The 131,171-nt window shown below is 34.7% G+C and overlaps 20 protein-coding genes, 1 long non-coding RNA gene and 1 pseudogene across 34 annotated transcripts; 17 read left to right on the top strand and 5 right to left on the bottom strand.

Annotated features, from left to right (window-relative positions):
* The first annotated feature begins 1,255 nt into the window (after positions 1-1,255).
* LOC103844592 (chitinase 10) lies at positions 1,256-3,036 on the top strand. Its single transcript, XM_009121393.3, is given in 3 exon segments — positions 1,256-1,541; positions 1,543-1,835; positions 2,511-3,036. Coding segments are annotated over 3 exon segments (912 nt in total). The 5' UTR covers positions 1,256-1,292; the 3' UTR covers positions 2,881-3,036.
* A 973-nt stretch (positions 3,037-4,009) lies between these two features.
* LOC103844594 (protoporphyrinogen oxidase 1, chloroplastic) lies at positions 4,010-6,890 on the bottom strand. Its single transcript, XM_009121394.3, has 9 exons — positions 6,428-6,890; positions 5,748-5,933; positions 5,585-5,669; positions 5,353-5,500; positions 5,198-5,278; positions 4,958-5,129; positions 4,684-4,843; positions 4,506-4,609; positions 4,010-4,424 (listed from the first exon to the last, which is right to left on the bottom strand). Exons 1-9 carry the CDS (start codon positions 6,800-6,802, stop codon positions 4,125-4,127), a joined length of 1,611 nt encoding a protein of 536 aa, XP_009119642.1. The 5' UTR covers positions 6,803-6,890; the 3' UTR covers positions 4,010-4,124.
* A 7,927-nt stretch (positions 6,891-14,817) lies between these two features.
* On the top strand, positions 14,818-22,098 carry LOC103844596 (transcription factor HFR1). Its single transcript, XM_033282451.1, is given in 7 exon segments — positions 14,818-15,025; positions 19,676-20,033; positions 20,138-20,263; positions 20,445-20,510; positions 21,536-21,628; positions 21,630-21,802; positions 21,804-22,098. Coding segments are annotated over 7 exon segments (933 nt in total). The 5' UTR covers positions 14,818-14,960; the 3' UTR covers positions 21,856-22,098.
* A 249-nt stretch (positions 22,099-22,347) lies between these two features.
* On the top strand, positions 22,348-23,910 carry LOC103844597 (germin-like protein subfamily 2 member 2). Of its 2 annotated transcripts, none has more exons than XM_018655653.2 (2): positions 22,348-22,762; positions 23,237-23,910. In XM_018655653.2, exons 1-2 carry the CDS (start codon positions 22,651-22,653, stop codon positions 23,791-23,793), a joined length of 669 nt encoding a protein of 222 aa, XP_018511169.1. In that variant the 5' UTR covers positions 22,348-22,650; the 3' UTR covers positions 23,794-23,910. The 2 variants fall into 2 exon arrangements, with proteins under 2 accessions (XP_018511169.1, XP_009119645.1); XM_009121397.3 differs by having other exon boundaries at positions 22,503-22,762; positions 23,249-23,910.
* A 46-nt stretch (positions 23,911-23,956) lies between these two features.
* On the top strand, positions 23,957-25,475 carry LOC103844598 (protein COP1 SUPPRESSOR 2). The gene is made up of 6 exons (XM_009121398.3): positions 23,957-24,189; positions 24,315-24,512; positions 24,583-24,706; positions 24,785-24,858; positions 24,945-25,102; positions 25,190-25,475. Exons 1-6 carry the CDS (start codon positions 24,089-24,091, stop codon positions 25,360-25,362), a joined length of 828 nt encoding a protein of 275 aa, XP_009119646.1. The 5' UTR covers positions 23,957-24,088; the 3' UTR covers positions 25,363-25,475.
* A 1,431-nt stretch (positions 25,476-26,906) lies between these two features.
* Positions 26,907-32,740, bottom strand: LOC117129095. The gene is made up of 2 exons (XR_004452674.1): positions 32,015-32,740; positions 26,907-31,662 (listed from the first exon to the last, which is right to left on the bottom strand). It is a non-coding gene; the product is annotated as an uncharacterized LOC117129095 (long non-coding RNA).
* A 6,115-nt stretch (positions 32,741-38,855) lies between these two features.
* LOC103844599 (mannan endo-1,4-beta-mannosidase 1) lies at positions 38,856-44,846 on the top strand. The gene is made up of 5 exons (XM_009121399.3): positions 38,856-42,187; positions 42,814-42,993; positions 43,308-43,430; positions 43,506-43,714; positions 43,818-44,846. Exons 1-5 carry the CDS (start codon positions 41,771-41,773, stop codon positions 44,209-44,211), a joined length of 1,323 nt encoding a protein of 440 aa, XP_009119647.2. The 5' UTR covers positions 38,856-41,770; the 3' UTR covers positions 44,212-44,846.
* A 1,337-nt stretch (positions 44,847-46,183) lies between these two features.
* LOC103844601 (translocase of chloroplast 33, chloroplastic) lies at positions 46,184-48,053 on the top strand. Of its 2 annotated transcripts, none has more exons than XM_009121402.3 (8): positions 46,184-46,357; positions 46,452-46,564; positions 46,646-46,753; positions 46,834-46,958; positions 47,027-47,291; positions 47,360-47,428; positions 47,503-47,664; positions 47,755-48,053. In XM_009121402.3, exons 2-8 carry the CDS (start codon positions 46,466-46,468, stop codon positions 47,821-47,823), a joined length of 897 nt encoding a protein of 298 aa, XP_009119650.1. In that variant the 5' UTR covers positions 46,184-46,357; positions 46,452-46,465; the 3' UTR covers positions 47,824-48,053. The 2 variants fall into 2 exon arrangements, with proteins under 2 accessions (XP_009119650.1, XP_009119649.1); XM_009121401.3 differs by having other exon boundaries at positions 46,224-46,357; positions 46,449-46,564.
* On the bottom strand, positions 47,970-49,991 carry LOC103844600. Its single transcript, XM_009121400.3, has one exon. It carries the CDS (start codon positions 48,975-48,977, stop codon positions 48,036-48,038), a length of 942 nt encoding a protein of 313 aa, XP_009119648.1. The 5' UTR covers positions 48,978-49,991; the 3' UTR covers positions 47,970-48,035.
* Positions 49,992-50,271: 280 nt separating this feature from the next.
* Positions 50,272-53,421, top strand: LOC103844602 (uncharacterized calcium-binding protein At1g02270). The gene is made up of 11 exons (XM_009121403.3): positions 50,272-50,554; positions 50,634-50,720; positions 50,796-50,900; positions 51,132-51,237; positions 51,458-51,678; positions 51,766-51,842; positions 51,929-52,037; positions 52,149-52,280; positions 52,471-52,581; positions 52,801-52,908; positions 53,021-53,421. The coding sequence occupies exons 1-11, from the start codon at positions 50,351-50,353 to the stop codon at positions 53,252-53,254; spliced, it is 1,494 nt and encodes a 497-aa protein (XP_009119651.1). The 5' UTR covers positions 50,272-50,350; the 3' UTR covers positions 53,255-53,421.
* LOC117129368 lies at positions 50,960-51,075 on the top strand (annotated as a pseudogene).
* Positions 53,422-53,664: 243 nt separating the features above from the next.
* Positions 53,665-59,195, top strand: LOC103844724 (NAC domain-containing protein 5). The gene is made up of 4 exons (XM_033281715.1): positions 53,665-56,987; positions 57,088-57,377; positions 57,451-57,944; positions 58,017-59,195. The coding sequence occupies exons 1-4, from the start codon at positions 56,831-56,833 to the stop codon at positions 58,120-58,122; spliced, it is 1,047 nt and encodes a 348-aa protein (XP_033137606.1). The 5' UTR covers positions 53,665-56,830; the 3' UTR covers positions 58,123-59,195.
* Positions 59,196-59,441: 246 nt separating this feature from the next.
* Positions 59,442-70,436, top strand: LOC103844727. 2 transcript variants are annotated; one of them, XM_009121538.3, is made up of 9 exons: positions 59,442-60,721; positions 60,807-61,080; positions 61,227-61,341; positions 61,440-61,564; positions 61,851-61,932; positions 61,999-62,110; positions 62,185-62,342; positions 62,407-62,527; positions 62,596-70,436. In XM_009121538.3, exons 1-9 carry the CDS (start codon positions 60,242-60,244, stop codon positions 62,890-62,892), a joined length of 1,764 nt encoding a protein of 587 aa, XP_009119786.2. In that variant the 5' UTR covers positions 59,442-60,241; the 3' UTR covers positions 62,893-70,436. The 2 variants fall into 2 exon arrangements, with proteins under 2 accessions (XP_009119786.2, XP_033137594.1); XM_033281703.1 differs by having other exon boundaries at positions 61,999-62,527.
* Positions 66,905-70,436, top strand: LOC117129001. Its single transcript, XM_033282266.1, is given in 6 exon segments — positions 66,905-67,091; positions 67,222-67,471; positions 67,619-68,354; positions 68,470-68,558; positions 68,560-68,585; positions 68,587-70,436. Coding segments are annotated over 6 exon segments (1,368 nt in total). The 5' UTR covers positions 66,905-66,927; the 3' UTR covers positions 68,690-70,436.
* Positions 70,437-77,636: 7,200 nt separating this feature from the next.
* LOC103844729 (NAC domain-containing protein 5) lies at positions 77,637-78,878 on the top strand. Its single transcript, XM_033282265.1, has 5 exons — positions 77,637-77,686; positions 77,788-77,957; positions 78,033-78,292; positions 78,382-78,612; positions 78,714-78,878. The coding sequence occupies exons 1-5, from the start codon at positions 77,637-77,639 to the stop codon at positions 78,876-78,878; spliced, it is 876 nt and encodes a 291-aa protein (XP_033138156.1).
* Positions 78,879-88,929: 10,051 nt separating this feature from the next.
* On the top strand, positions 88,930-91,305 carry LOC103844607 (NAC domain-containing protein 5). Its single transcript, XM_009121406.2, has 6 exons — positions 88,930-89,323; positions 89,394-89,683; positions 89,798-89,953; positions 90,045-90,284; positions 90,373-90,483; positions 90,599-91,305. Exons 1-6 carry the CDS (start codon positions 89,170-89,172, stop codon positions 90,800-90,802), a joined length of 1,155 nt encoding a protein of 384 aa, XP_009119654.2. The 5' UTR covers positions 88,930-89,169; the 3' UTR covers positions 90,803-91,305.
* A 223-nt stretch (positions 91,306-91,528) lies between these two features.
* Positions 91,529-93,320, top strand: LOC117128904 (NAC domain-containing protein 5). The gene is made up of 2 exons (XM_033281717.1): positions 91,529-92,906; positions 92,982-93,320. The coding sequence occupies exons 1-2, from the start codon at positions 92,750-92,752 to the stop codon at positions 93,290-93,292; spliced, it is 468 nt and encodes a 155-aa protein (XP_033137608.1). The 5' UTR covers positions 91,529-92,749; the 3' UTR covers positions 93,293-93,320.
* Positions 93,321-94,053: 733 nt separating this feature from the next.
* Positions 94,054-106,027, top strand: LOC108870108 (NAC domain-containing protein 5). Of its 9 annotated transcripts, none has more exons than XM_033281713.1 (13): positions 94,054-95,045; positions 95,112-95,115; positions 95,245-95,406; positions 95,503-95,583; positions 95,682-95,744; positions 95,825-95,883; positions 95,968-96,019; positions 96,196-96,394; positions 96,607-103,916; positions 104,008-104,312; positions 104,417-105,085; positions 105,178-105,300; positions 105,685-106,027. In XM_033281713.1, the coding sequence occupies exons 9-13, from the start codon at positions 103,763-103,765 to the stop codon at positions 105,886-105,888; spliced, it is 1,455 nt and encodes a 484-aa protein (XP_033137604.1). In that variant the 5' UTR covers positions 94,054-95,045; positions 95,112-95,115; positions 95,245-95,406; positions 95,503-95,583; positions 95,682-95,744; positions 95,825-95,883; positions 95,968-96,019; positions 96,196-96,394; positions 96,607-103,762; the 3' UTR covers positions 105,889-106,027. The 9 variants fall into 9 exon arrangements, with proteins under 9 accessions (XP_033137604.1, XP_033137602.1, XP_033137601.1 ...); XM_033281711.1 differs by having other exon boundaries at positions 95,112-95,172; XM_033281710.1 differs by having other exon boundaries at positions 95,109-95,115.
* Positions 106,028-109,965: 3,938 nt separating this feature from the next.
* On the top strand, positions 109,966-114,309 carry LOC103844608 (NAC domain-containing protein 5). Its single transcript, XM_033282519.1, has 3 exons — positions 109,966-110,674; positions 110,747-111,009; positions 111,121-114,309. Exons 1-3 carry the CDS (start codon positions 110,518-110,520, stop codon positions 111,295-111,297), a joined length of 597 nt encoding a protein of 198 aa, XP_033138410.1. The 5' UTR covers positions 109,966-110,517; the 3' UTR covers positions 111,298-114,309.
* On the top strand, positions 113,488-117,169 carry LOC103844609 (NAC domain-containing protein 5). Of its 3 annotated transcripts, XM_033282518.1 has the most exons (6): positions 113,518-114,794; positions 114,864-115,114; positions 115,204-115,347; positions 115,417-115,693; positions 115,769-115,891; positions 115,992-117,169. In XM_033282518.1, the coding sequence occupies exons 1-5, from the start codon at positions 114,641-114,643 to the stop codon at positions 115,795-115,797; spliced, it is 855 nt and encodes a 284-aa protein (XP_033138409.1). In that variant the 5' UTR covers positions 113,518-114,640; the 3' UTR covers positions 115,798-115,891; positions 115,992-117,169. The 3 variants fall into 3 exon arrangements, with proteins under 3 accessions (XP_033138408.1, XP_033138407.1, XP_033138409.1); XM_033282516.1 differs by having other exon boundaries at positions 113,494-114,794; positions 115,204-115,693; XM_033282517.1 differs by having other exon boundaries at positions 113,488-114,794; positions 115,204-115,693; positions 115,769-117,169.
* Positions 117,170-117,550: 381 nt separating this feature from the next.
* LOC103844730 (NAC domain-containing protein 69) lies at positions 117,551-122,818 on the bottom strand. Its single transcript, XM_033282520.1, has 4 exons — positions 121,949-122,818; positions 121,563-121,852; positions 120,622-120,694; positions 117,551-119,543 (listed from the first exon to the last, which is right to left on the bottom strand). The coding sequence occupies exons 1-4, from the start codon at positions 122,088-122,090 to the stop codon at positions 119,392-119,394; spliced, it is 657 nt and encodes a 218-aa protein (XP_033138411.1). The 5' UTR covers positions 122,091-122,818; the 3' UTR covers positions 117,551-119,391.
* Positions 122,819-122,879: 61 nt separating this feature from the next.
* Positions 122,880-124,729, bottom strand: LOC108870122. Its single transcript, XM_018655354.2, has 2 exons — positions 123,157-124,729; positions 122,880-123,097 (listed from the first exon to the last, which is right to left on the bottom strand). Exons 1-2 carry the CDS (start codon positions 124,727-124,729, stop codon positions 122,880-122,882), a joined length of 1,791 nt encoding a protein of 596 aa, XP_018510870.2.
* Positions 124,730-131,171: the final 6,442 nt, after the last annotated feature.

The following is a 131,171-nucleotide window of genomic DNA, read 5'->3' as shown; positions in this document are numbered from 1 at the left end:
TCCACGTGATTCCATTCACAAAAAGAAATTCCAGTTACAACTATATTTTTACAAAAAGTTAAAAGAAAAGAAGCACTTCGCAACAGTAAAAATGGAAATAATGTTACAATTATATTAAAGCACCCTCGTTACGGGTTTGCAAGGAAATTTCTAAAAAATATAAAATTTATTATTAAAAATTATTATGTATCTCAAAGTTAAACAAATATCTAGCCTAAAAATCTCTCATGCATTTTGGACATGATTTAGATTTACCATCATTTTAAGATGATCATAACTAGATGTAATAATAAAAACTTTGAGATGGAGGAATTAAGACATAAGTTTGAATGAGCTATAACATTAGCAGTGCCGGCTACACCAATCAAGCACTCGCTTCCAGCAGCCAATATTATCATAGTTATTTCGGTGACGGATTAAATAATGTTCTTATGGCCTGGTGGCAAGTTACCTTATGTTATTCTTTGAATGACCTAGGTTCGAAGTGTTAACATGTATTTTACAAGCTTTTTTGTAAAAAAACATATGCAAACCAGCCAAAAACAAGTTTCTTTCTTCCAGCCTTAGAATAGTCAGGAGCGGCTCTGAACATTAGTTTAATCACCATGCACTTGGTGATTTGAAACTAATCTCTTCATACTTGATGGATTTTTCTATCAGATGTGTTTTATATTAATATTGTATCAAGTAGTTAGCCGCCAAACTAGAAACTTTTGTGTATTTTCTACATCAATAAAAAAAAACTTATCGGTCTTTGACAATTCACTCATACATTAAAAACGAGTTTCAAAAGCAAGATAATGTGTCTTCAAAGAATAATAACTCAAATAATATATTTTTTTATCGATACTGCGCCGTTGACCGAATAAAGAATCGTCAGCCACAGTATTTATAAGTTGCATTATAATGTAGACACACTATCTATATCATTCAGTGATTATGTTGACAAGCTTATTTCATTTTCGTTGATTTTTTTCCAGTTTATTGCCATGCTCCCAAAGACTATGACTCAAATAATTGGGTTTATTACTCAAGGCCAAAATGATTCTACATAGAAGCCAAGAAAATTGAGTATCAAAGCTTCATATCAGCCATAAGTATTTCCAATTTGCCTTATATGGGACATGTATCTCAAAACGAGAGTTAGTGGATATAATATAAACGTTTCAAAACAAAAAGTCTTAACATGGAATAAACATCAATTACTTAATGGAACAAAGCAGCAGCATGTTATACGTCTAACGAACTTTCAAAGTTCAAAGCACAGTGAGAAAAGATAAAGTCGACCCTTAATGTCAAAGTCAACTCTTTACAAATTTTTACATCTATATAACGAACAAAACCCTCGTTCTTATTACACAAAAAACACCATAATCCTTCTACAAATGGCTCAACACTTATCTCTTCTCTTTTGGATCTTTCTCTCATTCTTCTCAATACTGTCGTCTAGCCAAACCGAGGCTACCACAGTCACGCGTTTGGTACCAAAATCACTTTACGACTCTATGTTCATCCACAAAGACAATACTGCTTGTCCCGCGCGCAAATGGTTTCTACACTTATGAATCCTTTGCGGAGGCGACAAGGCGGTTTCCAAGATTTGGTAGCGTCGGATCCATGGAGACGCGACGACGCGAAGTGGCAGCGTTTTTGGCTCAGATTTCACACGAAACAACCGGAGGGTGGCCAACGGCACCGGACGGACCGTATGCTTGGGGTTTGTGTTTTAAAGAAGAAATAAGTCCACAAAGCAATTATTGTGATTCTTCTAATACGGAATGGCCTTGTTTCTCTAACAAGACTTACCATGGAAGAGGTCCAATTCAACTCTCGTGGTATGTTTATATTATTTACTAGGGTGAACGATCTATTTCCCCACGGGAACTATCGTATAGCATCAGATCCCCACCAAACTATGATAAATTTATTTCTCTCCAAATTATAAGTTGTAAAGATTTCTCCCCAAACTGATAGCTCGAAACCTTATTGTCCATAGACCATGGTTTTAATCGGTTAACCGACCAATTAAACCAATGAAAATCTCAAACTAATTTTTTATTTAAAAAAAAGTGATTCACACACAAAAAAAAAGTGATTCCCATAATTTTTTATTAGACAAATAATTTTTTGGCAATTTTAATTCAATTTTTTGATGAATCAGTTTTAAAAAATAATAAAATTAAAAGTAAGGTTTTTTTGGGTTTAATTAGTTTAAAATTGGTGAGTTAATAGTAAACTGATTAAAACCATGGTCTATGGACAATTAAATTTCGAACTATAGATTTGGGAAGAAATCAATTTACAACTTATAATTTAGAGAGAAATAAGTTGAGAATTTTAAATTCATGGAGTTTTAATACGAAGACATAGTTTGATGGAGATCTGATGCTATACGATAGTTCTCGTGGAGAAATAGATCGTCGACCCTATTTACTATCATCCATTCATATTTCGGAAGTAAACCTTAAATAATATTATATTGATCTCAATTGTTTTTTTAATGAATAAAGGAACTATAACTACGGACCGGCCGGTCGAGCTTTAGGATTCGACGGTCTAAGGAATCCTGAGATAGTGGCGAATAATTCAGTGATAGCTTTCCAAACAGCACTTTGGTTTTGGATGACGGAGCAGAGTCCCAAACCATCATGCCATGACGTTATGATCGGTAGATACATGCCTACGGAGGCGGATTTAGCAGCTAACCGGACCGGTGGTTTCGGTTTAACCACGAACATTATAAATGGCGGTTTAGAATGCGGGATAGCTGGAGATGGGCGGGTCAATGACCGGATCGGGTTTTATCAGAGATATGCTGGGCTGTTAAATGTAGGAACTGGGCCTAATTTGGACTGTGAAAACCAGAGGCCCTTCGCTTAAATAACAATTTGGTTGACCCTAAGATTATTTTACTTTGAATAAGCAAAAAAGGTTGAACATGTATGCACATGCATTGCTCCCACACATGGATGGATTTGATTGAATAATGTCTATTTCCTTTTTATTTTCTATGGATCATTTTTCAATTTAATGTGATTTGGTTTTGATTGGCCAACTATTACCTACAAAATTTATTGGGGGCAAAGTTATACACCAATAGTATTCTTGATGTTAAACTAAAACTGAAATTATCTAAAACCTCCTAACTCTTTTCCAACACACAAACCACTATATTTGTTCATTGTATTCATGTTTTTATTTATATATATATTGATATATAATGTAGAATACTCTATTTTTTTGTGGTTCAATTAATTTTGATGTAATTTAATATGATTCTATTTTGCTAAAATGCAAGTAACATCTGCTTTCTAATGAGCATAGAAAATTCAGCCAATACTTAATTTTTTTCAAAAATTCTAATCTAAATTAGTGTAAAATAAAATGCATGAATTATAGATTATTTAAAAGTTAAAACGTACTTTTTAATGTTCTTAAAATAATTAGAAGGAAGCCATGCAAGGTGGAACAGCTAGTTTTGGGGCGAGATATAAATGCGAGCTAAAAAGTCAAGCCCAAAAAACACTTGCTACCCAAAGTTTTCAAGTGTCCCACTGGATTCTCTCGTCCGTTGGATTTGACTAGAACAAAACCACTGTCGTTAGATTATCACAGTGGGCCCCCACTTTTTCTCTCTATATATAACATATTTGCGGCAATTAAATCTCCATACCAAAAACCTAAAAAGACGAAGAAGCTTCCTCAAAGCTGATCATCATCAATGGCGTCAATTGTGCTTCTACTCACACAGATCCTCCACCCTACAAACCTCGAGTTCAGTTCGTCTTCCTCTCCCATGCTTCTCACATCATCACACTCATCTTCTCCCCATTACAAATCTCCAAGACCCACAACACTCGACACTATCAAGATGTCACCACTTCACGAAGATCCTCAAGATTCAAGAGTTATGATCGATTTCTTCTAGATTTACCCCCATCTCTCTCTCTCATTCATGCTTTTGTGTGTGTGTTTTCTTTTCTTTTTTTGCTATTTTGGCCACAACTTGTAGTAATAATACATAAATTTACTCAATCACAGACTTGAATTTTTCACAAACAGAGTGTTCTTAAAGTCAAAACTGCAAAATCTACTACTTAGTATCAAATCGTTGCTGCGTTACATTACTTGTAAGCATACCTTGACATGAAATCATTCACTTGGGTTGCAGTTTCATAAGCACCTTCCACACACCGACCCAATGCTACACCGGCAACGTAATTTCCACCCAAGAATAAGCCCTCATGACCAGACGACGAGAGAGATGCTTTCGCAGCGTCTACCAAATCAATGTGACCTATCAGAAACTGAGGAATGGCTTGAGGCCATACTTTTACTCCAAGTACAAGTGGATCGGTCGAGCTTGGCTTTATCAGCATCTTCCTCAAGTCTCTATCTACTGCTTCCACTAACTCACCTTCCGACTGCAAAAGAGACCACAACATATAAAAAACTTCGAGACATGGTTTGTCTTAAAATTCAAGAAACATGTTTATTAGTAGTACCTTTGATAAGATCCCAGTGTTGGTAGCTCCACCGATGTAGTTCAATAGCAATACTCTTCCAGGCGGTGCTCGGTTGGGAAAGAGCGATGAACTGTATATTGTTCCTACATAAATGCAACATATGATTAATGTTGTTTACTTTTAGCTTAAGGGAAAATAAAGAGAAGTTTGGATTTACCAAGAGTTTCCACTTTTTGCGTGCGTGGATGCAACTGGCCGAACCCTTTTAGTTCACCATCTATTAAGCATTCGCTTCGGATTGCTTCTTTCGCGTATGAGATGGATACGGCTGCAACTGGCGGATAGTAGAGTTTTGAGAGCGCTTCAGCTGCAGAATCCTTGAAATAGACCATATCTTCAGCAACTTTGTCATCAAATTTAAAACCAGTATATACTCAACTAGCTCATCTATTTGTGGATTCACAAGTAATTTGACAGGAAAAGGAACTTACAGAGAGAGGGCGCAAGAGACTACTAGCAACATGAGATGGCACAGTCATCACTACACTTTTGCTCTGTACAGTGACTATACCCTCCGGAGTTTCGTAAGTTAAGCTATATTCTCCGCTGGCCAGCTTAGTGATACTTGAGAGCTTCCAAGAAACTTTCACCTTGTCACCCAACCTGCCAAATCGAGACATTTTTAAGCCCTTTCTAAGATTCATTTGCCAACATTTGAAAGAATACAATACCTTGCGGAGATTGCCTCTGGCAGCATTGTGAGTCCTTTCCTGAAAGAACCAACAGTTTGGCCCTTTGGCTTTGGCAGACGCCTGCAGTATCATGTTGACTTGAGAAGGTATGTAAAGTGAAAGAAAGCACTCGTGGAATGGGTTGCGTTACTCACGGATCTCGGGTTGTCTTGGGAGCTTTATTTTTCGCTTGAATTGCCTTAAAAGCACCACCAATGATGCTCCCACCATTCTCCTCTAGCTTCCAAACCTTCCCAAAAGCTGCTTTCATACTCAGTTTCGCAGGATCTCCCGCATAAACACCTGAACGCATAGAAAAATTCAAAAGCACATCACCATATGAATTCAAAGTTCAAAGCTCAAAGCAACTGCTATTAATAACATTACCTGAGCAAAAGGGTTCAATCAAGCGCTCAAAAACCTCATCACCAAGATTACGCCTTACAAACTCTTCCACTGATTCCTCACGACCCTGTCACCTTTGCCAAACTCTAAGAACATGAACCAACTCCAATCACATAAACTTTATGGGAGCGGTAAGAGTACAAACCGGAGGTGAAGGTCGAATACCAATGGCACCAAACCCAGCTCTAATCTTCCCTCCAATACTCATCAAGTCAAAGAAAGGCAAGTCAGTTAGCTTCGACGGAACCGGCCTCAGCTTCCCATTCCACAACACAAACCTCGGAGCAGTAGGATCTCCCAAGACTAGATCATCTTTCAAACCACTATCTACCTGCAATTTTAATAGGGATCATCCTTCAAACCCACTAAATTCTATAATATTATTCGAAATTTAAATATTAAAACATCCAAAACATTAATATTAAATAATACTAATGTTTTGGAGAAGATAAATATAATTAAATATAGAAATTATCTTATTTTGACATAAGAAAAATATAAGTTATCCAATCTATATATGGCTAAAGATCGTTAAAGATAAGTTATACTCATGAGTTAGTTCATGTTCATTAAAGATCGTTCATATAATTCGTAATCTAATTTAAGCTCACTTATTAAACTTATTAAAACTCATTAAACTTATTAAATGAGCTTAACAAATAGAATCTGTGTTCATGCTGAGCAAGGTCATGAGCTGTATAACTCACACCCCTAAATTTTAACAAAAAGCTAAAATCCATTAAACCAATCCACTAAACCAATCCACTAAACCAATTCACTAAACCTAAAATCCACTAAACCACAATGTTCCGCATTAAACCGTACCACCATAGTGAGCATAGGATCAGACGGCTGAAAGCTGTTGGGACCTTCTTCCCATAGAAACCCTTGCTCCTCTCGCGTGATGATATTCCCTCCCACACGGTCCTTCGCCTCCGTCACCATCACATTCTTTGCAGCGTCTGGGTGCTTCGTCACGAGCGCTTGCGCAATGCACAGGCCGCTGATTCCTCCGCCGACGATCACGCAGTCCGCCGTGACGGTTTTACCTCCTCCTCCGCCTTCGATTGTAGAAGAGCCGACGACGGATCCACCGGATACGGAGCAACGGAGGTTGAGAGGCTTGTAGGGACGCGACCGAGGAAATGGATTTGAGAATGGCGATAGGAATGGCTGCGGACGGAGAAGAGACAAATCCATGGCGATCGCCCGCGAGAAGGAGAATCCTCAATTTTGTCGACTCTTATCTCCGATAAGGTGATCTCGCTCACCTGTGAGATTTTCTCATAGGAGAGGATATAACCCTCCTCCTGAGAAAGAGGCTTTTGGTCCGTTTCATATTATTCATTATATGGGCTAACTAAAAGCCCACTAAAGCGTTTTTGGGCCACAAAATTTGGGAATATCACACGTTGTGAAGTAGAAGTGACGAAAATATTATACAAAAGTAACAAAACCAATTGATATACTCGCATACTTTTACATATTTAATTAATAGAATAACAATACTTAATAGTTGTGATGCCAAAATATGTATATGTATGACCTATGAGCTGGTGTTGAAGTTACTTAACTAGAGTACTATATATGTCAGCCGACAGCCAGTAGGTCACCTTCCATTACATACAAAACGAATAGTATTTCTTGTTTCGGTTACATGAAAGATGATGGGAGATATTCTTTTTTTAGAATAGTAACAATAATAATGCAAACATTTACCCATCATTAATTATGTGAGTACTGTGTAAGTCTAGATTGGAATGTATATTCCGAAAGGTCGTTGTCGTTTTTAGGAGATGGAAACATGGAGTGGCTGAGGTTTTGCTTCGTCGATCGCTAAAGACACCAACAAAAATGGAAAGCATTGCGTGTCAGACATACAAGCATGTCCATCACGAGGTATCACGTGAACGACACTCATTTTCCTCCTCTCTTTTAGGATTTCCTGGCCCATTTTATTCAACGCGAGGTACAGAAAGTTTATATTAACATTCGTTCATCACAATAATAGTATTTGCTTCAATAATTCAGTCAGTCATTTACACAAGATAAAGCTGTCTTCTCCTGCTGGTTTATTAACATTTACTAACCAGGTCAAAGCGTAATTTATCCTGATTTTTTATAGGAAAACATATTTTGATATTATTGGAGTTCTTTTTTGTGGTATTAAAGATATAATGTGGACCATCGCACCTGCTCGGTGTATGGGTGATGGTGACATGACGCTAAAATTCCAATAAATGTGTCGTGGGGTTACAGAAAACAAAAATCTTATTCGTTATAGTATATAGGCAATGGTCCATAACCCACGTGGGTTTTACTGTTTTAGGATAAAACCCTATAATGATTTTTTTTCCTCTTTTTATCTTTTCAGAAACCTTAAATAGTTTTTGAAATGTATTCTCAGCTGAAAGAAATAATCGAACATTAGCGCAGGAAGATAAACTAGACCGCAATATCATAACTTACCTCTGGAATATATACATCGTATTGAGTTATCGTAAACGTGTTCACAGACATCATAACCATGCACACATAAAGACATGATAAAATAGATCCATATATTTATTTTCAATAGATTTAGTTAATACTATTTTTCATTATCTTTTTCACGAATAGTTTTCGTTGGGAACTTCGAATTTTCTCTAACTTATTACTTTCATTTAAGCAATATTATAACTACTAGGTCAATACCCGCGCTACGCTGCGGAAGTTAAATATTATATTAAGTTTTTATTGAAGTTATTTATTTGATATGTGTTATATTTTAGTTACATGTTATAAATATTTTATTTGATTAAATTTTGGTTGGCAGATAATAATAGATTTCGGTATTTTATTATAAATTTTCTTTTAAAAATGTTTTTTCAATTTCAAGCATGTTTGTATATTTTTAAAATGTATTGATATTTTTTTGAAGATGAGATTTTTTTTTGGAAAATTGCCACAAATACCACATTCATAGTATCACTTTTCATGTCTACACTAATCACTTTTACCATCATTTTAAATGAAAGGTAAAATACACTTATATCTCTAGGGTTAACTAATCTAGATTTATGGTTTAGAGTTGAGATGTGAGGTAGGGTTTTTGGAATGTGAAATTTAGGATTTTAATAAATATATAAATAAATATTTAAAAATATAAAAATCATTTTCGAACATAATTTTTTATTTTCAAAAAGAAATTTTGAAAAAAGAAAAAAATTCGAAAAATATGAATATTTATTTTTATAAAAAAGTTCAAATTTGAAAAAGTATAATTCGAAAACATAAAAAAATATTATTTTTTATTTTTTATTTATTTAAATAATAATGTATTATATATATAGAGAACAATGGTATAAGAGTCTTTTGTCACTTAATAAATAATGTATTTTAAAAATGTCTCTTTAGTGGTGTTAAAAATAAAAAGTGGTACCATGAAAGTGGTGAAATTTCCCTTTTTTTTGTAATTTATAGTTTGTTTTGTGTATAGTATTATATTATGTTAGGTGCTATTTTTTTCTTATGTTAAAACTTAATTGTTTATTTGTTGGAATATATTGTGAAAGTCATGTTTTACTAAATCTTATTTTGTATAAAAAAATTAAGAAGAAGTAATTAGTAAGCTATGGAGGTAAAATCCAAATTTGAATTATTAAGTTGTCACAATGACATTCACCTAGTAAAGAAACAAAAGTGGATCACATCTTTGGTCGTTGACAGCACTATTTTGGTCATTCATAACTACTTCAACGTATTTCATATGTATAAAGACGAAATAATACGCAAATTGACCAGTAAAAAGACATAGGATTACAAAAACGAAACATAGAATGAGATTAGATGAAAGAAAGAGTAAAATGTTACATTCTTAAATGTAGAGATATTATGGAGAACCATAGATACGAGCTGATTAGGAATTTACAATTTCTGGCTTCAACTAAACATTTTGGATGTGTGTTGGTGTGTTCTGACCGTTTGTATCTACAAAACCATGTGATTCATCTTTAGTCATGAATCAGATAATATTTCAGTTTTCTCAGCATAGGCGTAATGAAAAAAAAGAATCAGAGTCTCACCCTGTCTTGTAGGCGTTAAGAAGCTCTGCAGAGTGAAGGACTTTATCAGCAGGACCCAAGCATCAAGAGGAATAACTTCTTTACATTCTTTTGGGACTACATATGTCGATGGTCAAATAGATCATGAGTCCCAACAACAGATATTCCACTATCTCAGCCTGCAATAAACAAAATAAAACCCCCTCTTTAGCATAATCATTCAGTGAACAACACAATTTTCACATGAAAGACGAAAATATAAACTTATAACTTAGTGAAATCAGGTTTCCACTGGAATTGCAATGATAAACTGCTAGAGAAGATTCGTGTAAGGTCTTCTGTCCACTATCTAATCCGGTCAATATGAGCTAAAGGAATCACAACAGGATTCCTCAAATTATCCATCCCACTGTAAGATACTTGCTAACCCAACAGAAGCAAGACATATTAAGGTCTCAGGAACATCACACAACACAACACCCGCAAAACTGTTAGTTCTGTCTATTTGTCACATCAGAACATCTATCTTCACTACACTTCCTAATCACACTCGCTTAGCACCAAGTCTGTGCTCTTTGGTCACACCATCAGGTAATTCCACAACTCATCGAAAGCTTACCATCTGCAAAAGAAGAACAAAGAGTTAAAGAAGATACCTTAAACTGTATTTTACGATTTCTTTGGCCTTAACCAATTCGTTCTTTGATATGTTCTAATAGCAATCGTTGTTTGATATGTTCTAATAGCAAAGTTTCTTTGGCCTTAACAAATCTTTGGCCTACCATACTAATATCACCGGTTATCAGGACTGTCAAAACATTCTTTAAACGGAATTAGATTCGAACTGAACTCATATATTAGAACTGCTAGAACCCTAGGAGTCCAAATCGTGATGCAGCTAGAGAAGAACTCGACGCCGACGAGCCCGGATGCGGCTGGAGAAGAACTCGACGCCGACGAGTCCGGAGAGTCTGAAGAAGAACTCGACGCCGACGATCTCAAAAAGTGCCGCGGATCCCCTGCTGTTTGAGCTAGATCCTTGTGATGCGTCTGGAGAAGAAATCGACGCCGACGAACCCGGAGAGTGAAGAAGAACTCTACGCCGACGAGCTCAAAGAGTGCCGCAGATCCTCTGTTGCTTGAGCTAGATCCTTGTGATGCGGTTCGAACAGTCTGCCGAGCCGACGAGCTCAAGAGGAGGAGGAGGAGGAAGAGATGAGATCTGAAGAGGAGGAAGAGATGGAACTGAAGACTTCACGGCTCAAAAAAATGACGTGTATTATCAAAATGAATTGATTGGTTTTTCAACTTTTTTCATTTGATGACATGTCAATCACACAGTCATTTTAAATGCTGAGGTGGCATGCTCTGGAGAGAACCTAGCCTAATTATTGTGTTGATTCATATGTATTTCATTTCGTCGCTTATTATTAAGCATTTGTTTATGATAAAACATTTATCGACTAAATGAAAAGTTGTGGTGGTCATTGGTCGACTATCTCAGATAAACAGAGACGGTAGACTTTTTTGCTAATCTTATAGCCGATTGGACATCTGATATTACACAGATAAAGTATAACGACGACTATTTAAAGATGAAGGATAATGATTACTGAAAATACTAATTAAAAGGATAAAACAGACTTACGTGGCTCATTGTTCATTACGAAATAATAAATTAAAATCTCACCAACTCTTAAAAATCAAAATGTTATCTGTACGTACAAAGAGATATTATATATACATTAACATATTTTATATATGCATGTGTGTCAAAATAATGGACGTATGTCGACTCACGACTGAATATTTTGTATCCTAATAGTAAATAACTAGGTTAAGACCCGCGCCTTGCGCGGAATGAACATTATATACATAATTTTTTTTATATATTATATGTTTATAACATCTTATAAAATAATAAATATATATTAAATAATTAAAATGACGGTAACTATTACTTATATAATTAAATTGGTGAGAACATATAAATAAATTTGATTAATCCAAAAAATATTTTTTCTATTTGATATGGTATATAATTAAATTTAAATGATAGTAACTTATATACAATATATTTTAATATTAATATTTATTAAATGTTAAATTTTGCTCATATATTTTATATCAATTGTATGTGTTATAGCAAAAAAATTAAATTACGGATAACAAATTTTCACTGTGAGATTAATAGTTTAAGTGATTTATAATATTTTTTAAAATTAAGTTGTCTATATTTTTCAAATTTTTTATCAAAAAAAAAATTGTTCACAGTACATTTCAAAATTAAGATATTTATATATTTTTTATATGGTCATATAATTTAATTTAAAATGATATATATATATATATTACTTTTAATACTTATTAAATGAGACTTTAACTTATATGATTTTTTAATTATTTGTATCAAGTCATAACAAAAATTTTAAACCATGGATCACAAAATTTGAATGTGAAATTTTTAACAATTTTAGTAATTTATAATCGTTTTTAAAAATTCAAAATATAACATAGAAAGAAAAATTTTAATTTTTATTATATGGTTACTATGATTTTTTTAATTTATTTTCATAGTTTAAAATTAAAAAATTATAATATAATACACCCTTATTTTTATTAAATTTTTATTATTCAAAATCATTAATTGTCATATATATACTTTACCCACATTAGGAAATTTCGTAATTTTATTGAAGGAAATAATGAAGCACATTAATAATGTATTTATGGTTAGTTTAATAAAAAGTTTATTATATATTTAGATGGACCAACCTATTTCTCTAAGCATTCTAAGAATCATTGTAGTGATGACACATGGCTACAAAACAATGTTGTAATGTTTCTCAAATAATATATAGGGGATGAAGATCACTTAAAAGTAATATATCTATGAAAGCATTGTATGGATGCATGCTTACGACCTGAGAATGATGAAAAATCTTTTCAAAAAAAAAACTGTATGCATGCATGTGTAATGTAACTATAAACAGAACCCTAATATATAAAATATATTTTCACTTTCATGTAATTGTCGTTTTAATTACTTTAAGCTATATTTTATTTTGCATTTTCAAAATCTAATTTTAGACAAATTAAAATGTTATATATCAAAATTGCAATGGATGTCTGGAAGTGAATCAAAACAACACATTTCTTAAAACGATTTTTGTGAAATCCAAAGTATTATATTCAACCTTAACTAAAGAACTTATTTAACTAAATGACATATATATATGTCTTCAACCCCAGGAGGTATTGTATAATAGTCTAGTCGGATTGCATTATATATAAATTGTCGGTGGTACTTAAATGAAAATCATTTTTCTTCAAAATAAAAGAACCATTCATGATACCGAACGTGGCTTAACTCAAGTGGGTCGCTAAACTGGCTGACAACTGTCATCCAGCTCCGGCCATTCCTATATTATAAATCAACGATATTTCATTTTCTTGGACAACTCTGAAGTCCTCAGACACGAACTTTCTCTAAGTTTTATCTCCAGTTTCTCTTTTTTTTTTTTTTTTGGTCAAACCTTCTTACTTCAACTTAAAGAACAGAGTTTACAACAGAAAGAGCTTCCCTAGAAGGGTTGTTTGACATACAAAACAGAGCATTTTTAGCTAGAGTGTCTGCAGCTTCATTGCAGCCCCGAGGGATAAAATAAAAAGAGATAGAGTTACAAGAGTCACTCAACACGCCGAGGTCATGGAGTAATCCTTGCAGAGCCACCACAGTTTTCTTTCCTGTGATGAGGTCAATTAGACACTTAGAATCTGAGAAACAGATTATGTCAGTTAGACCATGAGAGACAGCTTCCAAGAGTGCTGTTTTAAGAGCCATCGCCTCTGCTACGAGAGCTGAGGCCACATTTCGACGAGTCACAGTTCCTTTGAACAGGATCGAGCCGTCAGCTGTTGTGCTTACCCATCCCATGCCTCCTGCCAGAGATGTGCTGTTCCAAGCCGCATCTGAATACAGAGCTGAGGTATTTGCTGGTATTTGTGGAGTTAAGTTCACAGGGGGAGAGTCTTTAGTTGAAACAGAGTTTGGTTTCTTGGTAGGTGGCATTGTCGTGTTTAGGAGATTGGTTGCCTCCTGCCATTCCACTGCCGCCTTAATAGCCTTGAGCATCGTCTCTGTTTCCGAGAAAGACTTATCCTCGAACAATAACTGATTCCTACTAGTCCACAAGACCCAAAAAATCCATGGGTATAAGGGAGTTACCAGACCAGTGGGAGGTAGATTGATCATCCTAGTGCATGTTTGAAGAACTTCCGCCATCGACTCATCACTCCCTGTCGTGAGAGGTGTTAGGATTGGGGCTAGTCTCCAAACCCTTTGTGCATAAGGGCAGGAAAGCATAACGTGGAGAATAGATTCACTAGCTCCACACCGCTTGCATTTCCCTTCAGTTTGGATACCACGCTTGATTAGTGTCTCTCCCACAGCCAGTGCATTTGACTTTACTTTCCATAAGAAATGCTGCAGTTTGGGCGAGCATTTAACATTCCACACGCACTTTTTCCAGTTGAAAGTCTCAATGGTATCACCCTTGTTCATCTTTGCCAGTGCATAGCCTGAACGAGTTGAGTACTCTCCTGACTTTTCAGGGAGCCAGACCCTCTCATCATCCATCGCCAGGGAGCTAGGCACTAGTTTTAAGATATCGCCCTCATACTGAGGTAAATGGAGTTTTATTTTCTCTGAGTCCCACTCCGCTGAGTTTATCTGGAAAAGTTCTTTGACTGTCAGGTTCTGAGCGTCGAGATTTGGGGGTCCAACAGGACGTTCTTGCTTTTCCGTAGATAACCAGTCATCACTCCAAATCTTGATAGTTTCTCCACTACCTACTACCCAACCCATTCCCTTCTTGATGATCTCCCTACCTGCAAGAATCCCTCTCCAACCATGCGAGGCAGAGCCTGGAGCTGATACATAGAGAAGGTCTTCATAGCGGCAGTACTTATTTAAGAGTGTTTGTCCCAGCAGGGAGGAGGGGTCTTTTAGCAGTCTCCAAGTGTGTTTTGCCAACAGTGCATCATTAAACTCTTCAATTTCTCTAAACCCAAGTCCTCCGGCACTCTTGGGGAGGGTAAGCCTATCCCAAGAGACCCAACACATTTTTCTAATCTCCGGTTTAACATCCCACCAAAATCTTGTGAGGACAGATTGGATTTGCTTACATAAAGACTTCGGAAGCTTGAAACACGACATGGCATAGGTAGGCATTGCTGCCAAAACCGCCTTCAACAGCACCATCTTCCCTGCTCCCGAGAGGTACCTCGCTGTCCACCCTTGGGCTTTTTGTCTAATGCGATCAATGATGCTTGAGAAGATGTCCCTTTTCTTCCTTCCAAAGTGCTCCGGCAAACCAAGGTATTTTCCAATTCCCCCTTCTTGGTTTATATTGAGTTCAGCTTTCACTCTCGTTTTGCATTCTGGAGAGGTTTTTGATGAGAAAGTTATAGCCGACTTCCCACGATTTATGCACTGTCCAGAAGCCATCTCATACTTCTGGAGGATAGAGAGTAAGGCTGAGCAGCTAGCGGCATTCGACTTCCCAAAGAACATGGTGTCGTCCGCGAAGAGGAGATGGTTAATGGGAGGGCAGTGCCGCCCCACTTTTACTCCCGGTAAGGTTCCTTTTTCTTGAGCCTGTCGACATAGTCCTGAGAGTACCTCCGTACAAAGGATGAACAGGTACGGTGAGAGCGGGTCACCTTGTCGGAGGCCTCTCGAAGGCTTAACAGCACCTTGCGGTCCTCCATTTATCAGGAAGGAGTATGACACCGATGAGACACATTCCATTAGCCACGAGATTATCGTGTCATGGAAGCCCAATCTGCTCAGTACCTCACGAAGGAAGCTCCACTCAATCCTGTCATATGCCTTGCTCATGTCGGTCTTTACCGCCATGGTCACCCGTTTCCTTGCCCCAGATTTTCTCAGATAGTGGAGTATCTCATGCGTGATTAACACGTTATCTGATATCGCTCGCCCAGGAACAAAGCTGACTGCGATGGCGAGATCAGAGAGTGGAGCAGAGGTTGGAGCCGTCTAGACAGGATCTTTGCAATTATCTTATAGTGTGTATTGCACAGTGCAATGGGCCTATAGTCCGACACCTTCTTTGCTCCCTTGGTCTTTGGAATGAGCCTGAGGTGAGTCTCATTTTGACGGGGGTTCATTCGGCCTGTTTCAAAGAAGCTCTTCACGTCTCGGAAGATATCAGTCCCAATTACATCCCAAAACGTCTGATAGAACCCCGCCGAGAATCCATCTGGCCCTGGTGCCTTTCCCGGGTGTATAGAGAAGACTGCAGCTCGAATTTCCTCCATATCGGGGATTTTTATTAGCTTCTCATTCATTGCAGCAGTAACCTTCGGTGAGAGAGCTTCTTCGACCACTGATCTCGCATCTGTGTTCCCGGAGGTAAATAACTGCTGGTAGAATTGTACAAACGTCTGAACTATTTGATTCTCCTCGAAGAAACCCTGCCCCGCCTCATTTTCGATGATGGAGAACTTGTTGCAGGCTCTGCGTTCTCTGGTGACCGCATGGAAGAACGACGAATTCCTATCACCTCCATTTAGCCATTGGATACGACTCCTTTGGCGCCAGAACTCTTCATCCTCCGCGTAAGCTTTTGTTAGGATCGCATTCAGCTCCCCGATACGTGCAGTGTTGGGGTTGGCAGTTGACAGTTCCTGTTCCAATAGCACTTGGTGGGAGAGTATATGTTCTTTTGCTGCAGCTGTCTGTACCTTCGCCCATTCGATCAGGTTACGTCGTATCTGGCTGATCTTTGTCAAGACTGAGTCTGTGCTAGAGGAGTTCCAGGTTGTTTCCACTAAGGTGCGAACTTCCGGTTTCTCACTCAGCCTCCTATCATACCGAAACAAGCCTTTTTTCTTCTTGAGGTGTTGGTCAAAATGAGTTAACATCGGACGATGATCCGACCCTTCAAACCTCAAGTATTCACTTCTAGCAGCAGGAAACATCTCCATCCATTCAATATTTGCCATTGCTCTATCTAGTCTAGATTGGATGAAGTGTGTGTATCTCGTTCCTCTCCACGAGAGGGAGTTACCCGAGAATTGTAAATCCCATAGGCCATTGAGGGACACAAAGTTCCTGAAGGATAAGAAGGAGCCTTCCCATCTCAACGGGCCTCCTACTTTCTCCGAGTTGTCAAGCAAATCATTAAAGTCTCCCGTGAGAAGCCATGGTGCACTCCGCTGTGCTCCTATTTCTGACAATGATTCCCAGAACTTTGGTCTATCTTCTCTATTTGGAGCTCCATAGATATATGACACAAAGAAGGTTTTTCCATTGAACTCAATTTTTGTATCAATTACATTTGCTGAAGAGAATAAGATTTCAATCTGCACTGTATCCTTCCAGGAGAGGGCCAAGCCTCCACTAAGTCCCTCGGGTGGTACGGTGTAGTGATTTGTGAAGGCTGTCCCCTTATACATCTTGTAAATCTCCTCATCCTTCTGTTTTGTCTCCATCAGAAACATGATCTCCGGAGAGTCCTTTGTGCGAAACTCTCGGAGTCGACGAACTGTCAGGTCGCTCCCAATACCCTGACAGTTCCAGCTCAGATTGACTAAGGAAGAGGAGGTGGAGCGGACCGAAAATCCGTTCCCTTCTTCCTCGATGGTGGAATGATGTTAACTCGCGGTTGTCCTCCTGAGGATCTCGGCTGAGTCGTTTTACTCTTCTTTGTTTCTGTAGTTCCTCTTCTTTTGGGGGAGTTCTGTACCTTTGTAACTCTTCTTTTTTTAACAGCGACTCCCTGAGGTGGACTTCTCGGACCCCGCTTTTTAGCCAGCGGTGGTTGCGGAGCAGATGATGCTACCAGGTCTTTACCTGTCCTAGGACCGAGTTCTTGTAGATCATCTTCGTCGTCTGGGAACAGCGGTCCCAATCTGAGTGAGACATGTACCCTATCTTCACTGAGGGTGCGGATGGGGGATCGATCTTGAGATGGATCGAATTCTTCCCTTGTCCTACTTGGAACTCTTGAGCTAGAAGGTAGGTTACTTCCCCCAGATTGGGGTAGAGGTAGTACCTCTTCTAACTGCTGAATTGGGACCTCTTGAAGTCTGCCAGATTCCGCATTTGGGACCCCATCCTGGAGTAGAGGTACTCTTTCATTTGGTAGTGACAGTCGCTCTAGCGCTGACCTTCTCTCTTGTGATGGTCTACTACCTTCCCCTGATGCTTGTTTTGAGGCAGATGATGCGAGTCTGTGATTTACGTCTCCCTCACGAGGAGGCCGAGGGGATGGAGTATGAGAGCCCAAAGAGTTCAGAGGGATTGGAATTCCGCTTTGGGGGCTCCTTGTGATCGGTCTCCATTCTGATCTTTGAGCTCGAGTATGGTGGCGAGACTGAGAGTCCTTGTTTGTAACAGAGTCTTCTTCCGTACGGAGTGAAAGTCTATCTCGTACTGGAAGTCGTGAAGCTGGGTTACTTCTATCGGAAGAGAGTGAGCTCTGTTTGAAGTAAGGGTCACGCCGGGCTCCGTAATTAAATCTGAAGCTTTTGTCCTGGTTCCAATCATACGAGCGGGTGGAGCTACTTTGCCATTGTCTTGGAAATCCCGGTCTTCCCTGTTCTGTGGGTTGGTGGCCCAAGTAGTTATGCTTCTTCGCATCTAGTCTCCGTTTATCAGCTTCCAAACGGTCCATAGTTCGGACTTGAGAGATTCCCATTTTTGTTGGAGCTGCAGAGCTCAAGTTTGATTGGGTCCGACGAGATGGGCATACCTCCTTTTCATGAGAGAGAGAGTGACAGAGGAAGCAGTGTTTTTGTAGGTTCTCGTACTCAAGCTCCACTTGTTTGATTTCCCCTGCTAGGCTTATTTCCAGCGCCATCTCTAATGGTTTTAACCCATTGATCAGGACCCTAATCCTCCCGCGTTCAACATCATACGTTTCCACTGGTCCCAGTTCATTCCCAATGGCCTCCAGGGCTACATCTGTCCAGTAGTGCAAGGGAATTCCGTGAATAGTGATCCAGAACGGAATCAGCGCGGGGAAGTGGTCAGAGACTATCGGTTCCCACCTTTGAAGAATCAGCATCCATCGCTTGAAGTGGAAAGGTGCTTCAGAGAGGACCGATAGAAGATCTTGTTCAGTCTCGAACTTGAACTGAAATAAGTTGGGGCCTAAGTCTCTGCCAGTGATTTTACCCGCCACTCGCCAGTGCTGTAGAAAGAAATCCACAAGTGCGCGAGTTTTTTGGATGGCGGGGTTAGTAACTCGACCAATCAGGGTGAGTTTGTTCTCCTGTATCAGCGCAGAAGTGTTTATCTGTGGGATTTGGATAGGAGGACGGCGAGATGATTTGGTGGGGTCAGCTATCCATTTGCCCTTTTCATGCCTTGAGTTGCGTAGAGACATCTTACCACCGATGTCTTTTTGTTTTCTTCTGTAAAGTCTAAGAGATATAACTGCAGATCTCGCAGTAAGAACCTAGAGCGGGTAACTCCTCAGAGATGAGGTAAAAACTGTATTCCACAGTAAAAGATTCACAGGAAGCTTGAATAACCTTAACTACCCAACCTTGTAGGGTCAAAGCGTTAAAGTTACTTCGTTACAGGAAGCATTCTCTCAACCAGATCTGCAGCTTATGGCTCATTTAAAGCCAAAACAGAGACCGTAGGGGGTAAGCCTGTGCTTCAAGGAGTAATAAACCAGCTTCACCAAACTTCACCGGCGAAATAAATGCAGCGGAGCAAGTACGGACACGGCGGTGCTGGCCTGTTTAAGCAGCGGAGGGATGAGATGTTGACTTTTTGAACCTAGCCTCGAAACTCGTGCCTGGGAGCATTTAAGTCAAATACTCTCGCTCAAATACTTCTCTCTCTCTCTCTATCTCCAGTTTCTCTTTAACTAACATGTACGTATATTTAGGGAGAGGTTTCCGAGTTTAGGTTTCTTGTCTTACGATTTGGAATATCTTTTCTTCGGTAGTGGATGCCATATTAAACCTAATACTTTATTTTTTTCTGCAGGTTAAATAAACAAGGATTCATGGAGCTGGGGTGGAACAACGACGTTGAATCACTTGCTGTGAAAGATCAGGGTATATCAGAAAGAGCAAGAAGTGATAAAGAACGTCTCATCACCGGCTTAAAATCGAGCTACGGCTACGTTGATCATGATCAAACTGATATTCAGTTTCAAACTGTTCCAGAGATTCATAGAGAAGAAGAAATCTCGGAGAAAGACTTGACGTTGGCTGTCCCTGATGAACATTCTGAAACTGGTGATCATCATGATCATCAAACCTATGACTTTTCAGATAATCAAAATTATTTGAGAAACAAGCATGTGAAGCCAAAACGGTCTCGTATCGAGATCTTCAGTGATGTAAGTCGATATATATTCGACGTATACCTCCCATGTTGCCTTATGTATACTACTATATTAAATTCACCGTTTTTAATTTTCCTTTTTCTATAAAAACTGTATAGGATGAATCGGAGGGGTTCACAAGAGAAGTTCCTACAGTGACAAGAAAAGGTTTCAAGGGAAGAAGAAACGATATGTTGAGTAACAAGATGCGTAAGCTACAAAAACTGTTACCTAATTGTCACAAGGTTGGTATATTTTTATATATTACTCTCTCTATTTATATATTATATGTAAATATCTATCATGTGTATATCGTTCAAAAAAAAAAGTGTATATCGTTCAATATTTCAAGAAATCTTGCTTTAGGTTGCGTTTTTTTTTCTCTAATAACCGGTGGGATGTGTACGTTTTGTTTTCGATTTTCAGGAGGACACGGTTTCTGTTCTCGATAAAGCCATTGAGTATATGAAAGATCTTCAACTTCAACTCCAGGTCTATATGTTAACTACTTTATTCAGTATATATATACATGTATGATTATATGAAATATATATATATATATATATATATATATATATATGTATATACTCTATATAGTTGGTGGTCGTCTAGGATAATTGTGTGTCAAAAAGGATCGTTAAGGCTTGCGAGCTTGCGATCATAACTCGTTTAGTTGTTCTTGCTATATGATCTCAATCGGTCCGATAGATGAAAGTTCTTATTTTTATCAAGTGATTTCTAATTGATGAAAAAAAAGCTGCTTTTTGGTGTTTACCACTTGGATATAAAGAACTGGAGTTATAAGAAGACCATGTATAATGGTCACACCACAAGTTTATGTGGTCGATTAGACTATTAGACCTTTTAACGATCCATGCCATATATATTGTGCTTGCTTATAAGGAACTTTATGTTCGAAAGTAAACCAAGAAATAAAAGAAGTGTATTATCTATAAGAAATAAGCTTTAAGTTTAGAACATCTCTCGTATGAACAATTGTGTGATAATAATGAAAGAGATCACAAGTTCTGGTAGTAAAAAACAAGAAGCATAGAGAAATAGGGAATAGGATACTCTATGATTAATTGCTGAATTTCTTTGTTTGTTTTTGTAACACCCTTTATATTAAAAATTAAAACTATAATATATACACTGCTAATATTTATTTATCAATCAATCCGCTTTTATTCGCTGCTAAGCTCAATTTGAAACCTTTATAAGCTAATCACTGCATCACTTCTGTACTATAATGCCCTTTCATTCATTTAATCATCAATATATGTATCTATATTATTATCAGAACCGGTCCTGAGATTCACGTATTCACTTAAGACCGCAAAATAAAAAATGACTGGTTTTGTATTTTTTTCTAAAATATTGGCTGTTTTTAAAGGTTATATTAACTGTAAAATTTGAAGCTGCAAGCGGATGCTTGCTTTGCTTGGCTTTAAGGTCGTCTCTGATTATTATTTTATAAATTCAGAAATTAACTAGTAAAAATAATGTTGTAATTGCAGGTGATGTCTATAATGGGGATGAATCCTTATTTTGCTCAAGCGACATTAAACTTTGGAATGCACAACCACCTTGTGACGGCGATGGCGCGCTATAGCTCAGGGTATAAATCTGGTGAATCAAACAACGTCGTCACCGTTAATCCCGGCGTCGAATTCGCTGTTGCCACCGTTTAGTAATCTATTAATCCCACACACATCTAACCAATCTCTCTTTCCTACAACAGCATTACCAGCTTCTTCTACTCAATGTCTTTGCGGTTTGGTTCCTTTTCCCAAGTTTCCTTGATTTTTCTTCCCATACGATGGGTGGAAGACTATAATCTGTAAGTTGCTTCAGAAAAGTTTGTATGAAATGTTCTTGATTAGGAAAAAACAGAAAATCGAAAATAAGACATATGCACAATGTGATTTAATATATTTGGATCTGGAATTGACCAATTTGTTTTAATTACAGCGATTCATTGCACCAACCATCTTGTACATTTGAGTTATTTACATACTGTTTTGTGCTGTATAAAGTTTTATAGTGTTCAAAAAGAGTATAAAACGGTTTTATTATTATCTGATATACTGTTTTGAGATCGTCATGTGTTTAAACTTGTATTTTAATTGATTAGCAATAGGATTATATCAAATATCCATAAAAAGTGAGAAGTAAAATTTCCGATGCTCACAGCTCAGTCTGTCCAATGTGGGTCCACTGGGGTATAAAAAGACAATGTTACACAAAAGAACCAAGTAAACTGGACTAACCGTTAATTAATAGGTGCTTATGCTTCTTTTAGTTGGAAGATAAATATTTGACGTATATATATACAATTTCTCCTTATACCGAATATCGTATCGTCTAATTTAAGATTTGGTTGTAGTGAAAGATATATCAGAAAGCTATAGTTTCACCTACTTAGCTTTGACGTACATTTCTTAGTTTGGTAAAGACAGATGAATTTTCGTGTGTTTTCTCAAGCAAATGACTTGCCGATCAATACGGATGGTCCATGTTCTATAAATATCAAGACAAAAACCTAGCTAGTTGTAGTATTTTCTAAAGAATCACGAGCTTCTTTCCTTGAAATTTTAAACAATAATCATATAATTCTTCACCTTTTTGAACCATGATGAATTCAAAAAATTTCATTACCATCGTGCTATCTTGCATTATTGCTTCGATTCATGCATACGATCCCGATGCCCTTCAAGATCTCTGCGTTGCTGATAAATCTCATGGTAAATATTAGTTCTTGTACTCTTGTCTTTTCGTTTTTTTCACCAAAAGTACTAAGTGTTAGGCTAGGTCGTTGTATCTGATATTCCGGTTCATCTTCAATTCTTCATAACTTGATTAACAAAAAAAATTACTATTTCCATTAATATAAATAAAATTTTGATGTTTTTTAGTAATTATTCTTGGGATCTATAAATTTTTTGATATCTCGTTCATCTTTCATAAATTTTCAAAAAATCAAAACATCTAGGTGAAATTCCAGTCTTAATTTTCAATTTTTGTATAAATAAAGACGTGAGAATCTCAAATCAAAATAGAGTTGACTTCATAAGAATCAGTCAGGTTGTAGCTTGTAAGTCAAAGACATATTTTCATAATTGAATCTAGGGGTTTAGTGATCACATCGGATAAAAAATTAAACGCCTTGTGTTACATAGTAAACGACCCAATATATTTTTTTTTTAAACGACCCAATATGTATGTTGCAGGAACCAAGTTGAACGGGTTCCCATGCAAAGAAATGTCAAACATCACATCGTCCGACTTTTTCTTCGCTGGAATCTCAAGCCCCGCCGTCATAAACTCCACAATGGGCTCAGCCGTGACGGGAGCCAACGTGGAGAAGATCCCAGGGCTCAACACTCTCTCAGTTTCCCTAGCACGTATAGACTACGCACCGGGTGGCCTAAACCCACCTCACACTCACCCACGCGCCACAGAAGTCGTTTTTGTCCTCGAAGGAGAGCTCGAAGTTGGGTTTATCACAACATCAAACAAGCTTTTCTCACAAACCATTAAGACTGGTGAAGTTTTTGTTTTCCCAAGAGGACTTGTCCATTTTCAAAAGAATAATGGAAAATCTCCGGCATCTGTTTTGTGTGCGTTTAATAGTCAGTTACCTGGAACGGTTTCTGTTGCGGCAACACTTTTTGCGGCCGATCCTGCTTTGCCGGAAGATGTGTTGACAAAGACATTTCAGGTGGGATCTAAGATGGTTGACAAGATTAAAGAAAGGCTCTCTACCAAGAAATAATTCAATTAAATGTAAATGTTTCAAGCTTTGAATGTTGATGTAACTAAAAAGAAATTAATACTGTAATTGACTGGTTTATGTTGGTTTGAAAAATAAAATTTATCCTTTATAAGCTAAGATGGGCCTGTTACTGTATATATTAGGCCAACATAACCTAATATGGGCCTAATAAGGCCCACTTAAAGAAATCAATACAAAGCCTGAAGTAGCGTCTTCTTCGTCGGTTGAATAGAAATCTCAGAGTCTCGATCAGCTCTCAAAGCAATCAAATTTGAAGAAGCTGATACTCTCTGCGATGCCGCCGAAGAGAAATTTCAGGAAACGTCCGTTAGAGGAGGAGGAAGAAGAAGATGAGCAAAGTAAAGCAGCGAGCTCAGAAGAAGAAGAGAAACGAAGGTCAGTTCCGAATTCAAAATCTTGTTTTTAGGGCTTTTATTTGTTTCTGTCGTATGAGTTTTCTTCAATTGGCTTGATGGGTAGTTAGAAAGTTTAGGTCTTTGGTTGATTTGGTGAGTTTGCAGATTGGCATTGGAAGAGGTGAAGTTTTTACAGAAGCTGAGAGAGAGGAAGCTAGGGATCCCAGCTTTGTCCACGGCGCAGAATAGCACGGGGAAAGGGAAAACAGCTGAGAAAGCTGAAGCGGAAGGAGAGAAAGAGGAGCTTGTGTTGCAGGATACTTTTGCTCAAGAGACTGCTGTTTTGATTGAAGATCCCAACATGTAAGGGCCTATCTTTAAGCTAGTGAGTTTGTTTTTGTTAGCGTTTATGCTTATGTTTTTGATTCAATAGGGTAAAGTACGTTGAACAAGAACTTGCTAAGAAAAGGGGGAAGAGTCTTGAGGATGCAGAGGAGGTTGAGAATGAGTTGAAGCGAGTGGAAGATGAGTTGTATAAGATCCCTGATCATCTTAAAGTAAGTTTCGCTTTTGAGGGGTTTAATGTGTTTGATGTAAGAATGTAGCAAGAGTTATAAGACTTTGAACTTTCTCAGGTTAAGAAGCGTAGCTCCGAAGAGAGCTCAACACAGTGGACTACTGGAATAGCTGAAGTGCAACTACCAATAGAGTATGATGAATAACTTTTTTCCATAGATTGATGATAAGTGTTTTTTCTATGTTTCAAAGACTAATGGTTTGGTTCTTCAATGTTAGATACAAGCTGAAGAACATTGAAGAAACGGAAGCGGCCAAGAAGCTTCTTCAAGAGAAGAGGCTTACGGGTCGGCCAAAATCAGAGTTTAACATTCCGTCTAGTTACAGTGCAGATTATTTCCAACGCGGGAAAGATTATGCTGAAAAGCTTAGAAGAGGTTTTGCTTTATGAATTCTCTTTTTTTCTATATGTTAGTTCGATATGCCTGTGGATTCGTGTACTGATCAACTTTTAAAACACGCAGAACATCCCGAGTTATACAAAGATAAAGGACCTCGAGCTGATGGGGAAGGACCTAAACCGTCTACTACTAACAATAATGCTACGGATTCAGGGAATACCAGACAAGCTGCAACTGACCAGATCATGATGGAACGGTTCCGCAAGAGAGAGCGTAACCGTGTGATGAGGAGATAAAAGAGAGGCTTGATGATACTTTGATTATGTACAATTTGATATTTTGAAAAACTTTCTCCCGATATTTGAATTATGTAACATTTCATTCAAGGAATCAAGTTTTTTTTTTATAATCTGGTTTTAGAAGTTGAGGTTGCTTTTGAAGCTCTGGCCAAACTGTCAATTTGGTGGAACAACGTCTAGTGCTGTCTTGATCTTACCATTACTTGTATGAATTTTGGATGAGACTTTTGTCCGTTAAGGCCAATTAGCTCCCCAGTTTCTCGACATTGTTTCCCATTTGTTACTTTTAGAGCCTTTGATCCACACTTGTGACTTGTGAGATATCACCTGCACTTCCTACATCCGACCCTACAGGATAACTGTCTCTTTTATTTGAGGAGGGACAAAATGACATAAAAACATCATCAGGAGGAAGTTGAGTGTTGAGTTGAACTAAATAGAGACAGGTTTCCTTGAGTCTCAATTCTTAATAGGAAACCCAGTATAATGTTTTTTTTAAGGGTCCAATAATAATGAGAATGAGACTTAAGAACACGATAGGCCCAAGCTACACCTCATTGCACACAGTTCACATGGTGTAAACAAATTTTCTATTTCATTTATTCATGTTTTTAATAGATCAAGCTATTTTTTATTTGGGAGACAAATTTTAATAATTTCTTTTATTCATGTATTTTATTATTGGTAAAACTATATAAGTATTGTATATAGAAATAAAGTCGGTGCACCATCCACATTTTTAAAAGTCTAAAAAATTGGGCCCATAAAAAAAAAGAATTTGGTTATTGTATTTGGTACCTCCCGAATCAATTTTGTTTAGACTTTGAAAATGTGGATGGTGCACCGATTTTATTTCTACTAGGTCCTCTCTCCGCGCGATGCGCGGAAAAGTGTGTTGATAGTCGATTTTTGATTATAAATTTCGATGTTTTTTGTTTAGAATAGAAGCATTGTATTTTCCAAAATGTTTGGAAAAATGGTGAATATTGAGTTTATGCAATTAGCCAAGTAAACATAAATAATGTAAGAAACAGATTAAGTCTTTTGTAGACCAGAAGTTGCGTTGAGGTTCATAAGAAAGAAATAGCCTGAAATTGGTTAAGAATACGTTAGTTAGCATAAATTTAAGTAAATACAATAATATTGTTATATTAATATTTCTATGTATCATATATAGCTTTATACATCATATGTAAAGTTTGATGACATATAAAAATGATTGAATAAATCTTTAAATTTTGAAACTGTAATTTATCTTAATATTAAAATTTATTTGTTATTTATTATTTTGTAAATAAATATTTTTATATAAAAATTTGGAATACTACATATGAACGATTCCATGTTTAGATACTACATAAAAATACTTTTGATAGATTATGTGCATTTTACATATGAAGATGTACTGCGTAGAAAATATATGACCTTGCAATATTGTGTGTATGTTAGAGTAGAAAATACTTCTATTACTTTTTTAGACTCTTAAGGTAATTATTAAAAAAATTTGGAATAGTGGAAAGCAAAATAGAATTTTTTTAAAAAAATTTTAAAAAAACTTCTAAAATTGCATTCATTGGTGATGCTCCAATCTAAATTGATCTTTGTACAAACTTATTTGGTATAACATTGTAAATAAATGAGATAAACGAAAATTTTCTTTTCAAAACTAAATTTGAAGACAGTAACATTTTATTTTCCTATTAAGTGATATGATATATGTTATTATTATTATTATACTACAAAGGAAATTGGAAAGTATTGTACTATTAGATATAGAGATCTTAGACGGAAACTCCTGATGCTGTTTTGCAAACCGGTTTGTATAAACCAGAGTCGGCTTGAATACTGGACGTCGGATTATTAAGCCCAATCCACAAACTCCATACCTCCTTATACATTATTAGAAAACCGGCCTTCAACCTTAAACGCCATCGCAACCACATATGAATGTGTTTGGCTTCTGTTGAACCTTCCACGACGCGTTCAAGGCCGTTGATGATTTGGTAGTGCGTCACAGTAAACAATAAAATACTATTAGTATATGTCAATTTTATTAATTATTTGAAAAAAATGAAATGTATTTTAAATGAAAATTCATGTTATGTATTGGACAAATAATAGAGACAATTTTTTTTATACTTGTTTCATATCCTTTGTGATTGTTTTCTTTGGTTTTATTTTATTTTTTATTTTTTGCTTTGAGGTTTTATTTTATATATGTAAGATTATATGATGATACATATGAATATGTCATTATATAAAACTTATTATCATTTGAGATTGTGACAATTTAGTATTTAATTTTATGTATGGCTATGTGTAGGTTGTTTCAGATCGTTTATCCATACTTATAAGCCAAAAGGAATTTTCCTGAGCAGTTCAACATTTTTTTTATATTTAAAATGATTCTATCTTGGGCATCTCCTGTATAAAATATACTACTGAGAGTTAATGCTGAAACTCTCTTTTGCTATATGAAGCTCTAACGTATTTTAATTATGGGATATTCAAACACGTTAACATATATTCATTGTACAGCTTACTTGACCAATTCCATTTTATTAAATTGAAGTTTATGTTGTAATAATAGCACCATTCGTACACTTTTACGTCTTTTTTTCCTATTTATAGTTAAAATATGAGTTCCGAACAATACTTAAAAGGCAAAAATTGATTAGTTTAAGAAATCTAATCTGTAAAGTTATTTTTAGTAAAATTGATCACCTCAAGAATCCTAAATGCGCAACTAAGTTTTCACAGCATATCAGTTTCATGAGTCTATAGGAATCATATGTGTGTTCTATTTGAAGAGTTATTTGTTTTAAGCATCCCCTACGAATATTTATTTTTGAATTTCAAGATTTTTACAAAACTAAGCCATAAGTTTCACTGTGATTTTATTCAAATATGCAAATTTGAAATGTTTTATATTATTCCATTATGATACAAATCAGAATTATATTCGAAACCAAACCTTAGGCGAACAGAAAGTAAATGTTTCCACACAAGAAAAGTTATAAAATGAATAAGAGACAGGAGAAGAAAGAGTGAATCTGCCAAAGCTTCTAACTATACTCGTTTTTATAGCAGATTTCAAAACATAAGCATACTCATTTGTTCTGTTTCAGATCACCTTAGGCTTTTTCTTCTTTTCGGCTAAAACATTACCAGATTCTCTCATATTCATGACCTTGAGTTCCTCAAACAGTAACAACTATGCTCCAAGAGTTAATGTTTTATGCATTGTGGTGATAGCGCAGACATGACTCCTGCAATCTCCAACCATCTTGCTGTCCACCACTATTCTACCTGTAAAAGTGAACGTGATCTATTTTCAGACTCATCCATATGTTGTGAGTCTTGTGACCTTGACTTACGTTAAGAGCGGCTGCTCGAGCGAGAGCGTGACCCTGGCCTGTGCCTCTCCTCTCTTTCTCGATCGAAAGACCTCTTCCTATGGATAAATGATGATACCATCAACTTAAGAATGCAACAATCTTAAACCAAAAAATAACTGCAACACATTATCAGTATCTGTCACGGTCTCGATTTTTGTAATGATCACTATCATCCATAAAGTCTCTCTCACGTTCCCTTTTCTCACTATGTTCTCTGCTAAGGTGTCTATAACAATTTCTCCCATTGTGGCGGTCGCATTCACTATCCTTTTCATCATGTCTCTATCTCTGGCCCTGCTCTTCACACTTTCAATGTCGATCGTGATTCACGTCTGTCTTTTTGATGTCCCATTTTCTTATCTTCCTCACTGGCTATTGAAAATTCCATTTCAAATTCATGAGATTCAAGCTCTGAAACAAATGGTAAAGGCTTCTTCAAAAGGTACATAAGGACCATAAGTAAAATATGAACTTTACATCATAGAATAATATATAAAAGCTCCCTCCAACACAAGGTCAAGGAAGCAAAACATACTAATGAATTAACCAATTTCCCGGAATTAAAAGAGTGTAAGAAAGTCAGCACATGCATTGTTGTTAGTGATCAATGATATCTTGTGGATGTTAAGATAATAGTAACATACATGCATTATCTACAATATATGCATTATCTACAATATAGCTATATTATAAGTCAGCACATGCATTGTTGTTCAAATATTTGTATTGCTCTTTTACTTTTATTTTTCAATTGGTTAGTTTCTGTATTTATTGTATCGAATTCAATTGTTTTTGTCTTAAATTTAACCAATGTGTTAATTGTAATTTTAAAATATATAACTTGGCATATTTATCTATTTACTTAAAATAGTATTCGGTTATTTGGATCATTGTGATCTGATCAAAATTCTGTTATCTTAATATATTTTTCTATATTTGAATAAAAAGTACTACTAAGAAATTAAATAAAAGACATATTTTTGCTTATTTGGTTTTCTTTGTTCCATGTTAAACTACACCTAGTTTTGATGTGAATTTTTTTTTGGTCATATTTGCAAGGGTTTATTTGCCAAATAACCAAAAAGAAATGAATTTAGTTTTTTAAAGAGATTGTAGAGTGAGCTTTCCCTATTTGCAATGTGTGTTTAATTTTTTCTGTAACTTTTTCTTTTGAAATTATAATGTATGTTATTTATACGATTTAGATGACATGAGGGTGAGTTAACTATATGTTTTCTTTTTCTCTGGAACCATTAATATCAATGTATAGCCATTATAGACATGTTGTAATGTGTTAGAAAAAACAAAGATTTATTCTAATATTCATAAAAAATATAAAGTTCCAGGTGTTGGTAATTCACTACTTCAGATGTGTTGCAGGACCTTCGAAGCAAGGTAAATATACTTTTCTTATAAGACAAACACAATTAGAATTATTGTATCTCTGAGTTTCCACAAACCATCTAAACTAATTCCCACTAAACATGTTTTGACAAACGAAATCAAACTTAAATGTTAATCTACTAAAGTTTCCTGGTTATTTGTGGTGGCTTGTTATTTTGTATTCTTTTTGTACTCTTCTCTTCGCTATTTAGACAAAAATTTGTTTAATTGAAACTTCCACACATTGTTAACTTTGAGCTCTATATCACTTTTAAGTATACACACATCTAAAATACATAGATCCTTTACTTTTCCAGAATAAAATATTCTTTAATTGTACTCGAATTGAAAAAAAAAAGTTGAAAGGACATAGTTTCATTGACACCAAAGCAGACATAGTTTCATCGACACCAAATTTGGATGCTGCAAATGTGCCATTACATTGCTTTGGTGATGGCATTGAGGAAGAGGTCCTGGTATCTTGTAACACTTGTTTCTGAAATCATCTGCAATTGAAAGGACCATTGTATCTGGGCATATGAATTAAACATCAGATATAATAGGACTAATAATCTTTTGGGTTAGAAAGCAGGAAAATGTTAGTTTTAGCAGCTATGCAGGTGAAATAATACCTTGATCTGTTAACGGAAACGTTCCTTATTTTCCATATGTAACATTGGATCTTATGTGTTCTAAATGCTCCTGGTAAAGAAAAAGGGATAAAATTAAACATGCAACTAAGTGGAGTCAAATACGAATGAATGACTCCATGTTTGTTGTGGAGTCAGCACATAATATTTCTTTAGTGTCAAGAAATTTGATATCTTTGATAGATTTATCTTCTTGACTTAAAGTTCACCTCTGAAAGAACGATAAGGAAACAAAATTAATCCCTTTGTACACAAATCTTGAGAACCATTTCATGATCTTATCTCTTCTCAATCTGTAGAAATATTGCTAAAATATAAAGAACTTTATAAGCCATCATGTAACCCCTTAACTTTTTTTTGTGTAGCGTAAGGGTGGATTTCAACATACTTTGAGGACAGTTTTAATACCCGAAATCATATTCTGTCGCTACACCTAACACAAAACTTGAAACTTAATTGAACTTTACTCAAATGAAACAGTTAACAATATACCAAGAGAAGTTGGATCAATTTTTGTTTTTTTTTGTCACGGTTAACATTGCTTCTAGATGCGCTATGGGAAACATAATAGGTATATTTATTTATTTTGAAATAATAAGAAGGAGAGAAGACTTCATCCCAATCTTGTTGAACTCGTGGAACTCCCCGGTCAAGGGGCTCTTTAGAAGCGAAACTGCCATTTGTGTCTGAACAGGACTGTCGGGCTTACATGACATGAATGTGGAGATCAAAACCAGAGAAGTCACAGCCTCTGATGGCTTCAAAATCCAAGACCAAGAAACCAAATTTCTTGAACTAAACGATAAGGTAGACCACAAGACGCGCTTCCATAGTTAAAGTCTAGATAACATGAACTTAACAACAATCTGAAAAATAAAGAGATTAAATCAAGCGTGAGTGATAAACACACAAAAATCAAAACTTTATGCAATTAACTAATAGAGAATCATCTAAAACTAAGAAAATAAAAAGTAACGGAAACAAATGTTGGTTACAAAGCATTAATATTTCTTTACGAAGCATTCATTGTTTTAGTGTTTATACAAAAACAATCTAACAATCATCCGAGATTAATGCTATTAATCATGCATGTTTGCTCTTGTTAATGAATCAAAAAGAGAAAAAGGATCGAACTTGAAATGGCATATAAACTAATTGAAATCTTTAAGACCTAGAAATCAAATCGCATAACAACGAAGAGCAAGAGAAGAGACTCACCAAACGAAAATTACGCAACAGAGAGGGAGAGAACGCGATAACGAATACAGTTGAGGAGAGTAAGAAAGAAAAGCCAACTCGGTCCGAGTCGACTCAGGAAGGTCTCTCTCGCTTTGAAGCTGTTCTTTCACTTATCATCAAGTAAAATAAAATGTTTGCAGAGTTCCGATTATGGTTGGAATGAAGATGAGATGGAACGCTTTATATAGCAGGAGAAAGAGAGGGAGATAGAACGAAACCATTGAAGCAGGATTAAAGAGCATAATCAATATATTGATGAAAATTTGATCGTGACCGCAAAGAGGAAGAGGAAGAGTCAGGGGAAAATGAAACTTTAGGTGTCAGAAATGAAAGGCAATATGGGCTGTTTTAAAAATGTAAACACAGCCCAATAAAATACATGTTTCTCTATGACGTGGCGAATTTAAATGTTTTTATTGGTTGCTTTTTTAAGAGGACGTGGCATCATTCTCTGTAGAGTATATTCTCCTTTTAGTATAGGTTAGATACTAGGTGTTTTATCCGCGATGCGGGCTTAAGTATTTTCATAAATTTTTGAAAAGTTCTTTATATACTATACTAGTTATATTGTGTTTTCCAAAAAGAATTATTGCGATCAATTTAGTATCATCTATGTATTGTCTACTCTCGAATATGTAAATATATATATATATATTTCTGAACAATTAAATATTAAATATTTTAGTGGTATTATTTAAGAGAAAAAGACTAGAATAGCACTAAACCAAGTTTTTGTTCCCAAAGTAGCACTCAAGGCTCAAAGTCACAAAAATAGGTTTCATTAAAGAGGTCAATATACACTTATACCCCTTGGGTTAATTAATTCAAACCTTAGGGTTTAGAGTTAAGGGGTGGGGTTTTGGAATTAGGGTTTAAAATTTTATAAAAAATAAATACTAAAATAAAAATAAAAATTTAAAAATCAGTTTCAAAAAGTATTTTTAAATTATAAAAAAAAAATTAAAAAAAAAAAAATTATAAAAATTTCGAATCTGAAAACATGTAATCTGAAACTATAAATTTTTTTTTTATTTTATTTATTTTTATTTATTTTTGTTTGTTTATTTAATTTTAAACCAAGGGTATTAGGGATATTTTAACCTTTAATGAATGTCATTTTTGTGACTTTTTCGTTCTAGTGCTATTTTTGAGACATAAACTTCAAAAGGTGCTATTATTGACAATTGCCCATTATTTAAACTTGGATCTCTAGTCAAAAAACAAAACTTGTTTCCAATTTATGTAAAGAATATTATTTTTTTGAATGAGCAAAGATTTAAGAATAGTTATTGTTTTAAGAACATTAACTTGTTATTTCTGAACAATTAAATATTAAAATATTTTAGTGGTATAATTTAAACTTGGGTCTCTAGTCAAAAAACAAAATTGTTTCCAATTTATGTAAAGAATATTATTTTTTTGAATGAGCAAAGATTTAAGGATGGTTATTGGCAAATAAATGTTTGAGAACTTTAATTTTTTTTTTTTTTGAGATTCTACTGCTACAATAGTATAAGGGTTTTTGAAATATTACTAATTAATTGTTATTGATTCGAAGATTTTCAAATTTCATCAAAATTCTTTATTTATTTATGATAATAGTTTTTCATTCTATTTTAACAAAGTTTAACATTATTAAAATATAATTTATCTTTTTTATTCATAAGATACAATTTTCAAAATATTTTGGCAATTAAAATAATAGATGTAAGATTTAAAATCTGCTACAGAATTTGTTATTTGAATATTACAACAACAAATTATATAGCGGTAGAGTTTAGGTTTTTTTAGCTTTAAGTTTTGAGATTATTTTTTAGTGCTTAGGGTTGGTAGAGTTTTAGGGTTAGATGGGATTTATGGTTAGGTTAAGGTAGGGTTTTAGAGTTAGGTTTAGGCAGGGTTTAGGGTTAGCAGGGTTTAGTGTGTTAGGTAGGGTTTAGGGTTAGAAAGGGTTTAGGGTTAGGTAGGGTTTTTACGGTTAGGCAGGGTTTTGGGTTAGGAAGGGTTTAGGGTTAGGTAGGGTTTAGGGTTAAAAAGGTTTTAGGGTAGGTAGGGTAAGGTTAGGTAGGGTTTAGGGTTAGGTATGGTTTAGAAGGTAGGGTTTAGGGTTAGATAGGGTTTAGGGTTAGTAGGGTTTAGGGTTAGGTAGGGTTTAGGGTTAGGTAGGGTTAGTAGGGTTTAGGGTTAGTAGGGTTTAGGATTAGTAGGGTTTAGAATTAGGTAAGGTTTAAAATTAGGCAGGGTTTAGGGTTAGGTCAGTTTTAGGGTTTAGGTTAGGTAGGGTTTAGGGTTAGAAAGGGTTTAGGGTTGGTAGGGTTTAGGGTTCGGTAGGGTTTAGAAGTAGGTAGGGTTTAGGGTTAGGTAGGGCTTAGGGTTAGAAAGAGTTTAGGGTTAGTAGGGTTTAAGGTTAGTAGGGTTTAGGGTTAGAAAGGGTTTAGGGTTAGTAGGGTTTAAGGTTAGTAGGGTTTAGGGTTAGTAGGGTTTAGGGTTAGGTAGGGTTTAGGGCTAGAAAGAGTTCAGTGTTAGAAAAGTTTTAGGTTAGGTAGGGTTTAGGTTAGGTAGGGTTACTAGGGTTTAGTGTTATGTAGGGTTAGGGTTAGGTAGGATTTAGGGTTAGGTAGGGTTTAGGGTTAGGTAGGGTTTAGGGTTAGGTAGAGTTTAGGGTTAAATAGGGTTTAGGGTTAGGTAGGGTTTAAGGTTAGTAGGGTTTAGGGTTAGCTAGGGTTTAGGGCTAAAAAGGGTTTAGGGTTAGAATGATTTTAGGTTAGGTAGGGTTTAGGTTAGGTAGGGTTAGTAGGGTTTAGGGTTATGTAGGGTTAGGGTTAGGTAGGATTTATGGTTAGGTAGGGTTTAGGGTTACGGTTAGGTTTTAGGGTTTGGTAGGGTTTAGGTTTGGGTAGGGTTTAGGATTAAATAGGGTTTAGGGTTAGGTAGGGTTTACGTTTAGGGTTAGGTAGGTTTAGGGTTTAGGTAGTAGGACGGGTTTAGGGATCAGGGTTAGGTTTATGATGGGTTTAGGGTTAGATAGGTGATATATGGTATTTTATACATCTTGTATATATGCTTTTCAATTGGTTTTCAAGTCTTTATCGAGTCTTCCTAGTCCTTTTCGAGTCATTACATGTCTGGAGTTGCATTGGATGGAAGATGGACCAGCTGGAACAAAAAAGGGAGAAAACAGTGCAATTTGATGATTTTCACGCAGAACAGTCTTGATGACTGTTCCGGATAGCAGAGCAACCCGAGTGACGTTTCCGAGTGCCTGCTCCAGCGGCAAAATTTTTTAAGGAAACTACAACCTATTTCGGGATTTGCCCTAATCTCTTTATCTTTTTCTCCAGCCGCCTGTGGCTTTGATATATCTTTTTTTCTGTTTTTCTCTAACATTCTACGCTATTTTTTGAGAAGAAACCAGACCTTAGAGTTGGAGGCTTGAGATTTTGCTAATTTGTAAAGGGAGAAGGCCATCTCTCTCGATTTAGAGAAGAACCCCCTGAACCCTATTACTTTATTTCAGTCATATTTCATGTTCCTTTATATCTCTGTCTCTGTGTTTTCTTGCTCCATGGCTGAGTAGTCAGCTTGCTTAGTCTAGGGTGTTAGGGTGTTAGATCCGTGAGCTTGACATAAATAAGTTATAAATCGATTGTCTTCATTCACTGTTGTTCTTAAGGTTTGCATCAAGTTAACCACTTAGTGCCTGATTCTAGGTTTAATCTATTTACCAAAAGTGTTATTGGTTGCTAAACATAACTTGAATGAGCATTGCATCCCTAATCAGCGAAAGTAAATATTAGGGTGTTTTGTGAACATATAAGACTTGATCTATATTGCTTGCTGTCGCATCTTGATCCAAACGAGAGTTTAGGTATCAAGATCGATCAGCATAGGGGGCAGTTCCACGACAGTGGGCTGTTCTACTTGAGTGATCCAAGTTCTAGACTTGCTCTTAATTAAACTTGAACAATTGTTTGGCTCACACTTGCTTAACACCCGACCAAACCACCCTAGACAAGCATTTTAATCATCTGAAATCTTTAATTTAATCTTATTATTACTTGCTTGTTACGAAACCTTAATATGAAAACCCCATCATTGTTTTAGCTAAGTATTGATCTCATAAAGATAAAGTGTAATCGTTGGTCTCTGTGGATTCGATCCTAAAGTGATACATCGACATACCATTCGATTGTGGTAGTGTGCACATTAGGTTAATTGGTGTGTGTATACATGTAATATCAATAGGGTTAAGGTCTAGGTTTAGGTAGGGTTTAGGGTTAGGTAGGATTTAGGATTTATGTAGTAGAAAAGGTTTAGCGTTTGGTTTAGGTTGGGTTTAGGGTTTGGTTTAGAATAATGCTTAGGATTATAGGGTTTAGGGTTTGTTTGTTTTTTGTTTATGCATTTAGTGCTGAATTTTTTAGATAAAATTTTATATTAATATTATTGATTCATAATATTTCTTAAAATGTTAAAAATTTTAACGTAATTTTTAATGTTCTTAAAACAAAGTATGTATTTTTTTATTAAGTTTTTTGTGACAATAAGTTGAATATATCTTAGACCACAAATCATAAATATTCTTAGTCTTATACATTTTGTTCTTCAAGTTATTGTTACTTTTATTTCCTTTTATACATTTCTCTTAATATTTATATATGCATCCGTAATATTTTTTAAAAAGGATTTTTCATTAACTTATATATTTATTGTAGTTTTAAATATATTATAGTTTTCGTGCACTTGATTAAATGTTTTGGCATTGGTGGTATTTGAAGTGGTTGAGAACCTGAATGGATATTACTTTTATGAAGTTTTCGGTGTATGTTTAAAAATAAAAATTTGTAAAAGCTTTTAAATCATATGAATATAATATTCAACACACTACTGTTGATTGTTTATATACTTAAAATTCTGAACTAGGTAACTGCAAATTTGCTGAACTCATAGATTCGTTGCTACTTTATAAATTATCACATGATGAGGTACATATCGTAAAAATTACTTTGATGATAATATAACGTCCATATCGTAATGTGTGTTTTTTTGTTTTATCTACTATGTATTAAAAAATAATTAACACATTCAATAATATAAAAGAGTAAAAAGCCATGTCAACCCAAAGTTAAACTCAAGTCCACCCAAAGAAATAAAACCCAGAGACACGTGTCAGCATGTCAAAGAGTGATTTTCCACGTGGATAGCTTAGGAGAGAGGCAAACATATTTTTATATATATATAGATTCATTACTAAAATAAATCTTAAAATTAATCAATATTATATTTTTAATTATATAATTAAAAAATATTTGATTAATATTTAATTATATAATTTATGTTTTTAACGTTTGACTTTTTTTTTGTCATCAAATACAAACTCATATTGACTCTGTGAACCACTCCGGTAGATCTTGATCCATGTGAACGATAAACGACGGTTGCTTTCTGACACTGCGTGCTAGGCTATCCGCTCTTGAATTTTGCGTCCTTGGTACATAGATAATCTCCGAACGTGTGAAAACTTTTTTCAGGGATTTAATATCTTCCAAATAGCTTGCAAATGCTGGTCATTCTTCTGGTTCCGAAACCATCTTCACCAACTGAGAACAATCCGTTGCAAATGTAACTTGAAATTACCGTAAGTTTTTCATGCATTCCATTGCCCAAATTAGTGCTTCCATCTCTGCATGTAAAGGGGATAGAGAAGCTCGAACATTCCTTGCTCCTAACAACCCATTAAAACCTTCTAGAGCACTCAGCCAACCTTGTCCAGAGAAAGCATCATTCTCTTTCCAGGATCCATCTGTAAAACACCATCTCCCTAGAATTGATGGGGGAGTCGTAACCTTAACTTGGGACGCTATCCTGGTCTCGGTCAATACCTGTGCATCAGCCCAAAGTCTTGACTCTGTTTCGGCCAATTTGAAGGTGTCTATTGGTTCCATGTCCAAATTGCTAAAAACTTTATTGTTTCTTCCTTTCCAAATATACCAAAGAATCCATGCAAATTGATGATCCTCCATCGGTGGAGAGACTCTCCAGAAGAGGTGATCCATATTTGTGAACAGAGAGGTCGTTGGGAACATGGTTGGATTTGATGGTATATTGGAGATAGCCCAAACCTGAAATGCTGGAGGACATTATATAATTTATGTTTTTAATGTTTTATTAAAATACTTTTTTAGATAACAATACAATATACATATAGAAATTATCTTTTTTAATTATAATTTTTAGATTTTGGATAATTCAATATTCTATTTTTAATTATATCATTAATAATTTTATTTAATTAATATTTAGTTATAGAATTTATGTTTTTAATTTTTTACTTAAAGACTTTTTCAGATAACAGTACAATATATACAGAAGCTATCTCTTTTTTAAATTATATTTTCAGATTGTAGATAATTCTTACTATTCTTAATATTAATCAATTATCTAATCAAAATCAATTAAAATTTCGTTTTTATTTTTTAATTTATTTATACATTTTATTCATTAAGGGTTAAACGATATTAACCAATCTAACTTTCAACGTGAGAACTCCATTGCAAAAATTTACTTCGCAAATAAAAGTTTTTAATTATATAATTAAAAAAAAGTTTTTGATTGATATTTAATTATATAATTTATGTTTTTAACGTTTTACTAAAATACTTTTTCAGATAACAATACAAAATGTATATAGAAATTATATTTTTAATTATATTTTTAGATTTTGGATAATTTAATATTCTATTTTTAATTATATATTTAATAATTTTATTTAATTAATATTTAGTTATAGAATTTATATTTTTAATTTTTTACTTAAAGACTTTTTCAGATAACAATACAATATATACAGAAGTTATCTCTTTTTTAAATTATATTTTCAGATTTTGGATAATTCTTACTATTCTTAATATTTATCAATTATCTAATCAAAATCAATTAAAATTTCGTTTTTATTTTTTAATTTATTTATACATTTTATACATTAAGGGTATAAATGATATTAACCACTTTAACTTTCAACGTGAGAGTTCCATTGCAAAAATTTATTTCGCAAATAATAGTATAGATACAAACCTATGTATAAGTTTTATTAGTGTGAAGTTTGGACTCACAAAACATATATGAAGTTTCCGTATGTCAATCATTATTTCTGTTGGAAATTTAAATTTAATAATCCATCTTACATAATTGAGTCACTGACATAATTAAGGAGAAAATTAATCTCACATGTAGTAGCTTAAGTGTGATAGCTCCATTCCACACGCGTGTCATGCTTATATTCAAAAGCAAATAATGAGTGTGGTCGTTTCGTATCATCTTATTCAACTATATATCATATCGATGTTATAAAACTGAAATATACATTTCCTGCAATAAATATGGACTAATCTATAATGACTTCTTAACCAAAAACGTATATATGACTCATTCGAGAGAGATATTACTCGCGAGATAATTTTCTTTTACTTTCACTTTATAAAATAGTAAAATATTAAAGATTAAAATTATTTCCTCAAAAAAAGTTGAATATATAATTAATAGGAGTAACTGACATTAGAACTGGACACAAATGCTTGATATTCGGTTTGTACTCGCTACTTGACTCGGTTAGATATGAAAAAACAAGTACTTACTCCAATCAAATCCAGTAACAAGTAAGAGGATTTTATTACTTGCAAGTACAAGTCAAGTATCAAGTTCATTTTATTTTTTAGCTACTTGGTTTGTTACTTCGTTTATTACTTGATTTATTACTTGTTATCGTTTACTTATTCAGTTATTTGTTATATATTATTTGGTTTATTAAATACTTAGTATATATTTCATTAGTTAATTAAAATTTAAGTATTTTATGAGTGGCTACAATCAATACTATTAAAAGGGAAGGAGTCATAAAAAATCTACTTACAAAAGTTTGTTGGACATATTCATTAGAAACTTAAACATATATTTACAAAATTTGTTATTAGGTTCCCTTATTATTTGCTAAGCCTTCCAACAATTAGTTCCTATATATATGCATTTCATCATTTATTATCTTTACATATATTTTATTATTTGCTAAACCCTTCAACTATTAGTTCTTATATAAATGCATTTCATCATTTATTATCTTTACATATATTTGGATATCTATTACTCCATACATTTTTTTTTTAAATTTAGAAGTCAAAATTAAATGCCTTCAAACTACACTATTACCATACATGCATACAAATATTTCATCAATAAATTTGTGTTCATCAACTTTTTACCAGCTACAAATTAATATCATGTAAAACGAATTATGTTCAATGAAAATTGACGATAAAATTTAAATAAAACTATTATTGAGTTTATTGTTAGTTTCACTATATGCAATTCAAAAATTGGTTTACCGGCTTAAATTAACGAGTTTTTTTGTTTATAAGCACATATCACACTTGATTGCGAGTTTTTTGAAGTTTGCATGCTTTAAATTAACGAGTTTTCCTTAAATCCCAACCAGCTTATGTACAAGTCATTGTTTAGCGGTTTGACCGCGGGTCTGAACTTAATATAATTTTTTTTCTTATCTAATTTAAAATAATAGGCATGCTGAGTTTGATCACACCATATAAAATTTTAAAAAATAATTAATAAAAGCAATTGAAAATATAATTACATTAAATAACCAAATTAAAAAAAAATTATCTTTTGATAAAATATGACTTTGTAACATAATAATGTACAAAAAACAAAAATACTAATTCATATCAAATATTTTTATCAACCAAAAAATAATCCGCGCTTTTAAGCGTGGATCAAAATCTAGTTACTTTTTATTTGCCTATGTTCACTACTTGGTTGGTTGGTACTTGATCTTTAAAGTCGAATATTTGTTTTGACCAAGATGTATATCAAGTAGTCTATTTAAACTACTTACGAATTCATACAAATACAAAATCATAAAATAAAAATAATTATTTAGTTTATTATTTATTTTTTAGTTGCACAAAGATACATTTTCCTAAATTATAGTAAAACAACTCGTTTATATTTCAATTTTTATAAGTGAATCTAACATAAATGATATATTTATATAAGAATTTTGGAATTTTTCTTTTTTAATTTAATCTATTTACGAATGACTAAAAACAGGAAAAACAATGACAAAATAAAAAAAAGACATATTATTTATATATAATAAATTAATTTACTTTTAAATTTCAACTAATTATCAAATAATTTACCAATAATTATCAAATAATTTGTAAATAATTTACAAGTAGCAAGTAATAAAACAAGGCAAGTAACTATCAAATCCATCAATTTTTCGCAATTACTTGAAACTATAAGTATTCGTTTTTAATAAATCAAATATAAGCTCAAAATTTTAATACTCGTACAAGCCAAGCCGAGTACTAAATATACCGAAAATACCAAATATTCGGCTTATGCCCACCCCTAACTGGCATCGTTTAATGGAAAATGAAGATAGTACGCTTTTTAACCAAAGATAGAAAAAAGTCTATTACGTCGACCAAAAAGAAACTTCTATATATATTTCTTCTTTGGATATATTCATTTAGTCTTGAAAGTAATAGTTTCCTTAACCCAAAAATACACAAGTCCAGCAAACTGATTTTGTTGAACCTTGAAAAATAATATTTAACGCGTTCAAAAATCCTAACGTGTACCATATATTTTCAAATAATTAGGCAATATGGGGACAAAATAAAAAATTTCAAATACGTAAACACTAAGACACCTGTAATGTATATATATAACACAAACGCATACAAATGTCTTTCAGTTTCATGCTGTGTCAATTTATTCTATCAAGTCGGCAAAAGCTTCACAATGTTAAACACCGTACCGTTTTTCCTTTTCCTTCTTCTGTTTCTCGTCGGCAACTACCGCATTAGCGTCGCCGAAAAGGCAGGGTTCGTCGGGAGAAACGGCACGCAGTTCGTGTTGAACGGAGAACGAGTTTACCTAAACGGCTTCAACGCTTATTGGATGATGACCACTGCTGCTGATACTGCGTCTAAAGGAAGAACCACCGTCACGACGGCGCTCCGGCAAGCCTCCACCGTTGGAATGAACGTTGCCAGGATTTGGGGTTTCAACGAAGGAGATTACCTTCCTCTTCAGATCTCTCCTGGCTCCTATAGTGAAGACGTTTTCAAGGTAACCCTCATCAAGCATATACATATATAGGCATATACACAAACACGCATAATTTATATTTAGAAACGTCGATAGATAGTTGCCAAATTAAATGACGTAAGTTTTTTTTAAGTTTCATATTTTTTATCACCTGTGCAAGTTTATAGGATCTAACAATTTTGTTATTTTATAGATTGTTATTTTTATATTCTAAATCATGATCTCATTGTTAGTTACTATTTTAATAAATTCGTAATTTTATATCACATATTTGAATTATTTTTATAAGACGGAATATAAATCAAGATTGATAGGTGTTTCTTTGTAGTTTATTTCTTGTTTGTTGATCTAAATTGAAGGATTCAAATTTCAAAATAATACTTTCCGACAAAAGAAATTCAAACCTTTTGTATTTGCTTGGAAAACAATTGTCGTGTCCTTATCACACGGTAATACAAAGTTGATAATGCCGAAATGACAAAAGATATATAGTTCTTTAATTTTTGTAAATTATATTTTTATGTAAGTTGGTACAAGATACCTGTTTGTTGACTAATTCAGGAATATACCTTAGTTGATTAATCAAAGACTGACAACTAATTATAATTTCGCTTTGAGAGTACTAATATAACATTTGCTCTGGGCAGGGACTAGACTTTGTAGTCTATGAAGCTGGAAGATATAATATTAAGTTGATAATTAGTTTAGTCAATAATTTCGAAGATTTTGGAGGGAGAAAGAAATATGTGGAATGGGCCGGTTTAGATGAACCGGATGAGTTCTACACAAACTCGGTTGTCAAGCAGTTTTACAAGAACCACGTGAAGGTTAGTAGTATATATTTAACAAGATATAATGTAAAATTTAATTGCATATACTGATTGGATAACTATCAGTTTATTTAAATCAAGATGATCATCTGTGACACGCAACGCTAAAGACAAATAGTTTAGGTTCTTGGGTAGGGTACACGTTAAGACGAGATAACCGATGGTTTTGACATGTCAAATGTTAAGATTAAAATCAATTAAAGAATCAGTAATACAACAAATGCACCAATCAAATATGGATTGGAATGTTTGTAATATTCGTTGCCGACTTCAACCGAACTAAACATACGATTTGACAAAACATGAAACAGACCGTGCTGACGAGGAAAAACACAATCACTGGTCGTGCTTACAAAGAAGACCCAACCATCTTTTCATGGGAGCTCATCAACGAACCTCGCTGTAACGATTCCAGTGGTTCTACCATCCTACAGGTTTTTCTCTCTCCCTTCTACGTTACGTAACATGTACGTGTATATTCACCTAAACGATGTCGTTTTCGTGTGTAGAACTGGGTGAAGGAAATGGCAGGTTATGTGAAGTCCATAGACTCAAACCATCTACTCGAAATAGGACTGGAAGGATTCTATGGAGAATCTAAACCAGAAAGAACTGTTTACAATCCCGGCGGCGCGGTCTTAACCGGTACAGATTTCATCTCAAATAACCAAATTCCTGAGATCGATTTCGCCACTATTCATATATATCCAGATTCTTGGTAAGTCACCAGTCTCTAATACAATGGATCAAACCTTGTATTCTTGTCTTTTTAACACATACTATGTTTTCATCATAACCTCTCTCTACCAAAACAAGATCAGGCTACCACTACAGAGCTCAAGGACAGGAGAACAAGATGAATTCGTGGACAACTGGATAGGAGCACACATCCAAGACTGTGACAGTATCATCAAGAAGCCTCTATTGATAACAGAGTTTGGTAAATCTTCGAAGTTTCCTGGTTTCAGCATAGAGGAACGCAACAAGTTTTTCAAGAGTGTGTATGATGTGATCTACGACAGTGCAAGAACTGGTGGCTCGTGTACTGGTGGAGTTTTCTGGCAGCTTACGACCAATAGAACTGGTCTGTTAGGTGACGGGTACGAGGTTTTCATGCAACAAGGTCCTAATACTACTGCTAAGCTTATCGCAGAGCAATCTATTAAATTGAAAAACCTCAAGTGTCCACCATTAGTCACACATAGTGCAGTATGAAAACAGTATAGATACAAAAACAGTAGACAGATAATATGTAAAGATAGGAAACATGTAAAAAATGAACATGACCAAAAGCTAGAAGGTATACTAGTAGTAGATACATACTTTTGCTTGAATTTGTAAAGTCATTAGAAACAATAATTCAGTGGGAAGTTATATATATTACAGAGTTTTTTTTTTGACTGAGACGCTATAAATAAGTAAATGAAACAATGTGTGAGGCATTTTCAGGATAAAATAACATAGAAAAAGTCAGATGATCAGGATAACCACAGCCTAATATGTTAAAGATTTTTTCGTTTTCAGCCACTATGTTATTTTTTTTTGTCGGCTCCACTCTGTTATTATTACACGTTTATTTTGTAATGTTCAAAATATAATCGTTTCAATGTGAAAAAAGAGAGCTTATATCTAAGGAGGATACAAAACAAATATATTTATTTATACTCTGGATAACGATCGCATATATAGTTATGATAGGTTTGAGCGTTTAAGCAATCGAACAACTAAATTCAATTTTGATGATTTATGAATATTCTAAAATATCAATAAAATGTAATTATTAATACATTATAAAATGATATTGAATAAAAAACAGCCAAATTTAAATTTATAAAAGAACAAAAAAAAAAGTAAATGCTTAAACGCACATAAATGCTAAGGCCACCGTAACCTGACCACACAAACAAAAGCATGCTCTTTTGAGATATCTGTTTTAAGTATCCATGAAGATTGAAGGAACTGGTCTATTTATTCACACCAAACAACATAAATTAGCATCTTAACATGTTCTTTCTCAAAGGCTGCAACCTCATTGTCATTGTCATCTTCATATGGGACTAAGGCAGATGTAACCTGAACACTCAAACAAAAAAACATGTTTTATTGAAATAGCGGTTTAAGTATGCATAAGTCGACTAGTTCTTCAATTTAAAGTATTTACCTGAATTCAAAGTCTTTTTCCTTTTATCTTTGTCATTAGCCAAAGAGACTGATGGAATTTACTGGAAGATAAATTTGTGTAAAGCTTGTGCATTTCAAAAATCAATAGATTTTAAAAGTTATGTAGATTATAAAATATATTACATATGTCAACTCAAAATTTTAATCATAATATTTCTAGATTGCTATACATTTTCATGAACTTTTATTATCTTTTTCTATCATTCGTTTTATATTTTCTAATTAAATTTTCTTTCAATATAGCATGATTTTGTTTTTTGAAAAACATGTTTGTTTGTACTATATAACGTGTATTCGATACACATATTTTCAGTGGAAACATATAATCACTTTCATCAAATTATAGATACACTTACCATTTTAATAGTTTGAGATGTTGGTGGCACTTATTCTCCTTTTGTTTTCTCATATGCTGCAACTTGAACGTCATCTTCTACTTCAAAATCAAGAAATCTATGGAGAACACTCAAACAAAACTTATTCAAAATCAAAGAAATATCCTTGAATCGATTAACTTGTTCTTCCACATCATCTTCTTTCTTGTCCCCTTCTTCTTTTTGGTCTTTCTCTTTCAGAGAATTTACGAGCGAATTTTATAGTCCAAACCAACATATTTACCACACATTGAAGTTTCTATGAGATCTCTAATACTTGGTTGTTTTTCCCCAATCCCATAGATTCGTGAAAGTTCATAAGGATGTAGAAAGCTTTTTCTGAGTAATTATCGTTCCAAGAACTTGTATTCGAAGTCTTTTTTCCATCTTCATCATTCGTCATTGTTGAATTTAAAGAAATTGAGAGAGCAATTGTTGAATTTAAAGAAATTGAAAGAATAATTTAAAGAAATGCGAATTTTTCAGAGAATGAGAGATTTCAAATTTAAGAAATAGAGGGAGTGATTGAAATAATAATTAAAACTATTTAAATAGAGTTACTGCCAGCTGGTAGGTGTCCATAGGCGTGGGCCAGTTCACAAATTCTCGTTTGGTTTGAAACCTAGCCCAATAACAATTTTGGTTTAATTGGGCTTCACTCAATTTTTATCTGTGAAGAATTGAAGAAATAGAGGGATCAAAAGTGAAATAGTTCCCCTTATTAAACAGAGATCCGATAAGGTCACGAAGGAGGACTCTGCTTTGAGCTTCTTCTTGTTTTTCTAAACTCTCACAACAAACAAACGGTACGTTCCTTCGAATATATTATATCCCTATCATCTTAGGCTTTAGAGCGTTACATTCACAATATAACTTCGAAGTTGTTTAATTTTGAAGAAGGGTTTTGGAGAGTGATGGGGTCCCCTCTTGTTCGTGAATGGGTTGGGTTTCAGCAGTTTCCAGCAGCTACCCAAGAAAAGTTAATTGAATTCTTCTCCAAATTGAAGCAAAAGGTTTCTTCTTTTTTAAAAAAAATTATTTTCCCTGTTTCTTTGCACTGTTTGTGAGATACTAAGGGTTGTGTAATTTTGCAGGACATGAACTCTTTGACAGTTGTTGTAATGGGTAAAGGCGGTGTGGGAAAATCATCAACTGTCAACTCTCTTATTGGTGAACAAGTCGTCCGTGTCAGTCCTTTCCAGGTATGTGTATCTAACTTATGTAAAGCCTTTGTCTTTGTATCATTTCTACATTTTAATGTGTGTTTTCAATTTTTTTAAAGGCTGAAGGGTTGAGGCCAGTGATGGTTTCAAGAACAATGGGAGGATTCACTATTAACATTATCGACACTCCTGGTCTTGTGGAAGCTGGTTACGTCAATCACCAAGCCCTCGAGTTAATCAAAGGGTCAGTCACTTTGTTGTAATTTTGGTGTGTGTTTAGTTGCTTACTATGTGGGGAATTTTCGGGCGCAGGTTTCTTGTGAACAGGACCATAGATGTGTTGCTGTATGTTGATCGTCTGGATGTGTATAGAGTTGATGAGCTAGACAAGCAAGTTGTTCAAGCTATCACCCAAACTTTTGGGAAAGAGATTTGGTGCAAAACCTTGCTTGTTTTGACTCATGCTCAATTCTCCCCGCCTGATGATCTTTCCTACGAAACTTTTTCCTCCAAGAGATCGGATTCTCTCCTCAAAACTATCCGCGCTGGTTCTAAGATGCGTAAACAACAGTTTGAGGTATACCATGTTTGGTTCAGTTTGATCAAGAATCAGCTATTATCCTTAATTCTTGTACTGGCTTGTAGGATTCTGCAATTGAGGTTGTATATGCGGAGAACAGTGGGAGATGCAGCAAGAATGACAAGGACGAAAAGGTTTGTTTAATCTCTGACTTGAACTGATTTGAAGAATGTTCGCTTATGTGCTCTATCTTTCTCTCATGGTTTAGGCTTTACCGAATGGTGAAGCGTGGATCCCGAACTTGGTTAAGGCGATAACCGATGTAGCTACGAATCAGAAGAAAGCTATTCATGTAGACAAGAAGATGGTTGATGGATCTTACTCTGATGACAAAGGCAAAAAACTCATCCCTCTTATCATTGCCGCTCAGGTAAAAACACAACATACTCCACTTACTGAGTGTTACTGTCTTGTTCGATTTTGGTAAACAAAATGTTTTTTATTTTAACTTTGTTTGCAGTGGTTGGTCGTTAAGATGATCCAAGGAGCCATCAGAAATGACATCAAGACTAGTGGTAAGCCACTCTAAGAGAGCTCTGAAGACGACAAGTTTTGTTGTGATCCAACCTTCAAGGAGATGAGTTTTTTCTTTTAATCGAATTTAGTTGCAGCATTTTCATCTTTTCCTGCTTTTGTCTTGTCTGTAATATTTGGGTATTTGTTCGAAGAATAAAATTGTTTTGAAAAAAAAAACATTTACATTTACATTTTACACAATTACTTCTCTTTTCTTCTGAAATGTTAAGTGTTTGTTGTCTTTTTACTCTGCCTCCGACTAACCAAACAACACACTTGTGAGATTACATGAACACATATCAACACGAGAACAGAACCAAACACATAAACTCTAAACAAGACCGGCTCTTCAACAGGAGATATAACCGCCAAGTACACGCAATCTCTTACAAGAACAATCCACGCCAACCCCTCCACCACATTCTTAATCACAAAAACTTTCTTCCTCTTCGCTTCCTCTCTACACAATTTGCATATAATCCTCAAACACAAAACACCAACCAACAAAAACGATGTACTAGACCATCCTCGGTACGCAACAATCTTCCCACCAACCGTCAACGCCTCTTTCCTGCAGATGCAAGACTTGCAGACTCCGGAGAACGTCGAAGTGACGAGAGCATCGTACCCTGTGTAGTAAGGGAGAATCACAGCGTCTAGGTAAAGACTCGCGTGGAGAACACCGGAGATAGTTGAGGCTTCGAAGAAAACAAAGCTAGCTTCCTTTTCGATGTTGTTCTCGAATATGAGCACAGAGAGCTGGGCTAGCTGCAGGATCGCTGGTCCGAAGATGGATATGGGGAAAAGGGTGTTGATTCTTTGGCCTTTTGCGAGGATCAGGAGGATCAGAGGAAGAGAGAGTGGACCTGAAGGGAGTAAGTACCTTTTCGCTTTATCATCATCAGCAACAACACCATCATCTTCTCTGACTCTTCTTGTTCTTGATAGTACTTTCTTTAAGACGGCGAGTAGCGTGGTCAAGTAAGAAAACGTGACGAAGAAGAAAACAAGAAGGTCGATGATTTCAGGGTAGTCGCCGGCGTAGTTGCTGTCGCAGAAGTAGTGGTAAGGGCAGTTGATAGGATCAAGTGTGTCTTCGAACTGCCACTTTGTGCATTTGAAAAACGTTTTCTTTCGATCCAAATCCATCTCCCATTCTGTGTTCATAGCTAGCTTTTGGTTTTTGTCTGTTTGATTTTTTGGTTTCCTTGTAAGCTACATAAGGTGTTTGTGTGTACATTATATGAATGTGTCAATTGGTTGATTCCCTTTCATTGTCTGGGGGTTTAGATGCTTGAGCTGCAGGCTAGAGTGGATAATGAAACTCTATCTGAAATCTGAAATTCAATCTTTACTTTTGTTTATTAATTTAAATCACACGTTGAGAGGATCCTAAAGGGTTTTTTGGGTTTTTGAAGTTTGTAGTTTACTTGAGTGTGATGATTTTGCCTAAGTTTTTAAATATTTTATCTGCAAAATTTGTGGAGAGAGAGTAGAGTGTGAAGGAGGCTTTATATCTAAGGGAAGTAAAAGTTTGGTGGGTGATTGGTACTGAATATTATTTTTCTATTGTTGGTTTCTTAATTACGTATTTAACTGAATCCATTTATATAATCCTTTTTCGATGTTGGTTGAAAACACAAATCCCTTTCAGCTTTGAAAACCATAAAATTGGATATGTACATGTATGTGTGGAGTGTCCGGTGAAGATGAGATTAAAAGTAATGGGCTATATAACATGTTACATGTAGCCCAATGAAAAGTAACTAATCAATGGGCTTTAGCTCTACGATTATGGGTTGTTTTTTTTTCTTCTCTCAAAACATGACAGAGGACAATGATTGGTTTGTGATAGATTAGAAAACTATTATCAAGAAAACAAACCAATAATCTTGTAAATAATTGTTTTCTGCGTTGACAAAATAATAATAATTTAATTATATAGAACGTGATTAAGCGCAACTTGACCAATGGTAGCTTAGTGTCATGAACAAAAGCGTTATAAATTTGTTTTAAAAATTGATTGGCAACGAACCGTGTGATGGCCACCGACAATATACAAGAGACGCGGGTTCACTTGTCCAAAAAAAATCTTGGTCTTCCGCAAATGTATTCATTACTTACTGATGTAATGAAACTTACCTTAAAACTTTCACTTGGTGTCGCCAATAGACTACTTATAACATTTAATTGATGAGTGGTGAATGAAACTACATGGAAAAACTTTGAACTAAAATTGCATAGAAGCTGTGAATGAAAGAAACTACATGGACCTCACAAATTGGTTTGTTTTTTAAAAATAAAAAAAATCGAAATGCGTGTTTTATGTGGTTGTATACACGAATAAATATTATTATTTGTAATTTAGGAGGAAACCCACCGGTTCACGTAAAGCCTCGTATATATGTTAAATTAATTAAATAAATAAATAAAAAAAAGCAAGAAGGTGCCAAAAACAAAAAGAGACGAAAGAAAATTAATGATATATAAATCTGGGGGAAAATCAATCCCTTTGGGAAAAATCGAAAGAAGCCACCCAAATGCAAAGCTATCATCACAATCGAAGCAGCAGCAGTAGCAGGAGGAGGAGCATTGTTCAACGGTCCAGATTCATCCTCCCTTGTTTCTCATCATCGCCACTCTCCCTCTTCGTCGTCCTCGCGGCCGCTGTTCCTTTCCCGATCTACTTCTCCGGTCTCCTCTCGTCTCTCTCCGGCAGAAACAACAAGGCGGCTTCAACCATGGTGCGTCGGCTTGATTTTAGAGTGATTGATTGTTATGTATTGTTGTGAGATCCGATGATGATTGTGATTGATTGTGCAGAGAGTGAACTCGAACATAGCTTCGACGAATATAACGTGTACCACTTTCAACGTCTTGGCTCCCATTTACAAACGCGTTGATCAACAGGTAACTGAATTTTAAATTAATCTGATTTTTTATTGAAATTGAATTTGAATTTTATCTCATTTGATATGTATACAGAATCAGAGCATTCGTGAGAGTCAGTTTCGCGCGCTTTGGTTAACTCGGAACCAAAAGATTTTGGATTTATTACTCAATCAGCGCTCTTCAGTCATTTCTCTCCAGGTAATAAGTATATATATACATTTGTTTCCTTTACTTTCGGTTTTAGATAGTCAGAGTTGGGGTGCGATCATACCAGCACTAATGCACCAGATCCTATTAGAACTCTGCAGTTAAGCGTGCTTAATCGAGAGTAGTATTAGGATGGACTTCCTGGGAACTCCTCGTGTTGCACCCTTTTTAAAAAATTTGACCAAAAAAAAAGTCTGAGTTGACTATTTTGTATGTTGATAGGAAGTGTGGGTAGGGAATGAGGAACTGGTGAACATGTACCACGACCGCCTTGCCTCTGCTGGCTACACTACTTTCCAGCTTGCTAGAACTAACGCTCGTGGCGATGGTAATTAAATTTTTTCGATTTTATGATTGAAACTCTAGTTATTATGAGTCAAAAAGGATATGTGGTTGTTGCTAAATTGTTCTAGGTTTAAGTAACTTCACTGTCCAAAGTCATTAGAAACCTTAAGAGGCTTGAGATGCCTTCACTTAACAGTGTCTGGTGTTCCAATTTCAAAGTTTCTCCTTCTGATTTGTGGACTTTAATTTTATTTTTTTGGCAGGTCTTTTAACAGCCATACATAAGGACTACTTTAAACTTGTTAATTATCGGGAGCTGCTTTTTAATGATTTTGGAGACCGTGTTGCTCAGCTCTTACATGTCAAGTCTATTGTTCCTTTCCCGCTTAATGAGAATCAAGATGTTCAGCAAGAGGTTCTTATAGTCAACACTCATCTCTTGTTCCCACATGATTCTAGTTTGTCTCTTGCAAGATTGCATCAGGTTCGTCACCCCTTTTTTTGTAGTTTTTCTTTTTTGGACCGTAGATCTTGTGATTGTTGATTTGAACATTTATGCTTCTCTTGACAGGTTTACAAAATTCTCGAATATCTGGAAGCTTACCAAAAGGAAAATAAACTTACTCACATGCCCATTATCCTCTGCGGGTGAGCTTATGGTGTTAAAGAGTATTTGAAATTGTTTTCCTCCACCAGAATAATCTGATGACTTTTAATTATTGATTTTATTTCAGTGACTGGAATGGAAGTAAGCGTGGGCATGTCTACAAGTTCTTGAGATCGCAAGGGTTCATATCATCATATGATGTTGCTCATCAGTATACGGACAGTGATGCTCATAGGGTTAGACATATCTTACAAACTTTTCTCTATCCTCACTGTTGTTGAAACCTGGTTCTCACGTGGTAAAAGAGTAGCTTATCCCTAACCGTCTCTCTTCTTTTATTTCTTCAGTGGGTAAGCCATAGAAACCACAGGGGAAACATATGCGGAGTTGATTTCATATGGCTCTGTAACCCTTCTAGCAGCAATTCAAGAAAACCATTGAGAACAAGTTGGGTGGAAGCTGTTTTCAGCATTATCAAGGTGAGTGACATTTATTCCCCCTTCACATTGCAAATCTTCAGAAACAAAGCATGTTACTCATCAATGCGTTATAAACAAAGATTTATGTCAGATTTCATTTTTTTTCTAGATTTAGTTTTTTTTTTTTTTACTTTAACAGATATTCACATGTCTTTTTGTATAATTCTGATTTCTCTTGATGGTTTTCTAGTATCAAGTCCAGAAAGCTTCCATAGCTGAAGACAAGGCCTTTGCTTTTCTTGGGGAAAATAATCACAGTGATTCATTAACATACTCTGGCTTTTGCCAAGCACTTCAAAAGGTAACTTCAGTTTCTTTACGAGATAAACTATCCAAAAAAGTCTATAAAGATTCTTATTGAATTTGAACTTTTCTGGAAAATCTATTTGATCAATTGGAGATCTAAGTGAACATAACAGTAGGTTAAGGGTCAAATAAGGTTTCTTTTAGATTTTCTACAATATATTTTTAAGGAAAAACACCTGAAATAAAACTCTGAGAGTGGACTTAACTGTGGCAGGTAAATCTAACGGGTATGCCACATGGGCTTAGCTTTCAAGAGACAAAAGAGCTGTGGGATCGAGCTGATATTGATGGAAATGGTGTCTTCGACTATGAAGAACTTAAGGTATAATTAATATTAAACCAATTGGCGCAAAACGAAACTCACAAACCGATTAAATGTTTCTTTGCTTCAAACGTCAATGAAGAGTCTGATGTTTGTGGTTATGTTTTGTCAGAAAATGTGGAACATGACAGTGATGGTTCAATCTGAAAACTGCAAAGAGAGCATGATGGAGACTAAGAAAGAAGAAGGAGAAGATAAGGAAGAAGAAGCGATTGGACTGAAAGTGAAGAAAGCTGTTTTGTTCCCGGAAGAAGCAGAGAAAGGAATGTGGCCTGAGAATTACAATCTCTCCGATCATGCTTGTCTCACCGTACAATTCTCACCGGTCAAAGTGCTCTGTAGTTAAGTTTTGTTTGGCTCTTGTACATGTAAAGAAGCAATGTGATTTGAGATGTGCAACACAAGAACTTTTACAAACCTTTTTAAAGTTTGTATAGTTTTGAGACAAGGTTTTGAGCCTTTGTAGCATCACTCTGGTTTCAGACAAATTAAAGAGTGCTTTTTTATTGGATCGACGACTCTTCAGTTAACTAAAAAGTAAGTAGAAGTTTGTAAGGGGGTTAATACGTTCCTATAGAAAAGTACAATTAGCTGGATTTAAAGTTGAACTATTTACAGTGCCGTGCAACAAGCAATGTTTAGTTTCTACGCACTTTTGTAATTCAATATTCATAGTATCCACATCTGCATCTCAAAATGAACTTCTAGACAATTTCATTAAATCATACAAAATCCTCAAAACGAATTTTTGAACAAAGGCTTAATTCTCAAGTCTTTTAACCATTTTGAAAAGTGATTTACTTTAACATAATAAATGTGACTACATCTAAAAGATAAATAGAATAAAAATGTTATGTATTCTACTAAAGTACAGGCACTAAAAAATATACTCATAATAGGACTAGTTCATTAATTAACATATTTGATTATTTACATTAATCAATCAAATATGTAACATTTATAAAAAATATTTCATAAATATATTACTATTAAATCAATTTTAACTATAAGTTAAAATTTTAGTTTTAAAAAAATCTATTGAGGAAAAACCTATAAAATGAAAAGACACCACAAAAATCCAAAACACACCATAGATCAAACGAATCTAAGGGCATCTCCAACCATGACACCAAATTTAGTGTTAAAATTACACCAAATTTGGTATTTTGGTGTTATAATTTTTTTTGCCATCTCCAACCATGACACCAAATATTACACCAAAAATAATATTATATATTTTGATATTTTCATCTTTAACAGTTTTTCTAATTTATTATTTGTAATTGATAAGTAAGTATTTAACCAGAATTTATTATGTTTGCTAATTTTTTTTACTTTTATGTTTAAATTTATTTATATTTTTGGGTTTAACAATATTATACTTTTTATTTATTTATTTTATATAAAATATTATATTAAAATTACTAACTATTAATTATGAAAAGTATGTAACAAAATAATATTTTTATTTTATTTTTTGAGTGTTTATTTCAAATTTAATATGCATTTTAATCATATCCAATTTGTATTATTAATTTCTATATTTTATAAAATACTAATTAAAAATATAATATAAAATTTCTATGATATTTTATTTTTTACAATATAAAGTATCATTTGGTGATTTTTTACTTGAAAATAAAATAAAAATATTTAATTATTAAAAATAATTTAACAAAAAGAAATTATATAGTATATTTATATCTAGTTACAAATTTGAACTAATTAATAATAATAACTAAACTATACTATTAAATGAAACATTAAATATTTGGTGTGATGAGTGGTGTAATACTATTCATTTTACACCAAATTTTTTTTTTTTTGGTAAAATGTTAAATTTTATACCAATTTTAAAATTTTTGACAGAAATTACAAAGAAAACAAAGAGAACAGGGTAACCAAAATCTAAAACTAGGACTAAGTAACAACAGAAACCAAAAGATGGACATACTCGACAAGAACACATGTACAGCCTAGAAGTTTCAACATTTAGAAACACCGATTCCAAACTTAAAAGCTCGGACATTTGTGTTGTTGCCACAGATCTAAAGATCTAGAGTCCTCATCGTCGTTGCCACGAGCACCACCACCCAAGGCTGCCCTTAAAACCTCGAACACGGGCAGAGCCTACAACTTCTCCGAAGACTAACACAAAAACGAAAAAACTTCAAAGAAACAAGTTACAACTGGCGGCACAGGAGCTTCTATGGGCAGTCAGAGAAGCCGCCTCCGACCACATCCTCAAGCTATAGTAGCCTCGAGAATCATCTCCCACGGATGCAACAAAGTCGCCAAATCCAAATCGCCGCCTCTATTCCACACTGTCACCACCATCGCTTCAATGGAACAAATCAAAGCCGAAGATGAACCACCTCTGAACCTGTGAAACCAAGCCAAAACACATACAACGCAAGAAACGGAAGGAGCCACACCAGAACTTAAAGATCTGAGAAATCTCTGAGAGTAAACACCAAATGTGGATCTCTGAAATCCACCTCCGTTGAAGCACCACCACCAGTCGTCACCGGAGAGAGCTCTCGCAGAGGAGCCCAAACTCAACACTTCCGTCCTAACCGCACCACGAAGGAGAGCAACACGCATCAGAGACATATGCCACCTAACCCGAGGTGAAACCGGAAGCCCTTTCCACCGCATCTGACTGGTAGTGAGAGCAGTCCTCAAACCCTCAACTACCGAGAAAGAGCAGAGATAGCAAGTACGTCACCATCTCATCCCACAAGAGGACAAGAGATGAGACCAGCAGAGGCAGCAAAACCACCGGAGAGACGCCGTCGCCACACGTCCACACCGGCTAGATCTGCTGCAACCACCACCGGGAAGTCTGACTCAAGTCCGAGATCTCTCATATTATCTACTAAAACTGAACAAGTAGAGAAGAAAGCCGATGAAGGAAATAAAGGAGAGGAAGCCTCTCCGGACGGAGGCACGGAGGCCAACCGTCAGAGAAACGAAACTTCAAAAAGCTTGAAACTTTTGTGGCGGCGGCTGGTTGGGAGAGAAAAAAATAGGGTGACCTCTCTTTCTCCTTCCTTTTACACCAAATTTGGTTGGATGATATAATTTTTAGTGCTCCATTGGAGATAAGATTACACCAAATTTGGTGTTTCCTTGGAGTTTATGGATTAAGCTGATCTAACGGTTCAATTCATATGTTTAAATTGTAAAAATAAATTAAAAGTGGTTTTGATATTGGTATAATGTAATACCAGAGTGGGACACTATAGCAAGAAAAAAATTACACTAAAATGCACCATCTGATTGGAGTTGACCTTAGAATTCCTCCCCACCAACTTGCTTCCATTCGGTAAGACGGTAACATTAGTAGTATTCACATTGAATCCGAATATGCCAATTCCTTTTTCCCTTTTATATAACTGCTGGTGGCTTTTGTTTATTATTATTGGTTATATATCTAGAAAACAAATAATTAAATAATGGTTATAGAAATCTTGTCAAAAAGAGAACCGACTCTTCGACTATAACGCTACTTTAAAAAGATAACCGTAACGCTACTTAATTAAAACATGCCGAAGAAGAATGTAAATGAAGATAAATAGGTTCCAATGTTTCGTGGAAATGGTAGATAACTAGATATGCAACTTGCAAATTCCATTTCCACTCTTTTAATTATTATGAAAAGTTAAAAAGAGATTTTAAGGGTGCACGTGTTTGCCATTGCACGTAAACCCCAACGAAAGAATAAACGTCACAGTTATTTGACTATTATTTTTTGAAATTTGTAAATATTCGAGACAGACCATTATTGTGTATAAATATGGAACCCTTTCCGTCTTTTCTCTTACGATTAATTTGCAAATCCACAATGGAGAAAAAAGCTACCACCTGCATATTTTGATTTTTTTTTTTTTTCCTTGGACTCAACGTCTTTCGTCGCAAAATGGTGGATCCACCAGTGGGTTACAGATTCCATCCGACGGACGAGGAGATAGTGGGAGATTACGTGAGGCCGAAGAACATCGAGAGTAACACGAGCCGTGTAGATGAAGTCATGAACACAGTCGATATATATGAATTCGACCCATGGGAGTTACCTTGTAAGTGTGTCTTAACACTGTTGTATACTTGTATTCAATCATATATATATATCTGGCTAGTTTCTGATTCGAGTGATTTTTCACTTACTGTTGTATCCAGACAAGTCGAGGATCAACTCGACAGATGAGGTTTGGTACTTCTTCGGTTGTAAGAAGGACCAACAGAACAGAGGAGAGAGACAGAGCAGGAGAACCAAGTCTGGTTTCTGGAAGAAAACCGGAGTTACAATGGATATCATGCGAAAGAGAGGTAATCGCGAGAAGATTGGTGAGAAAAGGGTTTTCGTGTTTCAGTACAGTAAGATTCTTGGTGGGCCGTCGAAACCCAAATCCGATTGGGTTATGCACGAACATGTCGCTACCTTCTTGTCTCCTGACTCTCCTAATCAGGTATAAATGGTTTTTTCTCAAGTTGGTTGTTGATTTGATTGATTTTTCTGTTTTATTTGGTTTTGTACTACAGACGATGATGATGATGAAATATACAGTGTGTAAAGTAATGTTCAAGGGTGACGAGAGAGTTTTATCTTCTTCTTCTTCCTCTTCTGCTGGTCAAATTCAGCATCATCATCTCTCTTTGATCCCTCATGTGAACAGCAATAATTCTGGAGGACTGAGTTCAGAGACAGAGGTGGTAGGTCACTTCACAACCATCTCTTTTTGTGTTCTTCCCTTTCTCATGAGTCTTCGTTTGAATTACAGGATCCACGTCAGTTTACTGGCTTTCCTCATTTGGAGGAAGAAACTATGTTCGTGGATGAAATTCTCAGGGGTTTCAACAACCCGCCAACTGATGATTGGAACAGTTTGTTCAGTAATGATGAGGAACAGGGGAATACTATGTTTATGCAGGAGGATCGCAACGATTACCGACCTAAAATGTCACTTACTGGTGTTTTCATTGGTCATAGCGATGATGACAGTGATTCTGATTCCATATCTTCAAGAACTACAACAGTAAGCATCATTTTACTATGGTGATCCTCTGTTTTCACCTCACAAGGCTAACTTTTCTGTTTATAATGACAGGGCTCCATTAAAACTTCGAGCACTTGTGTTACTTTTGGTTGCTCAAATCATCCCACAGACCTGTCAGAATCTCCTTCCAGCTCAACTATTGAGTCAGGGTCGGTAACTCAAGAGGTAAGCTTTTATTAGTATTTTATCTTTCTCTGATACAAACAATTCCTAAACACTATTCATAGGTGCTACTACTTTTTGCCATTACTCACTACATATTTTTGCTTCTTTAATATGTTATTCAAGGTGAGCGAAGCTCTAGGAACCAATACTGTTACGTCTGAGAGGAAGATGAATCCTTGTGATGATGATGCACAATTAAGTGAGATCGGTGGGGATAAAATTGACCAAGAGATGGTGATCAAGAACAAAAGAGCTGGTTACATTTACAGGATGATGCAAAAAATCACCAAGAAAATCAAGCTACGTTCCTGTATCTCAGGAACATGATATACCAATAAATGAGATAAATTAAAGAGTACCTTTTGTAATTTCCAAGTGTGAGTTATGTCTATCTTGTTTTGTAACTTTTCGTATTGTAATGTATGTCCTAATCTATCTATATATATATATAAAAATAAAAATATGTTCGCCTCACTCCTGCTTTGCCACGTTATAAAGTCGGTTCCTAACAGGCCGATACATGTCCGGATACTCACCGTTTCACTTAATCACAGTTATTAATGGACTTTTCTTTTTTTGTTAATAAATATTTCAGATTAGTGTTTTGGACTTAACATAATTGGATTTATGGGCTGTAGGCTAACACATGAGGGGATCCCACATGAAACGGTTTCTTCTCAATAATGTTGACGAACGAAAGACAGATCTGCTGCGTTTTAACAACTCTGGTTCAAACCTACGGCTAATGAAGATTTGTTGCACCGGCCACGCTGAATTCCGATCAAGGTCAGTTGGAAGGCATCGTATTTGGCTGTTCGATTCCACATCTTCTACCCTTGGTTGAATTTTGGAACCGTTATGGAAGTCGGTTGGATTTATGCATCCTCATTGACTATCACATTAAATCATTCAATGGACCCCCTCATTAAAATATTTTAACTCAAATATAACTAATCTTAACATAAATAATCCTTGGACACCTTAAAATTCTCAAAACCATAAACATTATTATAAACTTCTCTTAACAAAATTTTACAAAACATACATACAAAGAGAATATACAATTACATCACAAAAAAAGAAGCATAAATTATTTTATGAATAACTTCAAGTTTTGAGTCATATTCACACAAAAAACCTTAAATAAGTTAGTTTAATTAAGATATTATAAAACAAAATATTTGAATTAAAATAAATATTAAAAATATAATGTTATTTATCAGAGAATAGTGAAATTTACTGTCATTATAATTTAAAACAAAAAATAATAATTATCATGTTCTTATAAATCTTTCATTATTTTTTCGTTTATAATATTTTTTAATCTATCATAATTTTAAATTACTTCATAAATTATTGTAAAATCACTTTTATTATAATTTTTCGTCTGGTCCTAGTCTTTATATATAAAAGTGAATTAATTATTATAAATTGGTTATAGAAGACAAATATGTATGTCAGACACCGCTAACAAAATTGTCAAACTATCTCAATCAGTTCCTTCTCATATGGGCCTAACCGCCTAAATAAATCCGCACAACAAATATTTCAGTCATGATTATAATATCAAAAGTACTTGTCTACATCATCTTGATATTTAATAAGTCCGAACACAATAAGATTAATGAAAAAGTTGCTAACTTTTTTTCTTTTACAATTTTTTTGGGTTCGTTTATAATGTTGTTTGTAAAGCAAAAGTTTTAAATCAAACATATACTAAAAGCAGAATACTAGCAATGGAGATGATGTCCACGTCGACAATAATAATCAGCCAATGGGGGTGCTTCTTTACTCCACGTCGATTGAATGTGGGCTTGGCTTGGGTTTTAATTTTTTTTTTGTGATCCGTAGAATATGGGAGAAGCCCAGTTATCAAATACACACATAACCCTAGCTCTTCGTCGTATCCTCTCATCTCATCGTCGTATCACGATTCTTAGCCCTTTCATCTTCTTCAACGGATCGATCGATTAATCAACACCGTCTTCATGAGTCTGCAATGAATTCTCTGGAGATATCATTAATGGGGTCCCTTCGTCTTTCTCCCTCTGAGTTTCTTTATAAGATTTGCTTTTTCCTTAGATTTCTTACACACAAAACTCTATTAAGCCATGAATTCCAACAGCAAATCTCCTGTTTCCGGCGATTTTACCGCTAAGAAAGCAAACGGAAAAGATGTTGTCTCCTCCGGCGAGCCTGTCGAACAAGCCGTCCAAACCAGTGTCTCTCTCTCATCCGCCCTCTCCGGTGATCTCAAAACGAAGAAACCAAACGGCAAGGCCGTCGTCTCTTCCGCCGCGCCGATCAGACGTACCGACCATTCCGGTTTCTTTTGCGTCAACGCTGACTCCGGCGATCTTATGCTGAAGAAAGCAAACGGCAAGGCCGTTGACTCCTCCTCTGAGACGACCAAACATCACGGCGGATCTGGTGTCTCCTCCGCCAAAGTTGATGACGTGCTGTTTTTCAAAGATGTCAAGCTCGGACCACAGGAAGGCGAGCTAAGGTTTCGTCTGATCCATTACTGGGAGGCTCGGAACGCATTCTCGAAGACACTTATTGGTCTGGAGATGCTTCTAATTGACGAACAGGTATATTCCTACATACTTGATTTGTCTTTATCGGTTTTGTTTGGTCGATGAGGTAACTAACATTCGTTTTTTTTTAAATCAACAGGGTACTGTGATCCAAGGATTCATCCCACCGAGAAGGATTGACACCTATTTGCCACATATGATTGTTGGTTCCATCTACAGGCTTAATAGATTTTATGGATCTAAAAGCAAGAATGTGTTCCGTGTTGCTGATCCAGACGTGACCATATCTTTCACATGGAATTCTGTTCTTTCTCCTCTAGAGAACAGTCCGGTTCAGTTTCCTGAAGATCGGTTCCGCTTCTATGGGCATGAAGAGTTTGAAGCGGCATGTGACCTCAAGGGGGCTGTTTATGGTGAGTTCTCACTTGATTTTGTGTTTGATACTGATTTAGGTTTGTACCATGTTATTTTTCAAACTTAATTGTTTTGGTTTGGTTCATAGTTCATGGTTCACGTTTGTTTTGTATACCGAGTATTAAGTTTTAATTTTTTCTTGCAGATTTTGTTGGTCACATTAAACTGGTGAATGAGCAAGTTTTGAATGACGGTATTGTGCTTGATGAAGGTGATAAAGCTTCTACTCAGCGTGTTTTGGTTCATGTCCAAACACATGAGTAAGTTATTTTCATTTTTTAGTTTTTCTCTAAACCGTAAGCATTGTATCTACCAAAAGTTTGCTTTCATTTAACTCATGTCTTTCTGTTTGTTTCAGTGGTCCTGTGATGAAGCTTAATCTATGGGACAAGGCTGCCACTGATTTCTATGAGAAGTTCAAGGCGCATGGAAACACTCCGAGTGTAATTCTGGTGACCACTGTCAACCCGAAACGATTTGGAGGTTAGTAATACCAATACAATGCTTACGGTTTAGATATGTTGATAGGATGCTTGAGGAACATATGTTAGTCACAGTAGTTGTTGAAAAAAAATTTGTTGTGCCCTTTACGTGTACTAAACTTTTTTTTTTTTTTGGGTATTATACGACTTTCCTTACGGTTTATAAATGTTAATATGATGCTTGAGACATATAGTTTAGTCTCCATAGTTGTTGGGAAATATTTAGTTTAGCTTTTGTGTTATACTAATTTATTTTTCCTTGGTATGATAAATTGTTTGTGTTACAGGCGCTCTAAACCTATCATCTATGTCATCTTCCCGTGTGTTTTTTGACATGGATGTTCAGCCAACCAGAGATTATCTGACTTGGTAATTATTTCTTTGTCTGATATGGAATTAAAACTTTGAGTTACATAGTTTTGGTAACTTTTTCAGGTTAAACTCGAACACGGAAGTTGCTAACAGGGTTAATCCTGAGATTGTCACCAAAGCTGAGACAGCTACTATAGGAGACATCTTCTCCTACATGAAGCAAGAAGGAGCAAAGGTACAGCCACTCAACATTTCACATATTCATTGCTTTAGCCTTAGGTATGTAATTTTACAATTACAAATGCGCAGGTTGCTTGGTTTGAATGCACTGCCACCATTGATGATGTCGTCCATGGTTCAGCATGGTATTATATCTCTTGCGGTGGGTGCAAAACTAAAGCCACCAAAGGGCATACCACTCTTATGTGTAAGAAATGTGGGAAAGCCGAAGTTACCGGTGTTGCAGAGTAAGAGTTTTATTTTGTTATACTCACACATTCAGCATCAGTTAGTAATGTGCTTTCCTCACAGGTACCTCACGAAGCTCTCTGTTTATGACAATAATGACCAAGCACGTTTTGTGCTTCTCGGTGATGCTGGGCGTGAGTTAACTGGCAAGACAGCCGCTGAGTTGGTTGCAAACTACTTTGAGGTATTTACAATCCCGTCCAACCTACAAGTATTGAACCGTCTTCTGATATTTGTTTGAAATTGTGTTAGGCCAATGTGGACGTAGATGAGGATCATGTAATCCCAGTGCCCCAAGATCTGATTGGTACGATTGGTCAAACGCACAAGTTCGTTATCAAGGTTTCAAAGCACAATTTGGAAGGCAAGACACAAGCTTTGACTGTCACAAAAGTACTCACTCCTGATGCTTCAGTACTTGAAGACAATGTAGAAGAAAACGTGGATGATGAACCTGCCGATGAGAGGAAGGAAGTTGCAGATGAGTCAGTGAAAAGGAGTTCTGATGGGGTTGAGTCTGGTGAGGTTAAGCGTGCCAAATGTGGCTGATATGTTGTTATAAGTGTTTGGGTCTGGTTTACTTAAAAACTATGTTTTGTTTCATTTCATTTTCAGACTTTGTTTTTGCAATTTCAGTTTTTGAACTATCTATCTTTTTATCTATGTTATTTGGCTCTTAAAAATTTCTGTTAGTTATTTGGAGTGATGATGAAGTTTGGCTATTTGAGTGAGATCCCGTAGTTAGTTAGTTAGTGTTGTCTTTTTTTTTTTTTTTGATCAGATCAGTTAGTGTTGTATGAGTTAGTTTCTAATGATTCTTTGCTTATGCTACATATTGGATATTGTATATGTTGTAGAACCAATTAAGTTGATATTGATAATATTGCCATAATATTTGTATTTCAATTGTGTCTTTATTATTTTATTTACATTTGGCAATGTATAATATTTACAGTTTCAGCATCTATTATTTTCTTACTCACTCTTGATACCTAGCTTTATTTACATTTCTAAACAACTATATCATTGTATTTCTTTTTAATTATGTATTTTTAGAATAAAAAAAAAAACTGAACCAAACCCAAAATATGAAACAAATATTTATATACCTACAAACATTAATTTTTTTTTGGAACTTAACAAATGTTAAATATATTTAATTCATAAATAGCCATATGTTAAAACTACTGTTCTGTAACTTAATTACCCAAATACTTTAATCATATTTTTTAAAATTATCCGAGAATTTTAAAATTATCTAAAATTGAACCGAATCAAATTGTCAACCGATCTTTATAAATGACCAAATATAATCAAAATATTATTTACTAATCGAATTATCCGAGTACCTATTAAAACTTTGAAATAGTAATTAATTTAAATACAAAATTTGAGACAAAAGATTATTTTTAACAATTGCATAATTTATAAATATAAACCGCGCATCGCGCGGTTCAAAAATCTAGTAATAATAATAATAATTTATTGTAAATGCTTAGTAGTCGGATTAAATATAAATGCATTTGGCGCAGAGTATTTCTATAAAATGTGAGTAAAGAAGAGTTTGCTGATGCTCTCACGTGTGACCCAATCTGATCGCATGTTTTAGATTTGGTAGTTGTATGGTGTTCTGACACATTACTGGGCCCGGCTTCGACACCACTAGGCAAAGACAATGATTTCCTTAAAGTGTCTATGTTCGAGACTTCAGTTGTGTTTCTTCCCTACACGTGTCCATTTTCTCCCATTAGAAAACCGCCGGATTCACAAGTGTAAACACGTTACATGTTTAATAGCCTTGAGTTTTTGTCAAAACTTCCAAACAATAGTAGTAACTTGTTACGTCAGCTATATTTTTGTAATCATTTTCAGTTTTATTTTTCAAAAAAAATATAATAGCAATCCTTTATATCATATAAAGGAAAATACTTTTAAAACTTACCTTAAAAGTTTATTGACAAGGAATATGACGTGGTGACGTGGCTTCAGGAGAAGCTTTTATTTAGTAAAATGCTTAGGTGTCACCAGGGGCGAAGCTAGTGCCAAGACTACGGTGGCACGTGCACCCTTAATTTTACAAATATTAAACCTTTTGTAGCTAAAAGTGCAAAGAAATGAGCTAGATGAGATGGTTTGGTAGAGGTGTGCACCTCTCTGTTTTCTCAAGTTCGATTCCCCCTAGTCCATTATTTAATTTTGCACCCACAAGAATATTTTTCTGGCTTCGCCCCTGGATGTCACGCATAAAACGTTTCTCACTAAAACTGTGAATTTAATGCGTTCATACTAACATTCTTTTAAAAAAACTTCGTACCATCTACACTTTTCTCGACGAACACTTTTACGTGATAAACCTTCAACTTCAAGTTTGATTAGTTGATTTATCAATCCTCTCAATATAATCATAGCATCAATAAAGCTTCTTTATTCCTCTATATGTTTCTGTTAAAAACGGTAACCCATTTGATCTATCGCCATTAAGTCGACAGATCTGTAGAGACGACAAAACGATGAAACTTTAGTATGATGCCAAATATTAATGAAATAACCATTTTCTCCATACATGCCTTCATGCATTTAGCAGAGCATTCACATTTTTGAGAGCCGCCTCTCATTGCTGAAAGAGGACATTGAAAATCTATTTCTAGATAAATGTGTCGTACTCGATTTTGTTACTGATCGATGAGGTGATATCTGTTTCGAGGAGAATTAATCACTGTAAATCGTCTCGGTTTAGTGTATTAGTTTTCATAAGCAAGCAATATAAGCATGCTAGTGTCACCACCTTTGCCGCCATGAGAACTCTTCATTAGACGACCTTGAAGATGAGATGAAACTTTCAGGAACGAACCACCAGCAAGTCTCACGTGCTGATCATATCTGGAACAATTTTTACAATTTAGAAGATCGAATAACCTTTATTTTTTTATTATGTAACTATGTTTTCTGAATTTAAAGGAGCTATCCTTTTTATATTTCACACAGTTATTGTTTTGCTTATAATATGTTATTGATTCATTTTTTTTTTGATTTTATTTGTTAAACCCCTTAATCCATAACTGTTACAACGTGATAGGCGAAATATAAAAAAAAATATTTTCCAAAACTTCTTCTCAAATGCAAACACCATATATAAAATTTAATATTAGTGCACTCATTATATCTTTTGTTCTATCTAACTATCGCTTAAAATATATTTTATGTTATACATAATCATAATATATAATTTCAACATTAATATAGACATCTTATCCCGCGCAAAACGCGGGTTACTATCTAGTTGTTAGTATGATATAAGCCGGTCTTGTAAGGTAAGAGACAAAATAGCTGTGAGGTATTACCACAAAATAACTGACGGGCTTTTCCAGATTTCTTGGCAAGGAACTGTGGAGCTTTTGCTCGATCGCGTTAGGTCTTTGAGGTCTTTGAGTAAATGATTGTCAACCGTATTCTTCGTCAACTGCTCAGATGGAGATATGTGTTCTTGTAGCTTCCTACAGTCGAAGCTTGTTCTTGAATGATGGATGCTCGTGCTTCGTGATCGGAACTTGTCTTGGAACCTTTCTCTCATCCGAATAAATCAGTCCTTCAATGTTTTCTTTCTCAATCAGGCTTTTGGTACCGTTCTGCTTTGCATCTTTAATGATCATACCTTTGATTCAAAATCTCTTAGAGATCTTTTCTCTTTCTCGTGTTATGTTAAATTGTATGATCGCTGTTAGTTTCATCCTTGCCTCTGGAGCAATTGTTTTTCTCACTGGCTCATGACTCCGGAAAGGTGTTGTACTTTTACCGGTCTTGTGTAGTTCTTGGTTAAATTAATTATATTTTATCAGAGGGCAAAAAAGAAAGTTTTGTTAGACTTGCTCTTAGATTAAAAAAATTATCATTAATTTTAAAGACATTTTTAGTTCATTGCTATTTTCACTTTTATAATAGCATTTAGATGTGAAATTGTTCAAACTCAATTTTTTTATAATAGATATTTTAATTTTTTCCTCTATTTATAAGGAAAAATAAGATTTTTCTACTTTTTATTCTATATTTAAATATCACTATTTTAAAAGAATATATCCCAACATATTATATCTCTATTATAAAGATTTTTTTTTATTTTAAAGGTGAAACAAAATGCATTAGAGATGGCAAAACAAAATCCATTGTCTTCTTTGTAGTTTAATATCCACGTCGTATGTTGTGTAATGCCAGTTTCCTTATCCCTTTATATTATATTTGGCTCCTTTCGTTTATTATAATTGATTCAAATGCTAAGTTGTAGTATTAAAATCACTACGCCTGTATCCACGCAATAAGTTGTGAGTCTATTTTGCCTATTCGTCTTATTTTATTAATAAAAAGAACAAGTCATTAAGGTGATATGCGTCAAATCACGTCTTTTATATAACCCGCCCCCATCTTGCTCCTATCACAAAGTAATATTAACCGAACAGCGAGCGGCAAAGTTGCTTGCTATGCAGCAACAGCGAGCGACAAAGCTCCTCTGCTCTGCTGCATATTTTTCGCTTAGTTTTTTTTTTTTAATTTCGTTTTTGATCTGAAACTTTTATCGTTGTTGTGGAGAAAATGGTGGATCCGCATCCCGTGGGTTTCAGATTCCGTCCGACCGACGAGGAGATCTTCAACCCTTACCTCAAGTCGAAGAATATGGATGGTAACACTAGTCATGTAGATGAAGTCATTAGCACAGTCGACATCTATAGCTTCGATCCCTTGGAGTTAGCTTGTAAGTTTTACCGACTACTTCACACTGTTGTATCGAAACACCGCTAGTTTCTGATAATATTAATGCCTTTTAAACATCGGGCTTTTTTTAATGTTAATTTGTTGTTATTTCTCAGCCCAGTCGACTTCGACAAGGAAGGAGACGGACAATGTTTTGTATTTCTTCTGTCCGAAGGATAACAGATATAACAGAGGAGAGAGACAGAGCAGGAAAACCAAGTCTGGTTCTTGGAAGAAAACCGGAGTTACAACGAACATCATGCGAAAGAGAGGAGATTGCGAGAAGATTGGTGAGAAAAGGGTCTTTGTGTTTCAGTACAGTAAGATTCTTGGTGGATCGAAACCTAAGTCCGATTGGGTTATGCATGAATATGTCGCTACGTTCGTGTTTCCTGCTCAGGTAACATTTGGTTGCTTGTAGTCGTAAATGCATATTCTCTGTTGATTGGCCCATTTTTGGGCTGCGTTTGTGATTGAATTGATTAATTTTCTGTTTCTTTCTTTTTGGGTCATACTATTTGATTTGGTACAGACCCCGATGGTGACATATGCACTATGTAAAGTAATGTTTAAGGGTGACGCCAGTGATTTACCTTCTTCTTCTGCTGCTGCTCCTGCTGGTGGTGGCGGCAGCGGTGGCAGCGGCGGTGGTGGTTGTAAGGGTGGTGGTGGCAGTGGCGGTGGCGGTGGTGGTTGTGATGGTAGCAGTGGCAGTGGCGGTGGTGGTTGTGATGTTCGTGGCGGCGATGGCGATGGTGGTGGTGACCGTGGCGGTGGTGGTTGTGATGGTGGTGGCGGCAGTGGCGGTGGTTGTGATGGTGGTGGCGATGGCGATGGCGATGGTGGTTATGATGGTGGTGGCGGAGGTGGCGATGGTGGTTGTGATGGTGGTGGCGGCAGTGGCGGTGGCGATGGTGGTTATGATGGTGGTGGCGGCGGTGGCGATGGTGGTTGTGATGGTGGTGGCGGCAGTGGCGTTGGTGGTGGTGAAGTTGAACATACTCACTCGCTCATCACTCCTACGAACAACCGTGGTGGAGGGATGAGTGCAGAGGCAGAGACAGAGGTAGGTCAAAGAAAATTCAAAATATATCATAGTCATATAGGATCTGACCAACGACCTCGTTCGTGTTCTTCCCTTTCTTTCAGAGATCTTCGTCTGAATTACACAACCTGCGTCAGTTTAGTGGCTTTCTTCATTTGGAGGAAGAGACTCAGATGGAGGATGCCATTCGCAGGGCTATCAACAACCTTTCACCTCATGATTTAAACTGTTTGCTCAATAATGATTATGATGATGAGGAACAGGGGAACACTCAAGAGGTGAGCTTTTATTATTTCTCTTTCTTTGATAGTTACAATTCATAATACTTATCGTGTTAGCACTCACAGCATGTTTGCCTTCTTTGATATTATTCAAAGTGAGCAATGCTCCGGGAACCAATATTGATACATCCGAGAAGAAGAAGCTGAACCCCTTATGATGATGCACAAGGAAGTAAGTAAGACCGGAGTCAAAGGAGCTGGTTTTATTCACAGGTTGATACAAAGATTCGTCAAGAAAATCAAGCTATGTTCTTCAATCTCAAGAACTTACCAGTAAAAATGAGATCGATTAAGAGTACCTTTTACAATTTCCAACTTCCAAGTATGAGTTGTGTCTATCTTGTTTTGTAACTTTTTTATATTGTATGCATGCATGTCCTACTATATCTAAAAAAGGTGAATTTGTGATCAGAAGGTGGCAATAGAAGACAAACTTGTGTTATTTCAATTGATACAACTCTAATCAAAGACGTACCAATCAACCTCCACTCATCTGTGGCCCTAACTAATCTCCACACATACACAAAAAAAAAACTGCCTGTCAACCTTGCTAAAAATAAATCATTTAACAAAAAATAACAAGTCTTTTTTAAAAATGGAAATTCAAAAAGCCAAGTTCAAGTATTGAGAGAGATTGTGAGCTCAAAACTTATGAAGGCATGAAACGTTCACAATCTTTTTTTTTTTGAAGTATATTGAAAAAGAGCTAGAAAAATATATTTCTAAATTTGTTCAAACAAGAATTTGCATCAAGCAGCCATTTTCTTGAAGCAGTTGAAACTTGAAACTGGTTGAGCCTTTGTCTAAAAGGAAGAGTCGTGTTAGTTCTGATGATTCCACGTGGCCCAATTAAATGGCATATTTAGATTCGGTCGTTGTTAGCATTCTAAACATTCCTGGCCCACTGACTTCACTGTTCCGTACATATTTTATAGGAAGATGGCAAAGAAAGTATTTCCCTTACAGTTGGCAACTAAAATGATTTCCTTATATAAAACTGTTTTTTTTTTCTGGTCAAATTTCTTAAAGTTGTCTAAAATTCAAGTTCGCCCTTGTGTTTGTTTTGTCCGTGCATGTTTGTTTTCTGACAGAGGTAACATATATATATATATATATATATATATATATATATATATATTTAATTAACAGAGGTAACATATATGTAAACGTTACCCTTTTAACAGCCTCCAGTTATTTGATGAGAGGAAGAACAATGATACTAAGAGTATTTCCAATCCTTTGTTATTTCTCTATAATAGAGATTTCTATTTTTTCTTTTATTTATAGATGAAAAAAAGACTCTTCTATTTTTTATTTACATTTAAAAATTACTATTTTAGAAAAATACATTGGAACATATCGTATTTTTATTATAGAATTTTTCTATTTTGGAGGTGAAAATAACAAAATACAATATAAATGGTCTAAAAATTAATCGTTCCGTTGTAAAAAAAAATAGTCGTTCCGTAACATTTTTATAATGTTAATAGAAGACTTTTTTCTCTAAAAAAAACATTTTTATAGTGTATACATGTTCTTAGTGTTAGGAACAGAAGTTCTACATCGAGTACTAGAAGGGATATTAGTAGAGATAAATGGACCACTTCTCTTTATCACAATTGATGAATTTGTGATGAGAAATTGTTCCAGAAAACCCGGGCCTTTCTCAAAAGAGATATTGTTCCAGCAAAATTGTATCATTTTTTTTGAAAAAAAGGCTTAGCAAAATTGTATCATCCAACCACAGAATATCAAACTTGTCCAATCCTCTTTAACGTTGCAATCAACGTCTACTCCTCCGGTCCTCCTAAACCCTACAGAGAAGAAAATTACAGGTTTCAACAAAAAGGAAACAAGACTAACATCAAATCAGAGTGCTTAATTTACTAATTTCAAGAATCCCTTTACGTCCACATCATATGTTTGGTTGTCGTGTTGATGTTAAGTCCAAATCCCATATTAGACTACTGGTAGCTTTTTATTTTGCTTCCTCTATATAATAGCATATGTATACAAATACTTGAACAATAATTTGTCATAGTAACAATAAATACTCTAGAAATCCAACTGATTAATCTATAATAATTTTACAGAATTGTTTGTTGATTGTTTGCCCTGCAGCCCTTGTATCTTAAATAACAAACGAAAAAACTAAAATTAAATTTTGTGGATAACGTATCTACCTCACTCTACTTTATGTATATACTGTTCTGTCATGCAATATACTGATAAAAAGTACTTGTATGCATGCAGCTATCTACTATCCAAATGAGTGTAATAGAAATATATAAATGTATTTAAATGTATATATTCTTTTTCCGTATCTTCTGCACATATTATTTAACAAGTAATTGTATTTATGATTAAAGAAAGAGGAAATTGTTAGATGTAAAAAGGTTTTATCATTTCACTTTAATTGCTTCCACTAGCTTTGTCTTATAAACAAAAGTCATGGTCCACCTCTTTTTGACTCTTCTTTATCAATGTAAGTCATAATTCCTCATCTCTAAAAGATTTGTATGTCTGTAAAACTTTGATACATAATAATATACTTTGTCAATGTCATAGTCTCTTTTAGTGTCCATCATATTGATGCAAATATGAAACATGAAACCTTGATGTTTAAGTTCAAACACCTTTTGATAAAAAATATTGCTAACTCTTACTCCTTTCCATTTGAGGCTTAATGTAATGATCTGCAATAAACTAATAAATCTCTTTTTTCTTTCCAGAAGTCATACATGCGTGACTTTTGATTATAATACTGAAAACTGTGTTAGAAATATTATCTCTCACCCTAAGTTTATACATAGGTGGGCATATGCTTTTTATTCTTCACATCACATGCTTGCATATATGATTAAATATTAATTTGCGTCAATTTATTGTGTATTGGTTTAGAAAAGTAAAAGAAAACTTAGTATTGGCATCTAAATCCATATGAGGATAGTCTGGCGTCGGTAATCTTCTATATATTAATTGAAATTTTTTTAAATAGTTATAGCCTGAATTTTGTATAAAATTTAAAAAGGTCCTATCCTATATGGCAGTTGTGTGTGCTTTCTAAATCATATTTCAAAGAATTCTAGAGCACTTTATATAAACCATAGTTTAAAAATATAATGTTGGTACATTATACAATCCAAACTATAAGAAGCATGTATTATTTCCTTAAATAAAAGCTACGAAATTACCTAATACGATCAACATATATATGACAATTAATGAATATGAATAATAAAGATTTGATAACACTTTTTTACATTCTTCTTTATTTTTGTTTAATTTTATATTATTAAAAAATTTAAACAATCACATTAACCATATAATAAAAAATTAGATTTTTTTCTTATATGTTTTATTTTAATTTTTTTTAAATGACTTTAAATTAAAAAAATAAGGAAACCTTTTATGTTATATTTTTTAAAAAAATAAACGACTTTAAATCACAAAAATGAGGAAACTTCATATGTTATATTTTTCTAATATGTTATATTTTTCTAATATGTTATATTTTTTCTTATATGTTATATTTTGAATTTTTTAAAACAACTTTAAATTATAAAAAATGTAAGTTTTCCTTAACCATACGACTAAAATCATTAAATGACATCTATCAATTTTATGGTTGAATCTGGAACATTTCAAAATTATATGGAAGATAAAAGTCAAAATAATTCAACTGTAGAAACAATAGTGTTCATTTTTTTCAAAAATGTGTTCGGTGGAAAAAAATAAAGTGTTTGTGTCATAATTTGTTTAATATCCAATCCGATCAACCCATAATATATTAATTATAGTTTAGTTCCACAATTTGATAAAAAAAATGGTCCGGTCCATTGGAAATAAATTATATAATAACAACGAAAAAACATTGTATATGTATAAATAAAATGATCAAATATAAAAAAAATTATCGATAATATATACAAATAAATTCACCATGCGCAACATGCAGATCTTATCCCATAGGTTTTTAAAAGCTCATAACCAGAACGAAATCTTAGGACAATCTTGTCACACGACATGTATTGATGAGAAACATCCCACATCGGATATATAAAAATTAATCTATCACTATATAAAGGGTTATGGTCAATCCACTAATTGCCAATTGGTTTTGAGTTGGAAGCTTATAATAAACCCGAATCTAACAACACGACACGAACTGAACTCACCTTGTAGGAAACCGAAAGTACAAACACAGCCCAAAAAAGGAGAACAAAAGAACCTAAGCGTATCTATTAAGTTTAACTTACACGATTTAATTTTATACAGTGTAATTTTAGAATCGCCGCGAAAAATACAGCTCTTTGATATTTAATATTTTTCTTTGGTAGTATAACGGGCCATCCACGCCACCGTTAAAAATTAACGGTAAATGTTAATTTTTTAGGTGTTAAAGAAATAAGCAGAAGAAGAATTTGTTATAAATAACGTTAACTCACTTCTTTCTCTCCTCTCACTTAAGTTGCAGAACAGCAACCAACAATGGAGAAAGCTCTCTTCTGATCATCTTTCCTTTTTTTAATACTTTGTTTTCCTGTTAAGCTAAACTCGTTTGTCCCCTACTCAAAAAATGGAAAATCGAGTGGGTTTCAGATTCATTCCTACGTGAAGAACAGAGAAGAAAGATTACAATGAAGGAGATAACTTTGAACTTTCTTGTTATTCAACTTGCGGCCAAATGTTACATCACGTTCTCCTTTTATACAAAGACATGATTTAACCTAGTTTTCTTGTCAGCACATGACAGCACACTCCGTTAGGCAACCAAATCTGTTAGCCGTCTTGATCTCGTGAGCTGTCAGTCCTGTACGTAAGTCTTGCTGTTGCTTTATCTTGAACGTTGGCGTTTTGACCGTTAAAGACAATTCAATGGGCTTTGAGACTCTTTCAGTTTGGGCCTCACTCTCTTTCATTTCGTGGCCCTCACTGTTAATACACCCCCTCAAACTAAGTGTGGAATGGTTTGAAACACTTAGTTTGACACGAAGTTTGCAGAAGCTGTCCTTCCCAAGAGACTTAGTGAAAACATCTGCGATCTGTAGAGTCGCAGGAATGTGTTTGACCTCAAGCTTCTTCATTGCAACCCTCTCTCGAACGTAATGAAAGTCAACTTCAAAGTGTTTTGTGCGCTTGTGAAACCGAGGGTTCGCAGTAAGACAAACGGCAGATAAGTTATCACATAGAAGTAGTGGTAGTCTTTGTTGTGTCAAGCCCATTGTCTGCAACAGATTTTGTAGCCAAGCAACTTCAGAAGCTGCAAGAGACATCGTCCTATACTCTGCTTCGGTTGAGGACTTGGAGACCGTTTCATGACGCTTAGCAGACCAAGAAATGATGTTGGAGCCTAGAAACGTACAGAAACCTCCGGTGGACCGCCTTGTGTCCTTGCACCCTGCCCAGTCACTATCGCTGTAGCAGATTAATGTAGAATCAGAGTTCTTGTGAATGCTGATTCCCATCTCAGTTGTACCTTTAACATATCTGAGAATCCTTTTTAGAAGTTGAAAATCCGAAACACTCGGCTGATGCATCTTCTGACAGATGTAGTTGACAGAGTATTGAAGATCAGGACGTGTAAGCGTCAGATACTGAAGTTTGCCTGCAAGACTTCGAAAGTATGAAGGCTCAGAGAAGAACTCGTCCTGACCAGGCAATTGATCAAGTTTCTGAGGTAACGGGGTTGTTACTGGAGCACAATCAAGCATTCCTGCCACATGTAGTAGATCTTGAGCGTATTTTGACTGATTCATAAACAAACCCTTGTCATCGTGATGAACCTGAATCCCAAGAAAGTAGTGCACTTCACCCATATCCTTCATACGAAACTCAGTGTTCAAGCTTTGTAAAAGCTGCTCTGTCAGCGCCGGGTTGTTGCCAGTAAGAAGCATATCATCAACGTATAAGAGCAGGTATATCAGATCTGAACCCTGATGATAGATAAATAGAGAAGGGTCTTGAAAACTGCACTGGAAACCAAACTTGAGAAGGAAGAAACTGAATTTATCAAACCATGCTCTCGGAGCTTGCTTAAGATCGTAGATCGCTTTCTTTAGTCGACACACATACTCAGGTCTCTCTGGATCTTCAAACCCTGGTGGCTGCTTCATAAAAACCTTTTCCTTCAAGTCTCCATGTAAAAAGGCGTTTTGAACATCGAGTTGTCTTACTGACCAACTTTTTGTGACTGCAACATGTAGTATAGCTCGGATTGTCGCAGTTCTGATCACTGGACTGAACGTTTCCAAATAATCGACACCCTCTTCTTGCTCATTACCTCTTGCAACAAGTCGTGCTCTCAATGTTCGCACAGTCCCATCTGCATTAAGCTTTGTCTTGTACACCCAACCACATCCTATTGGATTTTGATTCTCTTCTGGTGGAACTAACTCAAACGTCTCTGTTTCATGCATATGATCTATTTCCACTGACATCGCACCATGCCATGCTTTATCTTTCAAGGCCGCTTTCACCGTTCTCGGTTCAGTGTGACTTTCCTTTATTGTGAAGAGAGCATATTTAGGATTTGGTTTGAGAATACCCGACCTTGCTCTTGTTGTCATAGAGTGATGTTGAACATTGACTACTTCAGGCTGTTCTGGTTCAAGGTCGTTGTCTCCATGATGATTATCTTCTCCGTTCAGAGGCAGCGGTTCTGATGGACCTTGAGTAGGAAGCACTACTTGCTTCTGTTTCTGAATGGGTGAGAATTCTTCCTCTGTATGCTGAGAAGTCAGATCTTCAGGTTCTGGAACCAAGGTGACTGCAGTCTGTAACCAAGCAGAACGCAAAGGAGTAGCCACAGTACCATGGTAAGAACTATATATATCAGCGAATGGAAAAGAATGCTCCTCAAACAGAACATGCCTGCTTATATACACCGTACCAGTTGGTGGATAGAAGCATCTGTATCCTTTGTATTTCTCATTATAACCAAGAAATACACAGGGTAGAGATTTTGGATCCAATTTGTTCTTCATGTAAGGTCTGAGGTAAGGAAAGCATTTGCACCCAAAGACTCTAAGCGATGTATACACTGGAGTGTGACCAAACAGCTTCTCATACGGACTCTTGTGATCAGCCAGAACCGAAGACGGTAGTAGATTGCCAAGAAACGTCGCTGTGAAGAATGCCTCAACCCACAAGAATTGTGGAGCTTTGCTGTGATAGAGCATTGTGATGCCTAACTCTGTTATGTGACGATGTTTTCTTTCAGAGACCCCATTTTGTTGAGGAGTATGCGGACAGGACAGAAGATGTTTGATACCACTAGTTGCCAGATGCGTGAGAAACATAGTGCTGATAAATTCACCCCCACCATCTGATTGAAATTGCTTTATTTTATTCTGAAACTGATTCTCCACAAGGGTTTGAAATCGAAGAAACACAGAATAGAAATCAGATTTCGACTTTAGGGGGTAGAACCAAGTGAAGCGTGAGAAGTCATCAACAAAAATCACATAGAACTTGAATCCTTGAGAAGAAACAACTGGACTTGGTCCCCAAAGATCACAGTGTACCTTGTCCAAAGGTTTAACAGAAACTGACTCAGAAGATAAAAAAGGAAGTTTGCAACTCTTCCCTATCTGACATGCATCACATAACAACTGACTATCTCTTTTATTCATAACTATAGCACTACTCTTGGCTAGAAACTGAAGGATGTCCTTGTGAGGATGACCAAGCCGCTGATGCCAAACCCCATCACTTGTAGCCTGCTGTCTTGAAGAGTAGAAGGCTTGAAACCGTGCATCCTTCAGCATGTACAGATCCTTATGTCTGCTTCCTTGAGCTATCACCCTGCTTGTTTCCTTGTCCTTTACACAAACAGAGGTAGCATCAAATGTAAACTCACAGGGATAGTCTGAAGTGAGTTTAGAAACTGACAGTAAGGACTTTGTAATTGAAGGACAAACCAAAACATCCTCAAGGGGTAAAATACCTTGCGGTGTTTGCAAAGCAATGGACCCAACATGAGTAATAGGAAGGAAGTCTCCATTACCAACGATAACTTGATCATTACCAAGATAAGGAGCAGAGGAGGTCAGCTGATTGGAGTCATTGGTGATATGAGCAGATGCTGCTGAATCTGGATACCACTCAGCACCTGACTGTCGCTCCTGATCAGACAACCGCATTGTTGCAAGTGCATTGTGAACTGTATCTGAACTGTCATAATCTTGATCAAAACGGTTGTAACAGCGTGCTGCGGAGTGACCATAACGTCCACATATCTGACAGGTTGGTCTTGTTCCAGAAGATCCAGTGAACTGTTGACTGAAGCCTCGCCCACGAGTAGAATAGTTGTTCGAACCACGTCCTCTGTATCCACCTCTGTAGCTGTTTCCCCCACGACCGCGTGAAGAATAGCCACGACCAGCATGAAATGCAAGGTGAGGACTTGGTTCTGGTGGATTGTTAAGAACCTTCAGCTTGTCATCAAATGTTGTGAGCTTGAACACGGCATCATCAAAACTCATCTCATTTACTGAGTCCATAGAGTGTTCAATCACAGTACATATCGATTCATACTCCTTTCCAAGACCAGCTAAAGCACCATATATCATTTCTTGTTCAGACAACGCACAGCCTATTGAGTCTAACTGATCACACACGCCTTTCACATCACTTAAGTAATCAGTCATAGACTTTTGTCCTTTTGTCATACCTTGTAGCTTACGTTGTAGATCTAGCTTCCTCGTTGCTGACACTCGATTGTACTTCTTTCCCAGAGTGAACCACACCTCTTGAGCAGAGTGGAGTCCATAGACAGATCGGAGAGCATCTTCAGTAAGAGAACCAAACAACCACGCCATGACTAGTTGATCTTTCCGAACCCATTTCACAAACTCAGGGTTGGCTTGCTCGGTTGCTTCTTCACCGGTTCCGACTGTGACGGTTGAAGCTGGACGAGTTGAGCTGCCATTGACGAACCCCAAGAGTGACTGACTTGACAAGAAAGATTCAAACTGTGTTTTCCATAGAAGGTAGTTTTTGGAAGAGAGTTTGAGAGTTACACACTGAGATATACTCAGAGAAGGTGTTGTGGAAATCGGTTCAGTATCCTCCATGGCTCTGATACCATGAAGAACAGAGAAGAAAGATTACAATGAAGGAGATAACTTTGAACTTTCTTGTTATTCAACTTGCGGCCAAATGTTACATCACGTTCTCCTTTTATACAAAGACATGATTTAACCTAGTTTTCTTGTCAGCACATGACAGCACACTCCGTTAGGCAACCAAATCTGTTAGCCGTCTTGATCTCGTGAGCTGTCAGTCCTGTACGTAAGTCTTGCTGTTGCTTTATCTTGAACGTTGGCGTTTTGACCGTTAAAGACAATTCAATGGACTTTGAGACTCTTTCAGTTTGGGCCTCACTCTCTTTCATTTCGTGGCCCTCACTGTTAATACTACGGACCAGGAGATCGTGAACTATTACATCAGGCTCAAAAATCTCGGTGGTTCCGACACTAACTATGTCGATAAAGCCATTAGAGCAGTCGACATCTGTAGCTTCGATCCTTGGGAGTTACCTTGTAAGTCGTCTCAGGATGTTTGATTTCCCTCGAACTGTTATATCCACTAATTTGTTTTTCTTGTGTATCCTGCAGCCAAGTCACGGAGGGAATCGAGAGATCAGGTTTGGTATTTCTTTTGTCGGAAGGACAACAGAGGAGAGAGACAGAGCAGAAAAACCAAGTCTGGTTTCTGGAAGAAAACTGGACCTACAATGGATATCTTCCAAAAGAGAGGAGATCGCGAGAAGATTGGTGAGAAAAGGGTTTTGGTGTTTCACTTGAGCGGTTCCAAATCGAAATCAGATTGGGTTATGCACGAATACGTGGCTACCTTCTTGCCTCCTACTGATCAGGTTAAGTTTCTTTTTTTTCCAAAACCAGTTTTGGCTTTCTGTTGTGATTGATTTCTGTTTTGGGTCGTATTTAATTTGATTTTCTGCAGATGACGTATACATTGTGTAAATTAAAGTTCAAGGGTGACGCCAGTGATTTACCTTCTTCTTCTTCTGGTGGTGACGGCGGCGGCGGTGATGGTGGTTGCGGCGACGACGGTGGTGGTGGTGGATGCGACGGCGGTGGTGGCGACGGTTGTGATGGTGGTGGTGGCGGCGGTGGAATTGATGAGCATAATCAATATCTCATCACTCATATGAACAACTCTGGTGGATATGAGGTGGGGTCTCTATGTCTTTTATTTCGGGCCAAGTCATAGAGAATCTGACAACGAGTTCGTTTGTTTTCATGCCCCTTTTTTTTTTTTTTTGAATTATACAGAGGTATCCATGCCCCCTTTTCATACAGGATCCAAGTCAGTTTAATGTTTCAACCGATGATTTCAACTGTTTTCTCAATTACAATGATGATGAGGAGGAGCAGGAGCAGGGGAATACTATGTTTATGCAGTACGATCGTAACACTTACAGACCAAACTGTCCCTAATTCTACTTTGTGCCAGTACTAAAAACATTTTGTTGCTTCTAATTTTGATATGATTCAAGGTGAGCAAAACCAGTGTTGATGCATCCAAGGAGAATATGATGATGTACAAGGGACTGAGATGGGAGAGTACCATAAAATGGATCAAGAGGTCATCAACAACAAAAGAGGAAGTTTCTGTTACAGGAAAATACCGAAGCTGCATCAAGAAAACTCTGCTATGTTCTTCTATACCCACCCCCCCCCCCCCCCCCCTTTTAGTTAATTAATGGGATCAATAAGTACTTTTAGTATTTTCCAAATTTGCAAAAGTTCTATGTTATGTCTTATCTTGTTTTGTGTCTTTTCCATATTGTATGTTCTGATGTGTATAAAATAAAGGCGAACTTGTGATAGGAAGTGGTATGAAAAGACAAACTTGTCAAATTCTCTGGGACGTACGTAACATCAACCTGTACTCAAACGATCCTACCTAACCCATACAGGATACATCAGATTCAACAAAGCAAACGAATATTAATGTCGAATCAAAATGTTTATAGTATTAAGTAATGGATAAAGTCTCTTTTAGTCTACTACATGTATATTACGTTCATGTTGTCATGCTGATGCTTATCGATCTTATATCTACGATTTGTACGAAATTTCCTTTTTTTTGTTTTATTTTTGTCGAAGATATTTCTTATTGATCGTATCCATCTTTTTGTTTTGATATAATTAATTATTGGACTATCAAGGTTAAACGGATCATTCATTATTTTCCACATAGGTCAATAAATGAAAACACAACACAAGCTTAGGAATAAAGGTACTTCCATACTCTCTTGGTAGTACTATTACTGCTACTACTACTGTCACATGATCATTGAAGTAGTTATATGAAAAAATAAACGTAACTATGTGTCATTATTTAATCAAAGTCTAAAATGTCAACTGGAAATCATATTGGGCTTATTTGCCAAATAACCAAAAAAAAAATGAAAATTAGATTTTGGGAGAGAGAATAGAGAGAGATAGAAAGAGAAAGTAGGAGAGAGAGGGGAATTTTGGTTAGTTAGTGTATTTAAATTTTTTTCATGTATATAAGATGCAATTTCCCAATCATATTTGTCCTCTTTCCTAGTTAAAAAAAAAGCAAAGTCTTCTTTTCTTTTAAACTTTTCAAAGTAACAACGTCACAAGGTAAAGAGACTTAATTGTTGGTTCAAGTTATTTTCTTATTCATTTAGTTTGGCAGGATAGATTTTTTTTTTCTGGACAAAAACAGGATAGATTTAATTTAAAGAATTTAGGAGCAGAAAGTCTACCTCAAAATCAAAGAAGGTAGATTTTATAGCCAGTTTTTTTATGACCCCCACAAAAGTAAGAAAACAACAAAATACACAAAGGTATACAAAGATTGTCTGACAAGTGAGAAAACACTTCTAGATAAATTTTAATTATCAACCTCTATATTTTCTCTTTTATGTAACAATTTTTTTTGTAATAAATTTTGCGGTGATGAATCGATGGAATCTACTAACCCGAACGGAACAAAATGGACAAAGGACCATATTTAATGACAATTCATAATATTTTTATATACTATTGTCTAGCAAAGATAATGGCATTTCTTCTGGTAGTGAGTTGAGCTTAAGGGTGGGAATGGGAGGTGGGAATAAGACAGTTATCTCACCAGATGGAGCATCCACTTCTAAATCCTCCATTCAAGTAAAATGTTAACTACTCTTGCGTTAAAGTTTCAAAATAATAATAAAGAAAACTTGATCCACTAGCAGTCCAAATCTGCATACAAATATGACAATCCGCCTATAACAGAACTTCATCATTTTTGAATTGTATCAAGCAGTCCACTATTATTAACCATACCAACAAAATAATGTACTCATAAAATAATGTATTGCTAATAGATTCTGTATATTTTAAATGTATATATTGATCCATTTTTGTATAATTCAAACAGTTTATATATATATTTAACTAACCTTGTTTATACCATGCTATATTTCATTCATTTAATCATTTAAATAAATATTTTGAATTCATTAATAAATTTTTGAAATTATGAAATACTAATCTGTTATTTAAATTATTCAGATATTTGTTTATGAGATAAGTAGTAATATAAAATCTTTTTTGTCATCTACTATAAAACTTTTATTTTTCTTTTCTAAAAAACTTTACAATACTTTGGACCATTTTTATTCACATTCACCATTCAAATATTTTTCTAATATTTTAAAATCAATGTGTTAGTTAATATTAAAGCTTAAATTATTATACTACTTTATCAAAAACATAATTATTTTAAGTTATCCAAAGTTAGATATAAATTTCATTTTACAGATTAATGTGTGTATATATATATGTTTAAAATAAATTTGTATTATATTTTGAATAAAAATTGTATAACATTTTTAAAATAAATACTTTGAATTATAAATTAAATAGCAATATAAATTATTTTAAACAATACAGTATTTTAAACCACTTTATATCTATTTTCACCATTCATACATATGTTTTGGATCGCTAGATCCACTTTTGTATCGTTAGATACGTATGATCCACTCGGTCAACTGGATCTTCTAGATCCTCTTTTTCCATTTGAAGCCTTAATTATTCTTCGGTCCATCGCCATAGTCAAACTGTGCCTTTGATACACTAAAAGATCTGAGGTAAGTTAAACTTCCAATAGCTGCACTGTTTCTCAAAGCGAAGCCTTTGTTGAGAAGTTAGAGCAGCGTGTGTAGTCTGATACTCACGTGCCCAATCAGGTAACATATTTAGATTTGGTCGGTACTGGAAGTTGGAAAAGTTACAGGGCCCACCGCTGCCTCGCTGTTCCAGTATTCCCTTATTTTCAATGCACGGAAAATATATAAAATAAAGTATTTTATGTCCTATATTAGATCAATGAAATACTCTAACCGTTTCAAAAAGATGTATGTTCTTAAAAATGAAAATTATTTCAAAAAATATATTTTTTATATTTTCAATATAATTTTTGTCAACTAATAATAAAAAATTGTGAAGTTCAAAACCATCAACTGCATTTTCTAAAATTTTATTGGTTTAAAAATATAGGAAATACAAAATTACAAAAAAATATATATATTTATAACTAAGTTTTAATATATTTTATAAAAAATGTGAAAATTCTAAAATATGTATTATTTTGAAACATAGGGAGTAAAAAACTTTTTTTCTTCTCAAAGTTGTACACACCATGTTTTGTCCGTACATGTGGTCGTTTTACAAACCCTCTTTAAAGTTTGTATAGTTTTTGAGGTATAAGATTTTGAACTTTTGTAATAGCACCACTCTGTTTTTAGAAAAAAAATAAAGAGTTTGCGTTTTGATTGAATCAACTCTTCAGCGAATTAAAATAGAAGTTTTAAAAACAAAATTGTAACTTGCTTTCGAAAATTGATTAACATGTTTCATAAAGAGAATTTAAACTTCTATTTTAGTTAGAATTGTTGATTTCTGTGTGTTTTTTGTAACTTGCTTTCGAAAATTGATTAATATGTTTCCTAAAGAGCATTATAAATTTCTATTTTTATTTGAATTCTAATTAAAATATAAGTTTATAATGCTCTTTATAAAACACAATAATCAATTTTTAAAAGCAAGTTACAGAAAATACACAGAAATCAACAATCACTTTTGTAGAACTAATAAACGACTGCAGGGGAGAGAAGAAGAAAAATGCGTGGCTGATGCTGGCGTGGGTGAGCACGGTGGCAGAAAACTTGACTTTGCTTGTTTCAGCAGCAAACCTGATAGTGTGTGAGCATGCTCTACGAGCCATTTCTACACTCCCACTTTCACTAAACACTTCAAATTTGGTTTACCTTTAACAATGATCGTTACCGCCATTGGTCTCCTCCTTATCATGTAATCCATAACTCACTATGTAATGCTTTCTTTTCTCTCTCTTTATGATACATCATGGACATGTATTCGTTTTGCATCATGCAATGTTTATGGTTCTTTTATCCACATCTGTAACTCAAAGGAAAGAAACAATGGTTAATTCAATTCCGTGTGATGGTTGTGATTGAACCTTATTAGTCTTAGTGAGTCTTTTAACTTTTTTTGTGGCTTGCTATGGCTTCATTGCTCTGTCTTATTGACTTAGCGACTTAGATTCAATAGGATTAGATTAGTCAAGTCCATTGTATCTCTTTGCCTCATTATTAAGTTAATGAAATTCACATACTTAACAAAAAAAAATTCCGTGTGATGTATGAATTGTATATGTTTTTTTTTTTCAGTTTTCAAGTACTGAACTTGCACTTCTATTTTACCAAAAGAAAAAAAATCACTTCAAGAAAATTTCATTAAATCATATCAAATTCTCAATTTTTTTAATAATTTTGAATAGTGATTTAACTATATGACTTTTAACACAATAAATATGACTACATCAAAAAAATAAAGAGGACAAATAAATTTTATTAATCTACTAAATTCAGGTTTCGAGCAATTAGCAATGATATCGAAAGAAAACATTGTTAAGCTAAATATTAATTATAATCATATGATTAATTTTCCTTAAGTGCATCGTTTACGACTACCTCTAAAGAAAAATTAATGATAAATAAATAATTGTTATTAATCTACTAAAATCAGGTTTCAGTAATTAGTTATGGATATTGAATGAAAACATTCTTAAGCTAAATATTAATGTATAATCATATGATTATTATTTTTTTAAGTTCATTGTTTACGACTACCTCTAAAGAAAAATAACGAGAAATAAATCAGTGTTATTAATATACTAAGGAGGTGTTATTGGTTTATATATTTTGATTGATTTGGAAATCCATATAGTATTTATAAATCCAAGTAAAATATGCAAATCCGGAGGTTTTTCCTCGGATTCGAGTCTTTGTATTTTTAACTAAAAAATCTAAACAAATACATTCAAATCCATTTTAAAATCAAATATATTAGTAAATCCGTACGATTGAATAACACTTGATTTAATATAGAATTTATGAATCACTAAACCAATAACACCTGATTTTAATACATATTTGAAAATCACAGAACCAATAACACTAGATTTAGTTCGGATTTTCAAATCTATTAAAATACAACAACCAATAACCCATACTAAAATCAGGTTTCAGTAATTAGCTATGGTTATTGAATGAAAACATTGTTAAGCTGAATATTAATGTATAATCATATGATTAATTTTCCTTAAGTACATTGTTTACGACTACTTCTAAAGGAAAAATAGCGAGAAATAAATAAATGTTATTAATCTACTAAAATCAGGTTACAGTAATTAGCTACGGTTATTGAATGAAAACATTGTTAAGCTAATGTCCGTCCGCGGTGACTTAATGTTCATCCTCTCTATCGGTAATATCTCATATTCCTACTGCAAGATGGAATTTTCAACCGACTGCGGTCTACTGTACTTTCTATTTTTGTTATTTTGACTGTTATTATTAATCTACTATTTCACTATTTATGTTGATATATGTGCAAACAGCGCGGACGGACGTTGACATCTACGGGCTTACGTGTCTCCAACTGTTTTTTATTTTTCTTGTATAATCTATGTAAATTTTATTGAAATATTTTATTTTAGTGAATAAATAAGAAAAATGCCCCTAATTTTAGAAATGCTAGGTAAACAAAGATATGTGAATAGGTTTATTTAAGTAACACGCATTGTTTACGGTAGTAATGAAATTGTGATAATGAAATGAAAATTATCCTCATTTAAGTGACTCATCTCTAGCTCTGCAGATGTGTGTGTATGCTTACTAGTGGCTTTCCGGCGCTACGCGCCGGATTCTATGTTTTATTTTTAAATGAATTTATAATTTATTTTATAGTTTTAATAAAGAAAATATGTTAAAAATATGAAGATAAAAATATGTCAAAAATAGAATGGTATTTTTTTTCCAATCTTTTTGATAGTGGTTATAGTGACCGTAGTGTAGTAGTACTTTGTTTTGAAGTTGTTTAGGTCAAAGTGGAATAACATAAGTGCATTCCTAAAATTTTATAAAGTGAAATAACATAAGTGTATTCCTAAATTTAAAACTTTTTTCATGGTATTTTAGCATAAAATATTTATTGAAGATATTTAGTATGGTTATATGGTATTTAGCGTAAGATATTTAAAACTGCCGGTGTTTTGATACATCATGAATACCTGATTTAAAGCTCGAGTTGATAACATATTATAAATATATGGAAACTTGATCGTCTAAATATTTAGATATTATTTCAAACGGTATAAATATTTAGGGGAAGTTTTGTTTTAAATGTTCAGTAAATTACTAAATATTCTTGTGGCCAAAAATTAAATATTTTATGGATACACCTTTTTAAATATAATAAATCGACATAATTTCTTTAAATATTCTTGAATCTTGTTAGTATTATTGTTAGGAAGTATTATTGTAACTAACATAAATAACATTAACTAAAAGAATTTTGTGGAGTTGTTTTAGGGAATCTTGTTGGTTAATTTAAATAATAAGCAATATAACTTACTAAAATGCAGTAGAATAGTTGTAAATACTTGCAAAAACAAAGAAGACTTAAAAATCTCATTTTTAATAAAATAAATAAGACTATTTTATAAATTTGCACTATTACTTTTCGTATATCCAACCATTTCTTTTTCCGAAGGGCCAAGACAATCTATCTAGAATCCAACTCAAGATAAATATAAATATAATAAAATTAAAGAAAGATGAATATATATTCATTTTTTTAAAAAAGATTTTCATATAGTCATTGTACTTATGTCGGTGCATCCTTGATTATTGGAAATTTTATAAAAAACATCACATACCTGATTTCAGCTATGGTGAAGATGGAAGCTTTATTTGTCATACTTGCTAACTTACAAAGAAGGAATCACGATAAACTAAACATCACATTACAATTATGCAAGTAAACTCCTGTTCAACAAAATCAAATAATCAGCACCATCAAATAATTAATCATAGAATACTCGTCTCACAGTTTCTACAAATTTTACCAAAGAGTAAAGGAGAAGCCAATATCTCGCATGATGACTAAAACAACAAAACTTTGGTGCTAACTATTTCTCATCTATGGAAGAATCATCAATAAGCATAAATGAGTGCGTGAGTACTCTAGGAGTTCTGGCATATCGAAAGGGGTTCAAAGAAACATTTCTCATTCAAAAGAAATTGCAGGAGGCCAGCAGTGAGAGCTTGGGAAACGTTAACAGGCTTAATGTTGCTGTTTCCAGTGAGTGATATAGTCATCGGAGAGCGGTACAATGTAAATAAGACACCACCAAGATGATCGACCGTCGGTAGGATGAGGAGGGGTCGACGGCTTTTCCTTGCAAGCAGATTTATGACTGAGTAATGATGGAGAAACACAGGCGATACCAATCTCTTGTTGGTTGTGTTCAACAAATGCAAACCTGTTTAGAAGAAAAACAAATTGATAGGAGAGTATGCGATAGAAATAATACTTACATAACGTTAGGAAAAACTTTGGTAGATTTGAGCGATAAGAGTATATGCTTCTCCACATCGAAAGAACAAAAGTATTGTATCTACAAAGAACAGAGTCAAAGAGCTAATATAATGCAACATAAAACAAAACTTTCATGTTCCAACAATAGGTTTTCACAGTAATTAGAGCAATTCAACTCTTACCAGTCCAACGAACAAATACATGAAATCAGAAAAGCATATCTTCATGAAATATCCAGTGGGAATCTGAAATGGAGCATTAAGAACAGAAGGGCATACACAAACATCATCGCATCGTTTACGGTATGGTGTAGAGAGACTGAAAAACCAAATAGAACGCACCAGAATTACAAATTTAATGTCCCCACCAAAGGTTCTTACAGTGATTACCAATCCAAAAACAAATATATGAAATCAAGCACGTATAAGGATCATTGAGAACTGAAAGAGAAAATCAAGAACATATGGACGTACACACACATCATTGCATCATTTTTAATCACACAGCAGAGTATTTACATAATCCAAAAAAAAAATTCAGATCCAACTTTCTGAGCTAAAACACAGTAATGAAAAACTGATCTGAGAATTTAAATCCAGCTTTAGTATCAGCAAGTGGAATACACACAAAAGAAAAGAAATAACTAACCCCATTGACGGATCTGAATAGTAAGCTCGATGAAGAGCTCGTACATCTGAAAAATATCAGCAGCATTTCCATGTGAATATAGAAGTGTTGTGACGGCCATAGGGTACCTGATGTACATAGAGACGTTGGTGCCTCAACGCTTGAGCAAAAGCTCCGTTGCAGATTATCTTATAAGTGAATATATTCGACGGAAGAGCGCAAACTTCGCCGCCTCGAAGAAGTCACGCCTCACATCTCTATCTTAGCAGACTCCACTCTCTGAACTATCTCTCTATCTGCCTGTATATGGGAATCGAATTGGTAAGAGTGCAAAGTGGTTGCTGGAATTTCAAGAAGAAGACGAACCTGGTGACGATTATTGCGAGGAAGGCAAATTAAATAGCTAATAGTGTAGACTGAGAGAAGAAAAAAAAATATTCATAAATCGTACGCAAAAAAAATGTAATTGCTTAGAGAGTTAGTATTAGACAATGGATCTTACGTTTTCATCGATGAGCAACATGTCAACACTCATCAGTTCTCCGCCTTTGTTGATGTTTCTCGCCTCCCAAACCCTCAACAGATGGACCTTGGCAGTGTTAGAGCATCGCCCTACTCTCAGATCGGCAAGGAGCGTGTACGAAGTTGTCATCGAAATCGCTTGGTATGAAAATAATTGCTTTTGGAAATAGTTTGAGTTGTACTCAACATCGAAGAAAGGAGAAACATTTATAGGTGAAGATTCAACCAGTTACTGGAGAAAACGAAGAGGTATACTGATTGATTCATGTGGACGGAGTGGATTAATTAAGAAAACTCAGAGTAAAGAAAAGATTTAAGGATGGGGAAACGTTTCAGAGTTTGGAATCGACGTTTTCAGATGGTGAATCACATCTTCGCGGCCGCTTGTGAAAGAGGAAGACGACGACCAACCTAATTCCTAAATTTGATTGGGTCTCTAAACATACTAAAATATGGGCCTAACATATTCATTAAAATTAAAGCCCAGCTCTCAAACAATCATTTACGGAACTGAAAAAAAATCGTAAGCCTGCCTGCCTGACGTGGCAAAAAGAAATGTTTTGGTTGGATGATTATTTTAAGTGACGTGGCAGCATAGATTTTCAGCATATGCTGCTTTTAGTATTGTATATTGATTTGTTTGTTTCTTTGTAATTTAATATTCAAGTATATTGCGTATGCCAATTCCTTTTTCCTTTATATTATCTATGTTCCATTTGATTATTAGTGGTTGTAAAGCGAAGTTGTAGTGTTGACATCATCAAGCCTGTATATCCAGAAAATAAATAAAATAAAAATAATGATCAGAGAGACTTTCTGGTTCTTTTAATCTACGCGCCTTCGACGAAGCTTCTTGTCTTGCAAATACGGACGTGCTGTACTTGTTGTTATCACCGCATCTATATTTATTTTTACTTCGTCTCGTCATTGATACTATTAGATAATGGACCCGTCGACGTTAGCTTTAAACATGGGGAAAAATAATATATTTGCATTTTACGTGTTGAGGGTAAACTATTTTTTTTTTGGCTAAACTGTAAATATCATATTAATGATTTTAAGAACTTACAAAAGAAGTCTTTGATCTGTTACACCCCGGCAAAAAAAAAATTAAAAAGGTGGAACAAGTACACTTAAGAACACCTAAATCAACCAATTTGACAAAAGATTGCTGAATTGTTTCTTAGTATGTCTTCTAACTTTGTCACATGACGAGTGCGCCAGAATTATTATTATATATCAAAAATACTATAGGTTTTCCTCGAAATGATAGATATGGTTGTAAATTATATTTTCCCCTCTTTTTAATTTTTGTTTTTTTGTCAACCCCTCTTTTTAAATTAAAACTAGAAACTAAAAAGACATAGGCGCTGCCACAAGTTACCATTCCACGTATGTCCCACGAAAGAGTACACGTCGGCACAGTTTTTTAATAATTATTTTAAAATTTGAGAAAAGCAGCGAGATATAGGGGGACCATATATTTTATATAAATATATGCAGCAACCCCCAAACCTTCTTTCTCATACGATTAATTTGACAACAACAATGGAGAAAGCAGCTCTATGCTGCATATTCTGATTGTATTTTGATTTTATTTTTTTCCGCTCGTTTGAGGTTGACACAAAAAGTCTATCGTCAGCGTCGCGAAATGGGGGATCCGGTGGGTTACAGATTCCATCCGACGGACGAGGAGATAGTGGGAGATTACGTGAGGCCGAAGAACATCGAGAGCAACACGAGTCATGTAGATGAAGTCATGAACACAGTCGATATATATGAATTCGACCCTTGGGAGTTACTTTGTAAGTGTCTAACTAATTTCTGATCGAGTAATTTTCTCTCCGTCTTCTTCTTATATTGGTTGTTTATCAGGCAAGTCGAGGATCAACTCGACAGATGAGGTTTGGTACTTCTTCGGTTGTAAGAAGGACCAACAGAACAGAGGAGAGAGACAGAGCAGGAGAACCAAGTCTGGTTTTTGGAAGAAAACCGGAGTTACAATGGATATCATGCGAAAGAGAGGTAATCGCGAGAAGATTGGTGAGAAAAGGGTTTTCGTGTTTCAGTACAGTAAGATTCTTGGTGGGCCGTCGAAACCCAAATCCGATTGGGTCATGCATGAATATGTCGCTACGTTCTTGTCTCCTAACTTTCCTAATCAGGTATATATATATAAATAGTAACATGTGGTTGTAATTAGTGTCTATTCTCTGTTGACTGGGATACGATTGTGATTTGATTGATTTCTGTTCTTTGGTCGTTATTGATTTGTACAGACGATGACATATACAGTATGTAAAGTAATGTTTAAGGGTGACGAGAGAGTTTTATCTTCTTCTTCTTCTGCTGTCGCTGGTGAAATTGAGCACGATCTCTCTTTGATCCCTCTTGTCGACACTTATTCGGCAGGACTGAGTATAGAGACAGAGGTGGTAGGTTACTTCACAACCATCTCCTTTTGTAAAGACAACCCTCCTTCTTTTGTCTTCTTCCCTTTCTCATGAGTCGTCGTTTGAATTACAGGATCCACGTCAGTTTACTGGCTTTCTTCATTTGGAGGAAGAAACTCAGTTCGAGGATGAAATGTTCAGGGTTTTCAACAATTTGCCAACTGATGATTGGAACAGTTTGTTCAATAATGATGAGGAACAGGGGAATACTATGTTTATGCAGGAGGATCGCAACGATTACCGACCTAAAAAGTCACTCACCGGTGTCTTCGTTAGCGATGATGATAGTGATTCTGATTCCATAACAACAACAGTAAGAAATCATTTTTACTGTTACCATTTGATTGTCCTCTGTTTTCAGGTTCCACCTCACAAAGCTAAACTTTTGTTCCATATGACAGTGTTCACTTAAAAGTTCGAGCACTTGTGTTACTTTTGGTAGCTCTAATCCACCCATATACCTGCCAGACTCCCCTTGCTCAACAATCGAGTCAGTGTCGTTAACTCAAGAGGTAAGCTTCTATTATTTCTCTTTCTCTTATACAAACAAATCCCTAACACTAGTCATGCTACTACTTTGCCATTACTCACAACATGCATGTTGGCTTCTTTGATATGTGATTCAAGGTGAGCAAAGCTCTGGGAGCCAATAGTGCTATATCCGAGAAGAAGATGAGTCCTTGTGATGATGATGCACAAGTAAGTGAGGTCGGAGGTGATCAAATGGGTCAAGAGATGGTGATCAAGAACAAAAGAGCTGGTTTCATTTACAGGATGATACAAAAATTCGCCAAGAAAATCAAGCTATGTTCTTGTGTCTCGAGAACATGATGCTGATAGGTCCCAGTTATAGGATCTTCTGTTGTTGATCTTGAAACATGTGATTTGATACCAATTAATTAAGGTCACTCTTCAAATCAAAGAGAATTTGCCAAGAACAAACTAAAATATTGTTCCAGCAAAATTGTATAATTTTTTTGTGAAAAAGGCTTAGCAAAATTGTATCATCCAACCACATAATATCAAACTTGTCCAATCCTCTTTAACGTTGCAATTAACGTCTGCTCCTCCGGTCCTCCTAAACCCTACAGAGAAGAAAATTACAGGTTTCAACAAAAAGGAAACAAGACTAACATCAAATCAGAGTGCTTAATTTACTAATTTCAAAAATCCCTTTACGTCCACATCATATGTTTGGTTGTCGTGTTGATGTTAAGTCCAAATCCCATATTAGACTACTGGTAGCTTTTTATTTTGCTTCCTCTATATAATAGCATATGTATACAAATACTTGAGTTTCAAAAAAAAAAAAAAAAAAAAAAAAAAAAAAAAAATACAAATACTTGAACAATAATTTCTCATAATAACAATAAATACTCTAGAAATCCAACTGATTAATCTATAATAATTTTACAGAATTGTTTGTTGATTGTTTGCCCTGCAGCCCTTTTATCTTAAATAACAAACGAAAAAACTAAAATTAAATTTTGTGGATAACAGTATCTACTTCACTCTACTTTATGTATATATACTGTTCTGTCATGCAATATACTGATAAGTACTTGTATGCATGCAGCTATCTACTATCCAAATGTGAGTGTAATAGAAATATATAAATGTATATAAATGTATATATTCTTTTTCCGTATCTTCTGCACATATTATTTAACAAGTAATTGTATTTATGATTAAAGAAAGAGGAAATTGTTAGATGTAAAAAGGTTTTATCATTTCACTTTAATTGCTTCCACTAGCTTTGTCTTATAAACAAAAGTCATGGTCCACCTCTTTTTGACTCTTCTTCATCAATGTGAGTCATAATTCCTCATCTCTAAAAGATTTTTATGTCTGTAAAACTTTGATACATAATAATATACTTTGTCAATGTCATAGAGTCTCTTTTAGTGTCCATCATATAGATGCAAATATGAAACATGCAACCTTGATGTTTAAGTTCAAACACCTTTTGATAAAAATTATTGCTAACTCTTACTCCTTTCCATTTGAGGCTTAATGGAATGAGCTGCAATAAACTAATAAATCTCTTTTTTCTTTCCAGAAGTCATACATGCGTGACTTTTGATTATAATACTGAAAACTGTGTTAGAAATATTATCTCTCACTCTAAGTTTATACATAGGTGGGCATATGCTTTTTATTCTTCACATTACATGCTTGCATATATGATTAAATATGAATTTGCGTCAATTTATTGTGTATTGGTTTAGAAAAGTAAAAGAAAACTTAGTATTGGTATCTAAATCCATATGAGGAATGGATAGACTGGCCTCGATAATAGGTTTTTAAGAGCTCATAACTAGAACGAAATCTTAGGACAATCTTGTTACACGACACGAGACAACTGAACTCACCTTGTAGGAAACCGAAAGTACAAACACAACCCAAAAAAGGAAAACAAAAAAACCTAAGCGTATCTATTAAGTTTATCTTACACGATTTAATTTTATACAGTGTAATTTTAGAATCGCCGCGCAAAATACAGCTCTTTGATATTTAATATTTTTATTTATTATTTTTATTTGGTAGTATAACGGGCCACCGTTAAAAATTAACGGTAAATGTTAATTTTTTAGGTGATAAAGAAATAAGCAGAAGAAGAATTTGTTATAAATAACGTTAACTCACTTCTTTCTCTCCTCTCACTTAAGTTGCAGAACAGCAACCAACAATGGAGAAAGCTCTCTTCTGATCATCTTTCTTTTTTTTTAATACTTTGTTTTCCTGTTAAGCTAAACTCGTTTGTCCCCTACTCAAAAAATGGAAAATCGAGTGGGTTTCAGATTCATTCCTACGGACGAGGAGATCGTGGACTATTACATCAGGCTCAAAAATCGCGGTGGTTCCGACACTAACCATGTCGATAAAGCCATTAGAGCAGTCGACATCTGTAGCTTCGATCCTTGGGAGTTACCTTGTAAGTCGTGTCAGGATGTTTGATTTCCCTCGAACTGTTATATCCACTAATTTGTTTTTCTTGTGTATCCTGCAGCCAAGTCGCGGAGGGAGTCGAGAGATCAGGTTTGGTATTTCTTTTGTCGGAAGGACAACAGAGGAGAGAGACAGAGCAGAAAAACCAAGTCTGGTTTCTGGAAGAAAACTGGACCTACAATGGATATCTTCCAAAAGAGAGGAGATCGCGAGAAGATTGGTGAGAAAAGGGTTTTGGTGTTTCACTTGAGCGGTTCCAAATCGAAATCAGATTGGGTTATGCACGAATACGTGGCTACCTTCTTGCCTCCTACTGATCAGGTTAAGTTTCTTTTTTTCCCAAAACCAGTTTTGGCTTTCTGTTGTGATTGATTTCTGCTTTTGGGTCGTATTTGATTTTGTGCAGATGACGTATACATTGTGTAAATTAAAGTTCAAGGGTGACGCCAGTGATTTACCTTCTTCTTCTGGTGGTGACGGCCGCGGCGGTGATGGTGGTTGCGGCAACGGTAGTGGTGGTGGTGGATGCGACGGCGGTGGTGGCGACGGTTGTGATGGTGGTGGTGGCGGCGGTGGAATTGATGAGCATAATCAATATCTCATCACTCATATGAACAACTCTGGTGGATATGAGGTGGGGTCTCTATGTCTTTTATTTCGGGCCAAGTCATAGAGAATCTGACAACGAGTTCGTTTGTTTTCATGCCCCCTTTTCATACAGGATCCAAGTCAGTTTAATGTTTCAACCGATGATTTCAACTGTTTTCTCAATTACAATGATGATGAGGAGGAGCAGGGGAATACTATGTTTATGCAGTAGGATCGTAACGATTACAGACCAAACTGTCCCTAATTCTACTTTGTGCCAGTACTAAAAACATTTTGTTGCTTCTAATTTTGATATGATTCAAGGTGAGCAAAAGCAGTCTTGATGCCTCCAAGGAGAATATGATGATGTACAAGGGACTGAGATGGGAGAGTACCATAAAATGGATCAAGAGGTCATCAACAACAAAAGAGGAAGTTTCTGTTACAGGAAAATACCGAAGCTGCATCAAGAAAACTCTGCTATGTTCTACTATACCCCCCACCCCCCCCCCCCCCCCCCCCCCCCCCCCAAAAAAAACATGATAATTAGTTAATTAATGAGATCAATAAGTACTTTTAGTATTTTCCAAATTTGCAAACGTTCTATGTTATGTCTTATCTTATTTTGTGACTTTTCCATATTGTATGCTCTGATGTGTATAATAAAGGCGAATTTGTGATAGGAAGTGGTATGAAAAGACAAACTTGTCAAATTCTCTGGGACGTACGTAACATCAACAACCTCTACTCAAACGATCCTACCTAACCCATACAGGATACATCAGATTCAACAAAGTAAACGAATATTAATGTCGAATCAAAATGTTTAGTATTAAATAATCTATAAAGTCTCTTTTAGTCTACTACATGTATACAACGTGCATGTTGTTATGCCGATTCTTATCGTTATTTTATCTATGATTTCTACGAAATTTCTTGTTGTTTTATTTACGTCAAAGAAATTTCTTATTGATCGTATCCATCTTTTTGTTTTGCCGTAATTAATTAATGGACTATCAAGGTTAAACGGATCGTTCATCATTTTCCAAATCTTATAATATAAAGAAGAGCTTAACTCTCTTCTCCTCTTGCCACCTCATCAAATAGAGGAAGGAGAGTTCTACACGTGTCCAACCTTTTTTTAAAAATTGTAGTTTTCGACTTGGGCTATCACGTTTTTTATGTTGGGCTTCATATTAGGTTATTTTCTTTTCATTCTCGGGATTACATTACATTATTAGGGCTGAGAAAAGAAATCAAAAGCTACGCTTATTGTCGAATTCTCCTTCTTCAACAATGGCGACTTTTAGACTTTTAAGGTTCATATCATCCTTTTGAAACAAATCGTGAAGACTATTCCCTGGATCGAGATGTCGTGGTGTTGTTTCGTCTCCACGAAACCGTTACAGGATGAATTGATTCACTGCCATTAACGACCTTTTAATTCCTTCAACCCACTGCAACCACGATTTATCATCATTCAATGCATCTTACCTCTATTCAAGGCGGTGCATCTACAGGCTACAGCTATAAAAAGGTCAGTCTATACCCTTGAACATCATAATCACAAATCCAAATAACACTTGAATTTTTTGCCCAGAAGAATGGTGAGCTCATCTATCCTCCTCGCCGTCCAAACTCTCTCTATAATGAAGAAAATAAAAGTCTCTTCTTTTTTCTCTTTTCATCTTCTCCTCTTCTTGTTCCTGTTGCTGAATCCGAACAACATCACCCAGATTTCTCAGGAAGATAAACATCACTGAGCAAAAGAGATAGTATTGCCAGGTTGTGACATGACAATTGGACGCAGAGACGACGCTCAACAAAGGCATTAAAACCATCTATAACGAAGAGACCCAGAGCACTCACCACCTCATGTCAACCGTCTGGATTTATTGGTATATGTAAATTCTCGATTCTATTGAGTGCCTTTTGAACATACATGTCAGTGCTCTGATTTGAAAACGATGTGCAACTATTATTTTCCACTGCAGGTCTGCCCAAATGTTTTTAACGGGGTTGCTGCACGCCTGACTCTGGTGTTGAGCCTAAGGTAGTTGTTACTATTGTCGGAGGTAAGAAACGAATCTCAATTATTTTAGTCCACTATCTCCTTGCGATATTTGTTGGTGTTAGCTAAACATTTGTCAGCGAAAATATGTGTTGTATTCAGGTAGACCCAAAATTCGAGAAAGGTGTTGATCAGCAGTCAATGGATGAAGCACGGATTCAACTGGTAAACATTCACTGAGCGCGTAATTTAGAATTGGTTGGCTTCACCACCCATTAACTAAACTCATGCAACATCGTATATAGGACGTATCTTGGATGCCTTTGTTGGGAAATTCAGTACTTTCAAGCGAAATATCCCTCAGGTAGTTCTGTTCTCGAGCTAAATTTTTTTCTCAACTATATTATTTCATTAAATTGTTTACCTATTCCTGCTTTGTGATGTGTAGCTTTTTTTCGGGAGGGTGAGGTGGGAAAGGATCGGGTCACTTTCCTGTCCAGGTAATTAGTGTATATTCCTTAGAATCTTTGGTTACATAATTCACTTTTTGTCTCTTTACAAAAACATTATGCATTCTTATTGATGGCTTTGTATATTTTGTTTAATCAACGATTAGCTTATCTAGGGTTTTTATTAATTACTACCACACTGGTTACATGCAGTTTTGAATTTGCAGGTTCCTGTCGAACAAATGAAGTGAATGACTGTAAGAATCTGATCAAGACTCTGGTCATGCGTGCTGAATCTTGGCAGAATTATCCTCTTACATTGGTTATTCTGTACTTGAAGATCAATATGTTTTTTTTCCTGATTTGTGTTCAGGAATGAAAACAATAATATGGAGTATAAGACATGCTCATATGCATCTATCTCAGGTTCCTACACCTACCTATTAAAACATTATCTCTATATTTGTGTACATATGTTTGTATATCATTGATTCTCCCATACGAGTAAATAAGATTTGGTTTTTCAAATTTGAGTGCCCATTAAAACTTTAGTCAATTGTTAGAGAGATGAGTTTGATTAAATTCACACTGTTAGTTTCTTCAGTGAACAAAATATTCTCACCATTATCTGTTTGCAGGAATGGTTTCCAGAGGTTTGACCTTTTGTGCAACAATTTTGACAAGCAAACATCAGTTCACTGGAGAAGAAGAAGCAGGAGACTCAAGCACTCAACTCTCAGATTCACCCGTCTGTCTGTGTAGCGGGTGTGGATGCAGCTGTTACTGCTATCGCAGGAGCCACCGCCGGGTCGTCGATCTCTGGGAAGGATGAGCAAATGGCTAAACCTGAAGTGGCGGCTGCGGCAACCCTTGCGGATGCTCTGTATATGCAGCTGCTGAAGTGATTGGAGCTAGAGCATTTGGCCTATGTTGTCAGCTCTGCCATCGATGTTCTGTACTTCTGGAGATATCATGACACTCGCTGCCAGTATAGCCACATGTTTAGTAACTTCAAAAACAAGTATTTATGGTATTTTAGGTTATGATAAAGTTCTGATTTTGATGAACAAAATCAAATGAGTTGATTTTATATGAGAGACGCTTAATACTTCTCGACTATGTAATCATTATTGCTAAAGTTTTTATTTTCATGAAGACTCGAGGATTAGCTCATATTAATACTTTATAAAGAGATTAAAGTCAATGTCTGGATATTTGGTGAAGTATTAAGAGGAATGGCTACAGTAAAAGTGAGGTCTATAAAGGAAGTTTGGAACAGTGCATGCATCAACTTAATAATGGTAGCACTGTCTTGAGTAGTAATCACAGTGGCAAACTTATACAAGAGGAGACTTTTTTAGGAACTGGTAGCAGAGAATGGCTCGCCAGAGGCCGAGCTTCTCAAACGGCTCGCCAAGGAAATAAAAATATCATATCATTTCTTTTTTATTTAGTCTACGTTTTAGTTCTTGGATATATTTCCTAATGTTGTTTCTTTTTGCAAGTGATCACTGGAAAATAGTTCATACATCAACAACAAGAATAAGGTAAATAATCGTTGATCTGATGTAAAAGATAAAAGAGAGCCAAATTATTTGTCAATCAGTGGGGAATCTTTAGCTTACTTCACATGGATGTTGACTTTGTTAATATAATGAAGTTATGGGATCTACATTTGTCTTTTACTCAAGTTTCTTTTTTTAGAAATTACCAAGTTGAAAGACTGTAAAAGATAGTCTTTTAGTGTTAGTTTATTTGGTCATAAAGAGATTTTTTTGTTTGGAGAATCTATATGTATATAGATACTCAGAGACGTGCTTGCAGTGTATTGAAAAAGACATTCGTTTTAGGCCCTCCCGATTAATATGAATTTTTCTAGACCCCAAAATTTTAAATAATTTATAATTTAATGGTGTATACTTATTTTTTTTAAACCCTATCTACATAGTAGACTAACTAACCTTCTAAATTCATGTATTTTTTTTCTATAAGACATAATATAGCATAAACTTATTCTTTTACAGCATTAGATTTATGTATTTGGTGAAAATGATATATCATATTGCAAAATTATTTTCATTATAGTTATAAATAAGTTTATTTTTAAACTTTGCCTCTGGCCCCTATTAACTCTTCGCACGACACTGTAGATACTCATACACATGTTTGTGACTAAGTATGTAGAGTCTCTGGAACATTTTTGTGATATGCCTTTTGGTGGTAACTGGTAAGTTCCATTCTGGAGCATCAATCGTATTCCAGTTTGGTAAATTTAGTTGCATTTGTAACCAGAACTACCTCTTATAATACATTAGCAACTTGTGAAGGGTCTTTTGCTTATGCTTCTCCACAGAGATATTATTTCGGGAACTCTCACACACATTGCTGGAAATAAGTATTAAAAAAGTGGAGTTCAATAAGGAGTCTGCATGCTCACCAGGTTCAGAAGTCGTTTACTTTTAGGAGTCAGGACAATGTCAAGGCCGTCTAGGTAATGTTAAGTCTGTCTCGAAACAGTATCAGAGCCACCATGCTTCTTCAAATGAGAATCATTGGTGGGACGGAGCGGAAAAAGTGAAGCAATGTCCAATTAAACCAGGCAAGTATTATATTTATAGTATTGATCTTATAGTCGAAGAAGGAACAATTTGGTTTCACACCCATAGCCAAGGGACACATGCACGTTCCATGGAGCGTTTATTGTCTATCCCAGTTGCAGCTCATCTAACCCTTTTTCCAAGCCTCGCCTCTAAATCCCTCTAATCTTATGTACACAGATACTGCTGGGACGCAAAGACGTATTCTGTCATGATATTTTTTTATGCCGACACATGAAACAACATTTAATGAATCAAATAATATTGTCAAAAAAATCATGATAGTGAAACAATCTTGACATCTAGATGGTGGAAGAAGAAAAACGTAATGGATATTTCGAAAAACTAGAGGTGAACCAGCCATCTCAATATATATACCATAAAACAACATCAAAAACTTTACCCCTTCTCCGATCTGCGTAAGCCTCTTCCAGATTATAACAGAAGCTCAAAATCTTTAATCAACTAAATGGTACCAGCATTATTTTTATTTTTATATTTTTGGTCAAAATGGCACCAACATTATATTTTGTGAATTTAACTCAAGTATCACAATAATCTTTAAAAACTATACTTACCATCTGAACTAAGATTAAGAAATTAAAAATATGTAAAATAATTAACTTTTCATAATTAAGCTTGAATATATTTATATTTATAAATACTCTTTCAGATTTATATTAATTATATGTTATTCGTTTATTTATTTACCTGCCTGTCATGTATATTTAGTAAAATAAAATAAAATTGTTGCAAAATTCTATGAAAGATAATTTTTTTACTTAAAATAAATTAAACATTTAAATTAAATTTATATTGTTAATTTATTTATTTGCCCGCCCGTAGGGCGGGTTTACCCTAGTAGGTCAATAAATGAGAACACAAGCCCAAGAATATAGATATTTTCATACTCTCTTGGTAATACTATTACTACTACTACTACTGTCATATGATAATTGCACTAATTATATGAAAAATAAACGTCACCATGTGTCATTAGTTGATCAAAAATCTAAAATGTCAACTTTGGAATCCTATTTGCCCTATTTTCTAATTAAAAGCAACGTAATCTTCTTTTCTTTTTAACTTTTCAATGCAATAACGTCACAAGGTAAAGAGACTTTGGGGCAACTTATTTTCTTGTTCATCTAGTTTGGCAGGATATTTTTTTTTCAAAGAATTTAGGAACAGAAAGTCTGTCTCAAATCAAAGGAAGGTAGATTTTATAGTCAGTTTTACCCCACGAAAGTAATAAAACAACAGAATGCACAAAGATATATAAAGATTGTCTAACAAGTGAGAAAACACTTCTAGATATTAAACGAAAGCCATTTTTAAAAGTTTCAACCCCAAAATTTTAATATATTTTTGTCAACTAAATAAAATGATAATTAAAAATCCATAATCTCAACTCTCTACCTCTATTTTACTCTTTTTGTGTAACAATATATTTTCTTAATAAATTTTGCTGTGATAGATTCGATGGAATCTAGTAACCTGACTGGAAGAAAATGGACACAAAAGAACATACTTAATGACAAATCATAATATTTTTATATGTTGTCTGCAGATTAGAGATTATAGTGAAGACAATATAAAATGACATTCCTTCTGGTAGGACTAGTGAGTTGAGCTTAATCACTCTTCGATCCGTCGCCATTAGTCAAACTGGGCCTTCGAGTACGCTACAAGATCTGAGGTGGGTTAATTTGATCTCCAACTCTCTTGTTTTACACAAATTTAGGATTATGGTTCAAAGGAAAATAAATAGAGATTGGATGTTTTTTAAGCCCCTTAATTTTCTTACAGGCTCACCATGGCAAACCAAATTTAATTATTCGAGTGTGAATCAGGATCACTAAATCTTGTGGAGTTTCATTTTTAAATGCACAGTTTCTCAGTTTGCATTATCCGTCCGACGGTTGCTAATTTGTAATATCTTTTGAATATAAAATTTGCAACTACCAGTTTTATACAGTACTATATTACTATAATTTATTTTTGGGAAATCGTGCAATTAAATCCTATAAACGCCAGAAGGAAGGGTACAGTACTAATAATATCATTGAGACAGACAAAAGAGATTCCAAACTGATTGACCCTTTTTGGTTTGAACTGAAGCCTTTGTTGAGAAGTTAGCGGCGCGTGTAGTCTGATACTTAGACGTGACCCAATCAGGTAACATATTTAGATTTGGTCGGTACTGAGAGTTGGAAACGTTACGGGGCCCACCACTGCCTCGCTGTTCCAGTTTTCTCTTATTTCCAATACACGGAAAACTATATAACCTTTTTGTAACATAACTAATTTATACAAATACGGTAAAACTTCTATAAATTAATAATATTGAGAATACACCAAAACAATTTTTTTTTATTAATTTATAGAAATATTAATTTATCGATATACTAATTAAACTAAAAACTCAATTTGAAACTATAAAATTAGATTATTTTATAGAGATTTTTAATGTATATTAATTTATAGAATATTAATTTAAAGAGGTTATACTGTATATGATGTTTTCACCACTTTTAATTTTATTTTTAATTTTTGTTTTAGTTTTAAAGACAAATATATTAATTCTCCCTCTCTGTTCCCGAAAGTAAGATTTTCTAGATTTTCTCTTTGTTTCACAAATATAGATTTTTTAGGATACTTTTGTATATTTTTGAGAAACATTAATTACAAATATTTAAATTGATTAGATATAATAAACATGAGAATGGATCCTGAGACACTCAGAAACAGCGCTGTTTCACCTGGTGAGAATGAAATCACACACCGTGATTCAAATGCGTCAAGGAAACAAACCGATGCAGAGACGCAAAGAGAAAGCAACATTGTGTTGCAAACCAAGAAGTGGAAAGCAAGTGTCTATTTTTAATCACACTAGGGATGCTAATATCTGCTAATGGGTTTAAATTAAACATGTATTGGATTCAACAAAACTGGTATCCCTGCGGCTCTATGGGATCTAATGGAACCATATGCGAAAATCGACCAAGCCAAAGGAACCGCGGTTCTGGCACTTGTGATTCTTGTCCTCTCCAATGTAGCATCCAATGTACCAACCGGTGTGCATTATATCACTGTAGAGAAAACATGTTGTGGCCTGTGGGTTTATCTCCATAACTAGAAATTCATTTTAAATTTTACCTGTGTGGCTGTGTGCAGTGCTTCTGTTGGGAGCAAGAGTGGCGGCATCGGCGGCTGCAGGGGAAGAGGAGAAGAAGGCGTGGGTGAGCATGGTGGCTAGAAACTTAACGTTGCTTGGTTCAGAAACAAACTTGATAGTTTGTGAGCAAATTCGTAGAGAAGTAAGCTATCCATGGCTACACTCTCACATTCACTAAACACTTCAAATTTGGTTCACCTTCAACAGAATCAACACTCATCGTTACTGCCATAGGTCTCCTCCTTAATAAGTAATCCATAACTCACTCTGTATATGCTTTCCTTTATTCTCTAATTTGTGATGGAATTTTATTCATTTTACCAATCAATGTTTATGTCTCTCTTTTTTTTTTTGAAACTATTTATGTCTCTTTTCACACACTTCTGTAATCTAGTATTCACGGTCTCCACTATCTTAGAGAAAAGAAACAATAATTAAAATTATGAATGAACTGCATAACATTTTATCAGGTTTTCAAGTTCCAAAGATGCGCTTCTAGAGTTCTAGCAAATTTTATTAATTCATATCAAATTCTCAAGGTTTACCTTCTTAAAAAGTGATATAATTACATAATATTAACATAATAAATGCGAATATCTCTAAAATGAGAATAAATAAATGTTATTAATATACTAAAATCAGGTCTTGAGAAATTTGCTATGATTATTGAATGAAACATTGTCAAGCTAAGTGTTTTAGTTATTTTGACCTTTTGATTATTCTACTATTTCACTATTCCTTATGATATAAGTATACTATTCAATTTTAGAAATGTAAGGTAAACAAAGAAACGTGATCAGTTTTTACTTAAGGTAAAATGCATTGTAATCATATGAAAGTTATCCTCATTTAAGTGACTTATCTGCAACTCTGCAGATGTGTGTGTGTAAGCCTATGTGTATATATGCTTCTTTTGTGTTCCTTTGTATTTTAATATTCACGTTGAATTGCGTATGCCAATTTTTTTTTCTATATATAACAAAGAATACCAAGCCTTTATATAGGCACGACTCCTACGATTAGATAAAAAACAAATATTAAAATATAAACTTAAAAACTAGATAAAGCTTATCTAAAACGTTATTATCTTAATCTAAACAAATATAAATAGTTAAGATAATTATAATAAATAAATTGTAAATAACCCATATTTATCTTCCATATGCGCTGCATCTATCACTAATGCTAAAATGTGGGTGTTAGAATTTTTTGGTAAAATAAAAGGTGTTTTCACCTTTTTAATGGGAACCCAAACAATGTAAATAGTCATTTCCAGCGCAAATCGAATCCAAATGACGGAAGTTATAACCGCAACCTCTTTACCACCAAAATGATTCGTTCTGGTAAGTGGGTGTTAGAATTACTACGCCTATATATGTATATATATCCAGAGAACATATAAAATAGTGGTTAGAGACTTTATAAAATCGACGGGACTTCGATGAAGCTTCTTGACTTGAATATACTTGTTATTATCACCGGATTTATATGTCTGTGTTTTACTTTGTCTTGTTATTGATAATGGACCCGTCGACGTTAACGTTACTTTAAACATGCCGAAGAAGAATGTACTTTCTTAGAAAGAAAAAAATGTATTTTGCATTTTACGTCTTGAGAGTAACTTACTGCTTTTGTCACATGACGAGTTCATATCTGTACTATAGGTTCCAATATTTCGTCGAAATGGTAGATATTGGCATATTGCAACTCAAATATTCTATTTTTCCGCTTTTTAATTTTTCTTATAAAAGTAAAAAGTCATACACATGTTTACCATTCCACCCACGTATGTCCCACGAAAATGACGTCAACATTATGTCACTCAGCTCTTTAATTATTATTATTATTTTTCTTTTTCGAATTGCGTATAAATAATACTAACCCCTTCCGCCTTCCACCTACAATTAATTTGCAGAAGAGAGATCAACAATGGAGAAAGAAGCTCTCTGCTAAATATTCTGATTCTTCTTTCTTTTTTCGTTATTTATTAACTCAAAAGTCTTTCGTCAGCATCACAAAATGGTGGATCCGGTGGGTTACAGATTCCGTCCGACGGACGAGGAGATCGTCGGACACTACGTGAGGCCAAAGAACCTCGAGAGTAACACGAGTCATGTAGACGAAGTCATGAACACAGTCGATATATATAGCTTCGACCCATGGGAGCTACCTTGTAAGTGTGTCTTAATTACACTCTGTTGTATGAACATAATCATCTCGCTAGTTTCGAAGGATTGAATGATTCGTATTGGTTCTTTCCTCAGGCAAGTCGAGGATAAAATCGAGAGATGAGGTTGTTTGGTACTTCTTCGGTTGTAAGAAACAAATGCATAACAACAAACAGAGGAGGAGCACCGCGTCTGGTTTTTGGAGTAAAACCGGCGATACAACGCCAATAATCCGAAAGAAAGGAGATCACGAGAAGATTGGTGAGAAAAGGGTTTTTGTGTTTAAGTACAGTAGTAAGATTCCCGGTGGGTCGAAATCGAAATCGAAATCGAAATCGAAATCGAAATCGGATTGGGTTATGCACGAATACGTCGCTACGTTCTCGTCTCCTGACTCTCAGGTATTTTATTTATTTGGTTTGCTCGTAGTTGTTGTACTCTGTTGATTGGGCTACGATTGTCATTTGATTTGATTTTGTGTTTTTTTCTATTTTTTAATGTACAGACGATGATGATGACATATACAGTGTGTAAAGTAATGTTTAAGGGTGACCCCACAGACTTACCTTCTTCTTCTGCTGCTGCTTCCGTTGGTAGCGGTGAAATTGAGCAGAATCACTCTCCCATCACTCATATGAACAGCAACAGTTCGGGAGGACTGAGTACTGAGACAGAGGTACAGAACCCAAACCAGACAACAACTGTCTCCTTAATCCCTGTGAACAACAGTTCTGAAGGACTGAGTACAGAGGCAGAGGTTGAGTACAGAGACAGAGGTGGTAGGTCACACCAGATTACAAGTTCCATCTCTTTAGTCCCTCATGTGAACAACAACAATTCTGGAGGACTGAGTACCGAGACAGAAGTGGTAGGTCACTTCACAACCATCTCCTTTTTGTCTTCTTCCATTTCTCATGAGTCTTCGTTTGAATTACAGGATCCACGTCTGTTTAGTGGCTTTCTTTATTTGGAGGAAGATGCTCGTATCGAAGATGCAACGCTCAGGGCTTTCAACAGTTTGCCTAATAATGATGATGCTGAGGAGCAGGAGGAGCTTGTGAATCTTTGGTCTATGCAAGAGGATCGCAACGATCACAGACCTAAAATGCCACTGACCGGTTTCATTAGCGATGATGATGATAGTGATTCTGAGTCCCTATATGCAACAACGACAGTAAGCATCATTTTTATTGTTACCATTTGTGGTAATCCTCTGTTTTCAGGTTCCACCTCACAAAAAGCTATAAGTCTTGTTCCATATGACAGTGTTCCATTAAAAGTTCGACCACTTGTGTTAGTTTTGCTAGCTCAAATCCTCCCATAGACCAAATCATTTACCTGCCAGAGTCCCCACGCTCAACAATCGAGTCAGTGTCGTTAACTCAAGAGGTAAGCTTTTTTTATTTCTCTTTCTCAAAATTCCTAAACACAAAGAGTTATAAGAACAACTTTTCTTATTAGCTTTAGAAACTACTCAAAACTAAAGCTCTCAATATGTTTCACTTAGATCATCTGGAACACCTCTCCATTAGACCTATATTTATATGAAAGACAATTCCCTTTAACATGTGGGATATGGAAAACACAAACCTAACCTAAATAGAAACTTCCTTTTCCTATTTCTAGGTTTCCTTATTGTGTTTATCTTAACATATTAAACATCTAATAATATGTTAAGTTTCCACAAGCTTGGAATTATCCAACATAATCATAGGTGCTACTACTTTTTGCCATTACTCACAACATGTTGGCTTCTTTGATATGTGATTCAAGGTGAGCAAAGCTCTGGGAGCCAATAGTGCTATATCTGAGAAGAAGATGAGTCCTTGTGATGATGATGCACAAGTAAGTGAGATCGGAGGTGATCAAATGGGTCAAGAGATGGTGATCAAGAACAAAAGAGCTGGTTTCATTTACAGGATGATACAAAAATTCGCCAAGAAAATCAAGCTATGTTCTTGTGTCTCAAGAATATGATGCACCAGTCAATGAGATCAATTAAGAATACATTTGGTATTTCCCATGTATGAGTTGAGTTATGTCTTTCTTGTTTTGTAACTTTTTCGTATTTTTAATGTATGCCCTAATCTAATATATAAAAGTGAATTTGCTATCAGAAAATGGTTATAAGACAAAACTATATGTCATTTCAATTGACGCAACTAACAAAATTTTCAAACTAAGAGCAATCAAATCCTTCTCATATGGGCCAGCCTCGTAAATCCTCACAACAAATATTTCAGAGTCAAGACTATAATATTAAATCTAAGTACAAAAGTTTAGCATGTGGAGATTCTCTTTACGTCTACATCATGTCGATGTTTAATGTAGGTCCGAACACCCACTAATTTTAAAGTTGCTAAGTTTTGTTCTTATACAGATTTGTTTGGTTAGTTTACAAATGCTTAAACAATAATGGGACGATTTGAGTAAATACTTTAGTAATCGGACTAAATATAAATTCATATCCCATATAGAGTAGAAAAACCTCTACAATAATATTTCTATAAATATGTATATAGGCGAAGAAATTGCTGATGCTTTCACATGACCCAATTTGATCACATATTTAGATTTGGTCGTTATTGGTGTTCTGACACATTCCTGGCCGGCTTCTGTTCCATCATTATTATTTGACAGATTTGTTTAATAAGACGACAAATGGAAAAGACAGTGATTTCCTTAAAGTTGTCTCAAGTTCGAGATTTCGGTTATGTTACGTCCCTACACGTGTCCGGTTTCTTCCACTAAGGAGACCACCGGATTTAACTGTATAAAAACGTTATGCTTTAAATTTAGTACTATTTAATATAAATAAATAATGTTATATCAAATTCTTATAAAATAAATAACAAATAAAAATAAATAGATACAAAAAGTAAATTTAATATTTATAATAAAATAATATACATATAGAAATAGTTTATTTAAATGTTTTATCAAAATATTATACTGAAATAGTAAATATTTATTTTAAAAGAAAATTAAAACATTTTTTATGTAATATAGTTACATAGTCATAATTATTTATATTATAATTTTTTTTAATAAAATAAAAAAAATTAATAACATAATACTCTAAAATTAGTTTTTTAGTGTGTTGGTATTATGGTTGGAAGAGAATATATTTTAATAATGAAATTTACATTAAAATAATGTGATCTTAGTAAAATAGTTTTATAGGGTTAGATAACTGAAATTTTGTCCCAACTTTGAAACAGTAACGTGCTACGTAAGTTACTAAGTTTGATCAATTTTTTAGTTAGAAAATTTAATATTAAAAAGCCCAGTAAGCCAGATCGGAGCTACAAGGGACCGGTTAACTGGAAAGAAGCAGCTACGACCTAAAACACAGAGTTAAAGCTAAAGACCAAATAAAGTAACTAATATCTAAGTGGCCCAGCTGAGAAGAAAAAGGCGCGGGTAAGCACGGTGGCTGGAAACTTGACGTTGCTTGGTTCAGCGGCTAAACTGATAGTGTGTGAGCAAGCTCGTAGAGCAGTGAGCCATGGTTACATTCTCTCACATTCACTAAAAACTTTGACCCCCAGTGGTCGGTTTCTTACCAAGTAATCCATAGCCACTCTAGTATATATGCTGTATTTTCTTTGTTATATTTTATTCATTTTAAAGAACTTTATGTTTCTTTATAACACACTTAACGACGTCTTTTAGTCAATTACTGTTTTATAACGAAAAGTCTCAAAAATAAAAACACTGTTATATTTTTGCAGCTGATGCAAACATCAGTCCCACGTCGTCACAAAAAGGTCCAACGTTTCCAGAATCATTAACATATAACATAATGAATCAATGGTCACGATTTAATCTCGTTGATTGCTTACTTCTATATAATGCACGTATAGGCAAATGTTGGACCGGTCCATCCATCATCTTTCTCATATAAATTACATCCTTGACCTTCCTCTATGTTGTGTTGGACCAGAATGTTCTAAGCAATGCAGAGTCCGAAATTATAGTATTATTACTAGGATAAGACCCGCGCCTTGCGCGGGATTAAGTTATTATTTTTATTATATTTTGGAGAATAAAACAATAGTTTGGCTTCATTTGGATTACGGGTGTTCAACCCAGATATCGGGTTGGTTTCGGTTCGGTTCAGTTTTTTTCGGTATTTGGTTAGTAAAATATAACTACTATTCTAAATCCATATTTACTTTGACTTTAGTCTTTCACATACTTTTGAAAGATTTCAACTGGACGACTAAATTGATCAGCCAATCTTGTTGCTTTAAATCATTAGTGTTTATATATATATATATATATTATTTAGTTTGAATATTTATTAAATAAAAATTCATATGCGTTATATTTTATGATCATTTGTAACTTATTATAACAAAAAAATAATCTATTGATCACAAAATTTTCAGAGTGGAAATATTCAAATTTCTAATAATATATAGACGTTTTGAAAAATTCAAATATAACATATAAGAAAAAATATAAATGTTTTTATTATATATTTAATGTGATTTTTTAATATCTTTCAATAATATAAAATTAAAAAAAAAGAACTAAGATACCAAAATTGTTATCAAATATTTATTATTCATAATAATTAATTTTCATATATACGTTAATCATATTAGGTAATTTCGTAGCTTCTAATTAAGGAAAGTGGAAAAAAAAATTGGTAGATTATTTACCAATTCGATAGTTAGTTTAGTAAAAAATATAATGTAAGTCAAGATGGACCAACCTATTTTTCTAAGAATAGTATATTTTATATAGTCATTTATTAAATGAGAATTTATAATCATACAGTTCTATGATCATTCATATCATTTTATAACTGAATATTTAAATCATCGATAACAAAATTTTCAATGTGAAATCTTTAATAAGTTTATAATTTATAAATATTTTTGAAAATTCATTGAAAGTTTTAATATTCAAATATTTATGTAATATTATGGTATATAGTATAATCTATATATATATATATATAAATATATATGTTTTATTATTAAATGATATTTTTACTCATATGGTTTTAAAATAATGTGTATCTTCTTATAATATTAAATAAAAGTTCATATTAATACAATTTTATGATCATTTGTAACTTATTATGACAAAAAAAATAATCTATTGATCACAAAATTTTCAGAGTTGGGATCTTCAAATTTCTAATAATTTATAGACGTTTTAAAAAAATCAAAATATAACATATAAGAAAAATATAAATGTTTTTATTATATATTTAATGTGATTTTTAAATATATTTTAATAATATAAAATTAAAAAAAAGAACTAAGATACAAAAATTGTTATCAAATATTTATTATTCATTATAATTAATTTTCACATATACGTTAATCATATTAGGTAATTTCGTAGCTTTTATTTAAGGAAAGTGCAAAACATTTTTTGGTATGTTATTTATCAATTCGATAGTTAGTTTAATAAAAAGTTTAATATAAGTTAAGATGGACCAACTTATTTTTCTAGGAATAGTATATTTTGTATAGTTATTTATTAAATAAAAATTTATAATCATACGGTTCTATGATCGTTCATATCGTTTTATAACAAAATATTTAAATCATCGATAACAAAATTTTCAATCTGAAATTTTTAATAAGTTTATAATTTATAAATGTTCTTGAAAATTCATTGAAAGTTTTAATATTAAAATATTTATGTAATCTTATGGTATATAGTGTTTAATATATATATATATTTATTTTATTATTAAATAATATTTTTTACTCATATGGTTTTAAAATCATGTGTATCTTCTTATAATAAAAATGTTAAACCATTGATCATTAATTTTTAACATAATAATTTTAATAGTTTTAGTCATTTATTATCGTTTTTAAAAATTCAAAATATAACATATACGAAAAAATTAAATTTTATTTTTATAGCTAATTTGATTGTTTAATTTATTTTAATAATATAAAATTAAACAAAAATGATGGAGGAGATATACATTGTTATCAAATCTTTATTATTAAACTCATTAATTGTCATATATATATTAGTCATTTATGGTAATTCCGTAGGTTTTATTTAAGGAAAGAAAATATCATATCATATCATTATATCATATAGTTTGACCAACTTATGTATCTAACAACATATAAAAATCGAATGTGGACCTACTTATTTTTCAATTGAATGTAATTGACTACCTAATTGAGTGACACCTATGCATTGGGGCCTCTTTTAGTTAATACAAAATTGAGGTTACATCTTTTCAAATGTTCCTCAATTAATATATAAGGGATATAAAGTTAGACCAGTGACAGTAATTGTAAATACTCTAATAATGTGAGGGTCTAAATGTAAAACTGCTGGTGATATTTTGAAGTCGTCCAATTATTTAAAACAAGAAGGAATCATATGCCGACGGCCCAAACGTCCCCGCCGAAAACCTATATCCAACGAATCAACGGTCACGATGTAATCGACTCTTTTTATTTTTGAATTTTAATACTTCCACCGTACGTATTGACACGTGTCAAACCAGACCTTCATCTTTGTTAAGCATAAATAATACAGAACCTCCTTGGTTTTTTTCTCCTCTCATACATTTTCTTCTCTGCCTTTGAAAGTTTTGTCGCCGAAGCAAAAATGGAGAATATGGTGGGGCTCAGGTTTCTTCCGACGGACGAGGAGCTCGTAGACCATTACCTCCGTTTGAAAAATCACGGTGGTTCCAACACGAGCCCTGTCGATCAAGTCATTAGCACAATTAATATCTGTAACTTCGATCCTTGGGAGTTACCTCGTAAGTCTCACGAGTCTTCCCCGATACAATAGGGTAAATGTTTTCTGATTATACTTCTTTGTTCATTCTCAGGGCACTCGAGTATGGAGTCAAAAGATCAGGTTTGGTATTTCTTCGGACGCAAGGAGAAGAGATATAACAGAGGTGAACGTCAGATCAGAAAAACCAAGTCTGGTTTTTGGAAGAAAACTGGAGTTACAATGGATATCAAGCGAAAGAGATCAGCGCATCGCGAAAAGATCGGTGAGAAAAGAGTTTTAGTGTTTCACTCGAGCGGATCCAAAACCAACTGGATCATGCACGAGTATGACGCTGCTTGCTTGTCTCCTACTCAGGTCATTTTCTCTATAACTTCTGTGGGGTTTCCTTTTTTATTTTATTGTTGCTTTCTTGTAATATTCAATAGTATATTCTGAATTTTGGACCGTGTTATGGTTTAATTACAGAACATGACATATACAATCTGCAAAGTACACAAAAAGGGGGAAGCTAGAGAGATTTCTTCTCCTGGTAGTGGTATTGATGCGCTTAGTCTCTCTCTAGTCACTCATATGAATAACTCTGGAGGAGAATCTAGTCCTGCAGCATCTGAGGTGGGTCTATCTCAATCTCAAACTTTATAAATGTAAAGTTTTCAAAACCATATTTAATATTTTATAAACACTAATTTGTCTTCTTCTTCTTCTTTGACTTTTAAGAAACCAAAGAATGCACACCAGCTTAGTGGCTTTTCTGATAAGAAGCAAGAAACGGAGCTCGAAGAAGCAATTCACGGGGCTTTCGACAATCTGTCAAGCTATGATTGGAAATACTTGCTTGATGATGATGAGCAGAGTAAGACTGTTGCTATGCAAAAATCATTGACCGGTTTTCTTGATTGGGCATAAATCTATCATCTATCTGAGACTATCTCCAACAAGAGTAGCAAAAATGTTGATATGTCCCTCGATCAAGAAGAAAAGAGCTGCTATATTTTAAAATCACCTGTTTTCAGTAACATGATTTTGTACTTTCCAAATCTGTACAAGTAATATACGTTATGTCTTAGCTTGTTGTTTTGTAGCGTATTTTAAATGTATTGTATGTCCTTAAACATATACTACTTATTAAGAAAATGATTGTGAATTTTATGATGAGAAGTGATTCGAGAAGACAAGATTGTAATCATTTTAAATATTGATAACAACTATCAAAAGTCTCAAATTCTCTTTGACGTCGCAATCAGCCTCTCCTCATGACCTACCGAATCCCCACAAGACATTATACAGTTTTCTACAAAAAAGGAAAATAAGTCTAGCATCAAATCAAATTACTTTATTTCAAGAGTCTTTTTATTAAGTCCACATCATATTTATATATGTATACACGTGCATGTTGTCATGTTGATGTTTAATTAAGTTCAAATTATCCCAGTACCAATGGTTACTTTTATTTTGCTTCCTCTCTTCTCTTTACAGTATCATATGTATACAAGAAAATACTCTAGCAATCGAACTAAATAAAAAATTATTTTTAAAATTGTTTGTTTACTATTTGCCCTACACCCTTTTATGTTAATCAACAGACGAAAAAAAAGTGATATTGATTTCTCTAGACTTTATGTTATCTATATACCCGGTACGTGTGTATATGTGATGCATGCCGATGAAGAAATACATGTATGCATGGACTTACTACTGTCTAAATGTGTGGAAATAGATATCTACATAGGTTCCTTAATTTTCCGTATCTTCTTCTACGCATATCATGCGCATTTATAATTAAATAAATGGTTAGATGTAAAAAGGTTGTAGCATCTCTAGCTTTGTCAGAATATGCGCATTTATAATTAAATAAATATCTAGCTTTGGCATGTAACAAAAAGTCATGGTCCACTTCCTTTTGACTCGTCTTCATCAATGCCCGACATGATACCTAATAAGTAATAACCCCTTATATTGACCCTAATCTCTTGAAGGCTTTTTTTATATATGGTGATAGATAATATACTTTGTCAATGTCAAAATGTCTCTTTTAGAGTGCATCATATGAACGCAAATATGTAGAATGCAATCCTGATGTTAAGGTTCAATTTCAGACCTCTTTAAGAAAAACTATTCTTAACATTTACCATCTCTTTTTTCAGAAAAAAAAAACATTTACCATCTCGATATGGAAGGAGCTAGGTGTGTGTATATTACTTTTTGGATAGTAGTACTTGAAACTGGTGTTAGAAATATTAACTCTCAATCTATGTTTAGACACAGGTGCGTATATATTGCTTTTTGCTTATACATAAGATTAATATTATCGTATTAGATTAGAGAAGTATAAAAAGTTTACTATTGGTATTTTACTATTTTTACCCAAAAAAAATCCATATGGGATAAACACGACACGAGAAAACCGAATTCACTATGTAAGCAGCCCAAATTCCAATACAATAAAAAAGGAAATAACAACAATTATTTATGAGAGCCAGCTGCCGATATCTCCTTGCACATGTCGTCACACGCTGACGAGTTGATGATGCAAAATAATATATGTCCAGTTGGAATAAAACAATATATAAATTTACCTTGAGTTTTTTTTTCACTGAATTTTCATTGATCATTGAAAATAAACATATACAACATTACAGAGGAACATCAACAACAAAAAATTTACCGTGAGTTTATATCTTATAAAAAAAAGAAAAAAAATTGCAAGCCTTATAACCTACGGTATCTTATCTTACACGATTTATTTTTTCTTTTCTTTCTATAACTATAGAATAGTCGCAAAATGCAGCAGCACTTTATATATATATATATATATATATATATTATTTTTTTTCGTCGTTTAGCAAGTTTTTGATGATGCATGATCCCAGGTGGACTGATCTGAGCTGTAATCTGGATTAGATGTAATATTTAATGAATGGAAATTAGTTTTTCCTAAAGAAAAGAATAACTGACTATCCACTTCACCTAGACATGTCAATTAGAATCGAAATCCGCAGTCCGAACCTGCATATCCCTAAAAATATCGGTTTAGGCTTAGTTTTATAAACAAACAAAAAATCAGACTTTTCGAACTAAATCTATTTGGACTTTGGGTATTTTAGACATAAGCCCATTTGAACTAAGATCGAAAATCCGAAATTTTATATTTTAGCTTAAATATTATCATTTTTGAATCAAAATCATTATTAGTATTGACATATTATTTTAATATTTTTATCCAAAACCCTAATAAAACAAATATAAAATTTGTTAATTCACTTTATTGTTTGATCATTACAAGTGTCACATTTTAAATTTTGCAGATGTATATTCTTCTTTTTTTGTACAACATATTTTTATTTCCAAATACAAATTCTTAGTTTTTGTACAACATGTTTTTTATTTCCAAATACTAATTATGAAACGTTTGACTATTTCAATTTTTTTTATATATTTAGTTTTAATTTATTTTTGATTATTTAAATTTTATTAAATTTGATTTGTTTATAATATATTTTAAAAGCATACGGAAAAGTAAAATATTTTTGATAAAGAAGAAACGTTTAAGCTTACTTTATATTTTAAAACTAAAAAATGAAACTATTTTTTTAATGAAAATTCACATATATTAAAACGATGGAAGTGACAATGACAAATTATTTTCCGAAAAGCTCAAAAATACCTGAAAACTTTATAGCCCTACAAGGGTCAGACCGGGCTTTGAATTCTAGGCCCAAAATATTTTCGGATCAGAACCGGGCTCAAATATCAACGGATTTAGTGGGTTTGGACCGAACCGGACCGGGCCAGCCCGGATTGACACCCCTAACTTCACCTTTAAACATTAACGTTTAATAAATTTATTTTTTTGGTATAAAAAGCAACTCTTCTTCCTTCCATTTTAACTTACAGAACGGCAACAATGGAGAAAGCTCTCTCCTGATCCTTTTTTTTTTTTTGAACTTTATATTCATCTGTTAAAATCTTCCGTGTCCTTGAAAAAATGGAAAATCGGGTGGGGTTCAGATTCATTCCGACAGACGAGGAGATCGTGGACTATTACCTCAGGCTCAAAAATCTCGGTGGTGACACGAGCCATGTAGACAAAGCCATTAGCACAGTAGATATCTGTAGCTTCGAACCTTGGGAGTTACCTAGTAAGTCTCACGCACGTGCTTTGTTAAATCGGCTCATGGACTAATTAGTTCTTTTTTTTTTTTTGCCAGGCAAGTCGAGGAGGGAATCGAGAGATCAGATTTGGTATTTTTTCGGTCGGAAGGACAACAAGTATAACAGAGGAGAGAGACAGAGCAGGAAAACCAGGTCTGGTTTTTGGAAGAAAACAGGAGTTACAACGGAAATAATCCGAAAGAGAGGGAACCGGGAGAAGATTGGTGAGAAAAGGGTTTTGGTGTTTCACTCGAAACCCGAATGGGTTATGCATGAATATGTTTCTACGTTCTTGACTCCTACTCAGGTATGTTAACTTTTTCAAATCCAGATTTGGCTTTTGTGTTGCTATTGGTTTGTTTGTTTTTTTTTAAAGTCCTGTTTGATTTTGTCCAGACCACATATACAGTGTGCAAAATAATATTTAAGGATGACCCCAGAGATTTATCTTCTTCTTCTTCTTCTGCTCCTGGTGGTGGTGGTGAAGTTGAGCATAATCACTCTCAGTTCACACATATGAACAACTCTGGTGAATTTGAGGTGGGTCTTCATTTGTTTCAGTCAGGAAATGTGACAACGACTTCATTTGTATTCTTCCGTTTTTTTCAGGGGTTACAGAATCAACGTCACTTTACTGGCTTGCTTGATGCGGAGAAGGAAACTCAGATCCATGATGCATTATGCAGGGGTTTAGATAATGTTTCAACTCATGATTTGAACTCTTTTATCAATTGTGGAAATAATGATGAGGAGGAGCATGGGAATCTTTTGTTTATGCAAGAAAATCGCAACGATTACAGACCTAAAATGTCACTCACCGGTTTCATTGATCATAGTGATGATGAGGATAGTGATTCTGATTTGATATCTGCAACAACAACTATAAGCTTAATTTTACTATGGTAAATCCTCTGTTTTCAGGTTCCACCTCACAACGCTAACGTTTTGTTTACTGTTATAGGGCTCCATCCAAACCTCGAGCGCTTGTGATAGTTTTGGTAGCTCAAATCGTCGCATAGACCAAATCACAGACCTACAAAACTCTCCCAACTCAACAACCAAGCTAATGTCACCAACTCAAGTGGTGAGCCGTATTCTATCTCTTTCTTTGTATGCCTGACAGTCCCTTAGTGCTAATTATGCTACTCACAACATTTTTGGCTTCTAATTTGATATGGTTCAAGGTGAGAAAAACCAGTCTTGATGCATCCAAGGAGAAGTATGATGTACAAGGGAATGAAATGGGAGAGAACTATAAAATGGATCAAGAGGTCATCAACAAGAAAAGAGGAAGTTTCTTTTACAGGAAAATCCGAAGCTGCATCAAGAAAACTCTGCTATGTTCTTCTATCCCCACCCAAGAACATGATAATTAATTAATAAATGAGATCAAGAGCTACCTTTTGTATTTTCCAAATTTGCAAAAGTTCTATGTTATGTCTTATCTTGTTTTGTGACTTTTTTCTCGTATTATATGTCCTTATGTGTATAAATAATAAAGGCGAATTGTGATAACAAGTTGCATGAAAAGACAAAGTTGTCAAATTCATTTGGACGTAGCATCAACCTGTACTCAAACGATCCTACCTAACCTTTACAAGATACATCAGATTCAACAAAGTAAACAAACATTAATATCGAATCAAAATACATTATACAAGTAAAAACTCTATAAATTAATATTCGATAAATTAATAAACACCATAAATTAATAAATTTAGAAAACTCCTAGATAATTATATGGTTTCATTAAAATCATACATTAATAATTACCATACATATACAAATTTTTTGTTTTATATTTTTCTTCAAAATAAATTTCATCTCAAATTTTAATTTTAGTTTTACTAAATTGCATATAAAAGTGAATTTGTATTATATAATGTGTATTCATCATATACATAAACTATATCAAATACTCTGATAAAATAGTTAAAGTTCAAATCTATAAACTCTAACCAATATATTTTTCATTTTTACACTAAAAATATTTTAAAAAATAAAAGTTTTAATAAAGTTTTAAATTAATAACTCTATAAATTAATAAATCTTAAGAGTCTCAACATTATTAATTTATAGAATTTTTACTGAAGTGATGACAAAAAAAAAAGATTTTTTACTGTAAGTATACCACGTGCAATGTTGTCATGTTAATGTTCAAGTCCAAACCCCACTAGAGTAACGCTAACTTTTATGTTTCTTCCTCTTTGTTTTAAGTATATACAGTGAACAAATACTTGAAACACAATTGTTTTACCAAAATACTTTAGTATTAACACGAATCTTGCCAGACTCAACAGTATCTTTTTTCACTATATTAGTAAATAATTTAGTCAGATAATTAATCTTGTCGATAAAAAAATATAATTCACCATACTATATCGGTTCTGTATAATTTAATCAAACATTGAAGTTGAGTCTAAGGATATCCATTTCGCTATATCATGTCTTACATTGGATATATGTAAGCGTGCACTTATTTTTAGGTGTGTGGAAAATTGAATATAGGAATATGCTCTTTGCGTATGTATTCAACATTGTTTGCGCCAATAAACAATTGAATTTGTGATTAGAGAATTTTGTTAGAAGAAAAAGGCTGTGTCATTTCGCTTTTAGTTCTCGAATCTCTAGATTCGTTTATACAGTAGTATCCCTCTGTTCCTAAATAATCTATGTTTTAAAAAAATATTTTGTTTCTAAAAGATTCATATTTTACATTTTCAATGTATGTAATAATGGAAAATTGTAAATTTCAAAAACATTAATTGTGTTTACTGAATTTTGATTGGTTAAAAATCATAGAAAATAGCTAAACACCGTTACACCGTTGCTAAATCATAGAAAATAGCTAAACACCGTTACACCGTTGCTAGACACTTTAGGAATCACCACATCACTGTTACACCGTTGCTAAATCAAAGACCACCAAGACTAACTCTAAAATCCAGGAAAAATTAACCGGGTTTAACCCTTCACAAAGAATCGCAAAACCACCCAGGACCGGCTGACGACACAACCACTACATCAGAACAGAGACACCAAGGCTTGGACTTTTACCTCGCTAGGAGACGCAGACGGAAGCCGGAGAAGGGACAAACCCTTTAACACCACCGACAAACACTGCTCTATGCGCTCAAAACTACAAGAGGACCACCAGATCTGAAATACCAAGTGCTCTACCAGATGCTCTTCAACACACAGGGAAACGGGAGCGACTCTAAGACAAAGAGAAAAAGAAATCTAAGAGAAGAGAGGGAAGAGACACAAATCTGAGGACGAGATCTGGCGACCGCCAGCCTAGGGTTTACACACGAGAGCGTTTTATTTCTTCTATTGGATCTCTCTGTGTCTGGTTTAGCATGAGAGATTTTAGATTCTTTAATCAAAATCAAAAATGTCAACTAGACAGGGTCTGCAACTGGAAATCCTATTTGCCCTCTTTTCTAATTAAAAGTAACGTAGTCTTCTTTTCTTTCTAACATTTCAACAACGCCACAAGGTAAAGAGACTTCTTGGGGCAACTTATGTTCTTATTCACCTAGTTTAGCAGGAGAGATTTTATTTAGAGAATTTAGGAACAGTGCAAAGCTACCTCAAAATCTAGTTTGCAACCCCTCAGTTTTATTTACTATACTCTTTTCTGTTTTAAAATGTAAATAATTTTAAGTTAACAACACTAATGTTAAAAAAATGTTATTTTAAAAATTACTTCATCCGTTTCAGAATAAATGGTGTTATTCCTTAGTGCACAAAGATTAAAAATTTTACTTTTTCTCTAAAAATAGTTTTAAAATGTAATTTAAAAGTCATCCAATCAATTACATAAATGATTACAACATCTAATTGGTTACACAATTTTCAATAAAGTTAAAAATAACATAAAAATATCATAACATCATCTATTTTGAAACAACAAAAATCTTCTAAAACACCATCTTTTATGAAACGAAAAGAGTTATTTAATATATAAGTTTAACCAATTACAAAAGTTTACATAATTTAATTGGTCACACAATATTTAATAAATACAAAAAGTGTATTGAAATGTTAAAATTGTTTGTATGTTCAAACAATAAATGTTTATAAAAACTATTTGTATAGATGTTTATAAAAACTATTTATATAGATGTTTATAAAAACTATTTATATAATGAAACAGATGGATAGATGGGAGTAACATATTTGTAGGAGATCGTGAAATTAAACTAGTACAATATCAATAACGCCAAAAGGAAGATTACAATACAAATAATAATATCAATAGAGAGACAGACAAAAGAGAACTAAAGTAGAAGAGATCCAAATGTTTATAAAGTCCTCGAAGCAGTTGAAACTGAGCGTTTGTTGAGAAGTAAAAGAGCGGCGCGTGTAGTCTGATACTCCCAAGTGTCCCAATCAGTTAAACTTATTTAGATTTGGTCGGTGTTGGGAGTTGGAAACGTTACGGGCCCCATCATTGCCTCGCTGATTTCCAAATGCTGCGGAAAATATATAAAATAAGTTTTTGTAACATAATTAATTAATACTTTTATTTTACCCTTTTTTTTTCTGAACAAACTTTTATTTTACCCTATAATAGTAATTTTATTTCATTTTTCTATACCAATAAAATAAGAAAGCAATTTTTTTTCTCAACGTTGTGTCACTCACATTCGAGTTTTCCATGATGTTTTGTCCGTACACGTGTCCATTTTCTCTTCGAAGGAGACCGTTGGATTCACCTTGTTCCCATGACTTTCAAATAAACACACAAGGAACAAATTTAATTGAATTAGTATGAAATTTTCTCGTAATATATAATGAAAGACGAATATCTTTGTGATAACTCGGATAACCTTTTGAAAAAAAATCTACAGTAATTATTAAATCTACAAGGTGTTCTGTCCGTACATGCGGGCATAGTGTTTTTATAGATATTTATCTGTTTATAAATATTAAATCAAAACTAACATAATTAATTATTTATTATATTTTTAAAAAGATAAATCAAACATTAAACTTTATATTTATAATAAAAATATTATTTCAGATAAAAACATAACATATTTAAGAATTATCTTATGTTTTAAAAATATATTTTATTTTTGAGAATTTTATTATATTTTATAGTCAATTATCAAATATAATATATAAATAAAAATTATTAATATTTATTCATTAGTTTTTATCAAAATATATATATGCTTATTGTTGAGTTAAATTTTAAAAACATTCACATATATTTTAGAAAATATATTTATTTGTTTGATTAACATTTAATTATAAATTGTTTTATATCTAACTATAAATTTATAATAAAATAATATTTTCAGATAACAACATAATATATTTAAGAATTATCTTATGTTTTAAAACATGTTATTCATTAAGGGTATAAACGATATTAACCGCTCTAACTTTAAACGTGAGAGTTCGATTCCAAAAATTTACTTCGCAAATAATAGTATAGATTACAATGCAAGTTTTCATTCTTACTGGTTAAACTTAAAACATACGGAGTGAATATATAATGCTTCATATTTGAATAACTTCATGTTAGATCTTTTGATTAAAAATGCAAACTGTAAATATTCTAAAAACACAATGGACTCGTATTCTCACTTTTTAAGTGGTCACAGCTTGACTGTCCCAAAGAAACAAATCAATAAATCATAAAATACCACGCGAGCTCGTGGGATCTTTGGTTTGCAGTTGAAGAATTATCAGTTATCAAATAAAATTTCGTACGTACATGCGTTGTATCGGCGAAACTTCCCCAGTGGTTACTGTCGAACTGATAAGAGTGGTCAAGCCACCTAGAGCTGTCGAGTTCTGGGGTTAGCTCTTCTAAGTCATTACAGTAGTCTCCACCGTAATCTTCGACAGGGTCCTTGTGGTGCGTCAACATCTAAAATTAATCATGCAATCATTTAACCCAATTAAACCCATTCACATCAAACCAAAATCGTACTGAAAAGTCAAATGAATACTCCCTCCGTTTTTTTATATATGACACTTTATGATTGTGCACATAGATTAAGAAATATTTAATTTCTAAACAAAAGCATTATCAATTGTTTACCTAACCAGAATTTAACCAATAATAAAATAGAAACTAAAATATCATTGGTCATCTAGCATTAATTAGTAATAAATTTTACATAGAAAATTGAAAACGTCAAATAATTTGGAACAAATTTTTTTTCTAAAATGTCATATATAAAAAAAGGAGGGAGTACTAATTAAAAAAAATCGAAGATGAAATAATCTGATTCAATTGGTCCGATGTTTTTTTTTTCTACCTAAACAAGTATTCTTTTTTTTTTTTTTGAAACACACCTAAACAAGTATTCTATAAAAGAAAAATATATTGCTACAATATTAATCATACTGAGACTGTACACAAAAACATATATATATATATATATATACCAACACCTTAAATATATGAAAAAGTTGTTCCCATATTATGTAAAGTACCAGGGAGTCATTAAGTATAGGATCTGAAATGATAGTGGGAGAGAGATCTGTCACCGCAGGGGAAGCATCTACGGCGACGCCACTCCGTGATCTTGTCTTTTTCTTGAGTTTGCAGAGAACAAATGCGTCCTTCACATAATTCATAGATAGTCACTAAATAACGCTTCAGTTCATACATATAGTTTGGGTCACAAATTTATGTTTTGATCTAATTATAAAGTTGCTATTAACATAATTTAAAGTGGAAATGAGAAGGGTCGCAGTTTTAATATCGCTTTTGGACCTTTAATTACTACCTTATTGGGGTGGTGGAGAAAGGAATGAAACTCATGGATGATCCAAGTGAACTTATGTTGTTGGACTGTGGTGGGTAGTAAAGTAGATGATCTTCTGTTTTTGTTTTCTTGGAACACAAGAAACTTCTTTAAACCGATAGGGTTACCATCAGTGTCCTTAATCGTACAGCTATTCCCCGTTATCTTCCAGTGTCCTGTCTTTGATGCCCTCTTCCTTCGGTTGAGTTTCCCGAACTTCTCTACCGGCGATATGAAGTACCAAGTGTGACCCGATTCTATCTTCGCCAGCCCTTTCAAATAACACATAAACATGCAGAAGTGATGTTAAATTCTTAATATGAAAATTTAGGGTTTCTGATTTTAATTAGGGTTTAAAGATAACCCACCTGGTAAATCTGCTGGTTCATGGTGACATATGTTGACCTCGTTTATTTGTTTCCCCTCAGGATCATCATTTTCTGTGATCTTGTTATTCAAGTAGTAGTTAATGAGCTCATCCTCAGGTGGGTTAAATGTGTACCTATTCATCTCTATTAACCAAGACACTGAGTTTGTTACGACACACGTGAAAACAATGGGCTACAAATCGAATATGTGGAAAGCCACAAAAGAAAATGAGATTCTATAAGAGTTTTATTGATGCCTAAGAACTAAGGAAAAATAAGAGAGGAGTTCAACTGATGGAGCAAGGCTTAGCTTAAATAGGAGTGTTAGCCGGTAAAGATGTTTACTTATATTTAATTTGTAAGAGACCAAAATGGGGGTAACTAAACACTGAATCAAAGCGAAAACGACAAAAAGGCATGCACATTGATGAGAAGGCATGGCACTATGCTATAATTTAGTTTAATTTTCGTCAAATAAACGTTATATAATAACACCAAATGTACGGCAACAAGACATCGCCGACAGAGAGTTCTTTGATTTTCTATAAACGAACAAAAAAAGAGAGTTTTCTTTACTTTAAGAAATCAAAGTAATTTTGTAATAACGTAAAACAGTTACCCTTTTCTTAAGACAAAGAAGGATTTTCAAAACCTAGTATGTCTCAATACTAACCGATTTACCATTTATACGGTAGTTTTTTTTTTTTGATAAATATATGAATTATCATTAAAATGAAACATGTTTGTAATTTACAAAAAGAGTAAGACAAAAAGCCCTATGGTGCCAAAAAAAGCTAAAAAACACCAATAGAAGCTTCTATGTTGTGATTGAAGATCACCAACAAACTAGGAATACTTTAGCCATAGCTGCATGAGAGGTCTGAATTTCTTCCTACCTCTTCTTGCTAAGATAGTATTTCTGATAAGCCTATCAATCTCCTTGCAAATCCGAAGAGGCGTAGAAGAGAGAGCGTTGTGGTAGCGGTTGTTTCGCTCGAGCCATAGATGGTATATTGTTGCGTGCACAGCCAGCCGCCTGAGTGTTTGAGGGCAAGTGGTATCTTTCCCCGCAAGCCATTCCATCAGGGAGGTCTAAGTGTGGAAAAGGATCGATTGATATCCCAGCTTTTTGATGATGAAGCGCCAAACCTGTTCACTAAATGGGCATCGCAAAAAAAGATGATCTCTGCATTCTTCAAACACAATACATAGGAGACAAGATTTGTCTGGAATATCCGACCACGTTGCAATACGCGATCGAGTGGGGAGTCTATCGAGATGCGTTACCCACATGTGAAATGCTTGTCTTGGGACATGACCGCCAAACCAAACCACAGGTTCCCAATCAACAACATCACCTCTGGTCCGAACAGAATCCCAGGTTCTTCGAGAACAGAAACTATCCAGATAGAGATCATTTACATACCATTTGTAGGAGTCAGTGGTGGTTGATAAGGAGGGCAGAGGGACAAAGCAGAGGGCAATTTGCAGTTGCTCTGTTTGTATGGATCGTGCAGGTCGGAGCCTCCATCCGCTGGAGGTGCAGCAATCAGCAACTTTAGCGTGAATGTGGATGCCTAGCTGCCGAGGACCGTCAGCCCCAAACATTTGGATAAGAGGTCCAAACGGCAACCAATAATCATACCAGAAGCTAACCAAGAGACCATTCCCCACATCACATCTGAGAAACCTTTGAGCCAGGGGTCTAAGCTTGAGGATCGACTTCCAGATCCACGCTGACTGTTTTTTATCGTCCATACTCCACACACTTGTGCCTTTTAGCCGATGGCGCTTGGACCAGAAAGCCCAAAGTGATTGTGATTCGCTGTGCAGAAGCCAAACAAGCTTTAGCGAGAGAGTTTTGTTCCAAGTGTGAAGATCACGTAGATCCAAGCCACCTTCTTTGCGAGGTAGACAAACAACCCGCCATGAGACCTTTGCTGCTGCTCTACTGGTGATGTTTCCGTTCCAAAGAAATCTTGAGCAGAGGGACTCAATTTCGTTGACACAGCCTTTAGGAAGCACAAAGGAAGAGAACCAAAAATTCAAGATACCGAAGATAACAGTGGCAAGAAGTTGCCTACGTCCTGCAAAAGACAAGGCACGAGAAGACCATGATGAGAATCGCCTTTTGAGCTGGTCCAGCAGAGGTCTGTAATCACTTATGCGCAGTTTCCGGTGCATCAGTGGCAACCCTAGATAACGGACAGGAAGTGATCCAAGAGAGAATCCAAGAGTCGACAAGTCTGAGGTTTCTATCTGGCTCATTCCCGCCACAAACAACTCTGTTTTATCTTTGTTCATTGTAAGTCCAGACCACGAGGCAAAACTGTCCATTGTGTCAGCAATCTGTTGAAGAGAGCTGCGCTGACCATCAAAGAAAATCATGAGGTCGTCGGCAAAAGCAAGGTGAGTGATTTCCGGGTTGTCTGCCGCAGGGTGATAACCAATATTTCCTTCTGCAAAATTCTTTTTCAGCAGCTGGGCGAGTACTTCCATGGAAAGCACAAACAAATAAGGCGACAGGGGGTCTCCTTTGCGCAAACCACGAGAGCCCTTGAAGTAACCCCCAATTTCATCGTTGATTAAGACCGAAAACCATGTTGTTGTGATGCACTGCTCAATCAGGTTGATTAACGATTCAGGGAAGCTCAAAGCCTTAAGGATCAGCAATATAAAGCTCCAATTTAGGGAGTCAAACGCTTTCTTTAAATCAACTTTGAGGAGTGAGCGCTTAGAGATGCTTTTCCAATTGTAACCCTGAATCAGCTCAGTTGCCATAAGGACATTCTCCACTAGAAGCTTTCCCAGAATAAACGCAGATTGAGTTTTCGAGACCACCGAAGGAAGAACCTACTTCAGTCTATTGGCCAGCAGCTTGGAGATGACCTTGTAAGCTGTATTACAACAAGAGATCGGTCTGAAATCTGAGATGCGCATAGCGTTTTGCTTCTTCGGAACAAGGGTCAAAATTGTAGAGTTCCATTGTTGCAGCATCCTTCCCGAAGAAAAAAATTCCTGGACAGCCATTATCATATCACTTCCCACAGTTTTCCAGTGGTGAGTGAAGAACTCAGCTGGATAATCGTCCGGACCTGGAGCTTTGTTTTTGGGCAAGGAGAAGAACTCGGCCTGGATGTCAGCACAAGAGAAGGGGGCGTGGAGCATTTTTCTTACATCATCTGAGCAGCGGTAGGTTAACAGCTGAGATATGTCTTCAAAAGAGGCGTCTGAAATAGTAGATTCCCCACCAAGAAGATTCTCAAAGAAATTCATGGCATGAGACATTATTTCCTCTTTAGAATCCAGAATATTGTCCAAATCATCTTTAAGAAAAATAATTTGATTCTGAGACAACCGATTCCTAAGTTGGCGGTGGTAGAAAGTTGTGCTAGAGTCTCCCTTATCCAACCAAGTTACACGAGAACGTTGGTAAAAGAAAATTTCTTCTGCCTTTGCTAGAGTAGACCACTTCTCATTTGCCCGCCTTTCATTGAAGCTAGCCAGGGGTGTGGGAGAGGAGAGGAGGATGCGTTGGCAGCGGGTGAGTTCCTCGAAAGCCTCAGAAACACGCTTTTCGATCCCAGAATAATTATCCTTACTGAAAGATCTGATAATGCTTTTTAGCTCCTTTAGCTTCTTAGAAACTCTTAGCATCATTGTTCCATGGAAAGGAAGGGAGTCCCAACATTCTGAGATGATCGCCTCGAAGTCCGGATTATCATTCAACATAGAGAAGAATTTAAACGGTAATTTCCTCTTTTGCTTAGTAGTATCCAAGTAAACACAGCAAGGGTTATGATCTGAGATCCCCGGATCTCCAAAGACACCTAAAGAATTGGGAAAGAGCCGCAGCCAAGCGTCATTCACAAGGATCCTATCCAGCTTTTTAGATACCACAGTGGCGCCTTGATTGTTAGACCAAGTAAACTCATTTCCACAGAAAGGAAGATCGGATAGAGCGGTAGCAATAGTACAGTTGAAAAAATCCCTCATACCACGAGATGAGGAGACAGCTGTCGCAGCTCTAGAACTCTCCGACTGATCGAGAATCTGGTTAAAATCACCTAGCACTGTCCAAGGTGATTGAGCAGTGTGAGGAGAAGAGGCCAAGAAAGATAATTCAGACCAGAGCTCGCGACGAACTTTCCTGCAATTAGAACCATAAACCAACGAAACCACCAACTCCGTAGAGACAAAAGGTAGCTTGACCGAGCAGGAAATACACTGAAGTGATTTTTGAAGCACCGAGACAGAAACTGAAGGATGTCATAAGAGCCACACTTTTCCTAGATCCGAGAATTCATAATTGCATTCGTAATGCCATCCCGGGAAAACTCTGTTGATGAGAGACGCAGCATTAGAACCAGAAACATGCGTCTCCTACAAACCACCAAAGATTGGGTTATTTATCCTTAGCCATTTCCTAAATCCGCAACTTTTGTTTTTCATTGAAACCTCTAATGTTCCAACAAAAAATATCCATAGAGAGGGAAAATTCAGAGGTTTAAAGGGCCCCTGCCCCTAGCAATTGCTTTAGCTTTCTTCTGAGATCGTTTCGAGAGGACCTCAATATAAGGGTCACCCAAATCGTCTGAAGTGTCCTCATCATTGGACATCCCCCCTGAACTCGGGTCCTCCTCCTCGGAAGAGGTGATAGGAGGCTTGTCTGTGTGGAGGTCGCCTGAACAAAAATCCACAAAGAGATTACCTAATGAGAGGTCATGAGAGACAGGAAGTGGTGCCATAACTGAGTTTCCAGCAACTGGATGTGGAGCTACGGTTTTTGCACCAACATGATTGTTTGTGCCGACAACTACCCATTTTTCAGAGGGAGCGCTCTTCTCTTTTGGAGTGAGAACAGCCTTAGGAGCTGACTTATTAGCGGGAGCAGTGCGCTTCGGCTTCGGTATGTCCACAATAGGAAGGAGGCTCTTGATGGGAGCTTTCTCATTCCTCTTTGAAGGGTTGGATCTTCTACAACTGGCAGTAGGGTGCTTAACTGAGTTGCAGATTTCACAACGAGGAGGAGCTGCAGGGCAACGCGAGATCGTGTGCCCCACCTTCGAGCAGTGGGAGCAGAGCGACGGCAACCAAGGGCTAGACACCTTGATGCGGACCACTTCACCAGATTCGAATTGAGCGTTAACAGCTTCTGGGAGCGGCTTCCTAGGGTCAATCACCGTATACACTTTCGCGACTTCGATGTTGGTGAGGTTTTCAGTAGAGGGATGCAAGCATATGGGGTGACCAACTAAGCCAGCAATTTCCTTGAGAGCCTCCTTGTTAAAGAACTGCAAAGGGACACCTTACAAGTCAAGCCACACTGGAACAGTTGAAAGAGAAGGTTTTTCGGGCTTGATTCCCGGGGCCCATTTCGCCATAAACAATGTTTGCCCATCAACTTGCCACAGGCACTGTGAAAGGATTCGGCGGCGAGCGTTGGGGCAAGGAACTCGGAATAGAAAAGCATTGCCATCCATCTTGGAGACAGATATATCCCTGCGGAATTTGCTCCACATTCCATTGACAATGGCATGAACGGCTCCACGAGCTGGTGCTTCCTCATAGAATTGCCCTATGATGAAACTATTCCATGCCTTCTTGTTCCGTTCTATGACAGAGTTTGGAATCCTAACGCAAGCTTCCCCAGGTTCCAGTGTGAACGGGGTTCCTACAGGGTCGAGCTTTCCAGAGTTAGTACTGACTTTCTCTTTCCAGAGCGCAGCTTGAACATGTACTCCGATTTGCAGCGGAGGTTATTAAGATTTCAGAATCGTTTTGTTGCTGTCAGCTGTCAGCTGAACTGTCGGGTGAGGGTGGAGAGCAGTGCTGTTAAGCTCTGAACCAGCCTCAGTAGCTTCATACTCAGGTACAATGACATCTGTAGCTGAGATCTGAGAATTAGGATTTTCTGACACAACATTCATCAGGGAAGAGCCATTCAGCAAATCCTGTTATTGGGAACATGCTGGAGCCGATGCAGGTCCAGGAGACTTTGATTCCGCTAGATCTGACGGCACAAAAAGTGCGACGTCGGAAGTAACAAGCGGAGGATTCGAAGAAGACGAACCAGAGGGGGTGGGAGAAGCGTCAGAGCCAGTAGGACTGCTGTCTTGGGGGTTATCTTTGGGCTTTTTCTTTCTTGCCATGGTCGGCGGTGGGGACCGACGTCGAGATCGACGCCGGATGAGGGAGAAGGAAAGGGAACGCGTTTTCGTCTCTTGGGAGAAACTTTTAGGCGCGTGGAGCGCATGGCATTCTCGAATATCGCGAATTGTTTTCTCTTCTCTTTAAAAGTTATTATTGCTTATGTCCTTTGCACACTAGGAGATTCATTTATACGGTAGTTCCATACATAAGAAATATGACCCATCCATATATACTAAGCTTTCTAATGAAAAAAAAAATCTAAAACATAAACACGACTCCAACTACCACTAACAGGTCTAGTAAGTAGTATATCTGGCAAAAAAGACATGTCACTAACCCACGCTAACTGAACAACAAAAATTGTAATGCTAAAATATGTAGAAAAATCCAAATTTTCTTTTGATAACCCTACTACAAAAACCCATGTGAGTGCCACATTCAAGCTGGTGAAAGTATATTTCCAAACTGAAAAAGAGGTCGCATGTGAGTGCAAACCACATGAATCTTGAACCTCGTTTTCCAAAAGGAAATTTGTCAGTTAATATAGTATCATTATCGGATCTAATAAAACTGAAACATTTTATTTGGACGGTCTTCAGAGTTTTTGCTTTTCTGAAACCCAAAAATTTCCACATTAAATTATTAAATAATGTAAAAGGAAAGGCCAATAATTCGCGCTGAAAATGTCGTCGCCTTTTTTACTTTACATGTCACTAGAACTTTTCTTTTGTCGACCCACTAGGATTTTATATAAACACTAATAATAGCTTCGAATGAACAAATATTTTTAAGTTATATATAACTTTCTTTAGCAAATAATCGTAACTATAACTCAGGATTCGCTTTGTTCTTTTTATTTTTCTTCATGGCGGCGACTCACTCCATTTCTTGCATGTTAATTTCATTTCTTAACTTGTTGGTTATTTAATTTTTGTATTTACGTACGAAACACTTTTTTGGGTCAAAAATATGTTTCATCGTTTGGTCTAAGCTCGAAATTATTAAATGAATCTTCTCTTTTCGATTTAAAGATAATATGAAATTTTAAACGTAATGTAATATTTTCAGTTTCTTATGACTATACCTTTGGTAGTTATTTACTAGTTTTAAACATTTTTTTTTCTGTTTTACAAAAAAAAACATTTTTTCTTTGTTAATGCTACGAAGCTTCGGTATATATAGATATAATAATGATTATGTATAACTTTGTATAATTGTATATATGTTACTATATGTCTATGTTAGTGTACTGTTCAGTGTACCTGTAAAGGATATGTAGTTAGGTTACAGCAGAGAAAGATATATGGAATTGTAAGGTTGAAATCTAACCGTAGAATATATAAACACAAATGTATACCTACGCGTTGGCTTCGTCCTTTTTTCTTCATTTACGATAACGTTAAAATAAAAACTGCAGAGTCCAAAATACAGGTGGGTTTTAGATATGTTTGGACTTTGTGTAGTCCAGACAAAGAGTTAAATACTAGGCCCAAAGTATATTTACGGGCCTGGATCTTGATTCGCTAAGTCCTGTCCAGGCTCTCGATAGATACATAATATTACATATGCATTAAGATATTTGAAGGCATACCTTTGATTTCTACAAATAAAATACGCAAAACAACTGGTATATTCTCATAAACTTTAAACTAAACGATATAATTGAATTTTATTCAGTTGTTCCAAATCACTAAAAGTTATCCTTTCCACGGTTATCAAATAAAAAGAAGAAAAAAAACAGTCTAGTAAGTAGTATATCTGGCAAAAAAAACATGTCACAAACCCGCGCTAACTGAGAAACAAAAAATCAATGCTATAATATGTAGAAAAATCCAATTTTTCTTTTGATAACCCTACCACAAAAACTCATGTGAGTGCCACATTCAAGCTGGTGAAAGTATAATTCCAAACTGAAAAAGAGGTCACATGTATATATAGATGTCCGTATAATAATATGATTATGTGATCTCTTTTTCAGTTTGGAATTATACTTTCACCAGCTTGAATGTGGCACTCGCATAAAGAAAAATTGGATTTTCTTACATATTATAGCATTAAAAATTAAAAAAATTTGTTGTTCAGTTAGCGCGGGTTAGTGTAAATGTTTTTTTTGGACTTTCTGCACTCCGGCCAAATGTAAACCTACGCTTGGCTTTCTTCCTCTTTTCTACACGTACGGTAACTTTAAAAACTGAAATGTCCAAAATACAGGTGGGTTTTAGACATGTTTGGATTTTGTGCACTCCGGACAAAGAGTTAAATACTTGGCCTAGGTCTTGATGAGCTAAGTCCTATCCAGGCTTTTTGTATGAAAAAACAGTTTAATCAACCGTAAGTTTTTGTTTAAAGAAAAAAAGTAATCAACCGTAGTACCCAGGGGCGGACGGAGAGAAAAACCTATGGGGCACGTGCCCCCGTCTACCCTTCATATTTAACTGCTAGGATAAGATCTACAAAGTGAATTTATATAAAAATTATTTAAAAAATATCGTATGAAAAAAAAATTTATATTTTTGATCGAATTAATATTTTTAGCTTCTAAACAATTTTTTTTTAAAAAAATTGTTAATTACATAATTCGTTTACTGATGAGTAGATCTCATTTTTAAAACTATTTTAGGTCAAAAACTCAATTATTACATAAGAACCTAACGTTTAGGCCGAATAATCTCAGACCTACTATTTGGTTACAATGAAACTATATCAGCTCGGTTTTATATCATGATTTAGCAATTTAACAGTTAATTGTGGTTATGAGAAGTTTACGTTCGCATATCACTCTTATATATCTTCAATATTTTTCTCATTTTTGTGTCAATTTTTTCATTTTGGTTATTGCTCCATATAAATATTGATTTTTGAGTTTATTCTCATTTCATTATTTTATTTTGGCCTGAGATTTAGAAAATGTTTAAGATTTAATTTTTTAAAGAGATACATACTTAGATTAAGATTCACACCTTGTGCAGAATAAATATTTTATATTTATTACTTATTTTATATTTTTCTGCATATTATGAAATAATAAATAATAATTATATATTAAATAACTAAGAAATCAGTTACTATT

The sequence above is a fragment of the Brassica rapa genome, chromosome A10, assembly GCF_000309985.2.
Source record: "Brassica rapa cultivar Chiifu-401-42 chromosome A10, CAAS_Brap_v3.01, whole genome shotgun sequence".
In the NCBI taxonomy this organism is placed as follows: domain Eukaryota; kingdom Viridiplantae; phylum Streptophyta; class Magnoliopsida; order Brassicales; family Brassicaceae; genus Brassica; species Brassica rapa.
The sequence above is the reverse complement of the archived record's forward strand: the minus strand, read 5'-3'. Positions and strand labels throughout refer to the sequence as shown.

What these genes read in the sequence shown, in the direction of transcription:
- LOC103844594 (XM_009121394.3), bottom strand. Translation starts at nt 6,802, where the DNA reads ATGGATTTGTCTCTTCTCCGTCCGCAGCCATTCCTATCGCCATTCTCA. An exon ending in GTATTCGACCTTCACCTCCG is followed by an intron (nt 5,670 to 5,747) that starts GTTTGTACTCTT and finishes CAAAGGTGACAG; the next exon opens with GGTCGTGAGGAATCAGTGGA. An exon ending in GATTGAACCCTTTTGCTCAG is followed by an intron (nt 5,501 to 5,584) that starts GTAATGTTATTA and finishes CTATGCGTTCAG; the next exon opens with GTGTTTATGCGGGAGATCCT.
- LOC103844597 (XM_018655653.2), top strand. Translation starts at nt 22,651, where the DNA reads ATGATGAATTCAAAAAATTTCATTACCATCGTGCTATCTTGCATTATT. An exon ending in CGTTGCTGATAAATCTCATG is followed by an intron (nt 22,763 to 23,236) that starts GTAAATATTAGT and finishes AACGACCCAATA; the next exon opens with TGTATGTTGCAGGAACCAAG.
- LOC103844598 (XM_009121398.3), top strand. Translation starts at nt 24,089, where the DNA reads ATGCCGCCGAAGAGAAATTTCAGGAAACGTCCGTTAGAGGAGGAGGAA. An exon ending in GAAGAAGAAGAGAAACGAAG is followed by an intron (nt 24,190 to 24,314) that starts GTCAGTTCCGAA and finishes GTGAGTTTGCAG; the next exon opens with ATTGGCATTGGAAGAGGTGA. An exon ending in TTGATTGAAGATCCCAACAT is followed by an intron (nt 24,513 to 24,582) that starts GTAAGGGCCTAT and finishes TTGATTCAATAG; the next exon opens with GGTAAAGTACGTTGAACAAG.
- LOC103844599 (XM_009121399.3), top strand. Translation starts at nt 41,771, where the DNA reads ATGTATATATATAACACAAACGCATACAAATGTCTTTCAGTTTCATGC. An exon ending in TTTACAAGAACCACGTGAAG is followed by an intron (nt 42,994 to 43,307) that starts GTTAGTAGTATA and finishes AACATGAAACAG; the next exon opens with ACCGTGCTGACGAGGAAAAA. An exon ending in GTGGTTCTACCATCCTACAG is followed by an intron (nt 43,431 to 43,505) that starts GTTTTTCTCTCT and finishes TTTCGTGTGTAG; the next exon opens with AACTGGGTGAAGGAAATGGC.
- LOC103844601 (XM_009121402.3), top strand. Translation starts at nt 46,466, where the DNA reads ATGGGGTCCCCTCTTGTTCGTGAATGGGTTGGGTTTCAGCAGTTTCCA. An exon ending in TGCGTAAACAACAGTTTGAG is followed by an intron (nt 47,292 to 47,359) that starts GTATACCATGTT and finishes ACTGGCTTGTAG; the next exon opens with GATTCTGCAATTGAGGTTGT. An exon ending in CTCTTATCATTGCCGCTCAG is followed by an intron (nt 47,665 to 47,754) that starts GTAAAAACACAA and finishes CTTTGTTTGCAG; the next exon opens with TGGTTGGTCGTTAAGATGAT.
- LOC103844600 (XM_009121400.3), bottom strand. Translation starts at nt 48,977, where the DNA reads ATGAACACAGAATGGGAGATGGATTTGGATCGAAAGAAAACGTTTTTC.
- LOC103844602 (XM_009121403.3), top strand. Translation starts at nt 50,351, where the DNA reads ATGCAAAGCTATCATCACAATCGAAGCAGCAGCAGTAGCAGGAGGAGG. An exon ending in ACAAGGCGGCTTCAACCATG is followed by an intron (nt 50,555 to 50,633) that starts GTGCGTCGGCTT and finishes TTGATTGTGCAG; the next exon opens with AGAGTGAACTCGAACATAGC. An exon ending in CTTCAGTCATTTCTCTCCAG is followed by an intron (nt 50,901 to 51,131) that starts GTAATAAGTATA and finishes GTATGTTGATAG; the next exon opens with GAAGTGTGGGTAGGGAATGA.
- LOC103844724 (XM_033281715.1), top strand. Translation starts at nt 56,831, where the DNA reads ATGGTGGATCCACCAGTGGGTTACAGATTCCATCCGACGGACGAGGAG. An exon ending in CGACCCATGGGAGTTACCTT is followed by an intron (nt 56,988 to 57,087) that starts GTAAGTGTGTCT and finishes TGTTGTATCCAG; the next exon opens with ACAAGTCGAGGATCAACTCG. An exon ending in CTCCTGACTCTCCTAATCAG is followed by an intron (nt 57,378 to 57,450) that starts GTATAAATGGTT and finishes TTTGTACTACAG; the next exon opens with ACGATGATGATGATGAAATA.
- LOC103844727 (XM_033281703.1), top strand. Translation starts at nt 60,242, where the DNA reads ATGAATTCCAACAGCAAATCTCCTGTTTCCGGCGATTTTACCGCTAAG. An exon ending in CAACCCGAAACGATTTGGAG is followed by an intron (nt 61,565 to 61,850) that starts GTTAGTAATACC and finishes TTTGTGTTACAG; the next exon opens with GCGCTCTAAACCTATCATCT. An exon ending in TGGTTGCAAACTACTTTGAG is followed by an intron (nt 62,528 to 62,595) that starts GTATTTACAATC and finishes AAATTGTGTTAG; the next exon opens with GCCAATGTGGACGTAGATGA.
- LOC103844729 (XM_033282265.1), top strand. Translation starts at nt 77,637, where the DNA reads ATGACAGCACACTCCGTTAGGCAACCAAATCTGTTAGCCGTCTTGATC. An exon ending in CGATCCTTGGGAGTTACCTT is followed by an intron (nt 77,958 to 78,032) that starts GTAAGTCGTCTC and finishes TGTATCCTGCAG; the next exon opens with CCAAGTCACGGAGGGAATCG. An exon ending in TCTTGCCTCCTACTGATCAG is followed by an intron (nt 78,293 to 78,381) that starts GTTAAGTTTCTT and finishes GATTTTCTGCAG; the next exon opens with ATGACGTATACATTGTGTAA.
- LOC103844607 (XM_009121406.2), top strand. Translation starts at nt 89,170, where the DNA reads ATGGGGGATCCGGTGGGTTACAGATTCCATCCGACGGACGAGGAGATA. An exon ending in TGAGTATAGAGACAGAGGTG is followed by an intron (nt 89,954 to 90,044) that starts GTAGGTTACTTC and finishes TTTGAATTACAG; the next exon opens with GATCCACGTCAGTTTACTGG. An exon ending in CAGTGTCGTTAACTCAAGAG is followed by an intron (nt 90,484 to 90,598) that starts GTAAGCTTCTAT and finishes ATGTGATTCAAG; the next exon opens with GTGAGCAAAGCTCTGGGAGC.
- LOC117128904 (XM_033281717.1), top strand. Translation starts at nt 92,750, where the DNA reads ATGGAAAATCGAGTGGGTTTCAGATTCATTCCTACGGACGAGGAGATC. An exon ending in CGATCCTTGGGAGTTACCTT is followed by an intron (nt 92,907 to 92,981) that starts GTAAGTCGTGTC and finishes TGTATCCTGCAG; the next exon opens with CCAAGTCGCGGAGGGAGTCG.
- LOC108870108 (XM_033281714.1), top strand. Translation starts at nt 103,763, where the DNA reads ATGGTGGATCCGGTGGGTTACAGATTCCGTCCGACGGACGAGGAGATC. An exon ending in CGACCCATGGGAGCTACCTT is followed by an intron (nt 103,917 to 104,007) that starts GTAAGTGTGTCT and finishes TTCTTTCCTCAG; the next exon opens with GCAAGTCGAGGATAAAATCG. An exon ending in CAGTGTCGTTAACTCAAGAG is followed by an intron (nt 105,301 to 105,684) that starts GTAAGCTTTTTT and finishes ATGTGATTCAAG; the next exon opens with GTGAGCAAAGCTCTGGGAGC.
- LOC103844608 (XM_033282519.1), top strand. Translation starts at nt 110,518, where the DNA reads ATGGAGAATATGGTGGGGCTCAGGTTTCTTCCGACGGACGAGGAGCTC. An exon ending in CGATCCTTGGGAGTTACCTC is followed by an intron (nt 110,675 to 110,746) that starts GTAAGTCTCACG and finishes GTTCATTCTCAG; the next exon opens with GGCACTCGAGTATGGAGTCA. An exon ending in CTTGCTTGTCTCCTACTCAG is followed by an intron (nt 111,010 to 111,120) that starts GTCATTTTCTCT and finishes GTTTAATTACAG; the next exon opens with AACATGACATATACAATCTG.
- LOC103844609 (XM_033282517.1), top strand. Translation starts at nt 114,641, where the DNA reads ATGGAAAATCGGGTGGGGTTCAGATTCATTCCGACAGACGAGGAGATC. An exon ending in CGAACCTTGGGAGTTACCTA is followed by an intron (nt 114,795 to 114,863) that starts GTAAGTCTCACG and finishes TTTTTTTGCCAG; the next exon opens with GCAAGTCGAGGAGGGAATCG. An exon ending in ATCTGCAACAACAACTATAA is followed by an intron (nt 115,694 to 115,768) that starts GCTTAATTTTAC and finishes TTACTGTTATAG; the next exon opens with GGCTCCATCCAAACCTCGAG.
- LOC103844730 (XM_033282520.1), bottom strand. Translation starts at nt 122,090, where the DNA reads ATGAATAGGTACACATTTAACCCACCTGAGGATGAGCTCATTAACTAC. An exon ending in TTCTCCACCACCCCAATAAG is followed by an intron (nt 120,695 to 121,562) that starts GTAGTAATTAAA and finishes GATTAATTTTAG; the next exon opens with ATGTTGACGCACCACAAGGA. An exon ending in TGACTTAGAAGAGCTAACCC is followed by an intron (nt 119,544 to 120,621) that starts CAGAACTCGACA and finishes TGTTTATTTGAA; the next exon opens with AGTCATGGGAACAAGGTGAA.
- LOC108870122 (XM_018655354.2), bottom strand. Translation starts at nt 124,729, where the DNA reads ATGGCAACTGAGCTGATTCAGGGTTACAATTGGAAAAGCATCTCTAAG. An exon ending in AGACAAATCTTGTCTCCTAT is followed by an intron (nt 123,098 to 123,156) that starts GTATTGTGTTTG and finishes TTTAGTGAACAG; the next exon opens with GTTTGGCGCTTCATCATCAA.